The sequence below is a fragment of the Sus scrofa genome, chromosome 6 (assembly GCF_000003025.6).
Source record: "Sus scrofa isolate TJ Tabasco breed Duroc chromosome 6, Sscrofa11.1, whole genome shotgun sequence".
Taxonomy (NCBI): Eukaryota; Metazoa; Chordata; class Mammalia; order Artiodactyla; family Suidae; genus Sus; species Sus scrofa.
Genome location: NC_010448.4, coordinates 114,964,402 through 115,108,580, shown reverse-complemented (window position 1 = coordinate 115,108,580; position 144,179 = coordinate 114,964,402). Strand labels below are relative to the sequence as shown.

At 38.3% G+C, this 144,179-nt stretch overlaps 2 protein-coding genes across 5 annotated transcripts; both read left to right on the top strand.

Annotated features, from left to right (window-relative positions):
- Positions 32,484–66,356, top strand: DSC1 (desmocollin 1). 3 transcript variants are annotated; one of them, XM_013999268.2, is made up of 17 exons: positions 32,484–32,969; positions 36,264–36,348; positions 37,893–38,095; positions 39,336–39,452; positions 40,855–41,010; positions 48,438–48,582; positions 49,095–49,261; positions 49,708–49,842; positions 51,492–51,677; positions 53,585–53,844; positions 53,992–54,134; positions 61,153–61,368; positions 61,685–61,927; positions 63,773–63,894; positions 64,614–64,868; positions 65,610–65,655; positions 65,740–65,957. In XM_013999268.2, exons 1-16 carry the CDS (start codon positions 32,907–32,909, stop codon positions 65,643–65,645), a joined length of 2,532 nt encoding a protein of 843 aa, XP_013854722.1. In that variant the 5' UTR covers positions 32,484–32,906; the 3' UTR covers positions 65,646–65,655; positions 65,740–65,957. The 3 variants fall into 3 exon arrangements, with proteins under 3 accessions (XP_013854722.1, XP_003127928.1, XP_013854723.1); XM_003127880.3 differs by lacking the exon at positions 65,610–65,655 and having other exon boundaries at positions 65,740–66,356; XM_013999269.2 differs by lacking the exons at positions 32,484–32,969; positions 36,264–36,348; positions 37,893–38,095; positions 65,610–65,655 and adding an exon at positions 38,435–38,597 and having other exon boundaries at positions 65,740–66,356.
- On the top strand, positions 87,249–126,322 carry DSC2 (desmocollin 2). 2 transcript variants are annotated; one of them, XM_021096210.1, is made up of 17 exons: positions 87,249–87,830; positions 95,675–95,759; positions 97,086–97,285; positions 98,586–98,705; positions 100,776–100,931; positions 102,779–102,923; positions 103,966–104,132; positions 107,894–108,028; positions 108,266–108,451; positions 110,129–110,379; positions 110,492–110,634; positions 115,473–115,700; positions 120,177–120,413; positions 121,325–121,449; positions 123,155–123,445; positions 123,992–124,037; positions 124,125–126,322. In XM_021096210.1, exons 1-16 carry the CDS (start codon positions 87,762–87,764, stop codon positions 124,025–124,027), a joined length of 2,574 nt encoding a protein of 857 aa, XP_020951869.1. In that variant the 5' UTR covers positions 87,249–87,761; the 3' UTR covers positions 124,028–124,037; positions 124,125–126,322. The 2 variants fall into 2 exon arrangements, with proteins under 2 accessions (XP_020951869.1, XP_020951867.1); XM_021096208.1 differs by lacking the exon at positions 123,992–124,037 and having other exon boundaries at positions 87,261–87,830.

The following is a 144,179-nucleotide window of genomic DNA, read 5'->3' as shown; positions in this document are numbered from 1 at the left end:
GAAAGAAAGAATAGAAAAAATGGTTGGAGTTCCCACTGTGGCTAGGTGGGTAAGGACCCAACATTTTCCGTGTGAGGATGCAGTTTCATTCCCCAGCCTCACACAGATGGTTAAGGATCCAGCAATGCCTCAAGCTGCAGTGTAGGTCAAAGATGCGGGTAGGATCTAGTGTTGCTGTGGTGTTGGTGTAGGCCCCAAATGTAACTCCAATTCCACCCTTAGCCTTGGAACTTCCATATGCTGCAGGTGCAGCTGTAAAAAGTTTAAAAAAAAAGTTGCTGTTTGCATATACATTTTATTCAACACATTACTGATGTGAAATTAGTAAACAACTAATGGAGAATTGTATATGGGTCTTCCCAGGAACCTCTGTGAAACACAATTTTATAATTTATTTTATAGAAAGATTTATAGTAAGCAGACTACAGTTCTGATTCTAGAATATAGATTGAGTCATTCTTATAAATTCTTTTGCCTCATTTATAAGGGTTTGAGTTTAACCCTTAGGTATTGTTAACTAAAAATACAAGGTTTGGACAAGTCAAAATAGATGCCCAAGAACTAAGCAGCACTAGCTAGTATTTCTGTCCCAGTGGACAGTGTGGAAAAGAATAACTAAAAATGTATTTGTTAAAATGGATGAAAAGGAAAAGGAATATGTAAAAATCAACATATTTTGGATATAAACATTACTAGGTTAAAATCCCTCTCCCTCTCCCTCCCTCCCTTCCTCCTCTCTCTCTCTCCCTCCCCCACACACATAGGACATCCATGTCCAGGAGGTACCTATGTGTGAAATAGAAAAAGGAGCTCTTCCTTTTGGCAGATGCAACTTCATACCAGGACACACAATGATGTGAGGGAACTATGGCTAGATTTCACCTCCCACTCACCCTTACTCAGAGCTCAACCCAAACAAACACACGCAGTAGATTTATGGAAAGAACTGATTAGCAACAGCAAGAATAAAATATAATTTAGCTAGGAAAGATCTGAATTAAATATATGCATAATCTGCATTAAAAAATGTAAAAGTTTACTGATAAAGTAATAACTTGAGAGTCATAGCTTGCGCCTGAATTGGAAGATTAAATACTTTAAAAGCATCAGCTAATCACACAAATATTGACAGACTTTGGAAACTCCAGCTAAAATATTGTGTTCTACATCAAAGGCCATAGTGGATCCAAATAGGTGTTTCTTAGATCAGAAAATTCATTACTGACCCTTTATTGACCACAACACAACCCCACAGAAATAGATGGCCTCTTCAATTCTGCAAGACTCTATAAATGACACTGTCTTCCAAGAGGAGAAATTTTATAGGCAGTATGGAAAGGAGAAGAGAGCTGAAAGGCTGAATATTTATTATAAAAAGAGTGACACTGTAAAGATGATAAGATGTAACCAGTAACAGAAGACAGGTCTAAATATTATTGCAATTTTTATCACTACTGTGGCCATAACCACCATCCTTCATCCTGAATTTCCCCAGTCTTTTGGTTTTTTGAGGATTCTGACCAACTAGCATAGCTATTCACCATTGCCTGGGAGTTCATGAATATCCATAATTCAGGCCACTTCTTCCTGCATGCCAATGAAAAATGAAAAACCAAGTACACTGCTCTTGGCTTTGCCCATTAGGAAAACCTCCCTTCATCAATACGGCCATTCCTGAGTGGGGCTATAATATGACCATCCCCCCCCACCCCCAGCTGATTCATTTGTAAGCTGGGAGCAACTTTTTTTTTCTGTTCTTGTTTTTGTTTTTCCCCTGCTCCATCTGTGGGTCGGCATTAACCCTCATGAGGTTACCTGTGTTAATTGAGAAGTAGGTACCATGAGAATCAGGGCCATCTGGTCATATCATTTACTTACGTCTTCTGGGCCTTCATGGACTCTCCCAAATTTATAATTTCCATCATCTAATAAATTTTTCATGTCCTCACAGGCAAGACCAAGGTCTTATATCTGGGTGGATTTTATAATAGGCTCAGTTGCATCTCAGGGTGGAGGAGACCCAATTTACCCTTCAGGTAATGACTCTGGGTCTATAAGCTCACGTACTTCTGGAAATTGGATGAGGAACCATGAATTTTCTGTTATGATGACTATCAGCCTTTTGCTCACCACCTCTTGGTAAAACAATACTGTTGGCTGACCATCTATTTCTATTTCTGGAGAACACCACAATCTGTGATCCATCACCACAGATATCAGTGGGTCCAGGCACCCTACTTGTTCCAGCCTTGCTTCTCATTATAAAAACGATGTCAGACATGGGAACATCCTAAATGTCCATCAACAGATGAATGGATTAAGAAGATGTGGCTTGTATACACAACAGAATATTATTCAGCCATAAAAAAAAGACAAAGTAACACCATTTGCAGCAACATGGTTGGATCTAGAGACTCTCATATTAAGTGAAGTAAGCCAGAAAGAAAAAGACAAGTACCATATGATTCCAAGGAAAAAGACAAGTACCATTCCACTTATTTGTGGAATCTAAAATATGGAACAGATGCTCCTTTCCAAACAAACAAAAAAACAGAAAACAAACAAACAAGAAAATAGAAATAGATCATGGCCAAGAAGATCAGGCTTGGGGTTCCCAGGGGAGAAAGGGAAGGGAGTAGGTTGTACTGGCCTTTTGGGGGTTTTTGGGATACAGACTGTTATATTTGGAATGGATGGGCACTGGGGCTCCACTGTACAGCATGGGGAAATGTGTGTGATTGGGTCATTTTGTTGTACAACAGAACTTGATGAAACATTGTAAATCAAGTATACTTTAATAAAAACAAACAAAAAAAAAAACCAAAACGATGTCAGACTTACATCTGGTCTCTGCCGTTCTGGACTCTCATCTCTATCACCTGTAAGAAATTGTGGCAGCATCTTTTGTAGAAAAGCCCAGCCTATAAAGGAAAACTGCTCTCAATCTTCTCAAAGATGCCAGTGACCATGCACCAAGGTGTTCCTCATTTCCTTGGTTTAAGCAGTGCCATCTCGGCCTTCTCAAGGAACATAATCAGATGATGTGTTCTATCATCATCATAAATTCCTTAAAATAGCTTCCCAAAGCTTTTAACCCCCAAACTTTAACATTGTCACTTCATTTACTATAAAACATTTCCATGTCCAGTTTTCAAGGAATCCATTTTTGTAAAAGAAAAAATACATATGTGAAGATAAATATGTGGGGAAAAAAAAGGAGTAGACACCAATATTTTAATTGTAGGATTATGGTGCATTTTTTTTTACTTCTATTTCTAGATTTTCTGCAGTAAACATACTGCCTTTTCATAAGAAAGCAACAACAATAAAAAAAAATTTTCAAGGAATGTTCTCATCAGCATATAAGGAATGGTTCCATTTTTTTTTTTTTTTTTATCTTTTTGCCTTTTCTAGGGCCGCTCCTGTGGCATATGGAGGTTCCCAGGCTAGGGGTCAAATCGGAGCTGTAGGCACCGGCCTACACCATAGCCACAGCAACGAGGGATGCGAGCCGTGTCTGCAACCTACACCACAGCTCACTGCAACGCCAGATCCTTAATCCACTGAGCAAGGGCAGGGACTGAACTCACAACCTCATGGTTCCTAGTCGGATTCCTTAACCACTGCACCATGGCGGGAACTCCCTTCACATATTCTTAAAGACATTAAATCCTTAGTCACAGAAGAATACCCTTCCCATCAAAAAACTCTTCCTTAACCAGTTTTATATTCTATCCTCTAAAGCCCACCAACTCCTATATATGATGTCATAGTTCCTACCAGTACAAATGGACAAGCTCTTATAGTTCCTTTGGTGTATAAGCTATTTCTCTCCAGAGCAGAGATTGTAATTCTCCAGAAAGATTCGTGAGACTTGTAATGCTTAATATGTCAACCTTGCTAGGCTATCATGTCAATTGTTTGGTCAAACACGACTCTAGATATTATTGTTAAGGAGTATATTTTAGTTTTAAATTGTCAGCAGATTTTAAGTAAAATATATTGCCCTCCACAATATGGACAGACCTCATCCAATCAATGGAAGGCCTTCAGAACAAAGAAAAAGTTTCCCTGAAGGGGAAGGAAATCTCAAGACAACAACATAACCCCCCTCCCTGTCCCCTCCACCCCCGCCAAAGTTTCTAGACTGTTCTGCAGAACTGGGTCTCAAGATATCACAAACACTTACCTAAATTTGCAGCTTGTTGGCCTGTTTTACAGATTTTGCACTTGCCAGACCCCACCATCCCCTGAGCCAATTCCTTTTTCTCTTTCAATACACACACACACCCTCATGGACACACATATATACACACAAACACATTATTGGATATATATTATTTCCATTGGTTCTGAGTCTCTAGGGCACTCTAACACAAGATCCAAACTTGATTGTAGGCCTGAAGGCAATGAAAAGAGAATGGGTAGGTTTTGAAAGAGGATGCTCATTGCTGGCAAAGAACACTCATCCTAAACATTTGTCTTTAAGGCCTACTTCCTATCGTCTTGACTTAGGTTCTTCCAGAAGCAGAAGCTGAGGCGAGGTAGGTATTTATTTAAGAAGCAACCTGAGGAAGACAGAGTGAAGGGGGGGCGGGCAGAAAAACAGGGGCGGGAAGAGCCCATACACGGGTATGTTACTGAGTTGGTCACTACAATACGTGACTGATCCTCAATCCCATACCAGCGTCTGAGAAGCCTTACGAAGCGTGCCCCAGAACTTCCTGGCCAGAGAATAAAAGGGAGAGTTACTTGTCTTTCAGCTTGCACCTTCCATTGTTCAAGATTGTGCTCCATATTTTGGCACCTGTGTATTCACTACTTCCATAATGGACCTTGAAGCTTGTCACCCAGAACTACTAGAGGGGTCAAATAGTAAACTCTAAACATTCTATTCTCTGACCATAACCAATCTCCTATAAATCAATCCTCTCACTCTTTTATTTTACCTGCTTTCCAACTCCCAATCTTTCTTTTCCCACTCACAGTACTCTACTGACTTCAAAGATGTTCAAATCCTGTCTCCATCACTTACAAGCTCTCTGACCTTAAACTCTCGAGGCCTCAGTTTTCTTGTCTATAAAATGGGGTAATAACAGTACCAACTTTATGGAGCTATTATGAGCATGGTTTGAGATAATACATGTAAAACATTTAACAGTGTCTGATACATAGAAACCAGTCAATAAATGATAGCTATTGTGACTGTGATGGTAATTACAACGGTGATGATAGTATTTGTCCTGCTCAAATACCACAGTTTATCACTTCATTTACTCTCTTACCTTTTGACCCTAGGGCTTTTGCTGCTCCTGATCAGTAATCTTCAGACTTGAATTTATGGTCTCTTCACCTCAATTGGACAATTCAAACATAACTGCCAGAAAAGGGAGTTCCTATTGTGGCTCAGCAAGTTAAGAACCTGACATAGTGTCTGTGAGAATATGGTTTTGATCCCTGGTATTGCTTAGTGGGTTTAGGATCCAGCATTGCCATAAGCTGTGGTGTAGTTTGCAGATGTGGTTCAGATCTGGCTTGCTGTGGCTGTGGTGTAGGCCAGGAGCTGTAACTCCGATTCATTCCCTAGCCTGGAAACTTCCATGTGCCACAGATGCAGCCCTAAAAAATGAAGAAAAAAAAAAAAATATATATATATATATATAAACTATAGCCTGGGAGAAAATACTGCAAATCAAATATCTGCTAAAGGACTTGTATCTACAATATACAAAACAAAACAAAACAAAAACCCAAAAATAATTGCCCAAAAAGGAAGATTGGAACTCATACCAATTCATGTCCCCAGCTCCAGCTAGAGTAACTCTACTATTTTTCTACATGGAGGTTATTGCAAAGGCTTATCATGTGCTGCTGACTTATGTTTTTAATCTCACTTTTTTGGATCAATGTCCTTCCTTATTCTGAACAGAAGTTGAAATCGAGACAAGGAATACCTCAAAACCATCCTCTAGGGCATCTTCATCCAGTCTCCCCTCCTTTTCTTGTATCTCGTTACTTAAGTCTAAGAATTCAACATTTGTTTTTGCTTCATTGATCAATAAACTTACTGTTACCTAGATGTATCCATTAGTGTGTGAGATCCTGCCCCCAAAGAGCTCTGCAACTAGCTGCCTGCCTAGCTTTCCATCTTTGCTCAGTTGCTTTCTGGTAGTATAACATTTGGGACATCATTTGGCCCCTGGTTTTCACAGCTTAACCTCTACTAAAATGGAAAATAATAGTATGTATCACATTGGTTGGTTGTGAGGATAAATTAATGTCTATAAAAGTGCTCAGAACAGGACCTAAAACACAATAAAGATTGTATAAGAAATGGCTGTTATTTTTCTTTTTGAGGTAGGGGATACATCTCTTCAGAGACTTACTGGGAGGCAAAGCAAAAGAGAAGAGTCCCTTCTCCCTGACTTCTGATGTCTGAGCTGGGAGTTCAGATTCTCTCTCCTGGAGAGTTGATACTTGAGCAAGAGAAACAAAGGTTGAGAAGATAGTCCCACCTGTATCAGGGGCTTTGAGAGCCCACAGTGGGTGGCAATGTCATGTCCTGTGTTGGTAGCATCCTAGCTAGAAGCGTCTGTGACAAAGCTTCACTATGTTTTCTTATGGTCAAGTCTCCCTGGCCCCTCCCAATTTTCTGAACCTGGTTCATTAGCTTTTGTATTGATTCTGTGATGGATCTCTTCTTACTTCATTAAATTCCTGTGCTGTGATGTTAACTGGTGTTCATTCCTCTTGTCTGGTGCCAGAAATCCTGACAACTTACAGTGGCCACTACTAAATCTTTGAACTCTTTGGTCAGGAAGACGTCTTTCTCTTATTCCTACCCAGATGCTCCTCAGACACATATTTCTCTGAATTTTTGGTCCACATTCTTTGACATGCTCTCTCTGTTCCCTCCTTGTATTTTCTTTTTCTTCAATTCTATACACTTTCTCTAATTGAGCTCATCCATGTCAATGCCTTCAACAACTTCAACTTTAGTGTAAATGGTTCCTGCATCTCTCTTTCCACTGAAACCTTCAGTCCTAAATTCCAAATGCAATTTTTGACTTTTTTTTTTATTAAAGGGTAGTTGATTTGCAATGTTGTACCATTTTCTGCTCTACTTATGATATTACCTGGACAGACTGACTATGCCTTCTTCCCCACCTGAATCAGCTCTTGTCTCTGCACTCTCTTGGTGAGTAATACATAAGCCAAAAAATAATGCAGGAGTCATTTTCAACACTTCCCCTTTCATCTTCTTCTCTTGCTACTGCTTTATTTGTGATGCGAGAGCTTCTAAACTTGCACCTTTCTAAGTGAAAATCTGGTATTGGTCCCTCACTCAATAGTTTCAGGTAGTTCTCTGTTTCCCTCATGTCACACAAGGTAATTCTAGTTAAATTCTTTCAGTTAAAAACTAATCCACTTGGGAGTTCCCAGGGCACAGGAGCTTAAGGATTCAGTGTTGCTACAGCTTCGGGGTAGGTCACAGCTGCAGCTCAGACTAGATCCCTAGCCAAGAACTTCCATATGCCATGGGTGCTGCCAAAAACGAAAAATCTAAAAAACTAACCCATTCAAGGATGCTTACGGAGCCTTACGGTGAAGTATGAAGTACTAGAAATGCAAAGACACGTAGAAATGCTTCTTTACTCTTCTTTTTTTTTTTTTTTTTCCCCTGTCTTTTGTCTTTTTAGGGCCACATCCGTGGCATATGGAGGTTTCCAGGCTAGGGGTTGAACTGTAGCTGCAGCCGCTGGCCTACACCACAGCCACAGCAATGCGGGATCCGAGCCATGTTGCTCATGCAACACCGAATTCTAAACCCACTGAGCAAGGCCAGGGATCGAATCCGTGTCCTCATGGATACTAGTCGGGTTTGTTAACCACTGAGCCATGGTAGGAACTTCTAGTTCTTTACTTTTAAGAGCCCAAATTCTACTGGGAGAGAGCAATGCAGGGCATGGGACACATCTTCTCTTCCACTTGAGAGTTCTCAGCCTCACCCTTCTCTGGTTTCTCTCCCTCATGGGCATGGTTCTTGGTTGACTTAACACAGACACTCTCTAGAGCCTCTAGCCTCCTGCTCACTCAGAGAGCCTCTTGTCATTTCCCTTCCACGTCCCCATGACATAAGTTAGGAGTGACGTGAAGCCCTGAATAAAATTATTGTTCAGAAATGTCATTTTAATTTTATAACATTTAAAACATTAACATTGATTATAAGCAAAATCTGAATAACAACTCTGTGCTGTGCATGCAGGACAATTGGGGATTTATACCTTATATTGTTATACTGTCGTCAATAGACTTCTAGCTTATAACAGTGGGAGACAGTTTTAAAGGAAATTTTCCCAACAAACAGAGCAGCTACTTTATTGAAATGAGTACATTAAACAAATAACTATCCTAATAATTTTGACTGACTCTAAGTTAGTAAGCTAAAACAAGAGCTTCACATTTAACACCCTCAATAAAATGAAATAAAATGATTTTTATTAAAATGTCCTCTCTCATACAAATGACGAAGTAAAAAGAAAAATGGAAAATGAAAACAAACTCTGCAGTATACTTGTATCAGGATGATGTTTACTCTGAAAGGTACTTACTTTTTAGGGTCTTCTATGAATATTTGATAAAGACATCAAAATGTCTTGACTATTTTATTTGAGTACAAACCATTCAAAGAATGCAAGATATTTTTGTCCATATTTATTGGCTTTGTTTTTGATTTTTGTAATCTTGTATTATTAGCTAAATCGAGTGTTATGCAAATAGTGCAGAGAGTTCTCAGATATCCAGTATCCAGCTTTCTCTTACCTTAACATCTAACACAACTGTAAAATGGTTACCAAAACTAAGAAATTTATTTTACTACAATAATATTAACTAGATTACAGACATCAGCAGGGTGGTTTCTACCAGTTTCTTTGCTAGTGTCTTTTTTCTATTCCAGTATCCGATCTAAGAAACTATGTTTCATTTAAATGCTTTACCACCTGATTTTTCCAATCTGTAGCACTTCCTTAGCCTTCCTTCCTCTTGCATTGCCTTAACATTTTGAGGAATATTGGTCAATTATTGTTAGAATGGCCCTCAATTTAAGTCCATTTGATATTTTCTCATGAATAGACTGAGGTTCTGCCTTTTCTTTTTTTTTTTTTTCTTTTGCAGGGCCGCACCTGTAGCTTATGGAAGTTCCCAGGCTAGAGATTGAATCAGAGCTGCAGCTGCAAGCCTACACTACAGCCACGGCAACACAGGATCCGAGCTACATCTGTGATGTACACCACAGCTTATGGCAACTCTGGATTGTTAGCCCACTGAATGAGGCCAGGGGTTGAACTCACATCCTCATGGATATTAGCTGGGTTGATAACTCACTGAGACACAATGGGAATGCCTGGTTCTGCATTTTTTGAAGGATGCCACAGAGGTGAGAGTCCCTGCTCAGTATATTGTATCAAAAACCTATATCGAGGGAGTTCCCCTTGTGGCTCACTGGTTAACAAACCTGACTAGGAACCATGGGGTTGTGGGTTTGATCCCTGGCCCTGCTCAGTGAGTTAAGGATCCAGCATTTCTGTGAACTTTAGTGTAGGTTGCAGACTTGGCTTGGATCCTGTGTTGCTGTGGCTGTGGTGTAGGCTGGCAGCTGTAGCTCCGATTAGACCCCTAGCCTGGAAACTTCCATATGCCATGGGTGTGGCCCTAAAAAAAAAGACAACAGACCAAAAAAAAAAAAAAGCTACGTCAAACTGATATATATTATTGATGTTAATCAAGACTGAGTGATTAAAGTTGTCTCTGACAGGAAACTCTATTACAAAGTCATACTTTGCTATATATAATTAATGTTTGGGGGTGATACTTTGAGCTTATACAAATATGCTCTTTATGTTTAAACTTTCACCTTTGCATTTTAGCATTCATGGGTGGACTTTACCCATGGCAATTATTGCAGCAAATATCATTGCAATCAAAAGATAATTTTCTCTTTGTTTCTCTATACATCTATTAATTGGAGTTCACTTGTAAAAAAGAATTATCTATTTTATTCCATTTATTTATTTGTCTAGTTATCTGTGTCAGTATGGGCTTATAATGTTTATTTTATTCTTTGGGTTATAGCCCAATAACATGTAATTATTTTGTTGCTCAAGTTGTTCTAAGGTTGGCTTTTGGGAGCCTTTTCAACTTAACTGCTATGCCCTTTTGACATGCCTTTTTCCTTTCTGAACATTTCCTTACTTTCAGCATCTTGAGATCTGAAATCTATGCTCATCTTGTGTTTTTCCTCCCCCAAACCTGCAGTCAATCAGTTTTCTAGAATTTCTAGAGATTTAGAAATCAGGATGTGAGCACTGGGCATGCTCATTGCTCTTGATCCATCAGAGGTAATAGAAAAAAAAAAAAAAAAAGAGACAAACCTGCCAAAGGAAAATTCTTATAATATTGAAGAGAAGTCTCTGGATATCAGCTGTGCTAAAGGCCTAGAATTCTGCAAGGTCAGCTTGGGGCAGAATGGAGATATTCAGGAAGAATGCCTGCAAGATATAAAAGGACTGAGCCACTGGTGTCTGAGTGCACTGGTGGTCATAATAATGTGAAACTGAACATTAACTTAGTTAAAGTTTGTGAAGGAAGTTGGATTAGGGATGGTGGGGAGGATGTATGAGAGATAAATCCTTGTATTTTCTACAGTAGAAAGCCAAAAAGTAGTAGTTTGAATTTGGAAAATAATTTCTGTATAACCGTATTATTTATCATGTGGTGGAAAATAGCAGAAGAAAGTTTTAAAAGTTGAATGTAGTTACTTTTAAGGAATGATATTTGGGATTTGGGAGAAGGAAGAAAGTAATCAACTATTAAATATATATGTATATATATATCCATTGTATTTGATATTTACATGCTTTCTCATTATAATTTTTAAAGTATAATAGACACAAATCTTTATTTATCAGGCAACATAAAATTGAAATATAAAATGCTATTAAATGTATAGTGAAAAGGAGACCCTAATATACATATAGTTAGAGAGCCTCTGAATAAGAATTACTAAATTTGTTTAAATAAATATGTATTGAAGATATACATTGTTTCAAACACTTACAAACAGGTACAGAAGTTGAACATATATTAAGTTTCCCCCCAAAAAATCTCAATATATTTCAAAAATTAGAAATTGCTTAGGACAAATTGTATAGTAGTAACTAAAAAGGGCGAGCAAAGAAAAATGAGAAAGTTAAACTGATAAAACAACAATAATTTTTATAACTCCAGTTAAAAGAAGAAAATCAATTGAATTGACAAACTATTTAGGAGTAAGTTATAGAAATGAAAAAACTACAGAAAATGCAGCCAAAGATATTAGAATACTATATTAAAATGATAAAGCATGAAATTAACATCGACCAATATGATAAGCCAACAACTAATAAGAACCTTCCCCCACAAAAACAAACAAATGAAACTTTACTATGAAAAGCCCTGTCCACTTTTATCCCCCAAATAAAAAAAAATTTTTTTACAAAAGTCTAGCAAGTCTAGAAATGAGAGAATCACCCCCCTCCCCCTGCCCCCTCAACTCCCTTTTCCTTCTGTCCATTCACTTATACACACCAGGGAATAAATCACTTTGACCGGATTCCTATCATCATAGGTTATTTTGGCTTATTCTAGAATTTAAGGTAAATGGAATACCACAGCATATACTTTCTGTGTCTATGTTTTCACTCAGCATAATGCTGTGGAGATTCATCTGTTATATATCAATCATCTGTTCTTTTCTATTGCTGAGTGTAGGTCCATTGTATGAATATAACAAAATTTGTTTAGTCATGAACTAGATGATGATTCTAATTAATAAAGCTACTGTGAATGTTTTTTATTTTATTTATTTATTTATTTATTTATTTTCCTTTTTAGGGCCACATGCATGGCATATGGAGATTCCCAGGCTAGGGGTCGAATCAGAGCTGTAGCTGCCAGCCTACGCCACAGCCTCAGCAAGCAGGATCCCAGTCACATCTGCAACCTATACCACGGCAATGCTGGGTCCTTAATCCACTGAGCAAGGTCAAGTATCGAACCGCGTCCTCATGGATGCTAGTCAGATTCATTAACTGCTGAGCCAGGATGGGAGCTCCTACTGTGAATATTTTTGAACAGAGTCCTCGGTGGGTAAATATTTCATTTTTTTTGACTAATTACCTAAAAGGGAGGATGCAGAGTCATAGAGTATATTTATATTTAACTTTTTAAAGAAACTATAAAACAGTCTCCCAGAGAAAATTGTGCTAGTTTACATTCCTACCAGCCATGTTTGTGAGTTCCAGTTGCTTTACATCCTCTCCAACATTTGTTTTCACTTCAGCCGTTCTTAAGGGTGTAGTGGTAGTTCACTATAATTTTAATTTGCACTTTCTCTAGACATGATTTTTAAGCCCCTTTTCATGTGCTTATCTGTCCTTCTTAAATCTTTTTTGTGAGGTGCCTAAAAGGTTTTACATTGGTAATGATGACAGATTTGAAACAGAAAGCAGAATGCAAATTGATTTTAAGAAGCTCACCTTTTTTTCCACTTTAAAACATCTTTAATAAAGGAGTAGCAATGATTAGTTTATTAAAACTTGACCTTGAAGTACATGTCATTTTATATTCTGTGTGGCAAAATGGGAAGTACACATAAAGCACTTCTGCTGCATGTCAACTCACCTTAATTAAAGAGCTCTCTTTAATACTGACTTACTGTCTGTCAGGCAGTTAGGTACTTTGTCCACATTCCTTCTTTTAAATTCCCTATGAAATAAATATGAGGATCTCTATGACTATGTAAGTTGATTATAGTTTACATACCGAAAAACTTTAAAATGAAACATGTCAACATGAGTTTATGTTAACATAAACTTAATAAGATTGTGTCCTACCTAGGCAAATCAAATACGAGAAGTATTTGCTAGTACTATGTTTGTGTAACTCTAAAAGAATTTAAACTATTTGCTTTAGAAGATTTTTATCCTCTAATTCTACTCATTTCTATTGGTGTTTGTAGTATTTTTTATAATTAATACAAATCACAAGATTGTATTATATATAAAAAATTTTTGTTTTAAAGTGTTATGCATTTTGGTGTTGTAGAAGCATTTCTTTTTTAAAACATTTATTATGATTGATTTACAATTTTTTGTCAATTTCTGTTGTATGGCCAAGTGACCCAATCATACGTATATATATGCATTCTTTTTCCCACATAATCCTCCATCATGTTCCATCACAAGTGATTAGATATATAGTTCCCTGTGAGATACAGCGGGATCTCATTGCCCATCCACTCCAAATGTAAGAGTTTTCATCTACTAACCCCAGGCTCCCAATCCATCCCACTCCCTCCCCTTCCTCCCCAGCAAACACAGGTCTGTCCTCCATGTCCATGATCTTTTCTGTTTTGTAGATAGATCATTTGCGCCATATTTTAGATTCCACATATAAGCGATATCGTATGGTATCTGTCTTTCTCTGACTTACTTCACTCAGTATAAGAGTCTCTGGTTCTACCCATGTTGCTGCAAATGGCATTATTTTGTCCTTTTTACAGCTGAGTAGTATTCCATTGTATATATGCACCATGTATTCCTAAACCATTCATCCATCACTGGCATTTAGGTTGTTTCCATGTCTTGGCTGTTATGAATAGTGCTTTGATGAACATATAGGTACATGTATCTTTTTATAATGAAATTTTTGTCAGGATATATGCCCAGGATTGGGATTGCCAGGTTATATGGTAGTTCTGTGTTTAGTTTTCTGAGGTATTTCCATATTGTTTTCCATAGTTGTAGCAATTTACATACCCACCAACAGTGTAGGAGGGTTCCCTTTTCTCCACATCCTCTCCAGCATTTGTTGTTTGTGGACTTGTTAATTATGGCAACCCTAACGTGTGAGGTGGTATCTCATTGTAGTTTTGATTTGTATTTATCCAATAATTAGTGATGTTGAGCATTTTTTCATGTGCCTGCTGGCTGTCTGTATGTCTTCTTTGGTGAAATGTCTATTTAGGTCTTCTGCCCATTTTTCAATTGGGTTGTTTGTTTTTTTCTTATTGAGTGTATGATTTGTTTGTAGATTAAACAACTCATTTTGGAGATTAAACCTTTGTCTGTTGAGTCATTTGCAAAAATTTTCCCTCATTCTGTTGGTTGTCTTTTCATTTTTTTAATGGTTTCCTTTGCTCTGCAGAAGCTTTTGAGTTTAATTAGGTCAAACATGACACTATTTATACTGTCAGAAAATCACAAGAAAAGACAACAAACAGCAGAGGGAAGAAAAAAGACCCAAAATAGCAATCCAAATTTTTTTTCAAGTAAATGACAATAACTACATACTTATCCATAATTACATTGAATGTAAATGGATTAAATGCTCCAACTAAAAGAAAAAGACTAGCTGAATGGATTCAAAAGCAAGTCCCATGTATATGCTGACTACATAAGACCCACTTCAGATCTAAGGACACATACAGACTTAAAATGAGGGTATGGAATAAGATATAACATGCAATTGGAAATTACAAAAAAGCAGTAAAATAGAGTGTTAGGTTGTAATAACTGCCAAGAAAGAAACCAAAAGGGGCTGGCAAAGATAATAAAAGGGACCATGGGATCTACTTTCAGTTGGGTGGCCAGGAAAAGCTCTCTTAGAAGATGATTTAAGCTGATTCATGGTAGATGAGGATGAGCCAGCCTTGTTCTGGCTGGTGAGAAGGCATTCCAGACAGAGGGACAGGGTGTGGCCAAGTCAAGGCAGCAATGACAACTGAAGTGTGTGGTCTCATGGGGGCAAATTAATTTCTCAATACTTAATCCTGTTGTTCTTATTCAACAAATATTTATTTGGTTCCCTCTCTGTGGGAGACATAATTCTAGCCACTGGGAATACACTCCCTGAATATAAAGAATTTATCATCCAGGAAGGAAAATTTGCAAGTCAACTAGAGAAGACTAACAAGGGTGAAGAGGTTTTATCTGAGAAGAGCATGAAAACACCAGGGATGTAACTGTCTTTCTTCACTGGATTGAAAGAGTTGAATAAATGGCTTTATTATTATGGGTTAAATAATGCCCCCCCCCATTCCTATGTTGAGGTCCTATCATCCTCCAATACCTCAGAATGTGACTTTTTTTTGGAAACAATACTTGTGTATGCCATTAGTTAAGTTAAGATGAGGTCATTACAGTGGGTTCTAATCCAATATGACTGGTATCCTTACACAAATGAGAAATTTGGACACATACATAGAGGGAAGATAATGTGAAGAGGCACAGGGGAAAGAGTCATCTATAAGTCAGGGAGAGAGGATTGGAACTGATCCTTCTTACAGAAAAAGACCACCCTGCTGACATTTTGTGAACAAGGAGCTAACAAATTTCTCTTGGGATCCAAAATACACAAAGAACTCAGAAATTCATCAGTAAAAAAGCAAACAGACCAACTTTAACATGGGCTAAAGAATTTGAGTCCTCACCAAAGCAGATATGTGGATGGCAAATAAGCACATGAAAATATGTTCCACATCACATGGTATCAGAGAAATGCATTTTGAAATAACAGGGAGAGACAACTACACACCTATTAGAATAGCTAAAATCCAGGACACTGATAACACCAAATGCTGACAAGGATGTGGAACAATAGAAATGCAAAATGGTATAGCCATGATAAAGTCAATTTAATAGTTTATTACATTAAACATACTCTTACCATATGATCCAGCAACTGTACCCCTTTGTATTTACCCAAGGGAACTGAAAGCTTATGTCCATGGAAAAACCAGCCCACAGGTGTTTATAGCATCTTTATTCATAATTGCCAAAACTTGTAAGCAACAAAGACATCATTCTGTAGGTGAATGGATAAACAAACTGTGGTCCATACAGACAATGGAATATTAATTAGTACTAAAAAGAAAGGAGCTATCAAATCATGACAAGACAATGAAGAAACTTAAACATATATTACTAAGTAAAGGAAGCCCCTCTGAAAAGGTATATGTAATATAATTCCAACTATAAGATATTCTGGAAAAGGCAAAATTATGGAGGTGGTAAAATGACCGGGGGTCCCCAGAGGCTTGGAGTGGGGAGGAAGGATGAACAGGTGGAGGACAGCATAATTTTCAGGGTGGTGAACCTACTCTGTTTAGTACCATAATGGAGGACACATGTCTTACATATGTCCAAACCCATACAATGTATACCACCAAGAATGAACTCTAATGTAAACTATGGGCCTTGGGGAATAATGATGTTTCAATGAATCATTAGCTATAACAAATGTCCCACCCTGGTGGGATGTGGATAATGGGGGAAGCTCCAATGTGTGGGGGTAGGAGGTATATGGGAAATCTCTGTACTTTGCTCTCACTATTGCTGTGATACTAAAACTGCTCTTAAAAATTAGCCCTATTCCTAAAAAAACCCTACACTTTGTTTCACAGAGGCTATAATCTAGAATACACCACAAAGTATGTAAAGCAAAATAAGTCTTCCTAATTCATTAAATACAAAGCATGACATTTCTCTTGTCTGTTCAAAGAAAATGTTTTCGGGTAAATATGTGGGCTTTGTAATTTGTTCTTGATAATGGCATTAGTTCTATATATTATTGCCTAGATAACAATGGTATTCACAACTAGTATCAACTGGAAATTTTAAAAAAACATAATTTTTAAAATGAAGGTTTTCTCCAACAATATTAATTTTAGCCATGATATTTATTTATTTATTTATTCCTTTTTTAGGGTTGCACATGCGGTATATGGAAGTTCTTGAGCCTAGGGGTCAAATCAGAGCTGCTGTTGATGGCCTAAACCACAGCTCACAGCAATCAGTGTCAGAACCTTAATCTATTGAGTGAGGCCAAGGATTGAACTAGAATCCATCTTCATGGATACTAGTCAAGTTAGTTACCCCTGAGCCGCAACGGGAACTCCTTTATTTAACTGTTTATTGGGTTTATTAAAATTAAAGGAGTATATTTTTCTCTGTAAGACTGGGTGATGAAAATAAAAAGAAAATTCTTAAATAACAAGCAGATATTTGTATGCATAGGGCAAGCTCAAGTTTAAATTGTTAGGGGAATGGGTGAGCAATCCTTAGAGATTTTAAATATGCAGAATATGAATGAGAGTTCTTCCATTTTTTCCCACCCTTCCTTCCACTTCTCTATCTGTTCAAAAATGAATTTACGAAATGATGAGAGGAAGAAACAGATTCACTTCTTTGCAGTCATCCAAACATCCAGAAGTGCCCCAAATTTGCTGCCGTTTCTTTTAAATTTCTGAAGATATCCACAGGTTGGATGATAAGTGTTTCTCATTATAAGTGCACTGACTCCGGTGTTAGAGTAGAATTCTCTTAGCTTATCATTTAAGTAGGTCAGTGGTGCTCGCTCAGCAGCACCTGGAAGGGGAGTGCTGTGGTGCAGTGGCTTAAGGGCCTGGCACTGTCTCTGCACCGTGCAGGTTGGATCCCTGGCGCAGTGCTATGGGTTAAGGATCCAACACTGCCACAGCTGTGGTGTAGGTTGCAGCTATGGCTGGGATTCCATTCCTGGCCTGGGAACTTCCGTATGCTGCAAGTGAAGCCAAAAAAAAATCACTTGGAAGGGTTTGTTTGTTTGTTTAAGTACAGGTGCATGAGCTCCAATTCCAGAGATTCTGCTTTAATTGGCATTGGGTGGGGCCCAGACATCAGTAATTTTTAAAAAAACTCCATAACTGATTGAAGTGTGCAGCCAAAGTTGAAACGCCTGATCTAGGCAGTGCTCCTCATCCTTGGTTATTCATCAGAATCACCTGGGGCACTTGTTAAAAATGTAGATTCCTAGGCTGCTCCCTCAAGAATCTGATTCCGTGAGGCTGAGGTAGACCAAAGGCATCTGTACTTTTAACAAGCACTCTGGGTGTTTTTTGATAATTAGCCAAGTTTGAGAAACACTGGAGACATCCAATAAAAACGCAAAACGAGCTTGACTGGTCTGTTTTTTGCTTGATGAGAAAATTCTCTCAAACTCATCTCAGTGCTGCCTCTCACTGAAAAAAAATTTTCTTTTATACTTTTCTACTTTGTGTGTGTGTGTGTGTGTGTGTGTGTGTATTTGGTTTAACTAACCATCCACCCCTTTGAGAATTCAAGGTCCAATTTGCAATATTTATTTTATACATGCACAGTCACAGGTGCACACAACATTAAAAAAAAATCAAGAAACCAAATAGTGGTAAAATATTTGTGTGTATTTAATCACACTACAAGCTAAAAAGACTTTTTTAAGTTACATTTTTCTTTGGGGAAAATTCTTTACAATAAGATGCTACTTTCCTCACTAATTCTGAATCACCATGTTCTATCCAAATGAATTTGGGATTCTTAAATGACCTTCTTAGAATCTGGCAGCACTGGCTCTAGAATTCATACATTCAAGCATTTTCCTTCAATTTCCTTCAAGTCTTTGCTGCCATCAGATCTTATCCTCATCCTCTTTGGGAAGATAACACCACTAACAAGGGGTGGGAAAGGAGCTCCATTCTGCTGATGGCACGTTTCAAGTAGCTCCGCCCAGTGAGACTCTATAAAACCTGTTTCTTATTAAACAGGTGTCTTTCAACCAGGGATCAAATTACAACTAAGTCAGTGGGGTGGGGTGGGGTAGGGTGAGGTAAGGGACTCTGTATCTTCATAGTTTAAATATCATAGGCAGCATTCCAATTTACTATACTTAATAAACCCATTTGTACTTCTTAAACCAGCATGGAGTTATAGAAACACACATTTTGTGTAGAAATATCTCTTTGGAACTTGTATTCAGGAAGTAAATATCAATTTGCTGCTCCAGACATGGTAGGGTTTCACATTTAGCAAACAAAACAAACAAAAATGAATGCAGCAGCATCAATGACAAAAATCGATGCAGCATCGATGACAATAATGACAACACATCTGGGGACATTACCTATGGAGTGCTCTTTTATTTTCCTTCTTCATTATACTCTTCCCTTCTTACCTGTGGGTATTTTTTCACTTGGCTCTTCACTTGGTCTTTGCAGTTAGATTTTGTTTTAATTCTTCTACAAAAAGTGGAGAATATAGATTGATATATTTTCCTTTTTTTTAAATTTGCAATTGGAAATAGAACAAGATTGTCTCAATCTAAAAGCAAAACAAGGCAGAATTTAAGAAGCAATATTATCCTTCTTAGTTGTTTAACAACCAAGTCCAGGAAAAATATTTCTTAAAAACCCTCTGATTTAGAATATATGATGTTTGCCATGACGGAAATATTTCCACAGTTGTTGGTTTCAAGCTACCAATGTGAAGACTCTGCAGGTTTTAGAAGAGATGTGCGCAATTGGCTATTAAGGACCAGAATACACAGCTTCAGTGCACCCTTAGCAGGAATGTTGTGGGCATTTGCTTGTTTTTAGTATCAGATGCCAGAACAGAAGAAGGAAGTTAAGGAGTTCCTGCTGTGATCCCTGGCCCTGGGGGAACTCCATATGCCCCAGGATGGCCAAAAAAAGAAAGAAAGAAAGAAGGAAAGCACGAAAGAAAGAAAGAAAGGAAGGAAGGAAGGAAGGAAGAAAGAAAGAAAAGAAAAAGGAAGTAAAAACTAAAGACTTTAGTTAATAATAATATATCAATCTTGGCTTACTAGTTTTAACAAATGTACATAATATAAGATATTTGTGATAGGAGAAAGTGAGTTTGAAGTGTATGAGAATTTTCTGTACTGTCTGTAATTTTTCTATAAATCTGAAATAGTTCTAAAACATAAAAACAAAAACACCAAGTGTAAGCTTTTCCCTTTGGAGTAAATATTTGTAAACAACTATTATATAATATCACGGTTCAATCCGCTCTTCAGTAGGGTGGAAATTCCCCATTTATTTAATCAATCTTTGCATATACAGCTTCAAGTTCCTTCATCCTGGGAGTTTCTGATCCTTTCCTGAAAAAGCATTGTCCCTTCACACTTTTTTTTGGTTTGGATTATAAACTTCACTGAAGATCGTGCCTCCTTTGAATTCCTTTACTGGTGAACTTCATCTTTCAAGAGTCACTAAAATAGCACCTCCTCCTTCGTGACACACCAGATCTAATAGCATTGCTGTCCTATCCGCCACGTCAAATAACTTTCTCTCTTTTCTGTACTTGCATGGCATTTGTTCATAGCTGTTATTTCCTTGTGCAGTGTTATATTTTTTTTCTCATCTGTTTCTTTTATTACCTGCGAGAAGAGACCGTGTCTGTGTCCTGAAAACCTAGAAAAGCACCAGACATATCGAAGGGGCATGGTAACTATCTGCTGAAGCTGGTCCTACCTGGACTGGCTGTTGCTGCCAATCCATTTTGGTTGATTCCCTGTTCATGTATATAGTTGTCCCTCAGTGTCCTTGGGGATTGGTTCCAGGACCTCCCACACACCCCCACACTGAGGATACCAAAGTCCTTGGATGCTCAAGTCCCTTATATAAAATGATATACAATCAATCCTAGGTATTTATGGATTGGAATCCGCAGATACTAAGAGTAACTTCAACCTGTGGATACGGAGGGCTGACTTTGGCCCTGTGCCACTCTTCTATCAGATGTTCTCCATCCTCTGCCAAATATCTAATTCCTGTCTACCTTTCAAGTCTCCATTTATAGGATATACTGATTTCTTTCTGATCCTCCGTTTTACTTATAGTTAGCAAGGCACCACTGATTTGTTTCTCCTTGTTTTAATGCACATTTACTTTGTCCAAGCTCAGGACCCTTGTCTTATGCTGTGCTGTGACCTCACAGGTCACTTAGTATTTGGCTAAGATGTGCTGATTGCCTGGTTTTCTGATTTTCCTACTCTTTGACAAATGTCCCTCTGAATGCTGGAAACACTTAACTTCTGTACCAATACTTAGTATGTGATTATGTTATTTCTTGTTCTGCACTCTCTATGATGCATATGCATTTTGTCTGCTTAACAACATTGTAAGCATTTTTAGGACGTAATTCTTCTCTACGAATTTCTGTTTTTCTTATAATCTCAAGCAGTGTGATAGACACATAACAGGTAGTTATTAATAAACGGGGGGCTTATTCTAACTCAGATTATCTGAGAGCCTGGTAAAATATCAGGCTCATTCCAATCTGAATCCAAACTCTGCAAGTTAAGTTTGAGAGTTCCTAAAGTCAGCACTTTCTAGACTCACTTTCCCTAATTATTCCACAGCAAGGGAATAGTATGCTACCAATTGATTGCAGAGCGTCTATAATGCAATAATAATTTGAGCTCAGTGGCTAATTGAGGCTATTTCATAAAGGGCGTATTCTTTAAAGGGTGTAGTTTCTTTTGTTAAATGTTAATCACTCAATCTATTTACATAAAGGAAACCACACAAACGTTAAAGTGTAGTCATGTATTTTTAATGTAGTTTAGTCCAAAAATATCCATGGCTTCCCTTTCTCCATCTTTTTACTATTTTATGCATTATACACTATATCTGAGTCAAAAGTTCATATATATTCTATTGATAAAAATAACACAACCAGGGCTTAAGCAAGACTGACCATGATGTGCTTTCCTTTCAGAATAATGGCAAAATAGCAAGCGTCAGCATAACAGTCTGGGCCAAGTTGAGGTAAAGCTGAGCTTTTTCATTAGACCTGAGATCTCTGCTTTGGCTGAAGAGAAGGAGAGTTCGTGCACACGCATATTCTCAGAGTACATATAAAAAAATTCTCAAAACATTCTAGTTCAGATTTGTACAGGGAAACTTTTACCAAGACAAAATGATTTACAAAGTGTTTCTCTCTTCACCCAGGAGAACATGCTTTGATCACACAGAGCAGTTTCTGTTCCCATTCACCTTTCCAATGGATCTTCCAGTACATAAGAAATAGCCTGTTTCATAGCAGCCATTGTTAAGACCAGTCATCTAATCCCTTGTCTTCACCCTTTGACCCTCAAGCAGCAAAAGGATCGCTGAGCTGACAGTCTGTTTTCAATTAACCTTAGGAAAGAGCACATTCTGAGGGGCATTTCAGGAAACACTAGACAGAATCTGATCAATAGAGACTGATTTTTATTAAATACAAAATAAGCTGCAAGAACCTTGGAGAATGAGTTTTATTTTTAATTCAAGAGCAAAGAAATTAGAAATGGCTCCTTTGAGTATGTATTACAATTGCTATAGAAATGACAACACATATTTCAATCTAGCCAACGAATCAATTTATAAAACTCTGGGTGAGTTTGTGGTTATTGCTTCAGAAAATGCCAATAGTCTCTCAGGGAAGATTAGCCTTTCAGTGGACTTACAAGGCAAAAATCCTTTTGCACTATTGTCAGATTCAACCACTAAGTTATAAAAGGCTAAAAACTAAATGTAACAACCCTCTTATCTTAAGAAGCTCCACTGAAGAAAGAGTTTTAGATATTAACTTCCTTGATTTGTTCCAAATATGAGCATATATATATATGTATATATAATTATAATTTATTTTTTGTCTTTTTAGGGCCACATGTGAAAGCTCCCAGGCTAGGGGTCAAATTGGAGATGTAGCTGCCAGCCTACGCCATAGCCACAGTAACGCCAGATCCAAGCAGTGTTTGTGACCTACACAACAGTTCATGGCAATGCCAGATCGTTAACCAACTGAGCAAGACCAGGGATCAAACCCATATCCTCATGGGTCCTAGTCGGATTTGTTACTGCTGAGCTACAATGGGAACTCTCTATCTTTTTATTATTTTTTTATTATTGTTTGTATGTATGGCTGGGTCATTTCACTGTGCCAATGTATTAAAAGAACACATACACCATAAAAAAAATACAATGGCTTGGCAGTTGTGAAGTGCTAGACATCATGACTAGGCAAGTAATTCAGATTAAAATTATAATGTTTTACTTACCAAAATAGCAGAATTTTTAATGAAATAATAACATTTGATCCTGGCTAGGATGTTTATTGTCCCATTGTCAGTAAAAATGTACATTGGCATTCTTCCTTTGTGATACAGGTTGGCTTTATGTACCCAAAGCTATTAAGTCCCATGAAATCTTTTGACCTAGAACTTCTATATGTGGCAATTTATCTCAAAAAGATACTTCTAAATCTAGAAAAGAGTTTGTCTGTCAATATGGTCTTTATAACAATGAAAAATTGGGAACAATTTAAATACCCAGTATTAAGGAGTGAATAAATCAATTGCAAGTCATTTATTTGAAGAAGTTTAGTATAACCACTAGCAAATCTATGTAGGATTTGTTATGACATAGGACAGATGTTTGTATTGTATTATTAAGGATACAATGCATGGTACACAATTATATTTATAGCACTGTGTAGTAACATTAAAAATTTTATACACAATAATTAGACTGGAAGATAAATCATAGAAGATTAACTTTAGATCATAGGTGACATTTTCCCTCCTAATTTTCTATCTTAACAAAGTTTAGGTAGTTAATATATATTCTTATGTGTAAAAATCAACATTTAATAATATTATTTTTAATATGTAATATAAATAATTGACAGTAAGAGTCCATCTATCATTTAAAAAAAAAACTTTCAAACATTTAACTCTGAAGGCCACCAAAGAAAATAATAATTGGAGGAGATAGCAGGAAGTGAATAAAAGCCCCAAATTTCATTATGTTTATATCACCAGGATTTTAATCCTGATCATATCATATGAGGTACTTTAATTTTCAAAACCTAGAGTAGATTATAAGCTCTATGAGGGCAGAGATTATATTTTCTTCTGCTTCCACTCAGCAGCATCATGAGTAGTGCTTAGGGTTTAGAAGGTGTTAATAGATGATTGATGGATAATTGGCATTATTGAGATAACACTAAAGAAAAGGTCAGTTTACTGGACATTGTCATTTACTTATCCAGCCACTATTCCTCCTTTTTTTTGGTCAATAGCTGACAGTTGTCTTGGATTAAGACCTCCTTACTGGTTTTTGCCCAGATGATCTGGCCATCCCTTGACTTTAGGCTTTGGGACAAGATTCTCTGGTGCGATTGTGTTTTGCTCCAGCTATTAAAATAAAACATACTATTTCACTTATGGATTACTAAACAATAGAATGGAATCTTTGCGCTTCTGGTGGCCATCTTTGCCTCTGAACTGAGAAAACTGAATAATGAAATCAACACAAAGAAAGGCAGAGCTGGCTCACTGGTTAAGGACCTGATGTCTCTGTGAGGATGCGGGCTCGATCCCTGGCCTCACTCAGTGGGTTGAGAATCTGGCATTGCTACAAGCTGCACTGTGGGCTGCAGATACAGTTTGTGTTAGGTGTTGCTGTGGCTGTGGTGTAGGCCTTGGCTGCAGTTCCCATTCAGCCCCTAGCATGGGAACTTCCATATGCTGCAGGTGTAGCCCTAAAAAGAGAACAACAACAAAAAAAAGATGGTGAAAACCAATATCTTGGTGACATCATTTGATCACTTGGCTTGAGCTATGGCCTAAATCTAGGAAAGTCCTGGACTTTCCAAGTTACATGATCTAACAAATCCCTTTATCTTCAACAATACTGTTTTGTTGTTTTGTTTTGTTTAAGCTTTTGAGTTGGGTGTGTGTGCTGAATAAAGAGAGTTCTAAATTATACAGATATTCATGCTGACTTTTCATAAGTCTGCCAGCAATTTTGATAATAAGAATTGTCATTTTATGTGAAATTAATCAGTATTCTATGCAAACAGCCTTAAGAAGTCATTGCTGGAGTTCCCGTCATGGATCAATGGTTAGTGAATCCAACTAGGAACTGTGAGGTTGTAGGTTCGATCCCTGGCCTTGCTCAGTGGGTTAAGGATCCCGAGTTGCCGTGAGCTGTGGTGTAGGTCAAAGACATGGCTTGGATCCCGCGTTGCTGTGGCATAGGCCGGCAGCTACAGCTCTGATTCGACCCTGGGAACCTCCATGTGCCAAGGGTGCGGCCCTAGAAAAGACAAAAATAAATAAATAAATAATAAATAAATAAAATAAAAATTGTTTTTAAAAAAAGAAGTCATTGCTGGTAATTGTAAATTCCTTTGAGTTACTTCTAATTTTGAATAATCTTAGACCCAGATAAAATGTCTTTGGAATTGAAGGAGATTTCCACTGCACATTGAACTTCTGAGACCCAGATGTCTTCTATAGTAAGACTTCTAAAAAATTTGTTCACATACTTCTAATCTTCCATATTTATATCACACACTCATTTTACCCCTGGAGTTTCTGTTATCTTCAGTCATGTATACTTAACCCAAAATGCCTTTGTTAGGGCTTCCTCAACGTTTAAAGCATTCCTGTCAGTCCAAAGTCTTTTAGAATAAACTAGGTCACATGACAGAGGTAGTAATTTTAAGGCAAGTGGATATTCTGAGGACTTGAATTTATTCATAACCAGCACTTTCTGCAAAGTTTGCTGTGAATAAACATCTTTTATGAGATCTGTTACTATATTTCTATAAGACACATTTTTTGAAATTCATAGGAAGGCATGTCTTCTTGACATCTTTTAAGCTAAAAACCAAACTATAAGGATCAGTGAGTCTTTAGGCTTAAATCTTTGTGTGACCATAAATCTGGTGGAAAACAGATTATGCAATATTTACATATTTAAAATAAACTGTCTTCTTCTACAGGGGTCTCTATGTTAAGGATGTAAGCAGTGCTTATCCTTAATTTTTCTCTAAATTTCTAAGATATTTAATATTTACTAAAGTGCCTCTTTTTTTTTTCCTATATTTTGAACTGAAAAGAGAATACATTTGTGTTCTGCTCCACAAAATGAGCCTAATACTTCCATCTTTTTTTTTTTTTCTTTTTCCTGTATATAGTGCTAATCTCCTTGAAGAGGTCAGAGCCCATTATATGGACCTTTAAACATTTCTTCAGTGAATATTTCTGCTTGTACATTTTTAGATAGCTTTTATGTGAGACCTTGGATTTGCAGTGTTTGTGTTTACTTCATTTAAAATCCAGTCTCTTTAACTTTTTATTGAACACCTGGGCAATTATGTGATGTAAAACATCAGTGCTTGCCATGAGCCAGACACTGTTCAGAGGGCTTTCTATGTAAAATCATATTTATTCTCATAATGACTATAAATTAGCAGTTATTATTATCCCCATTTTATAGATGAAGAGATTAAGGCACAGAAGTACTAAGTAACTTACCTAATAGTATATTGTTAATAAGTAGCAAAGCCAGGATTTGAATCCAGATTCCAAGCACTTAGCCACTACATTACACTGTCAGTCATTCAATTATGCTGTTAATTTCGACGTATTAAAATATACAAAATACAACAAATGTACACATAACAATAAAATAGAGCTCTTTCTGAATAATCTGATGGTAGGAAATTGAAAGGGATAAATTTTGTTTTCTTTAATTTGATTTTAAGGTGGACAGTTTATTATAATTTTTATCATAATAATAAATTGTTTTCCTATAAAGTCTTGGATGTGGATTTTTTTTTTTTTTTTTTTTTTTTTTTTGCTTTATAGGGCTACACCCAAAGCATTTGGAGGTTCCCAGGTTCCCAGGCTAAGGGTCCCATCAGATCTACAGCTGCAGGCCTACACCACAGCAACAAAGGATCTGAGTCATGTCTGTGACCTACACCACAGCTCAGGGCAATGCCAGATCCTTAACCCACTGAGCAAGGAAGACCAGGGATGGAACCCAAAACCTCATGGTTCCTAGGCGGATTCATTTCCACTGTGCCACAATGGGAACTCCCTATAAAATACTTAGATTTTCAAGGGTACATTTGTGTATATGTAGCAAATATGGGAAAACAATAGTTTATGTGGCATATTTGCAAACCAATGATTGGACTTAAGCTTTTGTGAAAATTATTTTTTAAAATTACTTTCAAGTAAGAGAGATAATTGGAGGAAAAAACATGCAACATACGGGCTAAAAGATGTGGAATTTGAAAAAATCATTATTCCAGAACCATGGAGAATATTCTGGATTCACCTGATTTAGCAATGCTTTGCATCTCCTCTATAGGCCAATACATGCTACGTTTTTTCAGTATCATCAATTTAATTTTTGTACTTAATTCTTTCCCATTTCCATGGAGAATGCCATAATATCGAAAGTTGTAACAATGATTTTATTAAATGGAAAATGTATTTCCCACTTTACAGGATTCAGGAATTGGAGAACTTGAGTCTTTGAATTCAGAAAGAAAAAAAATATATGTATGTATTTTTATGTATACAACATAATATATATGTGTATATATGTATTTATATATATTTACATATAAAATTAAGAGTATTAAATATATATACTTATTATCTAAGTCTAGGTTTAGATAATTATGCTTAAACATATACAGACAGAATTCCACTTGGATCTACACATATGCATTTAGGTATTTATTCCTATTTCTATACTTCCATTCTTCTCTCCCAAAATATCAAATATAAATATATCTAATTAATGTGATTGTATTTTCTTATAGGAAATCAAATGCCAGTGCAGATACAAAATATATATTTATTGGTGCCTGTATATTTGGCAGTAGAATGCTACCAGACATCATTTAGTTCTTCTTCCAGGACCTTTATTTCCTAGACCTTCTTGGCCTCTTATTCCAAAGAAGCACTTAGATTATCATTTCCACCTCTACCATGTAAAACACGTAAAAGAAAATCTTTGATTTTTCCTTTCTTAGTGGCATGGGGATTGAGCTGTACCTTTTCTTTTCTTTCTTTTTTTTTATATAATGATTTTTATTTTTTCCATTATAGCTGGTTTACAGTGTTCTGTCAATTTTATACTGTACAGCAGGGTGACCCAGTTACACATACATGTACATATTCTTTTTTCTCGACCTTTTCTTTTCAATTAAACATCAGGTAGAAATGGAAGCAGCAAGAGCAGGAAGGGTAATTTCAAGTATAAAAATTTATACATGTATATATTTTTTGTCTTTCTAGGGCCATACCCTCGGCATATGGAGGTTCCCAGGGTACGGGTCCAATCGGAGCTGTAGCCACCAGCCTATGCCACAGCCACAGCAATTCGTGATCCGAGCCACGTCTATGACCTGCACCACAGCTCATGGCAACGCTGATCCTTAACCCACTGAGCAAGGCCAGGGATGGAACCGCAACCTCATGGTTCCTAGTCGGATTAGTTAACCACTGAGCCACGATGGGAACTCCTACAAATTTATAAAGTAAGCAGTTGAACAGCCATTTTCCTTGACTGTAGAATGAGTCACATTCTTTCTATCACTAAAGAGGCTAGCTGCCCTGAGTATTCTAGAATGATTGGCTGTAATTAAGAGGTGTAGTTTGTAACTGCTTTTGAATACACATCTCTGGCCTCAAACCAGCTTATTGTTCAACAGGACAGAATTCTCACATACCTCATCATCATTTTCTGCTCATTTTCCATATATTGATACACAATTGCCATCAAAATAGCAGGAGAGAGTGAAAGGTATAACATTTTGGTGGCACTCAGACTTGTGTTCAAATGTTTATTTCTCCCTTGTGTCTGGATTAATGGGTGAGAGAGGGTTACTTTCTCATCGTTTCATTATCTAAAAGCCCTCACTGGGCTCTTTGGGAAGGTTCAGTGAAATGCCTGTTGTGGTTTCTGATTCTTAGCAATGGCTCATTACATATGAAGTTTAGTTCCCTCTTTATGCCCCAAACTGAACAATTACCCTTTGAAAATATTTACCCTCCTTTCGTAACTTCTGTCGCTGCTGTTCCATGTGATTCGTATTGAACTCAATGAGCTGTGACAGAAGAAAGATACTAAAGATTTCATTGCAAGGATCTTAAGTGTTTAAAAAACTAAGCTCAATGTGATAGTGTGATTTTAGGCCAAGATGTCCTGCACTTAATGCGCAAGTAATTTGGATGAGTGGAGTGTTTTTTTGTTTTTTGTTTTTTGTTTTTTAGGGCTGCACTTGCTGCACATGGAGGTTCCCAGGCTTGTGATAAAATCGGAGCTATAGCTGCTGGCCTATGCCACAGCCACAGAAACGTGGGATCCGAGCTGCATCTGCAACCTACACAACAGCTCACTGCAACCCCAGATCCTGAGCTGAGTGAGGCCAGGGATCAAATCCATATCCTCATGGATACTAATCGGGTTCATTACTGCTGAGTCATGACGGGAACTCTCTGGAGTGATTTTAAAAAGAGCTGATCTCAGGAGTTCCTGCTATGAAGCATCGGGTTAAGGATCCAGTGTTGTCCCTGCAGCAGCTCGGGTTGATGCTGAGGTGCAGGTTCAATCCCTGTCTGGCACAGAGGGTTAAGGATCCACCATCACCGCAGCTGTGGCTTGGATTCCATCCCTGGCCTGGGAAGTTCCATATGCTGTGGATGTGGCAAAGAAAAAATAAAAGGGTTTATCTCAGATCACAGGTGTTTGTAAATGAAGGTATTCAAGGAAAAAATCTCCTCATGAGTAATTACAAGAATGCAGTAAGAAAAGAATTAATATTTATATTCCAATGGTATTTTTTACAGAAATAGAACAAACAATCCTAAAATTTGTATGGAACCACAAAAGCCCCAGAATAGCCAAAGCAATCTTGAGAAAGAACAAAGCATGGCTCCTGATTGCAAACTCTATTATAAAGCTATAGTAATTAAAATTATGTGGTATTGCACTCTAGAGGAGCAGCAACAACAGGGTTGAGGGACCCCATGCGTCTGATCAGCTAGGCCTGGATGCAAAAAAATGTTCTGCTGGTTCAGTGAGCAAGGCCTGGCAGCTGGAGTAATGCAGGCCCTGTGTGACTGCAGAGCTGCAAACTGAGGGGGCATCTCCCCAGCCCTGCCTGCCAGGCTTGGAAAGGCCAGAGATCCTGGAGGGTGTCACGGCTTCTCAGGCCGTGGGGTTTCCTAACTGGACTGTGGGGTGCAGGTGCCAAGGGTGGAGGATGTCAGCCAAGGGGCTCTACTGAGAGGACAAGGAGGGCCCCAACAGGGATGCACTCTGCTGCCTATTATCATTTATTATTATTATTATTATTATTGCTTTTTATGGCCAAGCCTGCAGCATATGGAAGGTCCCTGGCTAGGGGTCAAATCGGAGCTACACCACAGCCACACCACAGCCACAGCAACTCGGAATCCCAGCTGTGTCTGCGACCTGCACCATAGCTCATGGCAATGCTGGATTCTTAACCCACTGAGTGAGACCAGGGATTGAACCCACATCTTCATGGATACTGGCCGGGCTTGTTACCACTGAGTCACAAAAAGAACTTCCAATATTATTACTGTTTTTAAATAGTGTGGTACTGGCATAAAAACAGACACATAGATTGATGGAATAGAATAGACAACCCAGAAATAAACCTGTACATATATAATCCATTAATTCATGACAAAGGAGCCAAAAATATACAACGAGGAAAGGACAGCCTCCTCCATAAATGCTGCTAGAAAAACTGGACAGCTGCATGCAAAAGAATGAGGCTGGACCACTATCTTACACCATACGCAAAAAACTCAAAATGACTAAGACTTGAACATAAAACCTCATACCATAAAACTCCTTAAAAAAAACATTGGTGGCAATCTCCTTGACCTAAATCTTGGCCATGATTTTTGTGTCTGATACCAAAAACAAAAATAACAAAAGCAAATATAAAAAATCAGGACTACATTAACTAAACAGCTTCTGCATAGCAAAGCAAACCAAAAAGAAAATGAACAAGCAACTTATTGGGAAGTTCCCCTATGTTGCAGCAGGTTAAGGATCCAGCATTGCTACAGCTGTAGCACAGCTGGCAACTGCAGTGAGGATTTGATCCCTGGCCCAGGAATGTCCACATGCTGCAAGGTGGGCCAAAAAAAAGAAAAAAAGAAAAGGTAACCGATAGAATGGGAGAAAATACTCGCAAATCATATTATCTGATAAGGGGCTAATATGCAAAACATATAAAGCACTCATACATCTCAATAGCAAAAAAGCAAACAATCCAATTTAAAAATAGGCAGAAGATCTGGAGTTCCCGTCGTGGCGCAGTGGTTAACGAATCCAACTAGGAACCATGAGGTTGCGGGTTCGATCCCTGCCCTTGCTCAGTGTGTTAAGGATCCAGCGTTACCATGAACTGTGGTGTAGGTTGCAGACGCGGCTCGGATCCTGCGTTGCTGTGGCTCTTGCGTAGGCCGGTGGCTACAGATCCGATTAGACCCCTAGTCTGGGAACCTCCATATACCGCGGGAGGAAATGGCAAAAAGACAAAAAAAAAAAAAATAAATAAACCATAGGCAGAAGATCTAAACAGACATGTCTCCAAAGAAGATGTATAGATGTACCACTGGGTACATGAAAAGATGCTCAATGTCACTAATCGTCAGGAAAGTACAAATTGAAACCATAGTGAGATGTCAACTTAGACCTGTTAGAATGGCATCAAAAAGACAGGAAATAACAAGTGTTAGTGAAGATGTGGAGAAAAGCAACCCTTATGCACTGTTAGTGGGAATGTAAATTCACACAACCAATTTGGAACACAGTATGGAGTGTCCTCAAAAAATTAAAACTAGAACTACCATATCCAGCAATTCCACTTCTGGGTGTTCATCCAAGAAAAGGAAAACATTAATATGCATGCCTGTGTTCACTGCAGCAGTATTTATGATAGCCAAGATATAAAATCATCCTACATTCAGAGAATGTACGGATAAAGAAATATGGTATGTAAGTACAATGGAAGATTATTCAGCCTTAAAAAGAATGAAATCTTGCCATTTGCAACAACATGAATGGACCTGGAAGGCATTATGCTAAGTGAAGTAAGTAGGACAGAGAAAGACTAATGCCCATGATCTCACTTACAATGTGGAATCTAAGAAGAAATCAATAAATAAAAAGCCAAGCTCATAGATATGGAGAACAGACTGGTGGGTCACAAGAAAAGGCAGAGGGGGTGGGGGGAGGTGGGTGGTATACAGTGGAAAAAACAGGTAAACTTTTTTTAATAAATTGAATTAAAAATTTTTTAACGAATGTAATAAGAAAATTATAACCCAGCTATGCCTTTATTCACTTACTTTTATAAGGTCTATGTACCCTGTGGTAAATTCCTATGACATCTAGTGATGTCTGCCGATAATAAGGAGTAGACACAATGCATCTGTGAAGTTGCAGCTGGAGACCACAGGACCAGATTGCTGGCAGGAGTGCCATGCTGTGTGTGACAGGCTACACCTAAAATGCTTAGATGGGGAGATAAGCTGTGATGGATGTGATTACACATGCCTGTGTATCTCTGATTTGCCCACGGCAGCTGAGGAGGCATCACTTCCTTGCATGGAATTTGTGCACAATCTGCGTTTGCACCCAGGGGCGAGACAGATTAATAAGGCCAAGCAGGAGGGGAGGACGTGGGAGTGGGTAATAACTGGGGAGGACTTCAGAGCATCAACCTGGGGGGAAGGGAGGAGGGCTGAGGATTGAGGGTGTTCCCTGTTGCTTCTGCCTATGTGTCAAGTGGCAGGAGAAATTTTGAAAGCTGTGAGGAGGAGCTAGTGGCTGGGTTTGGGGATGTTTTGTTCCCCACCCACCCCACTTGGAGGAAAAACCTCTTTCCATTCGGAGGTAATTGAATAGGAAGGGTGAAGACTGAGCCAGGAATAAGAGGAAAGCAATTGTCCTGCTGCTCCTCCTCCTGTCATTTTTACCATTTGCCTCCAGACGCCTCTCCAAACCTCCAAACCAAGCTCATCTGTGCCAAGGTGGCAGCAGAAAACCCTGCCCCAGTGCCAGCCATTGGGAATCTGCTTAAGCCACCCTGTGCCTCCCAAGCTGCCCTGTTATCCAGCCACATCCCTGAGCACTGGGACCGCTTCTGATGGCTGTGGCCTCCGCTGCCCCAGGGAGCGATTTCTGTAAGCAGCTCCTTTTCTCTCTCCTGGTGAGTAACAACCAAAGGATTAGGGAACTCAAGCATGTTACTACTGGGCACTTCCTTGCTTCAGTCTGGGCTTGAAAGAGAGTCGGGTGGGAGTGGAAGGTAGGCAAGGTAGCCTGGAAAAACAAAAAGTGACCCGAGAAACATTGAAGGAAGAGTTGAGAGATCTGTGACCCAGGATGGCAGGTGTTCAGTTTGCTTTTCAAGTTTCCATGGCTAAGAGGTTAAAGGTTTTCAAGGGACTCCCATGTTCAGTCTTGCTGTGGTGTTTTTCTAAGGAGTAGCAACACGAATTCACTCCTCAGGCATTTGGCCCAGAAGGTTCTGAGGTTTGCTTTAGCTACTAGTCATTAAATAAGCTGTAGTTGGTTCCACTGAGCTGAGATGGAGGAAAAGGATTCTGGGTGGAAATGCGAAATATCCAGGACTTTCTTAACTTTACCCAGAAAGGGTTAAGAGAGGGGCTCTTAGTTTAAGCAAGGTATTAAACTTGAAAAAAAAAGAAAAAAAGAAAAACGCAACAGTCATTAAAAAATACAAAAAAAAAAACAAACAAACATTAACTTGGATTTCACTTAAGTTCTTAAAGCTTAGTAACTGCATACTTAGGTGCTGGGTTTTCTTTGGTGGGGAGTGGTCCCATGTCTACATCTGGCATTTCTGAGCACTGAATTTCCTTCTTTTTTCATTTTAGCATTAATTATGTATGTATGTATATATGTATGTATTGCTTTTTAGGGCCACACTCACAGCATATGGAATTTCCAAGGCTAGGAATCAAATTGGAGCTATAGCCACTGGCCTATACCACAGTCACAGCAATGCTGGATCCTTAATCTACTGAGCGAAGCCAGGGATCAAACCTGTGTCCTCATGGATGCTAGTCAGATTCATTTCTGCTGAGCCATGATGGGAATGCCTTTTTTAAAAATTTATTTTATTTTTTGCTTCATTTTAGCAAAATATTTTAGCATCAAATTATATTTTCAGTATTTATAAAGATTTTATTCTATGGGGATAAACATTTTTCCATATAAGTAACACACTATATGAGGTTGCCACAGTCTCATCCTGTAACTGCTGCGGGTGGGGGGGGGGGGGCGTGTACAAAAACTCAGAGATTTTCTTGGGTCAGTATTAGGTAAAATGTGATGAAAACTTCCAAGATACCCAAATTTCTTTTACTTTTGGTCTCTGCTCTGTCCAGTATCCTCTGATTCATCACTGCCCATCCATCCCTTTCCCCCATAATGACTCAAAGGGTGTCTGACTCCAGGTCCCTCCAAATAACTAAGCTGCTCATTTTATCTGAAAACCAGAATGGTATACTGGAAAACAGCATTGGCTCTGCCTGCAGAGGCAAAATCAATGAAATGGGGGTCCTAGGGCAGGAAGGAAAAAAAGATGGAAGTATGAGTGGGAACGTGGATATATCCTCTGAAAACAATGTATGTATATAATATATATAGTTATATATGGATATATTTATAGGTATGTGTATGTGTGTATATATATATATATATCTGTATTTGTATATATATTTCTAATTACATAATATTTTCACATTTTATATTTAGACCATTACTAATAGAATATTTTTATACTCAGAAAGTTCTTTAGATATATTTTAATTCATTCCCTGGCATTAGGAATGAAAATATTGAAAAGTCAAGTAAGATGCAAACTATTGCATTGGGAGTGGATAAGCAATGAGATCCTGCTGTGTAGTACAGGGAACTTCATCTAGTCACTTGTGATGGAACACGATGGAGGAAATGTGAGAAAAAGAATGTGTATATGTATATATACATATATATATGTATGGCTGGGTCACTTTGCTGTACAGCAGAAATCGACACAACATTGTAAATCAACTATAATAGAAAAAATACAAATCTTAAAAAAAAGTCAAGTAAATAAAAAATCTCACTTTAAAAAAAGTGATTATTTAAATTAAAGTGGTATACAAATACAACTTTTTTGCTTTTTTTTTTTTTTAAGGGCCTCACCTGTGGCATATGGAGGTTCCCAGGCTAGGGGTCTAATCAGATCTACAGCTGACGGCCTGCGCCCAGAGCCACAGCAACTCGGGATCCGAGCCACATCTGCAACCTACATCACAGCTCACGACAATGCTGGATCCTTAACCCACTGAGCGAGGCCAGGGATCAAACCTCCTGGTTCCTAATTGGATTTGTTTCTGCTGCACCACGATAGGAACTTGTAAATACAACTTTTTAAATTCTAGTTTTTCGTATTCTCTGCCTAAGTTTTTGTAAAATTACACATTACATTCAGATAGTCTGATAACATATCTCCAACAGACTTGGGTTAAATTAGAAAAGAAATGTATGCCCATAATATGGCTCATGGTCTCCTTTCCTTCCCCCCAGTAATGGGTCCTGTAACTCTAGAAACATGTGCTCAGAGAAAAATTGGTTATAAAATTGACCTATATCTTCTAGCCTTATTTTATATTTGAATAATAACAAAACAGTCATTTTGAAAAACATAAGAGGAAGTAAATAAACAGCAAATACCAAACAAAAGAAGCAAAGTAGGTTTAGAACTTAATAGACACTTTTAAACGGATAGCTTTTATTTTTCAGAAATTCTCGGCCTTCTCTCCTTAAGCAAGGTATATAGCTTTTTAAAACAATAGTTGTGCCTTGAATTTAATTGAAATTCTTTACCCTGTTGAAATCTACTCTCTATATTTTGAAATACATTCCTTTTTTAGTCTAGTTTTGTGAATGAACTCATTTAGACTTTGAAGTTTATGCCAAGCCAGTTCAAGGAGTGATTGGAGATCAGATAATATTTGTGGTTGTTGTTTTTTAGGAAGTTAAAAAACATACTCAAATATTTTCTTGACTTAACTATACCTCAAACTGTTTGGGGCTGTGGAGATAATGATTTGTGTACAAATATGTGATTATTATATTCCAGAGACAAGTACTTTCCTCATGCTAAAAAGTCAGAATGACATTTACAAATGGCCTTAGAGATGATAACATCTATATAAAGTCAATAGTTTTAACACATTTTCGTAAATGCAATGCAATTCAGATTCTAAGAACTACTGTTCATTTAAATTTTTTCATTGATATTAAATGACTATTGTTTCCCTAAAGCCACTTTCTTTGCTGTTTCCTTTTAAAATAAATATGAGAAATATTGAAGGAGTAGAAGATTAATTTGTTTCTGAATTTGACCATATTTTAACCAATAAGATAAAACTGTAATGTGAAAGGTTGGGATCAAATGTAATTCCCATTTTTTTTTCTTTCTTCTGAGGTTTTAATATTATTTTGCGATGCTTGTCAGAAAATATCTCTTCAAGTTCCTTCTCATCTTCCGGCTGAAGCACTTGTAGGCAAAGGTGAGAAACGATGTTAAGTATTCTGTAGTTTTGGAGTTCCCATTGTGGCTCAGTGGGTTAAGAACCCACCTAGTAACCATGAGGATGTGGGTTCAATCTCTGGCCTCGCTCAGTGGGTTAATGATCTGACATTGCTATAAGCTGTGGCATAGGTTGCAGATGCTAGGTCAGATCTGGTGTTGCTATGGCTGTGGTGTAGGCCAGCAGCTGCAGCTCTGATTTGACCCCTAGCCAGGGAACTTCCCTAAGCTGCATGTGTGGCTCTAAAAAAAAATTCCATAGTTTTCAGTGCTATATTTAACTTTGGGCTGCTCTTGTAAAGTTTGGGATAAAAGCCAGATGACAGCTATTTGGCACTAAAATTTGACATAAAATAATAAGTAATTATTTGGTTTTTGGTAGTGGTTAAAACAATTAAAGTACCAAGTTAGTTGTATGCTTCTCTTGCCAGAAAAATTAGCAAACATCTGAGAGGTAAATTACCTTAATTTAATATAAACAAAGCAAGGCACCAAAAGCAGAAGCATGTTTTAATTTCCTACTTCTAGTCTGGTGCCAAAATTCCAAAGCCAACACTCTTTGATTGATTAGATATAAAACAAGTGTCAACATTTAAATGCCCAAAATAAAATTTAAGCTTGAAGCTGATTACTATGACCAGGTACTCAGCAAGAATTTATGTGATATATATTTCACAGAATAGCTTCTGAAAATCAAATAACATTTTAAGTACTCACTATCACAGCGATACCTGAGGCATTGGTTGGTTGTTCTGAATCCAGCTGTAACATTTCTTTCATCCAGGTTTTTTAATTGGTTGGTATTACTGGGTCCAAGGGTAACATTCCTTTTATCTAGGTTTTTCATTAATCTTAAGTTTATATCTAGAAAACACACCTTGCCTACAGAAGTAGTATTCTTTCCAAGATAGGCAATGCTTTGCCCAGTGCTTTGAGGTTTCAAATTAATCCCTTATATCTTTTAAAATTACTTAAAAAGACACAGTCTATACTCTAAAAACACATAGTAAATATGCTAAATATATGAAATATAAATCTGTAAAGAAAGTATTTTGATACAACCACTAAGCCATTACTACATTTCTAAAAGATTTTATAGAATTGGTACTTGCTAGATTACTGAGAAATATTACTTAAGTATAGACCAGTTTTCTTATTTTTTGCAAGATAGTTTTAACTATCACAGATTATTGCAAACATGTTCAAAATCCACTGACATCAATAGAAAACAACACATTTGTACATGTGTATAAGAGTTAAAGTGGAAACAATAAATCCAGTAACATTAAAATATTTTATATCTTTTTATAAATTTATGATGAAAGCAGTGCAAACTGTGACTCCTTCAATTTAATTATTTAATTTTTATGGCCTCCAAGTTTTAAAATATTAAGGACTCAACACATTGCAAGTGTAACCTCCCTCTTTCTGCTTCTCATGCACAAGCTGGAAGTTGTCATTCCTGTAAAACTTGTTCTATTCTTGTTTCGCCTTACAACTTACTGTGAAATTTCTTCCCTGCAGTGAATCTGAAGGAGTGTCTGCAGTCAGCCAGTCTAATCCAGTCAAGTGATCCTGACTTCAGAATTCAAGAAGATGGCTCAATTTACACAACACATGACCTCATGTTGTCTTCTGAAAAGAAGAGTTTTTCCATTTTACTTTCGGACACTCAGAGAGAGGAACAGAAAAAGATAGCAATTGTTTTGGAAGCAGGAGGACAGAAGGTATATTAGGCAAGACTTATGCGTGATAATCTGCTTACAAGAGCCTTCATCTCCTATATTTCCTGCCGTGCTAAAATTATTACTCATTTCTTTGTCTATTCCACTTATAGTTAATATGTGTAAAGACCAGACTGTTTTAAGGAGTAGTAGAACTACTGACAAATGATGCAAAAATGAACAACTCTGTGGCCAGGGAGCAAAGTCAGACATCAAAGGTTTCAGATAATGTTTTAAGGTGTGGCAATAAGAACAGCTGACCTGAAGAACAAGGCTGGCAGGTCTAAAACTTAGAGATTGATTCCAGCTGGAGGTATTGTACTCCACCCTGCGTGGCATTCTTCCAAGCGACTAATGGGTCCTTCTTTAAAGAGGAGATGAGAACGTTGACAGCTTATTCCCATCTTAATAGAAAATTCCACAAGGTCCCTCTCTTCTGAGGATGGAGTATGGCCAAACGCCAGGACTGGTTTGAAAGTTCTGACTCTAAGTTGGACTTCTTGCAGTGAGTGGTGGTGATCAGGGAGTGGGAAGGGAGAAGGTTACTGGAATTCACATAAATCTCACTTTAAGCAAACTCTGCCCAATGGATATGGTCTTATGAAATAATTTATTAATAATAATTTATTAATAAGTGATTTGATTTCTAAGACTTCCTCAGCTCAATTTTTTGATTACAAGAACTTTTCATCAAATTTAGAATATGCTTACTTATTCCATATGCTTTTTATCTGTTAAAATTTAGAATAAGGCTTACAAAAAAATTACTTTATATCCAAATTCCCAAGAATATCCATATCCCATAAAATAAAACACGCTGGAACACACACTGGCATACAAATGCTTCCCACTGTAGCTAGTATTTTTAAAAATTTCAGTTGTATCACTCCTAATGGAATAAAATCAATTGTTAAATATTTGTTAATGGATTTTCTGCTTTTTAGAGGGGACTCAATATTTCTTAAGAGAGCATTCATTAAAACCCTGTAAAGTTCTGGTTGGTTAAGTGATTAAATCAGGAAATAGGTGAAACTAGTTCTTACTCTCGGTGAGAGAGAGTGTGTGCTTGCGTGTGTGTGTGTGTGTGTGTCTTATTAATAAAAAATGGAAATGGCTTGGGTGTTATCCATGATACTGTTACGTACAATCCTTACTTATTTTCTTCATGTTGCTGTAGATGGGGAAACCACAGCACCTAGAATGATATGCAATGCTGTATTTCTTCACCTCTCATCAAATGCAGGGTCCTGAGAGACATCTCGAAGACACAGTCCTCAAGCGAAGCAAGAGGCGATGGGCGCCTATTCCATGTTCACTGATGGAGAACTCACTAGGTCCATTTCCACAGCACGTTCAGCAGGTATATTCCATCTTGTCTGATTTTATATGTTAGAGTTTTGTTGGTTTCTAAAACTTTCCATTTGACTCTTTTTTTTTTTTTATGGCCGCACATGTATGGTATGTGGAAGTTCCCAGGCCAGGGGTCAAATCGGAGCTGCAGTTGCCAGCCTACATCACAAGCCAAAGCAACACCAGATCTGAGCTGCATTAGCTTGTAACAATGCCAGATCCTTACTGCACTGATCGAAGCCAGGGATTGAACCTGCATCCTCCTGGACACTATGTTGTGTTCTTAACCCGCTAAGCCACAACAGGAACTCCTAAAACCTTCCATTTGAATTGAATCAGGGCTTTATTTAACCTGTTGGTATAATAAGGATCATCTATTCACTAGAATTAGGGTCCTATAGAAGAGTTAGTACTGTATCACTTTCCTCCAAAAATCTTATTTAGCATTTAGAAGCATTTAGAAACAAGTTACATATTTTTATTTATTCATTTATTTTTTATTTATTTATTTTGCTTTATAGAGGCTGCACTCGTGGCATATGGAGGTTCCCAGGCTAGGGGTCCAATTGGAGCTGTAGCTGCCAGCCTACACCACAGCCACAGCAACATGGGATCTGAGCCATGTCTGCAACCTACACCACAGCTCATGGCAATGCCGGATCCTTAACCCACTGAGTGAGGCCAGGGATTGAATCCGCAACCTCATGGTTCCTAGTTGGATTCGTTCACCACTGAGCTATGACGGGAACTGCCACAAGTTACATATTTTGACTTAAATTGCTGATGGATGTTCTTAGGTCTGCATCCAGTTTCTCATGAGCACTCCATCAGACTTTAGCATTTGCATACAGTGGACACACCTACAGATTTTACGTAATTCAGATCTCCCTTTAATTAGTACTTGTTCTCACAAAAAAAAGGCCAGTATTTCTATTGTCCAAAAAGTGGTATCTCTGCCACTTTACTGAAGTGTAAACCTAAATCAGCTCTGAAATTACACAGTTCATGAAGAATTCATTTTGGAAGGAAAATTGCATTATTTCTTTTTTTTTTTTTAGTCACAAAAATTTCCACTCTAGATAATTTAAAACCACTGAAATCATTACTTTATATAGGAATACAAATAAATGAATGAGAATTGCAAGGCATATTCAATTCCACGGTTTTTCCATACATATGCGAATGACTGAAAAGAATTTAGGATCAAATAAGTGACAAGAGTTTGTGGGTTTGCATATTGCAGGATATGATTAAGAATCTGAGAAACAAGGGGGATAGTGAGTAGACAAGCAGAGGAAAGATGGGCAGGAAAGAGAGGAGGTGATCAAAAATGAACCGCCACAAGATATTAGGTTGAAAATACTAATCACGATATGTTTCTGCTTTTCCTAAATTGTCACTTATTGTTACAGGTCCAATCTGATGCTGCACAGAACTACACCATCTTTTACTCCATAAGTGGACCAGGAGTCGATAAAGAGCCCTTCAATCTTTTCTTCATAAATAAAGACACGGGGGATATCTTTTGTACACGAAGCATAGACCGTGAGCAGTATGAACAGTTTCCTGTAAGATTATTGCATTATTTATTCCGAACAATGTTTTTTTATCTGGCCTAATATTTTCCATGCTGCTTATTTATATATCAGAAAAAAATCTATTATTTGCCTTAATATTTTAAATATTGTTATCTCATAACAAACTTCAAAATTCTATTGGTGTCACTGATGAAGAAAGAAAGTAGATATCCTAAGGGAAGAAAGGGGGAAAGGCTATAGAAAATAACAATTTTAAAGTGTAGGTTTTGAGCTGTAGAATCCTGGGACAATAACAGTGAATTTATTGAATTTAAAGTTCTTTATAATAATGTATTTCAATTATTCTCCACCCTGACTGTACATTATAAATCACATAATAATTTTCTTCAAAGTATTGATGACTGGACCAATTCCCAGAAATTATTATTTAATTGTTCTACGATGGGACCTGGGCAGTTGAACATTTGAAATCACCCAAGGTGATTCTAAATATATCGTAAGGTTGAGGTCTCCTGCTTGAGCCTCTTGCATTGCAATGACCTTCTTTTCTTTGCTTCCCTTTGTCTTTCAGCAACAGAACTCTTGAGGGTCAACTTATTTCCTTAGTAAGGCAGAGTACATTTACCAATTTATCTTATTCTATCTACTCTTACCCTTAAAAAAATTCTAACCCTTCTGAAAATTAAGTCTTTTGTTTTTCTCCTTCAATTTCACCTATCCCCTTAGTGTTCTGGTGCCCAATCTGACATACAAGAGTAACTTACAGTGAGTTTCGGCATGATGGTGAATGTAACTGTTTAAGCACGTGATACCTTGAATTATAGGAGTATAATAAAGGGATGCTTTGCTCAAGGAGCACATGAAAGTGAAACTGATATTTGGCCAGTCCAAAAGTGATATCTTAGCAGATATCTGACAGCTGAATAGGAATTGGTGGCCACAGAAAGGCAGGAGTGAAAGAAGTCAGTAAATAGTGACCTGGAGGAAGGAGGTGCAGGAGGGAGGTAGCTAAGAGCTCTAGGCAGAGGCGTCAGCAGCAGTAAGACCCATGCCTTGGTTTAAAAGAAATCAACAATCACAAGTCTATTCTCCAAGTCCAAGGGGGAGGGGGAAGGAGTGGGATAGACTGGGAGCTTGGGGTTAATAGATGCAAACTATTGCTTTTGGAATGTATTAGTAATGAGATCCCACTGTGTAGCACTGAGAACTGTCTAGTCACTTATGATGGAGCATGATAATGGGATAAAAAAGAATGTGTACATGTATGTGTAACTGGGTCACCTTGCTGTACAATAGAAAAAGAAAATGTATTGGGGAAATAACAATAAAGACAATTTAAAAAAAGAAAGAAATCAGTAAGAACAGCAAACCCTGTCTGGAGCATTGTTTGAAGCTAAGGAAGCCTATGAGATATGAGGCTGGAGCAATAAGTAAAGACCAGAGCATGGAGGACCTGATATTTCATGCTGAGAACCATATTTTAAGGCTGTCAAAACACTATATAAGGTAGTGAAATATTTGAAACAACATAAATATTCCACTTCAGGGATTTCATAACTTTATAAAATGTTTGGATTAGAACAACCTTTTTTTTCATAATTTTATGCTCCCACCCAAATTATCTAGAATAAATATATTGTAGTCAGAATAATATCCAAGTTATTACTTTGAAAAGTAGCTTATGTTCCCATCGTGGCTCAGCGGTAACGAACCTGACTAGTATCCATGAGGACAAGGGTTCAACCCGTGGCCTTGCTCAGTGGGTTAGGGATCCCGAATTGCTGTGAGCTGTGGTATGGATTGCAGATGTGGCTTGGATCTTGTGTTGCTGTGGCTGTGGTGTAGGCTTGCAGCTGCAGCTCTGATTCGACCCCTAGCCTGGGAACTTCCACATGTTGCATGTGCGGCCCTAAAAAGACCCAAAAGAGAAAAAAAAAAAAAGTAGCTTACATAGGCTCTTATTGGAGCAGTATGCTAATCACTATTTCAAACATTTTGACCTTTTCATCAAAAAGCTAAATAATTGATAAATAGGTATATATATCTTATATATGTCTATGTAAATATATATGTCCTCTGATGCTTTTATAGCTTTCTTCCTTTAGAAGAAAAGATCTAACACTAGCAATCATTCTTGTGATGTACACTTCATTTCTTTTTCTGCTGAAAACATCCTGTTTATGGATTTTTGAGGTCCTCAGCTGCTTCTCACTGGTCAACCTGCTATTTTGGCTTCTTATTAAAATCATTGCCAGAGGGAAGGAAGGAAGAAGAGTTTAAAATTAAAATAAGTTACTTTGCTATTTCTTGATATATTTTAAAGGACAGAGGAATAAAATAGTTTGGAATTTTTCTTGAAGTGGGGCTTTTGAATGATTTTCTTTCAAAATTGCTCACGTTTGGAGTTCCCGTTGTGGCGCAGTGGTTAACGAATCCAACTAGGAACCATGAGGTTTCAGGTTCGATCCCTGGCCTCACTCATTGGGTTAAGGATCCAGCGTTGCCATGAGCTATGGTGTAAGTCACAGACGCGGCTTGGATCCTGCGTTGCTGTGGCTCTGGCCTAGGCCGGTGGCTACAGCTCTGATTCGACCCCTAGCCTGGGAACATCCATATACTGAGGGAAGCAGCCCTAGAAAAGGCAAAAAGACAAAAAAAAAAAAAATTACGTTTCTCTAGGTTCCATTAACATGATTAAGACTGAATTGACAAAAAGAGACACCATTGCAAATCAACAAAATTCATACAAGAAAATAAAATAACCAGATATAAACATGATTCAAATTATAACATCACTTGTGACACTGTGGAATGGAAGCCTTCTCTGTCAATAGAGAGGTTAAAATTAAAATACTATGTCTTTGCTTTTCTATCAAATCAATTTCACTCACTGTTATACTGGGAAGCTTGTTTCTCTAGAGATTGGTGGATTTTCAATACCTGTCACTTTTCCTTTTAGTCTTGGACAGGTTACAACCTCAAGAATCTGTTTTTGTTTTTGTTTTTTTGTTTCCCTGTCTTATGCACTGCTAGTTGTCTTATCTACTTCAGAGCTGTTGTGATCAGTAAATGCCATTTTGCCAACATTGGCAAAATCGTCTGTAAAGCTCTTTAAAAACATTCCAATGGAAGATCAAATAATGCACATATGCCAGAATTTTGTCCTCAAAACTTGGGGTTTTGATTGGACTTTCCAATTCTTTGCTTTTATCTAACCTATATAAACATTAATTACTGATAAATTATTGGTGTTTGAAATACTTTGATTTCATTGATTATTGGGAATAGTAGTCAAGAGTCAAATTCAATAGACATCATTACTGTGCTCCTGTTTGCTTCCTTGCCCCATGTTGTAGTGTTTAATCTCAGCTGGTAAAGATTTTTCTGGATGAGTCACGCCACTATTGTTTCACTACTACCATGAACATGTTAACATGTTGGAGAAATTTGTTTCAAACCATTCAACTCTAGGCTTTTAGGGATTTATATAAGGCCATTTCTCAAGATTTTAAAGAAGAGTTATATAAGAAGTAGATTTCCTTCAGTAGTTCCAAGCTATCCTATGAAAGAAAGCAGCTGCAAATACTCTTCCTCTTTGAATGTTGAGGAGAATCTGTACCTTTTATAAGTTTACAGGGAAAAGTCAATTCATCCCGGCCCCTTCTTACCTATCTGGCCAGAGCCTTAATGTCTTATGACATGTGATTTCTTTTCCAGACCCACAAGTCCATCCATTATCTTTGTATGTGTGTTGCTAATCCTTTTTTGCACATACTCAGCCTTGGTGTCTCTGCTCTCCCTTCCTCTGCCTAGTCTACTCTGGATACTCCTCTCTACAAGGCTAAATTTGAGTCCCAACTCCTGTGGACAACTGCCTGCATATTCCTAAAGATGACAGCAATTTCAAAGCTAAGGGCAAATTACAGTGCAAAAGAACTAAAAGAGATGAGGTTCTTAAAGCTACAGAAGGATTCAAGGGGAAATTATAATCACAATAGTACACACATGAAGTTTAAATAACAGTCTTCTAATTCAGGTGAAAATATGATTAATTCTATTAAAGTATAGTATTCTATTTATACCTATTCTAACAATATTTGAGTTTATTAATATTGCTTTTAATATAGAATAGTGGAAACTAGACCACAAAACTGTAACTTTTATTGAGCTTTTTGAAATTGTTCCTTAGTGACTAATTACAAAAATATTTGTAATTAGTTTCTTTATTATATGAACATAAGCAGATTCTCCTAGGGATCCAGGCTGTGGTTTAAAGTTTAACTGCATTTCTAGTTTAAATTATCTTTATAATCATGATATCATTTTTTTAATTTTGGAAATGCTCAGCATATTAGTAGTGAAAAATCAAACTAGTACCTGAAATTATACCAGAAACAAAATCACGATATCTGAAAATCAGGGGAATAGGAAATAATGATATTTATTTGCAGTTAAATATCAGAAAATGTTATTTCAAACTACAAGTGATTATATGGCAAGAAGTAGATGATCATTTCCATTGAAGAGAAAAGCTGGTAAAAATTAGGGTCAATTAGAGCAGGCTGGATTTGGGTTAGATAGGGAGAAGTTTTCATACCAATGAAATGAGGTAGAAGAATTTCATTACAAGAGTCCCGCAGAATATTTATGATAGTTTTTATACAAGGCAAACTTAAGGTGTAGTCCATTTTCCTAAAAAAGAAAGATGGAAAGAATTGAATGCAAAAAACTATTTATTGAAGAATTACTCAATGTAAGATACTGTGTTAGATGCTTCAAGCATACAAATATCCTAAGTCTCAGGCTTCTCCCATGAGCACAATCGTAATCTAACAGAGACATAAAAAAATCATATAGTTTCTCTGGCCAAAACTCTCAAAATGGCAGCTATTTAAAAAAAGAAATATTCACATCAGGGAGTTCCTGTCGTGGCTCAGCGGTAATGAACCTGACTAGTATCCATGAGGATGCAGGTTTGATCCCTGCCCTTGTTCAGTGGGTTAAGGATCCAGCATTACCATGAGCTATGGTGCAGGTCACAGCTCAGATATTGCATTGCTGTGGCTGTGCTGTAGGCTTGCAGCTGCAGCTCTGATTTGACCCCTAGCCTGGGAACTTCCATACACCATGGGTATGTCCCTAAAAAGATGAACAAATGAAAGGAAGGAAGGAAGGAAGGAAGGAAGACCTCAAATATGGGGGAGGGGGAGTGATTGCTAGGAAGGCTGAAGAATGTGGGATGATGATGGTGGTGACCTTGGCTGTGGTGGCGGTGGTGGTGAAGTGGTGATAATACACACCTATATTCCCATGTTAAGCAATGAGATACAGGAATCAGACTGATGGAAATCAAAATTTAAGTTTTTATTACTGAAAAAACCCAGCTGGAGGTTGTTTGGGGAAAAGTGAAAACAGGGACAGAGAGGACATGAATGGTTACTTCAAACCCTTCCATCCTAGAGATTGGAGTAGGAATTTCTCCCCCTCTAGATGGGCATGTGAAGATGAAATGTTGCTTTTCAACACAGCAGTGAGGATTTTGTGTTACTTTGGTGGATGATAGGAACATCAACGAACAGTCTGAGTAGGAAATTTCTTGATTAAAATTGTGCTTTATGGAAATGAATCTCACCCCTGCGTGCTCCGTAGTTTGGAGAAGGTCAGTTAGGACAAATGCTGGAATGTTGATAGGACAACACGTTGGCAGGATACAACAGGAGAGTTGATAGGATACATTTGGAGTCACATGGATGACAGCATTGGCAGCAGAACAGAGAGGATGAATGAGAGAGACACAGAAATGCTGTAATCTTTAGAATCTGGCCATTGACTAATACAAGACTGAAGAGAGGGAGGATCCTGGTTCATTCTAGAAAACAGTTACAGCAGGGAAATCAAGAAAGCTAGTTGTGGCGAAGCACTGAGTTAATACGGGGTTCACTTTGGGCAGGTTGATCCTGTCAGTGAAGAAAATCTGTTTAACTTGAAAACCATTTACTGAGCACTTCCTATGTATAAACCACATAAGGAGAGTGCAGAGATAATTTGATGGTGTTTAAATGGAAAGGGCATTAAATCTTGACATTTGGAGCCAAGATATATCATTTTGAGATAGAATTTGGAATATGTATATGATTTTATCAACATTTTTAGTACACAAGAAATACATGTTAACAAGAAAAATGAGAAAATACAGGTAAAGGACACATAATCAAATCACCCAGAAATAGCTGATATTTATATGTATATAAAAATCTGCAATTAACTAGAAGCATGTTTTGCATAAATTTTAGGGAAAAAAATGCATGTTATTAGCATGACTGGGGAATCCATACGCATTCCAACAAGCAGAACAGCATGCAGTTAATTCAGGGAATGGAGGAGCCCCATTTAGCTGGAGTACATGGAATTTGGTGGGAGAATAATGAGAAAGGATTGAAGCCATAGGAATGGCATAAACTGTGCTGGTGTGTCGTGTCTCTGTTACATAAGTTCTTACTTACATATGCCTTTGCCAATAATTTTTTTTTTTTTGTCTTTTTAGGGCCACACCTGCGGCATATGGAGGTTCCCAGGCTAGGGGTCCAGTCTGAGCTGTAGCCACCAGCCACAGCCACAGCCACAGCAATGCCAGATCTGAGCCTCGTTTGCAGCCTACATCACAGCTCACAGCAACACCAGATCCTCAACCCACTGAGCGAGGCCAAGGGTTGAACCCGAAATCTCATGGTTCCTAGTGGGATTCGTTTCTGCTGCGCCACAATGGGAACTCCAATGATTTTTTTAATTATTAAAGTATAGTTGATTTACAATATTGTGCTGATTTTGGTTGTACAGCAGAGTGGCTAAGTTATACCCATATACACATTCTTTTTGTTCTTATATTCTTTTCCATTATGATTTACCTCAAGAAATTGGATATAGTTCCCTGTGCTATACAGTAAGACCTTACTGTCTATCCATTCTAAATGTAATAGTTTATATCTACTACCCCAAACTCTCAGTCCATCCCTCTTCCCCCTCCCTCTTGACGACCAGAAGTCTGTTCTCCCTGTCCATGCGTCTGTTTCTGTTTTGTACTTTGCATCATATATAAATATATATATTTAGCTACATCTGTGGCACGCAGAAGTTCCCAGGCCAGGGATTGAACCTGTGCCACCGCAGTGACCAGAGCCACGGCAGGGACCACACCAGGTCCTTAACCTACTGAACCACCAGGGAACTGTCATTTGTGCCATATTTTAGATTCCACATAGTGATATCTTATGGTATTTGTCTTTCGCTTTCTGATTAACTTCACTTAGTATGATAATCTCTAGTTGCATTCTTGATGCTGCAGATGGCATTTTTTCATTCTTTTTAAAAACATTATGTCTCTCCCCAGCTGCTAGGCTTAATTTTTGTGCCTGATTTGTTACTTAGGAATCAGCTGATTGTGTTTGTCTACCTTTCAGCTCTATGCCTACGCAACAACTGCTGACGGTTATGCACCTGAGTACCCACTCCCCTTATTATTCAAAGTTGAAGATGATAATGATAATGCCCCATATTTTGAAAACAAAGTGACTATCTTTAGTGTGCCTGAGAATTGCCGAACTGGTAAGTTCACATTTTAGGAAAAACACAAGGTTTTTGCTTCAATGGAATTCCTCATTGATGTCTTAAACAGTTATGCAAAACATTTTTAAGTGCTTGACTTTCAAGGGTATTCCACATAAAACTTTGTAGTTTTATAAGATTATAGGCTCTTCAAAGGTCAACTTTTTGTGCTTATTTTCTATGTACATGGAGAAGTAACTGGTACATAAAGTCAACAACTTTGTTAGATTAACCCATGATGAAGAATTTGAGAACCACCGTTACCGAGGGTGGGGTGGATATTCTTACGTATGTAGGATACAAATTATGTTATCCACAGTAATCACCTATTAGAAAGTTCCAGATAAGGAGAACTTGGAAGGCACTTAGATACCTCTCCACTTAACTGTAAAATCAACCAACTTGTGGATTTGGGGGGAGAATATGCTACAGCAATGCTTTGATTTTATGTTCGTTTGAATTGAATTAATTGTTATTTTCAGTTGTTGACAGTATTGGGTTTCTCTAAACAGGAACTTCAGTGGGAAAAGTGACTGCCATAGACCACGATGAACCTGACACACTACATACTCGTCTGAAATATAAAATCTTACAGCAGATTCCAGACCATCCCAAGCATTTCTCCATACATCCAGACACAGGTGTCATCACCACAACTACACCTTTACTGGATAGAGAAGTAATGAATGAATTAATTAACTTCTCAGTCACTAAACCATATTTGAATCGATAATATGAACTCCCAGGGAAGTCACAGTAAGGCCCCCTGAGGCCACCTCTCCAAACATACTTCCCTACAGGCTGTGGTTAGGACTTGGGGGGATACTTTGTCCCTACAGAGATTTGGGGAAGGTATAAGATCTCACTTAAGAGATCATTGACCCAGTTTGATGTGTAGATGCTAAAATGGCTTTACATTTTGAAATATTAGAAACATCAGCTTTTCATTGTATTGACTGAAAATTCTCTTTTTCTATATTTGTATTGATGGTGGCTTTTTTTGAACGATAAAATCCAAAAGGAATGTTTGCAAAATAATCAGATCCTGAGCAATGACTATGAGAATCCTAATTTACAGGAAATATAAGCATTCATCAGTGTACCTTTCTTCCTTTTTTTTTTCAGAAATGTGATACATACAAGTTAATAATGGAAGTGCGAGACATGGGAGGCCAACCTTTCGGTTTATTTAACACAGGAACAATTACTATTTCACTCGAGGATGAAAACGACAATTCACCATATTTTACAGAAACTTCTGTGAGTATATCTATGTATTCATTTGTCTAGATTCATTTACTTTTTCAAAAAACAAATCTGGAATTTGATAGCTCTATGAGTGTACACATTTTGGATTTAATAGCCAACACTCACAAAATAGCATTCACTAACAATTTGATTTCTGCAAAAGTAAAGTGCCAGATATTTCTGGATGGTGGAAAATAACTGCTCTCTCATCTAAGAGCATCTTAGCCCTTGAGTTCATGCATGTGTTCAGTGTTTCTTGGATGCCAAGCTCTGGTATTAGATTCTTTGAACTCAAATTCCTTTTATAGGGTGAAGGAGTAAAGGCATTCATCTGTGTTCTTTACACCTCAGCTTCTTAAGATAAGAGATGGGTGAGTTCCCATTGTGGCTCAGAGGGTTAAAAACCTGACTAGTATCCATGAGGATTCGGGTTGGATTCCTGGCCTCATTCAGTGGAATAAAGGATCCATGTTGTCGTGAACTGCAATGTAGTTAGCAGACACAGCTTGGATCTGCCACTGCTATAGCTGTGGCATAGGCCAGCAGCTGCAGATCCAATTCAACCCTTAGCCCAGGAACTTCCACAGTCCACAGGTGTGGCTATTAAAAAAAAAAAAAAAAAAAAAAAAAAAAGATTACAGAAGGACTAATTTACATCTCTGCTCCGCTGGGGAGTCAGTAATACGTGTTGCCCACCACTGTCTATACATAGGCTCTTCCTGTGTTATATGTGAGCAAACTTTCACTGAGAAAGTACACAACACGAGAAATACATACAGGGTGATACATCCAGGAAATGATTCTTCCTTCTTGAACAAAATAGTGAGTCATCTTCACTCTTCCATTAATCTATACCGTATACCCGAATACATGTCAAAGAAGGGAAAGTCTGTAGTGAGAAACACAGTCATATGCTTTTTTACATTAATCCCTACAATTTACAAGGATATCTTTTTTCTCATAGTTCATAAGAGGAAATATAAGGCCAGTTCAGTAACTTGTTCATGTTCTCCTACCTATAGACCATGTAAGAGGAAAAAGTGGGATTAGAACTAGATTTGTTTTTAAAAATATATATATCTAGATCTGCTGTGATCCAAAGGCTATCATCCTTTTGTGAATTCATTTTAAATCTCTAGAAGATTCTGATTTACTACTGTCACCATATTTCTTTTGAGGGGGTGTAGGGGAGAGAAACTATGATCTAATGTCTCAAAAAAGGAAAAATTTTTCCTTAAGGTGTTCTCCTGTAAATCAAAAGTTTTAAAAAATGCAATTTATAATGATTTTTAAATACTGAAATCTTAATATCTTAATATAAAGCATTTTATGTATAAAAACAGGGCAATGGACTGTAGATGTTATAGAGGTTCAGAATAGGGACAAATCTGAGGGCTCGAATGATTAGGGAAATCACCTCAGAGAAGTTGCAAAATTAAGACATTATTTAGTGTTTGAAGAATGGAGAAGATCTGATACAGGGTAATTAGTTTATGGAGGAAAAAAGGGAGCTTATGTATTAAATGGCTAAATTCTTCCCAATGTATAATTGCGCCTTTTCACATCACTTTGTTTTATTTTTCTTTAAATATAAATTTTAAACTGGAAAAATCGCATTGTTAGAACTATGTATTTATAACAGCAAGAGGCAATTGTTTCAGTATTTTACAGAAGTAGAAGAAAACAGAATTGATGTTGAGATTTTACGAATGGCAGTACGTGACCAGGATTTGCCAAACACACCTCACTCAAAGGCCATATACAAGATCCTACAGGGAAATGAGAATGGAAACTTCAAAATTAGCACAGACCCAAATACAAATGAAGGAGTTTTGTGTGTTGTCAAGGTAAAAAAAAAATATATATATATATATGTATATATATATGTATCAGGCAATATATTTATATGTGTGTGTGTGTGTCTGGCAAGGCTTTATAAAATTCTAACTTACACTTAATAATTCCTGAATGTATATCAGTGTTGCAATGCAATGCTGAAATGACTTACATTGTTTCCTATGTAAACTTTACTGTAATTATTATTATACCCTTATTATCTCTTAGAGGAAAGGCACGGCAGGCACAAACCTGATTTCTGTATATGAGCAGAACTAAGGTAGAGAAATATTGACTTAGTAATCAGATATTAGCTTTAGAAAGGGTCTTAGACACCTACTTATCTAAATCTCTTATTTTATGGAACACAAGGCAGAGAGAAATGGAAGAATTTTTATTTGAAAACCTCTTGACTTTTCAGTTCCCTTCATGCTCGTATTATACTTTTACCAGTCTATAATGTATTTTACAAGATACATAATTTACTAAATATTCAGCAGTTATTCCTACTAATTCCCCTATGTTTGAAGTAGCCAGTGCTTGGGGATTTTTTTAAACTATATTGCATTTACTATCCCTGAGAATGATTACTTTGCCTGAACTTGTTTCCTTTCTGAGTCCTTCTACTCACAGCCCTCTCTTGCCTTTTACATCTTTCCTCATTAATTTCTTAGGGACAGTGTATTTTCTTAGAAGGGGTATGCACAAATTTTGCCTTCCCTAATAAGATTTATAGAAAATCTCCTTTAGTTATAATATTGCCTATTCTTCTCTTTGTTTTTTCTCTTTTTTTGGCGTTTTTCTAGATTTTTTTATTTCTCTTTTTTTGCTTTTATTTTAGTCTCTAATCTTTTAACTATTGTTTTAGATTCTTTCTATTTATTCAGTTCAGGACTGAGCACTTTGATCAGGAACTAACAAATCCAAATATAATGTACTTTGAAAGCTGCTAGGAGTTCCCTTTGTGGTGCAGCGGAAATGAATCTGACTAGGAACCATGAGGTTGCGGGTTTGATCCTTAGCCTCACTCAGTGGGTTAAGGATCCGGTGTTGCCATGAGCTGTGGTGTAGGTTGCAGATGCAGCTTGGATCTGATATTGCTGTGGCTGTGGCGTAGGCCGGTGGCTGCAGCTCTTATTAGACCCTCTACCCTGGGAACCTCCATATGCCGCAGGTATACCCCTAAAAAGACAAAAAGCCAAAAAAAAAAAGATATCATGATACTTTTTGACTCAGATTACTCATAGTCACTGCTCCATTATAACCAAATCTCATGTCCAAGTAGTCTATCTAATTATTTTATATACTTAGCTTTGAGGGACTTTTGCTGATGGAGTGATCATTTATCCCATTTGATTAGTAATAAAATAAAGAGAAATTGCCTACTTGAATTTATTCAAATACTTATTACTTATTCCTATTAATATTTAAACCTGTAATAAGAAAATGAAGGCAGGATCTGCCCAAAGAAAAGTAAAGAAGAAAAATTGGTTGAACCTTAAAATCAACAATTTTGCATTTGAGGAGTTCCCACTGTGGGGTAGGTTAATGATCCAGCTTGTCTCTACCAAGGCAACTGGTTCAATCCCTGGCCCGGCTCAGTGGGTTAAGGATTCAGCGTTGCTGCAGCTGCTGTGTAGGTCACAGCAGCAACCTGGATTCAATCCCCAGATTCAGTCCCTGGCCTGGGAACTTCCATATGTAAGGGTGTGGTTGAAAAAGAAAAAAAAAAGTTTCATTTGATAGTGTTTGTCACTATAGGAAGGTAATTATCAGTAATTAACTATATTAGTAGCAATTTTTGGTAGCATTTTATACACAAAAATGATATTCCCTTTTTTGCTAAAATTTGGAACATAGTCATGTCTTCTATTTGTGGTGTTAAATATTGACTCATTAAAGTGTGTTTCTTGAACAGCCATTGAACTATGAACTTAATCGCCAGATTGTTTTGCAAATTGGTGTACTTAACGAAGCACAATTCTCTAAAGCAGCAAATGCTCAAACACCTACTATGTGCACAACAACTGTCACTGTTAAAATTAAAGACTTGGATGAGGGCCCCGAATGCCAACCATCAGTAAAAGTTATTCAGAGTAAAGATGGCCTCCCAGCGGGCAAAGAACTCCTTGGATACAAAGCAGTGGATCCAGAAAAAGGCAGTAGTGAGGGCTTAAGGTAATGTACCTTAAAAATTTCCTTCTTTTCAATTGTGATAATAATTAATTTCAAATTTGGGAACATTCTATTTATTTTTCAGAACAACAGATTTTGAGATTATGTCCACTCTGCTTTGAGCATTTACATTTGCTTTCTAAAAATTAGGTATAAGAAGATAGGAGATGAAGATAACTGGTTTGAAATTAATGAACATACTGGTAACTTGAAAACCGTAAAAGTGCTAGATAGAGAATCAAAATTTGTGAAAAACAACCAATACAATGTTTCCGTGATTGCAATGGATGCAGGTGAGTGCAATTATCTAGGAATAAAATATAAATATATGATGTATTTTTAAGGACATCTTGGAGTTAAGTTTATTTGTTAATTTTATTATTTATTTCTTTTTTGTCTTTTTAGGGCCGCATCCATGGCATATAGAAGTTCCCAGGCTAGGGGTCGAATCAGAGCTATAGCTAACAGCCTACACCACACCCACAGCAACGCAGGATCCGAGCCTCATCTGTAACCTCCACCACAGCTCACTGCAACGCTGGATCCTTAACCCACTGAGCAAGGTCAGGGATCAAACCTGGGTCCTAGTCAGATTCGTTTCCACTAAGTCATGACAGAAACTCCCTGGAGTTAAATTTAAATTTGTTTGTTTCCAGATCAAAATTTAATGCAAACAATATTTGCATTATGATTGCTTAACTTATTAGAAACCACCTCATTGAGATCCCAGTGTCTCAACAGAGCAAAACTTGGAGGTGGTAAATGGCCAAAGTCCAGGTTTCAGGGTCCATATTATTTGATTTCTCCCATAGACAGAGTGGCATCATCAAGGAGCTCTTACTTTTTTGAGGACAGAATTAGATTACTATGATTTGAACCCTGCTGAAAGAGTTCAACCCACCTAAAACAGTTGCATTCAGGTAGGTTTGTTGTGAGCCTCTCTTCCTGGGGAACCAAAACATTTAATCCTATTTTTTAAAGACATGGTCCCATGATGATTTTTAAAGCCTTTTGCTGAGGTTTGCAATCATTCTCTAAGGTTAATCCTAGAACAAGTCTTATGAAAAAATATCCTTCAAATGTCCTGAAGTTGTAATTTCAAAACCTTTTTGAACATACCCTCCTAGCAGTGAGTCATTTTTGAATATGAACCTTTGCCATGTAAGCTCTGTCAGTTGGCTTCTCTTTTTGTAAATTGACTTAAGCTTTGATTGCCCAGGCTTCCACTTACTTCAGAAATCTTCAAAGATGGCTATCTCAGATCAACACAATGCCTGCCACACAAATGGATCAAGAGCCAGGCTGGCCCCAATCTCATTTGCCCTGGCTCCTTTGTTTTAGAGATCCTGGTCGATTTCAATAACTGACCATTTGGGCTGTTTGGTTTTTCTCTTCCTGCTCTTTACATTCCTGCTCTTGTATTTTAAACTCATCAATTAACCCTAGGCCCCCAGCCTCCACCTGATAAAAGCAGAATCCCAGATGTCACCTCCTTATCCCCTTTACCCCCTCACCTCCACCCCATCCCCCACAAATTTGCTCTTGCTGCCTGACCTGTAATTTCCAGGACTTATAAGGAAAAAACCTTTTTTCCCCAGTGTTTCCTGATGGTTATTGTTGAGGGCATCTTGTAATCATAGAACCAAAAGGGCCCATTATTGATAGGCCCATCTTTGGTTATTGATAGACCCACAACCACCTCCATATATTTACTAGTATATTTATTTATATACATATACTATTATGCTAATGTATAGCATAGATGTATAGATGGATGTTAAAAGAGGATGATAAAAAGTATAAATAGTTCCAGAAGTTCCTGTCATGGCTCAATGGTTAACGAATCTGACTAGGAACCATGAGGTTGCGGGTTCAATCCCTGGCCTTGCTCAGTGGGTTAAGGATCCGGTGTTGCTGTGAGCTGTGGTATAGGTTGTAGACGTGGCTCGGATCTGGCGTTGCTGTGGCTCTAGCGTAGGCCTATGGCTGCAGCTCCGATTAGACCCTTGCGTGGGAAACTCCATATGCTGTGGGTACGACCCTGGAAAAGACAAAAAAAAAAAAAAAAAAAAGAAGAAGAAGTTACAATATGGCATTCCATCATGCCAATAACACACTGGTGCACAAGGGGTAAATTTCCATAAATGATAAAGATGAGTGAACTTGGGCTTTTATGACAGAGCTTATATTTTTGACTGTCTGCTTAATTCAAGATGGTTTCCACTATTTTTATGGTTAGTGTATTTTATATGCTAGCTGTTCAAAAGAAATAAGCGGGCACAGTGCTATGGTCTTTTGCTACAGAATAATTGAATTTCTTTAGAAGGAATGGGGAGTGTGTGAATAAGCACATTTCAAATCCCATGGAAAGAAGCAGAAGCTGATAGGAAGTCATGCAATGGGTCATGTTTATTCATTTTGCCACCTTGATATTCTGATAATAAAGACAAATGTTTTCTCATATATTGTACTCCTACTTTTTTTCCATAGCTTTATAATAAAGCCACATGTACTAAAAAAAAAAAAAAAAAAAAAAAAAAGATTCTCTGATGAGAGATAAAAGTTAGACTTATGAAGATGCTGCTGCTTGCAATTTATATGGGAAGGGAAAACCAATTCATCCACATCTGTCCCATTCAGGTGTTTCTTTGTACTCCCTCCCTCAGCCTTGGGTTATTCCTGTTGCCTTGGGATGGAAATAAATCAGTAAGATGACCAAGCACTTTGAAAGAACTATTCCCATGAGCCAAAAATATTTAGGTTTCAAAATCTGAAAGAAAACCTCAATTTGAATATCATTATGTAATCATGTGCATATGATCTTCCTCTCCTCTTGATGCCTCTCACACAATCTTTGAATGTAATTCTTTTGATATAAATAGGGGAGAAAACTACTGGAGAATGGGGAAAACATAAACTGAGAAATATAGATAATGTTGCCACTACTCTAGAATTCTGGTGATTTACTGCCCTATATAAGCAAAAGTGAAATCTGAATGGTTCAGAAGCACAACTATTATGTTAAGCAAGGATTAATGTGGACTTACTTATTCCACAAATATTGATTTTCTACTAAGTTCCAAACACTAAGTCGTGAAAACTAGGCTTCATAAGATAAGGTCAGATTTTCACATGATATCAATTAAAGGGTGATTATCTTCTCATAAAAGATTCTCTGTCACTGTCTAACTTCACTTAGTATGATAATTTCTAGGTCTCTCCATGTTGCTGCAAATTCCATTATTTCATTCTTTTTCGTAGCTGAGTAATATTCCATTGTATATGTGTACCACATCTTCTTTATTCACTCCTCTGTTGATGGACATTTAGTTTGCTTCCATGTCTTGTATATTGTATATAGTGCTACAATGAACATTGGGGTACATATATATTTTCGAGTCATGATTTTCTCTGGATAGATGCCCAAGAATGGGATTGTCGGATCAGTTATAGGTAGATTCTTACAAAAGAATACAAATGAGCTTTTTTGCAGAACAAAAACAGACTCACAGACTTTGAAAAACTTATGTTTACCAAAAGGGACAATTTGGGGGAGAGGGATAGACTGGAGGTTTGGGATGAAAATGTTCTAAAATTAGGTTGTGACGATGGTTGTACAACTATAAATATTATAAAAATTTATTGAATTAAAGGAAGATTCTCTCATATGAAAACTTTCCCTGTCAAAGAATTTATGGGTATAGTAAAAAGTGGAAATCAGTTAAGGATCGCCCAGATTTAAGGATAAAGAAAGACGATGTCTCAGGAATGCAGAAGCTAGGTAGTAGAAAATGAAATACTCTTTAGAGAGAAGGAAAATATGGAGAACAGAGATATAAGAAATTAACTTTGTCTTTTGGTGACAAAGGAATTCTGTAAACACAGTGATCTTAGTACAAAGAAAGAAAATGTCAAAATCTAAATTTTGTAAATCTGGGTTCCAGGCTTATGGATAACCTGGGTGTGCTTGAGAAGTAAAGATAAGGGTAATATCAATTTTCATGGAAGATCATATGGTAGCTTGAAGGATTTGTTTATTTGAACTTTAATCCATTTAATATATGCTTCTGAGGGCCAAATATTTAAGTAATTACTTACATTCCACATGAATGTTTAGTTTTGATGCTCATAAATATTTCACAATGATGATCTAGGCATTCTAGCTTTCTTAGAATCCAGTTAATTTCCTTGTATTTTTTGTGTCAATTCTTGGTCAGTCAGGCTGATTTCCCAGCTTTCACTCTAGAAGGTCCTGTTTTATATACCCTCCACCTAGAATAGCCCTGCCCCTCCTATTTGAACTTTAGATCCCTTCACTTCTTCAAACGAATGCAATGAAAACTTCTGTGAGTGGGCTCACTAGACTTCATTCAGTTTTTCTCTGAATAAGTTCCTCTCAAGCCCTCCTTCTCTGGGAATAACCCATTAGTTATCATGGGTGATGAGTTTTCTCTATAAAAAAGGTATTTTTATTGTTTCTCATGTACATTCTTTTTCTCTAACTAGATTGACTCATTTTCATGTAAGGACCCTTATCTTTACTAAATATCCTTTTAGCAGGCATCCGGCAGAGATTTTGGCATGTTTGCTTTGTGCAGGAACTGATGTTTGTCATTCCTCTCTTCTTTGAGAGCCCCATGAATCTCTGGGTCCAGGTTGTTGATTTTGCTACCAAGAGCTTTGCAAGTTCAGGTGCATAATAGGCACTTGGAACAATTCATTTTAACGTAGAAAATGGAGTTCAAAAGTTTATAAAATGCTTTGCTATATTTGGTTGTAAATTTTTTTTCTTGTAAAAGTTCAGGGTTATGTGGAATAGATAAAGGTTTCATGTGTATAATCCAAAAAAAAAAAAAAAATTGGAAATGATTGGAAGGCATACTATAGCTTGATAAGAAAGAACCCGAAAACTTTCTAATGATTAATTAAAGAGCTCTCTGGGTGAAGTTGGCTGATTGATAATGACAGGGAACTTCTGGTTCCTGGAAACATTTATGCAGTGGTGGGAGCTCTTGCCTTTCAGAGTTCCTGTTGTAGAAGTGTGTATTTTAGTTAACCCAAGATATACTTTCCAGCTCCAGGATTGTGACATTCCTTACTCACTGATCCTTGACATTTGCTTCTTTGCTTATTTAAAACAAGGTTTAGAGATAGACATATACATTCAATTACGTTTTTACAATCTTTGACTATTATCAGTAATTATTTTTTGCCATATTTCTCAACAGTAAGGTTCAAATTTACAATCAGTCTTTTGCAGTGTTAGAAGGTGTCTAGGACTTTGTTTCAGCTCTGGCTTTGACTACCATTCATTTTAACAACTTTAAGCTTTCCCTTTTTGACAACATACTTCAAACAAAGACTATGATGGAAAATAACCATTTATGTGATAACTGTTGGTTGAATATGGGATTAAATTAGTGTGGATTTGCCTCCAAATGGCTTCTGTATTTCTTTACTCAATTTTTTAAGTATGATTTCTATTGTCCTGTAAAGAAAAACTATTCTCTGCTTAAATTTTTAAAAGTAAAGCACCTACTGCTCACATGTAGTATCTGTAGCTACATTTTTTTTTAATTTAAAAAGCTTCATTTTCTCCATTGCTCATTTCTTTGTTAGTGTGTTTTGCTTCTGAAGTTGTTGCTTGTATTCAGATTTATTTGCAGATTTATAGTGGTCCCAAAATGTTTATATGCTTTTATAGATTTTTCTTATAAAAGCTTGTATCTCATATCCAGATTACGTAAAACTTGTTCAGATGGAACAGTTTTTAAATAGTTAAATACAGCATTTACTTCATGTAAGTAATTAATGTAAAAGTCACTTTGAATAAGTTAATTTTTTAGTTATTCAACAGAAAAAAAATTCTCTAGAGCATATTATACAATACAGCTAATTGTTATTTCAACCTAAAAAAGAAAAAAAAAGAATACATTGTATATGATTTATGGTATTCTTTATCATAAATTCAACATATATGCACCAAAATTTAGACCAGTATTCATAGCAACAAAAAAAAAGGGGGGGAATTTCATCAGTTATTTTTCTGTTTATTTAAATTTTGAAAGCTTATTGTATTTTATCATAAATAGTAAAAGTTGAACATATTTTCTGAAATTCATTATCTCTTGAACCCAAATAATTTTTAAAAAATGTTTTAGACTTATATGTGAAGTATCAAGCCAAAAGTAATAAAGATCTAGAGAGGAGTAAAGAGTTCTTATTCTTAAGAACATACTAATCGAATCAGGGTGGGGGTGCAACTTTTTATGGTTTATTCAATCATTGTTTTACAAAGTATAAAAATAGTAAGTGCTTTAGATTCAGTGTGTTAGCATTAAGTTTTAAGTTAGCTAAGAAATACTGGGCAGATCCCTTGGCTCTCAAGATGACTTCAACTTAGCTTCTAGGATGAATGTGGTCACAGTTTAGTATGTGGGTCTGTGATGAGCCAAGGGTTCTGAGAAATCAAAGGAGAATGTGGCTACCACTGTCCACAGAAGTCAGGGCAAGTTTCATGAGGAAGTGATATTTGAATGGGTTTTTGAAAGATGATAAGGTTTTGTCAGGCAAAGAGAAAGAGAAAAGCATCCCTAGCAGTGGCAACAGATTCCACTGAAGATGCCTACTAATAAGATGTTTTACAAAGTTTGAACAAAGAGTCTATGAGGAGAAAGGTCAGGAGAGGGAGTCAGGGAAGTGATTATGACCAAATGTAAAGTCTTTGGATTTTAAGCATGAATATATGCTCTTCATAAAGAAAGATGTAAGAAATCAATTTTCTTCTTAATTATTCCATACCGACATTACTCATAATCTCCTACCATTTAGTTTTGAAAAGCACCTCAAGAATATCACCTGATACAGCCACCAATCTCTAAGGAAGAGTGATGTCACTATTTTGTCCTGGTAGCAATAGTATTTGTGGTTTAAGTGTGTGAAATTCATGTTCAGACAATTAATAGGAAGCAGATGTCCACTGTATGTCATAAAGGTTGTTGAAAATAAATTTTTTTTTTGTCTTTTTTTGCCATTTCTTGGGCCGCTCCCACGGCATATGGAGGTTCCCAGGCGAGGGGTCCAATTGGAGCTGTAGCTGCCAGAGCCACAGCAACTCGGGATCCAAGCTGCATCTGCGACCTACACCACAGCTCACAGCAATGCCGGATCCTTAACCCACTGAGCAAGGCCAGGGATCGAACTCACAACCTCATGGTTCCTAGCCGGATTCGTTAACCACTGCGCCACGACGGGGACTCCTGAAAATAAATTTTTAAGTGAAGAAATATCCTATTTTTAAATTTCTCTTAGATGGCAGATCTTGCACCGGAACATTAGTAGTTTTTTTGGAAGATGATAATGATCACCCACCAGATATCAGAGAAAAAGAAGTGACAATTTGTCGGCATGATAAGGATTTTGCTGTTCTTGAACCTGTAGATCTAGATGGACCTGACAATGGGCCACCTTTTCAATTCTTTCTGGATAATGCTGCCAGCAAACTTTGGACAATAGAGACAAAGGATGGTGCGTAATTGTGCTAAACCTTTTAATCAATACGAACTTAAGACTTTCACCTTAGTTCGTTATAACTAATCAGTATTAATTTTAGTAAATTATTTTATTGGTCCCATAAAAAGGATAATACTTTGTTTTTTTAAAGCAATGAATAATATACTTAAGTTTAGACTCTTGTTCTGAATATCTTCAAGAAAACATACGAATGCATTTTAATAGAATATTTCAATAACATGTTTTGTCTGGAATAATATAGATAAGCACAGAAGAGTATCAATTTTCCTAATTTTTCTAGAAATCACAATCTCTGTCATTTTCCCCATAGGTAAAACTGCCATTCTTCGTGAGCGGCAAAATCTTGATTATGACACTTATACTGTGCCTATCCAAGTAAAAGATAGACATGGTTTTGCGGCAAGACACATATTAGCAGTGAGAGTATGTGACTGTACCACTCCCTCTGACTGCAAAATGACTCCTAAAGGTGTAAGAGATATTAAGCCATCAAATGTAATTCTTGGAAGATGGGCTATTCTTGCCATGGTGCTGGGTTCTGCATTGTTGCTGTGTAAGTATAATTATCTAGGAGGTGTTATTTGAAGTGTTAACTAATATTTAATATATATATATGGCAGTTCTTCATATCGATGGCATTTATAGCCTTTGATAAATGTGTCCTTTTAAAAATCTTATGCGGATGCTCAGGGTTCTGAGTCATAAAAGAATAAATGTATTTGTCAGAGCAGATTTTTTTTTTTTTTTTTTTTTTTTTTTTTTTTGTCTTTTAGGGCCGAACCCATGGCATATGGAGGTTGCCAGGCTAAGAGTCTAATCAGAGCTATAGCTGCCAGTCTACACCACAGCCACAGCAATGTTGCAACTTACACCACAGCTCATGCAATGCCAGATCCTCAACCCACTGAGCAAGGCCAGGGACCAAACTCTCATCCTCATGGATCCTAGTTGTGTTTGCTAACCGCTGAGCCACAACGGGAACTACTGTGAGAACAGATTAAATTTAAAATAATGTTCAAAACTACAGGCTTAGTTCTTCCAATAATTAGCTATGAGATAGTGGGTTCTTCTTCAAGCTCATTTTTCCATATGTAAAATGAAGAAGTTGGGTGAAATTAATGTTAAGTTTCTCTCCTGCACAAAATATGATCTTCTTTCAGTCAGATATGTTTATGTTGCAAATGTACAAAGGGACTTAGTGAAGAGTAGTTTCACAATTTACGTAGAAGTTCCTGCTGTGGCGCAACAGGTTCAGCAGCATCTCTGCAGCACTAGGAGGCAGGTTCAATTCCCTGGCCTGGCACAGTTGGGTTCAAGGATCTGGTGTTGCCGCAGTTGTGGCACAGGTTATAGCTGAGGCTAGGATCTGATCCCTGGCTCCGGAACTCCATATGCCATGGAGGGGCCAAAAAAGAAAAAACAATTCACTTAGATGTTTATGCTCAATATTATTGTATGTTAATGAAGTGATTTAGCATACATGTTAAGACGCTGGTGTGTGGGAAGTGGTCATATGGTGAGCCACTAAGGAAAAGTAATGGATGCAAAAAATGCCAAGATTATTGCATTCCACAAACTACTTTTTGGAGATGCAAAAAGATTGGAAATCTTTGCCCATGCTTCTCAGCTCCATCCCTCCCTCCTTTCCTTCCTCACTCCTTTCTCTTCCCTTCCTCCCTTCTTTGTTAACAGTTTGTTTAACTACACAGAGTTTATCTGCATTTACAAACTTTTCCCCAAGTCTTACTTTGTCAATGATTTGTGTTTCAGGTCAAACTGGATATTCCTCTTAGCATTTGATGTATGCTTTCAAAACCAGGCAGCGATTTTATGTAATTGCCTTTCCTGTTTGGTTAATGCCTAATGTTCTTTGTTTTGTGATTCTAAGATCTTTGAGTGTATTCTGTGTGGATTTCTTTTTATTTCTTTTTATTTTATTTATTTATTTTTGGCATGCAGCAGTTTGAAGCAGGGTCTTAGTTCCAGCTGTTAAAGCCCCAAATCCTAATCATGGGACCATCAGGGAACTCCCTCTGTGTGGATTTTAAATACCAATAATACTAGCTTAAATTCCAGTAGAATGAAGATACTATTTCAGTGTGGAAGAAATAAGGGAAACATTTAAGTTAATTCTGAACCTGGGAAGACAGCTATTAATAAATTATGTACATGTCATCCTTCTTACTTTTGTTGATTTGTTTCTTGTTTAGCCTAATAACATAATCTCACTAAAACAGAGATGGTCTAAATACTAATACATTTGTTAATATTCTGTTTTAAATTTATGCAACAATTTTTAAGTTCTGTGAAAAAACTTAAACCATCTTATGATTCAACTAATTTAATGTATACAAGCATGAAAAAAATGCTATTTTACTTACCTATTTTTACTTTTTAGGTATTCTGTTTACATGTTTCTGTGTTACTGCTAAGAAAACAGTAAAGAAGTGTTTTCCAGAAGATGTAGCCCAGCAAAACTTAATTGTGTCAAATACTGAAGGACCTGGAGAAGAAGTGATGGTAAAACAGATTTCAATTTCCTTTGTATGGTGGCTCAATGATGACAGCTGACTATTATGTAATCATAGTAATAATAAAAACAGCTAATGCTTAGTGAGCATTCACTATGCCAAATAGAGCTCCAAGTGTCCTACATGTGTTAGTTGACTTAAACTTCGTAATCTTATTATATTAGTTTCCTAGGGCTGCCATAAAAAGTACTACAAACTGAGTGACTTAAACAGTAGAAATGTCTTGTCTCACAAATCTGAATGCCAAGAATTAGAGATGGAAGTGTTGACAGAGCTGTGCTCCTTCTGAAGGTGCTAGAGAAGAACTGTTCCAGGCTTCTCTCCTAGCTTTTTTTCCTTGGCTTATGACAGCATAAATCGAGTCTTCATATGGCATCCTCTGTATGTGTGTGTGTGTGTCCAAGTTCCCCCTTTTGGATTAAGGACCCACCTTGAATATGACCTTATCTTAATTTAATTAATTACATCTATAATAACACTGTCTTCAAATAAGCTCACATTCTGAGGCACTGAGGGTTAGGACTTCAACACATGAATTTGTGGGGACACAATTTAACCTATAACACTTGTGATATGGGTACTATTATTGTCCTGATTTTAAGGGAACTGGGAGGCACAGCAGGTAAGTGATTTGCCTATTGTGGGAAATAAATGAAAGAAAACTGTTAGTTTCAATTTGATGTCTTCATCTCATAACTTTATTTTTAGGAAGCAAATATGAGACTTCCCACACAGACATGCAACATTTGTGACACAAGCGTGTCTGTTGGCACACTTGGTGGCCAGGGAGTCAAAACACAACAAAGTTTTGAGATGGTCAAAGGCGGCTACACTTTGGATTCCAGCAAAGGAGGTGGACATCAGACCTTGGAATCTGTCAAGGGCCTAGGACAGGGAGGAATGGACACCGGCAGATATGGGTACACGGAGTGGCACAGCTTCACCCAACCTCGGCTTGGCGAAGTAAGTGCCAGTGTCTTCATGTTCATAGTACATGAAAGTTAAACACTATTTATAAATCAGGATTTCCCCCAAAGGTTTACTCCTGGTACACTGGAACTCATCACCTTTTAAATGCTGAACTATCCTAGATAGGGATGTCATGTCCAAACCCAAAGAGAACAATGATCTTGTAAAGTCCAGTTTTACAAAACTTTACCTAGGAGTGGCATATGTAGGCATATTATACTTTAGGAAGTGTGGAAAAGTCTGATAGTTTCTTCTTTAAGAATTATGAGGAAGATCACCCAGAGTGAAATATTTGTTATAGAGGAAGTGGACATCACAAATTACAAATATTTTTAGTGTGCTGACTCCTCCATGTGGTTATGAAATCCTGCCATCGCCATCAACCAGATAGATGGTGAAGGTTTTATTTTGGGTTGTAGTTCCTTGTTTTATGTCCACATCAATCAATATAGATTAAGATTAGCCAGATTAATATATCACATGATTATAGGTATATGATAGCATATAAACATAAGAATCATAGGCTGTATTGGTTTCCCCCAAATACGTGAAAAATCTTCAAAGATACGTTTCAGTTATACAAATCTTGTATTTAAATGGGAAATTGTAAGTTAGCTGTGTGATGTGTGTAGAGCTCGAGTTTTCACAAATGTGTTCATTAGGAGCATTTATGTATGTGCTATATTTTAAAAATGAATATCATACAGACCAATCATGTGCATTTTTTATATGTAGGAATCCATTAGAGGACACACTCTGATTAAAAATTAAAGAGTAAAAGGTAAATCAAAGACATTATTTTTAAGCTAATATGTTTAGGTGTTTTTAAAAAAAAAATAATAAAATGTGCTCTTTTTCGATACAGAAGGTGTATCTGTGCGGACAAGACGAGGAACACAAACATTCTGAAGACTACGTTCGCTCCTATAACTATGAAGGAAAAGGGTCTGTGGCTGGCTCGGTAGGCTGCTGCAGTGATCGGCAGGAAGAAGAGGGGCTTGAGTTTCTAGATCACCTGGAACCCAAATTTAGGATGCTAGCAAAGACCTGTGTAAAAAAATAAATGTGCCTTTAAAAGATTTACATCTACCAATGGATATGCAGGAGTTTATTGAATGTAAAATGATAGCAGCATCTGCTAATGTGTTTGTTTATTGGAGGTAAACTTCCAGTCATGTATAGATAAGGATTCTATAAATAGGAAGCTCCCCTAAAAGCTCCTTGGCTGAGATAAATTCCATGCCTCTAAAATGAAACGTTTCATTTGTATTTCCTTATTCAGGCTTGTACATATTGCCCTTTCCAGGACTACAGGGATGGGCTTTATTGTACCTTCTATTTGAAAACTTTTGTTACTTTGTATGCTTTGGAAGAGGATGTGGGTGGGCTGGGGATTGTGGAAGCTAATGAAAAATACCATTTTATTTTAGACGAAAATTAAATATTTTCTTCCAAATCTTAGGGAGGATTGCCGCAAGCTGTGGCAGGTCACAGATGCAGCTCAGATCCAGTGTTGCTGTGGTGGTGACGCGGGTCACAGCTGCAGCTCCAATTTGACCCCTAGCCTGGGAACTTCCATATGCCACAGATGTGGCCCTAAGAAAATAATAATAATAATTGCTTCCTCTACCGTAGTGGCTCTGTGCTGAAGGATTTTTTTTTTTTTTTAAAGCAATCTTGGATGGAGTCTTTGGTTTGGTAAATAAGAGCTCGTTTCTCACTATCGTTTTCACCCTGTTGGGGTGCTCCCAGATTGATCCTGGGATCTCTGTCCATGGGGATGCATTATCAGGTTCCTAAAACTTGTAGAGTTGTTGGAAAGACATGGGCTAGAATAAGCTCACAGCAAATTGAGCCACAATTTTGTAAGGATCATGAGAGGTTTTTCATGAAAGAATCGTAACCTCGATGCTCATGGGTTGAGGGAAACCCACAAGCCTGTTCTGTTTGCCCACCCTGGTATACTATTAACTTTTTAAAAATTTAAATAACTTGGCAGTTGTGTCTAATTTGACACAAGCCCACCATCTTCAAGCATTTGTGGAATTAACTTAGCAGGTTTTAGGCTTACAACCCTGATACACAGTGCTCAGTCCTTTGAATATGCTAAAAATTGAATGACTATCCATATTAGAACTTAATACTCAGGCCACTTTCACCTAGCAATCACTTTCAGAAAATGTTAAATCAAAAAAAAAGTGCCTGACATGTATATGTTAAAAAATAAGGAGTTCCCTGGTGGCTCAGGGGGCTAAGGATCCAACATCATCACTGCTGTGGCTCTAGGAACTTCCATAGCTATGGGCCTGGCCAAAAAAGAAAACTGAAATCTCTTACAATTCTAACCAAACATTTGTTGAATGATGATGCATAAGAAAATGAAAACATAAGTTATAAAGTATTTTGAATATATAGCATTTAAATGGAGTTGTATTTGATTATTTTAGAAAGAAGCCATATTTTTTAATAATATTTTAATTTTTTTGTGCCAAACTCTATAATTTTATAAACATTACCAGTATATGTCACAAATAAATTTCTCATTCAGACAAAAAAAAATTTTAATCTATTAGCTAGTTAACCTTTGAGAAAAATGGTTGATTTTCCTAAATTTTGTGATTAGTCTCCTTATTCTTAGTCATAGTTTCTAAGTAAAGATGTTTCTTTCTTTCTTTTTTTTTTTTTGGCAAGCCACGCCACAGCAGCAACCCAGGCCTCTGTGGTAAAAACACCAGGTCCTTAACCCTCTATGCCACAGGGGAACTCCAATAAAGATATTCTTGATATGAAATTGGATATTAGAACAGAATAAAAAGTAGTTTTAATAAGTAAGATTTTATTTTTAAAGGAGTACACAGTGTATGATTCTAAGGCCATTGTCAGTAAAATAATTTTAGGGAGTAGTGAACTTTCAGAATACATGTTGTCTGATGTACATTTATTCTGATAATGATAACAGTTTTGAAATTTTAAAATATATTTTAAAATTTTGGAAATATCGCACTGTTATATTCTTGAACATGGGTGCAGAATGTTTGTGGAGCAATTAAAAATCATTTGTTGAACCTTAACTGACATATTTGTTTATGTCTTCATATTTCTTAAATTTGCTCAAGTATGAAAGAGAAAATTTATCTATGAACATAAAGTACAATTATAGGCCAAAGGAAGATTTCTCAATCAGCAAGACCCTCCAAAAGTATTACCAAAATTATTAGAAAATGTGGGAAATGAATTTGTATTAAGCAGTTTTAACTATTTAAAATATTTTCAAAATACTGTTAAAATTTATCTCACAGAGGAAATACGACTGCCTTTTGAGTTATTTAGGAAATTTGAAGTCATTCTCTTTTTACACTCAAAATTAAATGTTAATTGCATGATTGATGAAACTTATAAACTCTGCCAGACTGTTTACAGATTTAGGTTGTTAAAACATATTTTATGGTTTATTTCATGTAAGTGAATTGTGGGTTAATTATCAGTAAGGTAATCATTCTTAATTGTTTTCTAACAGTTAAATCTATAGTTAGGGAGAATATATAATAAAAACATCTTATCTTGATCCAAATCTCAAACTATTTCATGTGAAAAAATTCCATGGAAACACCAATACAGATGGAAATTGGTATAATTATTATAAATGAGCTTTGTTAAATACTTCTTTAACTTTATCAAGCTTTTAATTCCTCCTAAGTTTATTAAAAATATTTTATAAAACTTGATATCTATTCATATGCTTATTACTTTTAGAGAATGGAATATGCTGCTATTTGGAACATGTTCACAATGGATGTTTTAGATTTGAGAATTTTCATTATCATAGAAAGGAAAAGCTAACTCCATTTTTATTGTGTGTTGGTTATAAAATTCCTGTACTAGTTGAAAATCCTCAATTAGATTGGGGTAATGAAACAAAGTATGTATATTGCTGCATGTTTCTAGTCTCTTTTATCTGCTTTTCTAATAAATCTGAAGGAACATTGCATTTGGCCAGGCACTACATTTGTTTTTGTACATAATTAAAGAAAATAGAACTGTGTATAGCAAGAGAAAGCATTAATAAGAGTGGATAGACCCTTGTATACTTTGTAGAGCCCAATAAGTTTAAGTGAGCATAGTTTTTAAAAAATTCTTTGAAAGGATAGTTTTACATAAAAAATAAAAATCACCCTTGATTTCAAATCCTTACCACTCACAATAAAACATTAACCTCTTTCAAATATATAAATAGAATAATTGTGTAAGAAATGTTTTAAAAACCAGGGTTCCCTGATGGCTTGGTGGCTTAATGGCTAAGGACTTGGTCTTGTCCCTGCTGTGGCTCAAGTTGGATCCCTGAGAATTTCTGTATGGTGCAGGCCCAGACAAAAAAAAAAAAGGAAATGTTATAAAAATATTATAAAATATTCATAATATGCATTTCATGTGGATAGATCAAATTATTTTAAAATCTCTACTTAAAGTTTTTGATTGATAGGAATAAAATGTCCTTTATAAAACCTTTTTAAAATCTATAGAGTTAGAAGTTATTTACTAACCTGAGTGAAAAAACAATTAAAAATAAGTGCGACTTGTCATTCCCGTTGTGGCTCAGCGGAAATAAATCTGCCTAGCATCCTTGAGGACACAGGTTCAATCCCTGGCCTTGCTCAGTGGATTAAGGATCCGGTGTTGCCATGAGATCTGGTGAAGGTTGCAAGTGCGACTCAGATCCTGTGCTGCGGTGACTGTGGCATAGGCCAGTAGCTACAGCTTCTGTTCAACCCCTACCCTGGGAACTTCCATATGCCATGGGTAAGGCCCTAAAAAGACAAAAAAAAAAAAAAAAAGTGTCTTTCCTCTGTATTTGGCCTGAGAAAGTGTAAGATTTCAAATTTTTTAAATTTAGTTGTCAGAGTACAACAATTAATACCTGTAGTTGTGGAGTGTTTTTATTTGTCCATGTTTGGGGACCTTTATGTGCTGTGACATGGAATTATTATTGAAAAAAAAATCAAGTCTTCCTTTGAAACAGCTGAGTTTTTAACCTAAAATTCATACCAAATATTAAAATAGAATTATTTTCTACTAGGAATAGTTCAACAAAAACTAAAAGGAATCATCTAATCCAAAGTGGAAATGAAAGAATTTCTTTGTCTCTCCTAAAATATATAGAAATCTTAGGAATTAAGGGTGAACAACATTTATATAGTTCATTTACGTAAAATTTAAAATTCAAACTCACAAACACATTTCATCCACAGCAGGCATTCTGCCAGAGGGATAGGTCACTGTTCCCCCATATTTCTCATCTCCTTGAGACCCATAATGAAATTCTAAATCAGTGGTTCTTGCAAGCGTGATTCCTGAACCAGCAGCATCAGCATCATCTGGAAATGTGCTAGAAATGCTCATTCCTGGATCCTTCCTCAGATCCACTGAATGAAAAACTCTGAGGGGAAGTCTCCCCAGGGGTTTCTGGTGCCCGAGTTCACCTCAGCACTAGCTCTTTGCTACTCAGGTTTATTCACAGCACCTGAAAACAGGTGAAAAAAGTGGTTTCAGACTCCACCCCAGTGGACTTTTTGAATCACAACCTGCATCTCAACAAGATCCCCTTTGTACATGAAACTTTGATAAGCAATGTACTGATGATCCCTTGATTGGAACCTGTAAAAACTAATTGGTGAACAGTACAAGTAGACAATCAGAGTGAGACTTCCTGAGACACAGGTGGTCTCTGGCAGTAGGTCTATGGCTGCCTCATGGTAGGGAAATGTGTCCCGGCTCACAAATTCAAGACCCAAATTCAAGACCATCTCTCTTTTGTCCACCCCCACCCTGTGTTCTCCTGCACCTGGATAACTGACTGTGAACTTGGTACATATGTTGGAGGGTGTACAACGGCAGGCTAGACAAATTTAGGGCAAATGGCGTGGTCATTGCCACTTTGCCTAGTAAATATATTTTGTTAACCCAAAACTAAGAACAAAAATCACATTTTGACCTTAGTTTTGGTCAGGCCTATCCAACAAAAATTTACCAAATTATGTTTAAAAGCCAACCTGAAAAACCTGGATAGTTTAAGCAACAGGATCCCAGTATCCTGAGATCATTCTGGCAAATAGGTAGCTTGATGTATTCTTGTCTTACTGAGCCAACTCATCACCATGTATGTTTTTAACGTTTTATTTTTTTTGGATGTAGCTGACTTCAAGTATCATAGGTGTGGCTAAGAAGCTGTCAGAACCGGTTGTGTTTTATTGAGTAATCATATTCTGTCATATTATTTCTTTTTGTTTCAGACTGGGAAATCAGGCAGAAGAAAATTAAGACAAAATGTTCACAGTTGTTTTAATTTTAATATTTTAATTCCATACTTAGGAATTATTAATATTAAATATATAACAAATAACAATTGAAATTATATACCCATTTGGTATTGATGTCTTAATATTAAATATACTTAAACATTAAGGGGATACTTGCTACTGACAAATGCATGTCCCTTGATAATTCGTGGGAATCAGGGCAGAAACTCCTGGCTCTCCACCAACTATCCCCTAACCTACCTATTTCTTAGAGATGGAGCTTGATTTTATCCTGGGTGACTATGTGCCTCCTAAGAGACCATTACTTCCCAATCCCTTGACCTTATGTGATGTGTCCTAAATTCTGGTCAATAAGGAGCAAGTGAATTGCCATGTATGAAATTTCTAAATAGGTGTTTTAAAGGAGGTTATTTAGCTGGAAGATGTTTTTGGTTTGAGGGGATTGTTTTTGCTTTTGTTTTTGTTTTGCTTCCCTCAATTGCATTTCATGATTTCTAGAACATAGATGTGAGGCCCAGTACTCAAGCAGCCAATCTTATGATGCTTCCCATTGGAAACCATGAGCCATTTGTTGAGAATGGTGGAGCATGAAGATAGAAGGCAGAGTTCCCACCTTGGCTCAGTGGAAATGAATCTGATTAGAATCCGTGAGGACGAAGGTTCAATTCCTGGCCTCGCTCATCGGGTTAAGGAATCCTGTGTTGCCGTGAACTGTGATGTAGGTCACAGACGCGGCTCAGAACTGGTGTGGCTGTGGCATAGGCTGGCAGCTACAACTCCGATTCAACCCCTAGCTTGGGAAACTCCATATGCCATGGGTGCAGCCTTAAAAAGACAAAAAAAAAAAAAAAAAAAAAAAAAAACAGAGAGAGCGAGAAAGAGAAAAAGAAGAGGAAAAAAAAAAAAAGAGGATGAAGAAAATAGAAGGAGCCTGGGTCTCTCATGACTTTGTGGAGTCTCCAAACCTGTCCTGGACTTCTTGCCTCTAGACTTGTTCACTTGAGGGACTAAACCTTTCTGTGGTTAAGCAATGACAATTTTAGATTTTCTGTTAAATGTAGCTGAATATAATTTGATACAGGGAAAGGAGATTGTAATAACGGCTCAAGTCATGATTCAGTGAACTTAATCTGCCCTGGGAACTCATTTTCTTTTGGCTAAGATTTCAAAAATGGTTGGTCTTGAGGCTATTTCAGTGTTCTCTTAAGTGAGAAGCCTAACTTTTTCAGAAGCCATGGCTTTAGGAGTAAGGGGGTCTAGATTCTTCCATTAACCTGCTGAATGATCTTTTTTATTTTATTTTACTTTTTTAGGGCTGCATCTGTGGCATATGGAAGTTCCCAGGCTAGGGGTTAAATGGGGGCTGTAGCTGCTGGCTTATGCCACAGCCACAGCAACTCAGGATCCTTAACCCACTGAGCGGGGTCAGGGATCAAACTGGCCTCCTCATGGATACTGGTCTGGTTCTTAACGCCTGAGCCACAACTGTAACTCCGTCGAATGGTCTTTAACAAGTCATTGAATCTCACTTACTTCAATCCGTCCTTGTGGTGTTATTAGCCAAACTGATGTTCTCCAATGCAGGGATGATATTTTAGTCATCATTGTATTCTCTCTTACACCTTGCTTGATAAAATTTTTTTTTTCTGTCATGCCACACGTGGAAGTTCCAGGGTCAGGGATCAAACCCACACTACAGCAGCCACGCAAGCCGCTACAGTGACAACGCCTGGTCCTTAACCCATTGCACCCCAAGAGAACTCCTTGACAAAATTTTTTGTTTGGTATGTGTGTGTGTTTAGCATATATACAAGGCATTTAATATTTAATTGATGTATTACATTAAAAACCTAAATGAAAAAATCTTTCCTAATTTTTAAATATATAAATTTAAAATTTAGCGTACCATTTCCACTGCTTTAGTCTCTGTCCCTGTTGTGTGATCAAATCAATGTGTACCCTTAATTCTGAGAGATTCAATGTTTGGTTGCGTTCTAATAGCCCGAGGCATGTTCTCATTTTTCAGTTAATTAATATACAGGTCAATAAAAACAAATAAAATGTATTTTCCTATTAATTAACCCAACGAATTTCCACTGCAATCTAAAACAGTCCTTATGTCAACTCAACTATACTTCAAAATGAGTAAATGTGAGGCTAACAAACACAGGAAGTTGAGGAGGTTTCAGTGGGTGACAAAGAAGACAATTTTATGGTTTTCTGTATGACAAATGGTGATTCGATATGCTGACTGACATAGGTAGAACTCTGCTTTTCCACATTAGAGGCTAGGACCCGAAATAGGCTAGCTGGTAGCAGGAATACAGTGGCTTGAATAAGATAAGGTTTATTTTCACTAATGTGAAACAAGTACAGAGTCTTGGACTTGTATGGGGACTTCCTGATGTCATCAATGTCCCAGGGGCCTTCATTGTTTCTGCTCAATCATCCTTTGTACAAATTGCTTCACCATCATAAGATGGCTAATGCAATGCCAGCTATCACATCTGTGTCTGGAGCAGAAAAAAAAGAGGAAAAGGGAAGTCTTTCTTTGGGGGCAGCATTTCCAGAAGTTCCTCCAACGACTCCTACCGTGGGAGAAGTTAGTCATATGTCCATCCTATCTGCAAGGGAGAAGGAGGAATGTGGTTTTTCAACTGAACAAGTTTAAGGCACTGTAACAAAGGGAGGTGTTTAATAATGATAAGATACCCGGAGCATATATGCAGGAGGAATATTGTTTCTTGTTCTTAACCAACGTTACTCCGCCCAGGCAAATAAGATTCGTAGTAAAGAAAAATATTTATTCCTCATATAACTGTTAAGGGACTGTGTAATAAAGAGACACACTCTTTCACTGGTCAAATTTTATAAAATACAGCAGAACAAAAAATTTACTTTGAAAGTCACATAAATAAAACCTCAGTTTTCTTCAAAGATTAAAACCTGATTATGTCCTTAAGCCAGATGTGATCTGCAAATTTGAAGGGAGTTGAGGGAAGGAGAGGAGTAACTTTTACAATTGAAAAAATTATGAATAAATTTCTATGTTAAAATTCAGGACATTCACCCCAAATGCAAATTTGAGACTTCCCCTGAAAAATTGGCAGGTCTGGCAACACTGAATCCTTAGGCTCAAAGGCCACCAATTGCTTGGAAGTGACAAGCAGCTCTCCTAAGGCCTCTGCCAGTGTCAGCGCCCCCTGAGGCTTGTCATTTATGTCTCAGATAGGAAAGCTGTCCATTGCCATTTATCATGACATTTTTACTATTGTTTTCAGAAGGTAGATGTAAGGAAGAAAAGAGATGTGTTTTCTGTGCTCTTCTCAAAAGCGTAATGATAAAAAAGACCTGCTCTTTTCAACCAACTTAACTTACTTATTTTGATTACTTTCCTGGCCCCTGCAAGTGCTGAAGTTTGTGGCTACTTGGACTACATGAATTTTCTTTCTTTCTTTTTTTTTTTTTTGTCTCTTTAGGGCTGCACCTGCAGCATATAGAGGTTCCCAGCCTAGGGGTCCAATTGGAATTGTAGCTGCCGGCCTACACCAGAGCCACAGCAACGCGAGATCCGAGCCACGTCTGCGATCTACACCACAGCTCACGGCAACACCAGATTCTTAACCCACTGAGCGAGGTCAGGGACGAATCCGCAACTTCATGGTTCCTAATCGGATTCATTTCCACTGCGCCACGACAGGAACTCCTGGATTACAGGAATTTTTAATAAAAATGGATTACATTACCATTCCGTGTACAATATAATTTGCTTCTTCATCATGTTTTTTTGTCTCCTGTTTTCTCTCCCCTCCCCACATTTGACCAGGGATCTTAGTGCCTAGAACATTGCCTGGAACAAAGAGGGAATCCAATAAATATTTGTTGGAGACATTTATTGAGCACCTACTGTGTGCAAACATTCCAGGCTACTTTCACAAATGTTATCTCATTGAAAATATTAATAACACACTTCCAAGTTTAAGTGTTTATTATTTCTTTTACCAATAAGAAAATTGAGACTGGGAGAGGTTAACTAACTTAAAGAGGACTACTAGGTTTTCTTAAAGCTAGGATTTAAATGCAAGTCTGACAATGCTTAACCCCTGCTCATTTCTCCTAAAATGGCCTTCTCGGGTCCATAACACAATGGATAAAAAGTGTTCAATTTATCAATCCTAAAAGCAAAATATGCTTCCTATGAATTTGTATTAAATATTTTACACACTCACATCCTTCTACAATGTAAGTTTCGATCTTCAGTTCATAAATTTCTGTGGGGAGGAGGAAGACACACAAGCTTCCTCACATCAGAGCCATCTTCTCCAGAGTCCATGGGTTAAATGGAGGATCACTTCCACTGGAGTTTGCCTTAACTATTCATATCCTGACCAGTAATCAAGTTTGCGTCACCAGATTGGATGTCTATTTTGAATTCCACATCCATATTGCTTACTAATTATTTCCAACCTCATGACTCACAGACATCTCAAACTCAGTATCTTCAAAAGCAAATTATTTATTTATTTAGCCCCTTTTTTTTTTTTTTTCTTCATAGTCGCACCTGCGGCCTATGGAAGTTCCCAGGCTAGGGGTCCAATTGGAGCTGCAGCACAGCCACAGCAAAGTGGGATCCGATTTGCATCTGCAACCTATACCACAGCTCAAGGCAACACCGGATTCTTAACCCACTGAGGGAGGCTAGGGATCAAACCTATATCCTCATGGATACTAGTTGGGTTCTTCACCACTGAGCCACAACAGGAACTCCCAAAAGCAAATTATTTAAAGCTTTCATAAACTAGAACTTTCCTGCTGTCCCTATCTTTGTTATTAATAATGCCATCCACTCTTTGTCCAATGATATAGCAAACCCAGAATTCTGCAGTTATCCATCTGAGTCTATGGAGAATAAGACATTAATGTCTTCTGCAGGAAACAGATTCATAAATCAAATTATAACAGTTTGGTCAGATAACAAATCACAGAGGCACACACACAGAAGACTCCAAGTCTTTCCCCTCGATAAGGAAGTAGGGAAGACTCCTTGAGCAAAGTGGAAGAAGACATTTTGGTGGAATGGGAAGTAAAGATTCCCAAACCAAACAAAGCCAAAAACAACCAACCCAAAGCAAAAAAGCAAAAAAACAAACAAGATGTACTAGAGTTCCAAAAAACACAATTTGCAGACCATTCTTTAGAGTTCCTGTCATGGCTCAGTGGTTAATGAACTTGACTAGTATCCATGAGGATGAAGGTTCGATCCCTGGCCATGCTCAGTGTGTTAAGGATCGGGCATTGCCGTGAGCCATGATGCAGGTTGCAGACGTGGCTTGGATCTGGCATTGCTGTGGCTCTGGTGTAGGCCGGCAGCTATAGCTCTGATTCAACTCCTAGCCTGGGAACATCCATATGCTGCAGGTGCAGCCCTAAAAAGCCAAAAAAAAAAAAAAAAGAAAGAAAAAAGAAAAGAAAGAAGGAAAACTATTCCTAGGGAGGTTGGATTGGAAGGGTTGTAGAGTGGGAAGATGGTCCAGGATGAGAGATGAGAGGGGTTAAACACAGCGATGAACCTGGAGACTGATGGGCTGCGAGGGTGAAGTAAAAAGAGCAAGTCTAGGGTGGTGACTCCTAGTTTCTTTCTTGAGTGAGTGGGAGGAACACTACAACATGGAGAAAAGCAAAGTGGTTTTTGCTACTGAAAGATAATGGCTTCAGTTCAGGATCTTTTGAACTTGAGGGAATTCAGGAAGGTACTTACAGTCTTAAAGATGGAAAGAAAGGACATGCGTGATGTTCTCCACTCCTCCTCACACTTTTTATTACTTAATACCCATGCAATCCGTCCCCAAATACTGAAAGTTTATTTGGGGCAGGGGCTACTTTTTATTTAGGTTTCTAACCAGTGGTATAAATACTTCAGTATGAAGCATCTTTTCTCTCCATGAGGACTGGCTAGGCACTCCCAGCCTTGTACCCTTTCCTTTCTTTCCCTCCCAAACCCCAGTCCTCACCTCCACTCTAGGCTTTTGTTATGAAAATCAAACTAATCAGTAATATGCTACTGAGTGTTACTATTGGATAAAAAAAAGCAAAGAAAATGAGATCTTTTATGGCACAGCCTGTTAAGGATCTGGCGTGTCACTGCAGCAGGGCTGCTGTGGGCATGGGTTTGATCCCTCACCCATGCAAAAAAAAAAAGAGCTCTGAGCATGAGAATATGGGGTTTTTTGGCCTCACCTGTGGCATGTAGAAGTTCTCAGGCCATGGATGGAGCTGGTGCCACAGCAGTGACAACACCAGGTCCTTAACCCACTGTGCCAGGAGAGAATTTCAAGATGGTTTATTTTATTTATGTGGTGGCAGTGTTGCTGCTGAGGAATAGAAAATGAGAAGTAAAAAAAAAGAGGTACATTCAAGTTTTCAGAAAGCAACAGCAAACCGTATAAAGGATACTCAGGAGGTTAGGAATTTTAAAAACAGTTGCTGTGTATTAAGAATACGTCCTGAACTAGAATCAAGGAGGAAGAAATTTCCCCCTTTACCTTCTTGAGTTCTTGTAGCTGGATTAATAAAACTGACACAAGCAGATTTACAGGAGAAAAAGAAGTAAATATTAATTCGTGTGCAGGGAAGTTGCAAGGAAATGAGACTTAAGAAGTGGCCAAGGCAGGCAGTGTTTATACTTTTTAGACAAAGAAACAAGAAATTTGTCAGGAATTGACAGGACAAAGAAACTTAGGCTTTGGGTGCTTAATTAGTGAGGAATTTAAACAGAGTCTGGGCTTCGGGGAATAAATTAAAGACATACCAAGGCTTGTTTATATAGACATCTCAGCTCAAATTCCCTATCTCTGGTTATAAGGCTGCTCTTCCACCTCCAGATGCTGGAAGATTTATTCTTGGCTTTCAGGGAGACAGAAAGGTCAGAGTGTCCTTCTTGGTTTGGCTATTTCTTAAGTAATGTTAATTCAAAATAATCAATACGCCGTAGGGAAATATCTTCAGTGGTCCACCCTGAGCTCCAGCACTAGAAAAGATTTCAAGTATTTGAATAAGTTTTTGTTTCCTAGAAAGCCCACTTTGCTGGGACTGGACCTTGGGTGGGGGTAGGCTAAGAACGCTGACATCGTAGCTGGCTGGCAAATGTCTGTGGAATGATTAGATTTGTTTTTGTTTTCAGTTTTATTGAGGTACAACTGACAAAATTTTTACATGCAAAGTGCTCATTGTGATGATGTAGTATACATAGACTTAATGGAACGATTATTAAAATCAGGTTAATTAACACATCCATCAACTTGTATTGTTACCTCTTCTTTTCATTTGCGTGTTTAGTGAGAACACAAAGTCTACTTAGCACATTTCAACTACACAGCACGGTATGATTAACTATAGTCACCATGCTATATATTAGATCCCCAGAGCTTATTCAGCTTATATATGAAGGTTTGCAGCCTTTGACCCGCAATTTCTTACTTCCCTGTTTCCCAGCCCCTGGCAACCACATTTTCATCTTCAACAAGTTATCTCCCTAGGAGTTCCCCCGTGGCTCAGCAGGTTAAGGATTTTCAGTGTTGTTACTGCAGTGGCTCAGGTCGCTGCTGTGGCAAGGGGTTGATTCCTGGCCCCGGAACTTCTACATGCCGTGGGTGAAGCCAAAAAAAACTACCTATATTTATAGCCTTATCTATCTATTTCTATATCTATTAGTATTTATTAGCTGGCTTCCTCAACACTGAATAGATGAAACCAATAATTAAAATTAAAATTTAATTAATTTAATCCCTGCTATTACTTCCTTCGGAGAAAGTTACATAGAATTGCTTATATGAAATGCAATTACGCTTCAATGCTTATAATGACAAAGAATGCTTGTAATTAGGAATTACAATACTCATTACTTTCAGTGTGCGCCTCATGTTGATGGCTACTATTTATTAATAATTCTCATATGAATTTTGCAGCTGAAAATTGCATTAAAACTCTCATGCCTTATTCTCAGTTGTTCTGAAAGATAACAAGCTCTGTATGAGATTCCTAGTATAAACTTCAGGTTTGCTTATAGCCAATACTTTACATGTGATTATCTCAAGGTAACATCATTGCTTGTTACTAGTCTATGGATTACAGGTAGTTGGATAGCAAATATACTTTTATTCAATGATTATTTCCCAAAGGTCTGCATGTGACAGGCACCCTTACAGGCGAAAGCAGAGACCAATATAACACCTCATGAAAATTACATTCTAATACAGAGGGACAGACCAAGAAAGAAAATTCAGTAGACTATGACAGATAGATGGTAGGATGGAGTAATTTATGGTAGACCAATGTTCCCACCAAAACCAACTAGAAGACCTGGATAAAATGCAAAACTTATCTGTTTAGAGCTCTCAGACATCTGCAGAATCAACAAGGATTAGAGAGGCTGATATTCCAGAAAAGGGAACCAGAGAGAGGTGAGTTTATCTTCCATAAGATAACTTCACATTTCCTGGGGAGCACGTGAAGATACTGGATACAGGCTAATGGTGGCTGAGAATTCAGGCTTGGCCAAAGCAGGAGTCCACAACTTGGGAAGAGATACTGGCAAGAGGTTTTAGCAATTGTGAGGGGCTGGAGTGGCAAAATTAAAGACTCAATGGATTTCACATACTTCTGGGTTTCCCTTCAAGACTTTATCTATTTTTTTGGCAGCTCCTGCAGCATATGGAAGTTCTAAGGCATGGGATCGAATCTGAGCCTCTGCAGAGACAAAGCCAGATCCTTAACCTGCTACATCACAGCGGGAACTCCCTTTCAAGGCTTTTTAAATCCTAAATCCTCATGGGGCAGAAGGCTAACAAACCTAAGGCAAAAGCCTCTGATAAACAGAAAGGGGTTTCCATCATCCCCTAGTGTAGGAAACAGAAACCTGCTAGGGGAAGGAGCCACAATAAATTTACCAGGCTCTTAGTAAAAATGTCTAGGAAGTCAAATAGGTTTGAAATTTAATTAGGGTGCCCAGGAATGGCCTCACATGAGGAGACATGAGGGTCAAAACCTGAAGGAGATGAGGGAGCATGGAGTATGGCTCTCTGGGAGAAAAGTCTTCCAGTAAAAGCCAAATGCTGGAGGAAGAGTGGGACAAACAAGTTCAGAGAACAGCACTACCTCCATGCTTTCGACAGTATAATCTGAAGCTCCATTCCAGACCTCTTCCTGGAATTTCAGGCCCTAATCGCCCACATGAGCTCCAATCGCCTCCATTAACTGCTGTGTCCAGCAGGCATTGCAGCATTAACATACTCAGTTCTGATTTCTCCATGAAAAATGCTCACCCCACAGTCTTCTCCCTTTCAGCGAGAGGCAGTTCCATCTTCTAGTTGGTTAGGCCAAAGCATCTTGCAGACTTCCTTGGCTCCTCTGTCTCCCTTATACTCAAAAATCCAACTGTCAGTAAATCCCAATAACTTTACCTTTAAAATGTACCTGGGAACCACCCCCTTCTCACCATCTCCATCCAGGTCCCCCTCACTGTCATCTCCCACTAGTGTTATTCCAAACACCTCCTAATTGGTCTTTCTGCTACAAACATTCCTCAGTTCAGTCTGTTTTCAACCAGGGCAGCCAGATGGCCCCTGGTGATGAGTCAGATTCTGACATTTCTCTACCCAAACTCCTACAGAACTAGGCCAAAATAAAACACTTTTTAAAAAGTCTTCCAGGAGCTTCTCCTCTCATTTAGATCAAATCCAAAGTGGTCCACAGAGCCTTACACACTCTATCATGTCTCTTTCTGATCTTGACTTTTAAAATTTCTTTTATGGTATGTGCTTTTGGGGTGTTATTTCAAAAATCTTTCTCTACTCCTGGGTCATATGGATATTCTATAATTGCCTTCCGTTCATATCACATCTTTGTTACCATAAGAAGTTTATCCCATCTGGAAACCATTTTGTATATGAAAAATAGTTTAGTTTTTCTCTAGCAATGAGTCAATTTTCTTTTTTTTTTTTTTGGTCTTTTTAGGGCCACATCCAGGGGCATATGGAGGTTCCCAGGCTAGGGATTAGAGTTGTAGCCACTGGTCTACACCACAGCCAGATCTGTGGTGTAGACCACTACACCACTTGGCCAGATCTGAGCCAAGTCTGTGACCTACACCACAGTTCACGGCAATGCCAGATCCTTAGCCCACTGAGTGAGGCCAGGGATTGAAACTGCAACCTCATGGATACTGGTCAGATTCATTTCTGCTGAGCCACTGGGAACTCCCGAATCAATTTTCCTAATGCCACCACTAAATAACTTCTTGGGGTTTTTTGGGCCAAATCCAAGGCACACAGAAGTTACTGCCAGGAATGAACCCAAGCCACAACAGTGACAACACTGGATCTTTAACTTCTAGGCTACCAGGGAACTCCAAAAATTTCTTCTTTTTTTGGTGGTATATGTTGTCCCCACTTTTTTTTTTATTACATTTTAAGTTCCTATTTCCGCACTGGTCTCTTTCTGCATTTTAAGTTGAAACTCTTTAACCTACTTGTTTGTTCTTGTGCAAAAACCATACTCGAAATTCTTCATATCCCCATCTCACATTTTAACAAATATACATGTCCATCATGTTTGAGATCTGATTGCGTACTCCCCCTGGCCCCTGCTGAGTTTGACCTATGACATCATTTTAATAGGCCAATAAACATTATAATTTAAAAAAGAAAAAGAAAGAATTACTTAACTCCCCACCCCTCAAAAAAAAACAAAAAACAAAACAAAAAAAAACCCTCAGGAGTCATTCATTCATTTACTTACTCATTCAACAAATATTTATTAGGCATCTACTATATGCCAGGATTCATAATAGTGCTGGTTATACAGAGAGAACCCAAAAAGGTCAATTGCAGTCATGAAGTTACAATCTTTGGTGAAAAAAACGTATTACTCAAGTAACTACTCAAATTTAACATTGTAATTGTGACAAGCACTCTAAAGAAGAGGCCATTGTCTAATGAGGAAGATTTGACCTCTTAGAAAATAAAATTTGCTATTTACAGGATGGGCAAGAGTTAACCAGGCCAGAGACAGAAGAAAATTCCAGGTAGAGGAAAAAGAATATACAAGGCATCTATGGTGGAAGGAGTCTCTGAGTACAAAGATTTGAAAAAATGCAGATGTGTTTGTGTGCTGCAACGTTTAGAAGTCAGAGCAGGAGTTCCCATTGTGGCTCAGTGGTTAACGACTCTGACTAGGAACCTTGAGGTTGTGGGTTTGATCCCTAGCCTTGCTCAGTGGGTTAAGGATCCAGCATTGCCATGAACTGTGGTGTAGATTGCAGATGTGGCTTGGATCCCGAGTTGCTATGGCTCTGGCGTAGGCTGGCAGCTGCAGCTCCAATTAGACCCCTAGCCTGGGAACCGCCATATGCCGAGGGAGTGGCCCTAGAAAGGGCAAAAAGACAAAAAAAAAAAAGTCAGAACAGAAGAAACCAGGCAAAGAGAATGCATAGAGGCAGCCAGCAGGGGAAGAAGAAAACAGGAGCCATTGTTGCCAAAGAAGCCAAGAGCAAATGTGTTGTAGGCTAGGTGAGCTCACAAAACCATGAGTTTCTTGTCCCTACGTCCACTTGAGAAGGTAACATTTCATCATCCGAGAGCAGATTTAACAAATGACTTTTATGTTGGCAACTTTTCATCCTTACAGAATGCTGCTGATAAATCATTAACTTGACATTAATCTCTCTTTTCTTTTACAGAAGAGTCAGCAGGAGGTAAATTGCAGGTGGAGAGTACTTGTCCAACCCAATCTATTTTCTTAAGCATTTCCCTGGAGTGCATGCCCTTTCAGTTTTGTTCACCACAGCATACCCAGTCACAGCAGTCCCAGTGTCTGAGACATGGTAGATACCTAATACATAACTGTTAAAGTGGTTAATTAGTAAAGCAAACAATTGAAAATTTTGTAGTTTTGAATATATATGCATCCATAGCACTGCAGGTTGGCACATGTCATTGGCATCTATTAAAGGTAAGATAGGTTCATGTTCAACTGCCTCAGAATATTTTCATTGGCTTGTTTTTATTGAGGGTCTAGTAAGTGAATGTACTGTAATAAGAACTGATTTATAATTTATTTAACACTCAATTTCAAAAAATATATTTTCAAAGATAATGAAAATTAAATTTGATTAGTACACTTTACCTTTGGCCTCTTTTTTTTTTTAAGGTCCATACCGTGGCACATGGATGTTCTCAGGCTAGGGGATCATCAGAGTACAGTTGCTGGCCTACGCCACAGCCACAGCAACTCGGGCGAGCCACATCTGCAACCTACACCACAGCTCATGGCAACGCTGGATCCTTAACCCACTGAGCAAGGCCAAGGACTGAACCCACGTCCTCATGGATACCAGTTGGGTTCATTACCCTTGAGCCATGACGGGAACTCTGATTAGTAGACTTTTTATTGAGGCCAATTTTAAAGGAACTTTAAAGAAATAAGGATAACCTTAAAAACAAATATTTTATTTATTGGACAACACAGCATTGGAAAAAACCTTTTCTCCCACTTTGAAATAATTATTAAAAAAAAAATTCAAATTTTCAGAAAGTACAAAACTAGCACAAACTGGCATCTCCTCTTATCTTACAGTTGCATAGTTAATCCTTTTGAATCAGACAGGGTCTGGGGGTTGTATTTAGGGGAAGAGGGTTGAAGGCTCTGGGAATGGTGAGTGAATTAACACTAGGGTTCTGTCCTAGACCAAGACCTGAGGAGAGGTACCGGAATAGGAACTAGGGAACTGACATAGACATGAGGTGAGGTGGGTCAAATGAGTAGGTTGTAAAGAAATGGTAGCAGTGGGAGAAGAGGGATACCCATATTAAGTAGCATGTATGGGGCAATTAGAATATGCTAGGTTTTACTCTGCATGTCTTTTGTGCATCATATCATTTAATCTTATAACAACACTCTGAGAGGTAGATACTCTAGTTAAGCTTATTTTTTGGTGGTTATCAAATGTCTTCTCCTCCACTTTCATCCATAAAGTAATTAGACAATGTCCTTTAATTTTGTTTTTTCTCCTTTAGGTCTGTTTCCTTCGCTTCGGGGTTCTATTGGCCAGGCCAAGATGGATTTGCCCTTGAGATCACGTGTCCACATGAACCTTTCCCCCCAGGCTCCATCAAAGGAATCATGCAGCTCAAAGACAGCTGTCTCTGAGTACACATCAGTGAGAAAGTGAGATCTTTTTGTTGCCATTAATATGTTCAGTTTCCAGTTTCTGAAATTAGAAAATTGTGAAGCTAGGTAGCAGAGATGTGCCCCAAGAGACTTGGGTGGCTCTTTGTTCATCTCTTCGAGGACAACTCCCTTCCTTACTTTCCATTTGGAAAGGAGCACCCATTTCCAACCAGTCTTATCAAAAATCACCCATAAGAAGTCTAAATAGTTTAATTTTAGATATGGAAGGTACCATAGACAGCATGCAGTACTACTTTAATTACCTTACTTAACAAATGGGAGTGCTGAGGGCTGGGGTTACATGAGTGGCCCAAGACACAAAGAAATTTGATCTTGACTTTTGGTCTGGTGCACCCTTTACTATTACTATATATAATACATTGGAAAACTAGTTCAAGTCAGCAAAATCATCTTCACAGCCAAAAGACACTCTTATAAAATTCCTCTTCCCATATTCATTGTCTCTTCAAATTTATACCTGTTGTTTAAAAATTGAAGTACCTATTTCAGAAGCCATCTAATCTAATCTAAATCCATTAAATTAGTTGGGCCCTTGTTTAGAGTTTATATTTCATTTCTGTTTAAAAAAAATCATGATGATGGAATCAACCCAAAGGTCCACTGATAGATGATTGGATCAGGAAGATGTGGTATATACACAGTGGAATACTACTCGGCCATAAAAAAGAACAAAATAATGCCATTTGCAGCAACATGGATGGAACTAGAGACTCTTATCCTGAGCAAAGTCAGTCGGAAAGAGAAAGACAAATACCATATGATATCACTTATATCTGGAATCTAATATATGGCACAAAGGAACCTTTCCACAGAAAAGAAAATCATGGAGAATAGACTTGTGGTTGCCAAGGGGGAAGAGGAGGGAGTGGGATGGACTGAGAACTCGGGGTAAATAGATGCAAAATGTTGCCTTTGGGATGGATTAGCAATGGGATCCTGCAGTGTAGCACTGGGAACTCTGTCTAGTCAATTATGATGGAACACGTAATGTGAGAAAAAAGAATGTATACAAGTATGTGTAACTGGGTCACCATGCTGTACAGTAGAAAATATATATGAAGAAAGAAAAAAAGAAAAAGAAAAAATCACGATGAAACAAATCACCATTTAAAAGTCTCCATCAGTTACCTAGCATGAAAGATGAAACTAAATACCTAAGGAGAATTCTTTTCAAATTGCTCTTCTCCCCTTTTCTGGATTGTGGAAAAGCATGAGCCATCCTTAGGCATTAAAGGCTAAGGTAAGCAAGAGTTTAGAAACGTCCTATTGTCAAGGATGGTGATGGCGCATGAATAGATTTCTCAAACCTGAAACTAGCTTGCTTCTCTTCCCCTGGAAAGCTGCATGCTAGAGATCACGGGATCATCTCATCATTAATAGGATGAGGTGTGTTCATGACATCACTGCTGGAAAAACAAGAGGGTTAAAAAATATGGAAACAGAAGGATGTCAACCACAGTCTCATGCTGATGACCCAGGCTTATTTCACAAGCAAAGGTTCGATGATGAATTTTATAAGTATGGAGACAACGGAACAACTCATTATGTGTCATGTAATAATAAAATAGAGCAAGGGACTAAAACATAGAATGTAAAGTAGGCACTGTGTGACAATGCTTTGGAATTTAAGTACCTGGTCAATGATGAAAAAATTTTGGTAGAACGGAATTAGGATGTACATGTTTTCAAGAGCTGAAATGTGAGCATCATGGATGGCTTTTCAAACAGGTTTCTCCACACATCCTTGTGGAATCAAACCAAAAGAGATGGAACAGACAAGTTTCTCCTTTGTGGTCAGACTTCCCCGATTTAAACCAGTAATTGAAAAGAGGTGCAGGAGGATGAGTCAGAATTCCCCGTCACTGCTTTCTGAAGAGCTGCAAAGCATACTGCTTTTATATTTTAATCTTTCAGGTTAAGCACTGCTATAATTCAGTTAGTTTAAGTATACTTCAAACCAAACCATACATTTCATCCTATTCTTTTCCTTTTCTTACCTCAAGCTCTGGTTTTGGTGGTGAGAAAGGAAGAGAGAAATCTCTGCTAGTCTGAGTCCAATTTAGTAGGTTAAGTTATAAGGTCAGCAGGTTGGCTTCATTGTGACAAGCAAAAGTCTTGAGGAAAATCAGTAGGTCACATTTAGCCAACGCCTAGGAACTCGAAAGATGTATTTTCTGGAGTAAGTCACTCTTGATGCCTAGATTCCCTTATCAACTGATTAATTAATTAATTAACTAATGTTCTTGTATCACTGCCATGCTGACCATGAAATTTTTTTCTTTTTTTTTTTTTTTTTTTAAAGACAAAATCAGGAGTTCCGGTCATGGTGCAGTGGTTAGCGAATCCGACTGGGAACCATGAGGTTGCGGGTTCGATCCCTGCCCTTGCTCAGTGGGTTAAGGATCCGGCGTTGCCTGTAAGCTGTGGTGCAGGTTGCAGACGCGGCTCGGATCCCGCGTTGCTGTGGCTCTGGCGTAGGCCGATGGCTACAGCTCCGATTGGACCCCTAGCCTGGGAACCTCCATATGCCCCGGGAGCGGCCCCAGAAAAGGCAAAAAGACAACATAATTAAAATAAAAATAAAAAATAAAAGGCAAAATCAAACCCACAACCAAATAAGACTCCCAAAAGGTGTGGCACAGATGAAAACCCTGTCTGAACTGCACTTGGATGTCTGCAGTAGTCCAGCAAAAAAGGTATAAAACAATCTCGCTGGAGTCAACCCTTGAACAGCTGTGACACAAAACGCTACCTCTCCAGCTCCCCGGCGGCCTCTGCGCTTCTCAAAATGACCCCAGCGCTCTGGGCGGAGTCGCAGCCGGGAGCGCGCCCGGGTCCGCGCCCCCTCCTGCGGCCCAGCGCGCTCGGGGAGTGAGTCTTTGTACAGTCAGGGCTTCTGCTGGGCAGGGCCAGCTGTTAATCCTCCAGGCGGACACCGGGGCGGGGGGGGGAGATGGGGCATATAGGTGGCGTCCGCCCGTGAGAAACACCTAAGCGCAGGTAAAAGGGTGGCGGCCAGAGGGAGTTCCCACCTGTTGCCGTTCTTCCAGAAATGAAGACTTAAGGAAATACCAAGGAGGGGCCGATCGGTGTCTTTCGGACGCGCCTGTAACCCCACCCTCGGTCAGAGGAAAAGCCCCTGGGCTGAGAGGCAGGAGCTTCAGAAAAACCGAGAAGAAAAGCAGCTCCCTCCGCGCGCCGCCTTTTCTGCCTCGCACTCAGGCGCGGCCGGCCCAGCCTGCGCCCCGGTCGCGGCCCTTCACTCCGCCGCGCCCTCCCACCCCGGCCTCTAAGTGCCCCGGCCGGCGACCTGCCCCCGAGTCCTCCGATGGCGCCAGCCCGATCCACGGGCTGCCTGAGCGGAGCCCTCTGCCGACAACTCCTGCTGACCCTCTCGGTGAGCCGGCTCACGGGACGGCGCGCGGTCCCGCGATGGGGGAGAAGGGGAAAGTCTGGGAGCAGGGGTCCGTGGGGGTGGCGGGCCAGGCAGGGGGTCGGGGGCCTGGGGCTGGCTGGAAAAATGCAGTTGTCTGGGATGGGGGAGGGCAGTCAGAAAGAGGAGGGCGACCTGGGCGCCCCGATCCCGCAAGAGAGAAGGGTGTCTCCGGCAGATGTAATCAGCGCAGGCAGAGGAGGCAGCGACGGCAAACGCCCTTCGAAAACCTTGGCCGCTGGGTACGAGCTAGAGAACGCCGCGCGCCCGCGCTGCTTCTCCACGTCTCGCGCACCACCAGGAGCCGGGCAGTCTGTCCCCCTCAGTGCTGGTTCTGGCTGCGGACAAGGCGAGCGACCGAAAGCGCAGATTCTTGAGGGACAGAGAGGAAAGAGAGGACTGGGCACCTTTCTGGGGGTTGATCTTAAAGTGGGGGTGGGGGTGGGGGGGAGTAAAGAATTGGGGGAAGGGTGCAGTCTCGACCCTCGGCGGGTGAAGAAAGCAGATAGGAGGGCCTTAGGTGGTCCTTTGTACCTTTCCTATTGTTCGTCAGCTTGTGAGGTTTCTTTCTCCTTTTATTTTTGGGGAAATGGTCGTCCGGATCTCTTGCCCCGGGGGTCTCTGGATTCTTCTCTCCCACCCCACCTCCCCGCCCTCTGGTTCTAGTTTTTTTTTCTCACTTTCGAGAATCCTGTAGCAACGACCCCACCTACCTAAAGCTGGGAGAAGAAAAGAGAGTGGCCTTATTTGGAAAAGACAGCCCCCCTCCTTAGCAGAAAAGACGGGGATCTCACTGGCGGGCCGCAAGGCACAGGACAGAGGTTCCCCAGACGGGACTTCCTGAGTCCACTGAAAGGAGAAAAGTTAAATAGACCGAGTGCAAGAGGGCTAAGTCGGTAGTGTACTTTCACGTTGAACCGCAGGGTTAGGGCTCCTGTCCCTCCTGAAGGACGAGGGGACGAACCTGGAGAACAGACAGTGGGAGGATTCTTCCTGGGAGTGGCCGAACTGGCGGCGTGAAACATTCGTATAATTTCCCTTACTCCACCGCTGCTTCACTTTTACAACGAATTCCTGAAACTTTAAAGCAATGAAAATTGTAGTTATTATTAGAATGCCTTTCCCAAGGAACTCCATGGACTTCAAACCCTTAACTAAATTCCAGGGTCATGTTCATAACATGGAAAGAGTCAGGTGCACAGCAGTTTACAGTTCACAGTTGAGGAAATCGAGAATGGAATAAATAACGGCCACCAATACGTTCTAGTTAACAAAGGAATGGATTTGGGTTAGATTCCTAATAAAACTGACACTTCATCTTAAGTCATTGGCCATTGCTCTTAAATGAAAAGGCACCTTTAGGTATGAGCAGTAATCTGACCAGACAATAAATAGCAGTGCTCTGCATATTCTTAATGTTGTGTGTATCTCAAGCTGTTCTGATGCTCTTGTGTGGATCTGTTCAAAGCCCTGCTAGCCTCAGATGGTGGTGGTGGTTGTGAGCCTCATGTGTGATAGATGAGGAAGAGTAGAACCATTACTAAGAATGACTGGTGTGGGGGGGGCAGCCTTCACATTTCCTCCTCCCTGTGCACCCAACTAATTTTCACTACTCCATGAATCAGCTTCTCTCCACTTCCTCATGTTGCCTCATCTCCCAAGCTATAGTAACCACTTGACTTGAACTCCGCCTTCTGCCTAAACACCTAATGAAGCGTCTCTCTTTCTGTGATCATCAGGGATCTCCTTTGCTAAATCCAGGCCATTACTTATACAATTCCATCTTGTGGTGGGAACCTTTGTTGAAATTCACTCTCCTTTGCTTTTGACCTTCCTGACCACTCTGAATCAGGCTCCTTGCTCTAGGACCTGTCCTGAAATATCCAGGTCCCTACAAATACTAAATTTATTTTGCTAGTTCAGGTGTCTTCATTAAATGATAGATAGGCCTTTATTTCTCTCTACCTACTGTAATGTGTGACACAGTTTTTATTATCTTCCCAAACAATATTCGATTTCTTGTAGGGTCCTATATTTCATTAAGCTCAAGGAGGAAGTCTGGAAGCTGTTTGTTCTTTACTTCCTTACTGCTCCCCACCCCTAATCCATCCTTAAGTCCCATTAAATCTACAGTCAGAAATATCTCATGAACATCTGTCCATCACCTCTGCTGTTACTTTTTGCTATTGCAAATAATGTCACAGTGAATAAACTCTTAATATATGTCATTTCATGTATGGGGCAAGTGTGCATGGTAATAGAACAGATTACCAGAAATTGGATGGCCAGATAAAAGTTTAAATGACTCTATAATTTTGGAAGGTATTACCAACTCCCTTTCCCCTCCATAAAGATTGTGTACGACTAGACAGAAAGTTGTTTTTATAGTACATGGCATATAACATCATTAAGGATATACATATGACATTACAGTGTGCATATAGCATGAGACCTATTGATTTAGGCAGTCATTTGGCAAAAGATAAAGTTGAATCCATACCCCATGTGACATCACAGAAAATTCCAAGCAGATGAAAGATTTAAATATAACAGGATATCATACAAGTAATAGAGGAAAATATGGTAAATTCCTATTTAAATTTGGAGTCAAAAGGCTTACTTATGGGTCAGCCTTCAAAAGCCATTCATTAAGATGGAGGAAAATACAATGAAACACCACACACATACACACACACACCCCCCACACACACACACACGTCCATGGCCAAAAACCAAACCAAATCAAAACATCATAAGCAAAGTCAAAGGTTTCCAATCATAAACTGGAAAAAAGTTTGCAGATCGTATTTTTTTATTTTTTAGGGCCACACTGATAGCATATGGAAGTTCCCAGGCTAGGGGTCGGATCGGAGTTACAGCTGCCGGCCTGCGCCACAGCCACAGCAGCAACACAGAATCCAATCTACAGTCTGTGTCTGAGACCCACCCTACAGCTCACGGCAACGCTGGATCCTTAACCACTGAGCAAAGCCTGAATCGAACCTACATCCTCATGGATACTAGTTGGGTTCGTTACAGCTGAGCCATAATGGGAACTCCATGCAGATCATATTTTAAAAGGCTAATCTACCAATATATAAAGAGCTCTTATAAGTCAAGAAATCCAGCATGAACATGGACATGAAAAATTCCCATAAGTGATAAAAATGTCCCATAAAATATTTCCCTCTCTCATAATAAGGAAAAATGAATTTAAAATTACACCGAAATGTCACTTCTCATTTGGCAAACATCCAAAAGTTCGGAAACAGGTTGTGCAGGTAAGAAGGTGGAGAAATAGAAACTCATAGATTGTTGGTACGTGTAAAAAAAACTTACAGCTTTCATGGTCTCTATACAGTTAAAAAAAAGTTACAGCTTTCATGGTCTCTATACAGTTGTAACAAAAGCAAATAAAAACTTTCACTTCTTCCTTTCCAATGTCTATGCATCTACTCTCTTTTCATCTATTCATATACCAAATACCGCACTGTTTTAATTTTTGAGGGTTCGTAAGGCTTTTCAATATCTGCTAAAGCTAATATTTTATTGCTTTTGTTTTTCTATTTTTAATTATTTATTTTTCCTTATGACCTTTTAAATCATCTTGGCTAGTACCAGAAAAAATACTGTTGGTATTTTTGTTGGGATTATATACTTTATAACTTAAATTAGTGTAAGTCGGCATATTTATATTGTTGATTTTTTTTCTCTCCAAAATAATTTTTCTTTTTGTGCAAGTCTGCTTATGTGTCTTGCAGAAATGTTTTCCGATTTTCCTCAAATACGCTTTATGTGTTTCTTGTTAAGTTTACTTCTTGGTATTCTAATTTTTTCGTCACTTTGAAAATGATTTTTTTCTTTTTCATTATATTATTTAATTGGTTTTATTTGTGTGTATGAATGATTTCTGTATTTTAATAATTATTCCTGCCCCCTCACTGAATTTCTCTTACTGTTTAATAGTAATTTATTGGTTGGTTTACTTGGGTTTTCCAGGTAAAAGTCATATCAAATGCAAATAGAATTTTTTTACCTCTTCCTTTTCAATTCATACGCCATCTAATACCATCCTCTTGCTGAATATACTTTAATGTTATCTATAAATGATGACCCTTCAAAAGCCTATTTTGTTTCTGGGTTTAATGAGGCTACTGCTAGTGCTTTCCCATTGCTGATGGGATTATAGTATAAAATAAAAATCATGTTGAAGTACATATCAATTCCTATTTGGGTGGATTTTTTAAAAATTTAAGGATGGTTATTGAATTTGGTCAAGTGATTTGCAGCATCTATGGTGGTGGTCACATGTCAGGGCCTCTTTAAACTAATGAATGGCTTGAGTTTGCTAACTAAGCAATGATATAAATGTGGATTACAGGTCCATGTGAGGGCCACTTTCCTTCCAGCTCACCCCTGCAATGAACGCTTTGCTTTTGGGCATCCCAATTATTGTGGGCAGGGCTTATCCTAGATCTTAGGCAGGTCTGAGCTTTGATTTCACTCTCCTCTCTTGTGGCCAAAAAACCAGAGTTGAATCTTTTCAGATCAGAAGTTGTTTCTGGTTACCACTGTGGTCCAAATTTATCCTCAATTTTCGCCTAGCAATTCCTTGATAGATGTTTTAGGATGGTTTAAAAACCTGTATCTGGAGTTCCTGTTGTGGCACAGTAGAACGAATCCGACTAGTATCCATGAGGATGAGGGTTCGATCTCTGGCCTCACTCAGTGGGTCAGGGATCCAGCACTGCCTTGGAAGATGCAGCTTGGATCCTACGCTGCTGTGGCCGTGGCATAGGCCGGCAGCTGCAGCTCCAGTTTGATCTCTAGCCTGGGAACTTCCATGTGCCATGGGTGTGGCCCTAAAAAGCAATAAATAAATAAATGAGTAAAAACGTGTATCCATCATCTTTAGTTTTGACCCTGAGGATTTGACTGAATAGCCTTAGATGCCATTATTGGGAATGAAAATTGCTCCCCTAATTCATTCCTTACACCGATCACAGTTACCTTATTCAAATAGACAGCTACTTATGTCATTTATCTGCTTAAATTCTTGGGTTTCTTCATATCTTTAGGGGAAAAAAAAAGAACTGTATATGTACTGTGTTAAGGCTGTTCAGAATCTGTCCCACTTGCCTCTCTGAATCCATCTTATACTTCTGTCCCTCTAGAGTGTACGCATCCAGCCATTGCAGATTCCATTTTCAGGTCTGTCATCTCTGGTCTTTGCATGTGCAGTTCCTATGTTTGGAATATGCACTCTGCCTCCTTTTGCCAAGGCCAACTTGTTGTCCTCTTCACTGGGCTCTTGAGCTGGTTCCCAGTGCTGTCCTGTAGCACCGTGTACCTCCCTTTCATAGCTTTTATCCTCCTGTATTGAAGTTGCAAGTATGTCTTACCCTTGGACTGAATGTTTCATGAGAATCATGTTTACTGCCCTGTGTCTGGTAGCTAGCAGACCTTCCCTAAGAATTTGTTGAATGCACAAATGAATGGAGGTCCAGGAAATATTGTCTTAATTTGACCTGAAATATTGTCTTAATTTGGTCATTTCTTACCTTTTTACCTTAGTCAAAGGCACCATCCTCCCTCACTTAGATTTTCCATTGGATCTCCTTGCTAGCACACAGAGCCACCAGGATGTGTAAAGGCTTGCCATGTGTTGCCACTCACTTAGATTTCCCAGTGGGTCTCCTTGTTTGCACACAGAGCCACCAGGATGTGTAAAGTCTCACCACATGTTGCCACTCCACAGCGTCTGAACCTGCATGACTTCCTGTGGCTTTTCGACCATACATATGCCCAAGGTTTCTTTACTGTGATCTCAGATCACTCTTCCCTCACCGTGTCCTGCTGTGGCCTCCTCTTAGTTCCTTCAACGCACAGGTGACGTTCTCTCCCACGGCCTTTGGTCCACCTTTTTGCTCCACCTGGAAGATTCTTCCCCAGTTAATGAACTGGTTTGATTCCTCATTTCATTCAGGCCTCTGGTTTCCCTTTATCACCCTCTCTCCTCATTTTGTTTTTCTTGTAACACTTACTCTTGGCATTATGTGACCTTTGTGCATTCACGTATTTATTTTTTTGTCTCTTGTTTTAAACAAATCTCCATGAGGTCAAGGGCATCTCTTTGTTCACTGCAGTAGCCTCTCAATGCTGCCTCGCACCAGGGCAGCAACCAAGAAATGTTGGTTGATGGAGTTACCATCGTGGCGCAGTGGAAATGAATCCTACTAGGAGGCATGAGGCTGAAGGTTCGATCCCTGGCCTCGCTCAGAGGGTTAAGGATCTGGTGTGGCCGTGAGCTGTGGTGTAGGTCTCAGATGCAACTCGGATCTGGCGTTGCTGTGGCTGTGGCCAGCTGCTATAGCTCCAATTTGATCCCTAACCTGGGAATCTCCATATGCCACGGGTGCAGCCCTAAAAAGCAAAAAAAAAAAAAAAAAAAAGGTGGTTGAATAAATTCCACAGCCAGTGACAATTCTCATCTTTTTATTTCCAGTTAAAGTACTGTCTCTTCCTCATGTCCATCTCTTAAGTTCCTAGTGAAATGTAATCTGCTTTGCTTGATTCTTCACACACTACAAATTGGATAATTTAAAGGGTCTCTAATGTGTACTGGAAATGAAAATTTTCACCCACATTTTGATGATTTTAATTTACATTTCTAGACTTTTAAACAATGATGTAGGGAGTTCCCATTGTGGCTCAGCTGTAACAAACCTGACTACTATCCATGAGGATATGGGTTCAATCCCTGGCCTCTCTCAGTGGGTTAAAGGATCTGGCATTGCCATGAGGTGTGGTATAGGTTGCAGGTGTGGCTTGGATCCTGCGTGGCTGTGGCATAGGTCGGCAGCTGCAGCTCCGATTTGACTCCAGGCCTAGGAGCTTCCCTATGCCATGGATTTGGCCCTAAAAAGACTAAATAAATAAATAAATAAATAAATAAATAAATAAATAAATAAATAATGGAGTAAGTGCTAGTTGGCTATTTTGCTTTTTGTTGAAAGCCTTTGTAAAACTCTAGGGGAAAAAAAACCTGAATCTTTCAGAAGCATCCAATATAAAGTTTCAGAGAGAACAATTACATTTCAGTGTGCTCAAATATATGTTGTATTAGAATTAGTTCACCATAATTCACTAAATCATTTAAAAATTTTTAAGTGAAATATTTTTCACACTGACCTTAATTCTCACTGAGAAGAGGCACCTTCAAAATAAGCTCATATTTCAAAGTTGTGTGCTTGTTTGTGAGGGTCATACATGAATACTTTTCAAGTCAGTCCATGGCAGAGAGTCCGTGTTTCTTTTTCAAAGCATTGGGCTTTGTTTAGGATATTTTTGATTTGGTACCCAAACTCACAGGGGGTAGAAAGTTAATTGAAACAATTTGCTGGCTCGTTAACTTTGTTTTCATTTCTCTTTCCTTTTACGTAACTGTGCTGCCTTCCTAATAGTTTCCAGCACTTTTTCACAAAAGGTGTCACTGGTTTCTCAATATCCCCACTAAGTTAGTGAAGTTATTACTAACTCCGTTTTACAGACCAGGAAACAAAGTCCAAGAGGATAAGAAATTCTGAGTTTACATGCTTTGTGAGGGAGGGAGCCATGGCTTTTAATATGTTGTTTTATCCTTCTCTTCTGTGCTGTTTTTTCCCCTCGATTCTTAATCCAGTGTATTCTCTTTATTTTATTTTGCTAATTATATAAACTGATTTATAATTACACAATTTATATAAACTATGTACACATGCAAAGGCTCTTTTTATGCATAATTTTTTTTTTTTTTTTTTTTTTTTTAGATCTTAACATTTGCCTGTGATGCCTGCAAAACGGTGACACTACATGTTCCCTCTAAACTGGATGCTGAAAAATTTATTGGTAGAGGTAAGAAACTGCAAAAATAAGCAGTAAATCCTAGTTTGACCTAATCTTATAAAATCTGGAGTTGCCTGGTGGCTCTGCAGGTCAAGGATCTGGTGTTAGCATAGCTATGGCTCTGGTTACAGCTGTGACACGGGTTTGATCCCTGGCCCAGGAAATACATGCTAGGCAAACAGCTAAAGAGAAAAAAAAAAAAGAACAAAGAAATTTAGTATAATTTTTAGACAGATGACTATACTGGAACTAATAGTTAAAACATATAATACATTATAGTACACTATTCTTTAAAAATACGTAATGTCATTCCAAGAAAAGAATATTGTTTTACAGAGTTCCCATCGTGGCGCAGTGGTTAACAAATCCGACTAGGAACCATGAGGTTGCGGGTTCGGTCCCTGCCCTTGCTCAGTGGGTTAACGATCCGGCGTTGCCGTGAGCTGTGGTGTAGGTTGCAGACGCGGCTCGGATCCCGCGTTGCTGTGGCTCTGGCGTAGGCCGGTGGCTACAGCTCCGATTCAACCCCTAGCCTGGGAACCTCCATATGCCGAGGGAGCGGCCCAAGAAATAGCAACAACAACAACAACAACAACAACAATAACAACAACAACAACAAAAGGCAAAAAAAAAAAAAAAAGAATATTTTTATTGAAAAACATTATGTAAAGTAGTTAAAATTGTTTCATTTGAGTAATAATTACTAATATTTACATTAGATGAAGGATATGGTATATGGTATGTAACACGTCTATGAAATTGAGAGAAACAGTATTAAAACTATATCTTGAGGTCTTGTTTTTGGATTTCCATTCTAAAATATTAGGGGATCTTACTGACATTTACTTCCACATATTGTTTTTATCGATTATTTTTTTTTTACATAACTCAAATGTATGAGAAAAGATCAGACCAGTGAGGATACTATTTAACACCAGATACAAAGAGTTTAGTAATAATTTAATAACTGCCAATTTTAACCTCTAGATTCTGTTCTCATGCGTTGCCTTATAGCTAATTTCAGTTTAATTGAAAAAAATGTTTTTCTTGGTGTGAGTTTAATATTCAGAATGGGCAGTTCACATGCCTTTATCTCAGAACAAATGTCTCTTCTTTAAAAGGGTGGGAAAGAGGCATTAGAAGCGATGGATATGTTTAATTAAGCACAACTTAAGTAATCATATTGTTTCAGATGTCTTTTTAAAAATGCAAAATTTACAACTGTTGGGAATTAATTTAAAGTTTTTGTTTACTCCCCCTCCCAAGTGCATAGATAACTACTAAAACTCTCTATTGTGTTATCTTACAAATGATTGCTCTGTATATTTTCTACAGTTAACCTGAAGGAGTGCTTTAAATCTGCAAATCTAATTCATTCAAGCGATCCTGATTTCCAAATTTTAGAAGATGGTTCCGTCTATACAACAAATGCTATTCTTTTGTCCTCAGAGAAGAGAACTTTTACCATATTACTTTCCAACACAGAGAACCAAGAAGAGAAGACAATACCTGTCCTTTTAGAGCATCAAACAAAGGTATACCAAAGTATAACAGTGAGATATTAACAAACTGTTTGCTTTAGATGTAACTCACATGACCAGGGAAGGTGTGAAATCAGAAAAGCTACAGGATAGCTTAGCTTGAAGAGGAATGAAAACCATGATGCAGGTTAACAGTGTTGAAATGGAAAAGGGGTTTTTCAACTTAAGAGTATTACAAGTTGTGATTTCTTTTTATTTGGGGTCATAAAAGGAGAAATTGAGATATGGGACAGCATGAGAACTTGAGGATTAGACACAAAGAAGCAATTTTCTATCTTCCCTATGGAGTAGGTTTCCAAAACAATAAACATTATTGCTTAAAATATTTGTATATAATGTAGGCTTTGTAGCTTTTAATTATTCAGAACTCACATGGCATGTTTGTGACTTATGGTGGTGCCCGACTCTTGGCAGTGATGTGGGAGCATCACGTGGTTAATTACGCTCAGATACATGAGGCCTTCAGCAGTAGCTCTCTCTCATGTATCTTAGCATGATTTTTAGTCTTAAAAAATAGATGACTTTTGGAGTTCCCATTGTGGCTCAGTGGTAATGAACCTGTCTAGCATCCATGAGGTTGCAGGTTCGATCCCTGATCCACTCAGTTAGACAAGAAAAATAAAATCATCCAAATTGGAAGGAAAGAAATAAAGCAGCCGATATTTTAAAAAAGAAAAAAAAAAAGAAAAGAAAAGAAAAGAAAATAGATGACTTTTGCTGGTTGAGGTCTGGACCTCACACATGCTTTATTACGTTGTGACCCCCAAGATCAAAATGACTTCTATTCAACCACTGGCCATTACTCACGGCAGCTATTTGAGAGTTGTCATCGTATTTCTCTCCTTCTGACACAGATCTCTCTGTTGGTCTCCTGACTCTTCCTAGTTGCTGGTGAGTGGAAGACGCTTATGCTAATTTTAGAAGGGCCTCTCTCTACTTACTGCGTTCTTTGCATATCTGTCCTCTCATGTTTTTGCATGGCAATGTGGCAACAGTAATTTTTTTTTTTCGTTTTCAGTTTTGCTTCTAGGCTTCCAACTCCATCTCTCTCTCTCTTCCATATTGCCACCAAGCTATTTTCTCAAGAAGATTGCTGTGATAACAATTAGGACAGGGATTTCTTTGTTACCTTTTCATAGTATTGAAATTCTGTTTGGTTTTCAAGCAGCACCATGGTCTTACGTCTCCCCAGCTAATCCTCATGAGAGGAGAAAGATGTGTCAGAGTTCTCAAGCTTGAGAAGAGAGCAGTCATTGATTTTACATTATTTTTTTTTTCTGTTTTCTAAATCGAGATTCTAAAGCAAAGGCATTCTCAAGAAAAAGTTCTAAGACGTGCCAAGAGAAGATGGGCTCCTATTCCTTGTTCAGTGCCTGAGAATTCCTTGGGTCCTTTCCCACTTTTTCTTCAACAGGTACAATTTACTTTCTTTCTACTGTGAAAGTCTGTGGTTTCCATCTTTTAAAAAAAATTATGGAGTGCCTGCTGTGGCTCAGCAGGTTAAGAACCTGACTAGTATCCATGAGGATGCGGGTTCAATCCCTGGCCTTGCTTAGTGAGTTAAGGATCTGGCGTTGCTATGAGCTGCAGTGTAGGTCACAGACGCAGCTTGGATCTGGTGTGCTGTGGCTATGGCTGTGGTGTAGGTTGGCAGCTGCGGATCAGATTCGACCCCTAGCCTGGGAACTTCCATATGCCACAGATGTGGCCCTAAAAAGACAAAAAAAAAAAGAAAAGGAAAAGAGACCAAAAAAATTTTGTACAATGAGTATGCAGTTATTTTAAAAAATGTGTGTGTGTGGAGTTCCTATTGTGGTGCAGCGGAAACAAATCCAACGAGTAACCATGAGGTTGAGGCCTTGCTCAGTGGGTTAAGGATCCAGTGTTGCCATGAGCTGTGGTATAGGTCACAGATGCGGCTTGGATCCCAAGTTGCTATGACTGTGGTGTAGGCCGGCAGCTATAGCTCCGATTCGACCCCTAGCCTAGGAACCTCCATATGCCATGGGTGCAGCCCTAAAAAGCAAAAAGCGTGTGTGTGAATATATGAGTGAATGAGTATGTCTATCATATATTTCAATGTGTGGTATAAAGACATCTCTGTATCTGCATGTACTTATTTATTTATTTATTTTTTTGTAGTATTAGTCATACAAAGGCCACTTATAAAACTGTAAGCCCGTATAGCATGCTCAAACACATGCTTCCTTAATGAATTTTTATCTCAACAAGGGTGTCAGAGAGCCTGGGCATAGTCTGGAAAACCCCAAAGTATCTTCCATAATGAAAAGAGGATAGGCACAGCTTTCCATGGCTTCTTCCCAAATCCTTGGTTAAATCATACTGGATCCACATTTTCTCTCCCCTTTTTAACTTTTAGTGGGACCCCCCCCCCCCCCCGCCAGTCTTGCCCTCTTCCACTCTGAGTCGTCACTACCATTCAGTCTAGGCCTTGGGTTTCTTCTCCAATTATTACACTGGAGAGAGAGGCTCTTCATTTATACCCCACCAACAAATGCAGTGAAGCTGAGAAAGGAGTGTATTAAAGTTGAGAAAGAAATCATGGAGTTCCTGTCGTGGCTCAGAGATGGTGAACCTGACCAGTGTCCATGAGGGTGTGGGTTCGATCCCTGGCCTCGCTCAGTGGGTTAAACAATGCAGCATCGCCATGAGCTGTGGTGTAGGTCGCAGATGCAGCTCAGATCTGGCGTGGCTGTGTCGTAGGCTGGCAGCTGCAGCTCCCATTCAGCCCCTAGCCTGGGAACCTCCATATGCCACTGGTGTGGACCTAAAAAGACAAAAAAATAATAGTAATAAATAAAAATAAAGTTGAGAAAGAAATGGTTAGAAAATCATTATTAGTCAACCTGATAGACAGTCAAGATCTTGCTAAGAAGATGAAAAGAACTTGGAAATGATGTCCTCTTTGAATCAAAGACCAGAATACCACACCTGCCAGGTTATTACACCATTCCCATTCTCACTCATTTCCCTTCCCCATTCAGCCCTTGTAATGAAGCCAATACTGAGAGATAACATGAATTAATGAAAAAAAAACCATTTTCCAACTTTTTGCCCTGCCAACAGTGTACTTTAAACTCAGTGGCTCAAATATTATATATAATAAAAATTCATTTTTTAAAAAAAATTGACAAAGGAGAGTTTTTCCTGCTCAGAATACTTTGTTTTCTAAGACAGGAAAAGTCCAAAATGTTTGATCCCTGTAGGTACATATAGCCTTTAAAGTATTCCTTAGTTACCCGGGAAACTAAGATGCTACTACAGTATTTTCCTTATGCCTTGCTCTGGAATTTTGCAATTATTAGGATTCCTTATTCTAGTGCTGCTTTTTATTTCATACATAATAATAAAAAGGGCAATTTCTTATTGCAATAAAAATGTCGATGTGGTTTCATGAGTATGTAGATGAAAGTTTTGTTGAAATTCAAATTTATCTTTGATGTGTATAATAACTACTTTCTAGATTCAATCTGATACGGCACAGAACTACACTATTTACTATTCCATAAGAGGACCTGGAGTGGACAAAGAACCTCTAAATTTATTTTACGTAGAGAGAGATACTGGAAACCTGTTTTGTACTCGTCCTGTAGATCGTGAAGAATATGAATCTTTTGAGGTAAAGCCTAAAGTTTATATATTGTATTCGTAGTTATTAAGTTTGACAGTTTCATCTCTTTCTCAATTTGTTTACGCTTATTTATTTTCCGAGTTTGTCATCCATGCTCTAGCTGTATCTGATAGCACAGACTTGACTGGAAGCAAAAAGAATTTTATAGAATAAATAACATTTGATTCTATTAGATTGTTCTGGGTATTATGGTTTTACTTTTTTTTTTTTTTTTTTTTTTGAAAAGAAAAAGAGCCCCACTTTAAAAGTAGTTATTTAGTTGGCAGAAAAAATCTGTGAAACCTCTTTATGTCATTCAGAGTGATAACCATAGGAGGTAAGTCAAGTTCAGAAGTTAAGCCTCAGGACCTTTGCCTTGAGAGAAAGTTAACTTGTGATGAGCAAGTGAGGAGTGTGGACAGTGCTTAACTAAGATTCCTCAGTCTTGGAGTTCCCATCAGGCTCAGTGGTTAACAAATCCAACTAGGAACCATGAGGTTGCAGGTTCGATCCCTGGCCTCGCTCAGTGGGTTAAGGATCCGGAGTGGCCATGGGCTGTGGTGTAGGTCACAGACATGGCTCAGATCCTGAGTTGCTGTGACTGTGGCGTAGGCCGGTGGCTACAGCTCTGGTTAGACCCTGGGCCTGGGAACCTCCATATCCCGTGGGTGTGGCCCTAGAAAAAGACCCAAAAAAAAAGAAAAAAAGAAAAAAATTACTCAGTCTTCTTATCGTCTGTTCAACTTCCCAAGCTGAGATGAGTGTTGGTATGCAAGAATTTAACCTAATGTTGTATTGATTTTCCATCAGGACCTGGTTGTTTTGCCTAACTCAATTTTAATTATTTTACATCCATTTTGGATGAATTAATTATTCATCAGTAAGCCAAATTCACCGAACAAACGTGCAAGCTTTGAATTGAATATTTAGGTTTAGAATTGTGCACTGTGATGCACCATGGTCTTCTCAGTACCTGTGATGGTCTGTTCTTTCTGTGATAGCCTCTATGAGAAAAATTGGAATTGAAATTCATATTATAAAATTAAAAGAAAAGATTGCATTCTAGACACAGTTTATAGCCACTCATTTCTTCTATTTCTTTTTTTTTTTTTTGGTCTTTTTAGGCCCCTGCCCATGGCATATGGAGGTTCCCAGGCTAGGGGTTGAATTGGAGCTGTAGCCCTGGCCTATGCCACAGCCACAGCAACACCAGATCTGCGACCTACGACACAGCTCACGGCAATGCTGGATTTTTAACCCACTGAGCAAGGCCAGGGATCGAACCTGCATCCTCATTAATACTAGTTAGATTCGTTTCCGCTGAGCCACAATGGGAACTCCCATTTGTTCTGCTACTGACTCCCCCTTTTTAAGTTAAAAAATTCTTATGAAGATAATTATCTAAATATCATCAGTATGCCTACTATTCTAATTAGAAAATAAAATTATATCTTGATTCACTGCACCTGGGTAATTTGGAATGCTAAGAATTCAAAGTTATAAAAGATCCAAAAAATTGTATTTAAAATTCAAGTACCTGAAAGTTTCAAACAAAACCAATCAAAATAGTTCTCAAGACTCTTTGCAGAAAATAATAATAAAAGCCATTATACTCATGAACAACAATACAGCAATGGTAAGGAAACCAAATTTATCTATGTTATTATATTAGATAGATTTAAACATAAAATGCTATACTACACTGTGAAGTTAACCGTCTCTTGTATTTATGTTCACATCCAAAAACAATAACAAATGGTGAACCCCACACTGTGATGCTAAACAGTCTGCAAATGAAAACAAGCTTGAACCATATTTTATTTTTACTTTTTTAAAGATTTTTGCTCTGTCCACAGCTAGTTGCCTTTGCAACGACTCCAGATGGATATACTCCAGAATATCCACTGACCCTTGTAATCAGAATTGAGGATGAAAATGATAACTACCCAATTTTTACAGAAACAACATACACTTTTAAAGTTTCTGAAAATTGCAGAGTTGGTGAGTATCTCCTTTAGCAAAACATGGCAACTTTCAGTTCATAAGTTGAGTTTCACTGTGGCAGTTTGGTGGTGTCATATCTGCTGGCAAGAACAAGGGACTTGCCAGTCCGGCTGTTGTGGATAGCATTTTACTCTCCCTTTTGTTAGCTGTGTGCTGTGATTCTGGCCAAGCTTTGGTTTCCTCATCTGTGAGATGAGATCTCAATATTCAAGGTTGTTATAAGGCTTAAATGATGCACAGTATACCTTGAATGCCAAGCACAGTGCCTGAAATAGATATCAGTAAATGTTACTTTGCCTTCCTGTGTGAGATAAATACTTTTAAGAGACCAAATTCTTTCTTTTTTTCTGGTCACACCCATGGCACATGGAAGCTCCCCAGTCAGGGATCAAATCCAAGCTGCAGCTGCAGATCCTTAACTTACTGCACCACAGGGGAAACTCCTAAGAGGTCATATTCTCGAAAGAATAAGTCTTTGAGCAAAGGAAGCCTTAATCTTAGTCTTGAAGGATCTGCTGATGTTCTATAATGATTAAACAACTGACAGTATTCTGGGCATTATTGTTAAGGTCATGGAGAATAATATAAATGTTTTTTCAATCTTTTGAAAATAAACCATTTCAACTGGAACTCTGAATGCAGATTTTGTGTCTTCCTCTAGAAAGATTTAACTAAACCATGAATTTTCAGAAATCTACCCATATGATCAATTTAAGTTCAGGCTTACAAATAGAAAAAGGTTAAAGAATAATTAGAATTCTTTAGTCTAAATACAAAGGCCATGGAGGGATAATATCACCATTTTTAAAGCTATGCAATAAAAACAGTAAATATGAGTATGGTCACCAAAATGTTAGAATTGTTAGGATATTTAAAAGGAAGTGATAATTTATATAGAAGTCTGAAAAAGTATAGAGCTATTACTCTGATATTTAATTAAGTCGTCCAAAAATTTTTTGTGGCAGATCCAGAGGAGTGAAAGAGAAGGTTGAAAATGTAAAAGTGTTGGAGATTAAAGAGGATTTTTTTCTATTTGTAGGTACTACTGTGGGACAAGTATGTGCAACTGACAGAGACGAGCCTGACACGCTGCACACGCGTCTAAGGTACTCCATCATTGAGCAGCTGCCAGCATCACCCACCCTCTTTTTTATGCATCCAACTACAGGCGTGATCACCACAACATCATCTCAGCTAGACAGAGAGGTAATAGATATTCACAAATAAAACCTGATTATCACATGGCTATTTAGTAATACCTGTATGTCTGCATACCATCTGCAGATGTGTTTTTGAAAAGGACATTGTGAATCTAATTTAACAAAAATTATTTTAGGTAGGTTCACAGAGGTCATTGACCTTGCAGTGTATCAATTTTGAACCACTAATCTGTACCCTCCTAAACTGTATGTTTTATAAAATCAAATTCCCTAATATAAACATTTATCATAGTAAAAACAAGGAATGTCATATATGAAAAGTGAAATTTTTGGAAATGCTTGGAATTTTCTCGTTTGCAGACACCAGCGCTTCTTTTTCTGTCTGTATCATCTCTTTATCAACAATCTCATCTACTTTCCCCTTACATAGATTAAGTGGAAATTTATCTTTCTCTGATATCCGGTTTACCATTTTTCAATTGACTGCTAGAAATCTTTCTTTGGATGTTTCATAAGTACCTAAGATGCAATATGTCTAGGACCAAACTTTTCTTTCCTTCTAAACAGTCTCTGCTTCTTATGTTTTTTAGTTAAAATGACATTAGTATATTCCTTTCCTATATATAATATATATTTTTATATTTTTATATTATATATATATATATATATATACACACAATTTTCCTCTTTTCACCTTGGAGTCGTGTGCTCAAAATTGTATCCATGAGGATGCCGGTTTGATCCCTGGCCTTGCTCAGTGGCTCGAGGATCTGGCATTGCTGTGAGCTGTGGTGTAGGCTGACAACTGAAGCTCCGATTCGACACCCTCCAATTCAGAACTTCTGTATGCCTTGGATATGGCCCTAAAAAAAAGCAAAATAAAAAATGACTGATAGATTCTCATATCTCCGGCATTCAGTCCATTATATGGTTTTAGTTGAAGTATATAAAGGAAATCCAACATGACATGAAATTAGAAAAGAAAGGAGTATTTTAATGGTAATTTCAGATCATTGTGCATATTCTTCCTTGATACTGTACCAAAACTTGACAAGTGGTAGTTTCATAATTATCTCTTTGCAGGTGCATTCTGAAGCCTTGTCCATGAACTTTTGTACTTTGTTACATTAAAATCCATTGGTCTATCTTGTACTATAAGTAGGTAATTTTCCATGTGTGATTTTTAACATCGGGCATTGGTCATATGGGAAATACTGTCTCACTGAATTATGTAAATCTTCCAAATATTGACACATTTGACTAAACAATATTGAAAAAAATCATCTCCTCATCTCTGTTAATCATGATGATTGGTAAAAGTTTTCTAGATTTGTCGTTTTTGCTTGAAAACACCAATTGATCCTTGGCAACAAATAGCAATTTTCCTTGAAGTGATAGATTCACTTTATGTATGACAGAATGTCTTAAATACACTAATATGTTTAAACATAGATGTCTTTCATGAAAAAATGGTATTCTGTTGGAAAAAAAAGCAATAGCTAATTCAGCTCATAAGTCAAACAATCGCACGAATGCTTTCCTTGAAAAGAGCATCATATGCAGAAGTGTGTTATACTTACCTCCCATTTCTTCACATAGACTGTGGGTTGAAATTTAATAAATTAATAATTTTTTACTGAATTTACAAGGACATTTCTAGGTAAAATTTTATTTTTAAATTCAATTTTACTATTCATAATTTCATTTATTTTTACTATATGTGCCAGTGAAGAATGCAGTATCATTTGCTGAATGAATGAATGAAAGAAAGAAAGAATGATTAAATTGCTATTATAGCTCTATACATGATACAGATTCTTCGTGGTATTTAGGTGCTTAGAAAGAGATTATAAACCAAATTCTCTTATCATCAGGTCTTCAGGAGATCCTTCTGATAAATCACTTGTAAACATTTGACTAGTGAAGAAATCTTGGAGTGCTTTTACCTAAGAGTGCTCTGGAGTCACTTTCTGGCTCCGGGTCTTACAGTTTTCTTTTCTTTTTTTTTTTTTTTTTTTGTCTTTTTGCTATTTCTTGGGCCACTCCCCGTGGCATATGGAGATTCCCAGGCTAGGGGTCAGATCGGAGCTGTAGCCTCTGGCCTACGCCAGAGCTACAGCAGCGTGAGATCCAAGCCGCATCTGTAACCTACACCACAGCTCATGGCAACGCCGGATCCTTAACCCACTGAGCAAGGGCAGGGACCGAACCTGCAACCTCATGGTTCCTAGCCGGATTCGTTAACCACTGCGCCACGTCGGGAACTCCAGGTCTTACAGTTTTCTTCTGTTGGCCTTCAACCCTTTAATCCCTTTAAACATAAGAATTTTTCTTCTATCTTAAGATATCACAAGTTAATATTTAGGTCCCAAACTTCATTTCTTTCTTGTTTTGTCAGCCAGTTGATTATTCCCAATAAATCTGTGTGTACTACAAACAATACATATTCCCTCCTGTGAGGTTTTAAAATTTTTTTAAATGAAGTAAAACCATTAGTTTTTAACTCTACACCTCTGATTGATTATGAGGAGAGAGTAAATCAGGGAAATTATGTTTGTAAAAAGATAAAGATTGAGAGAAATTTTAGTTTTGGGTACTACATAAAGACTAGCAAGTTTAAGAGATTTAAAAGGAAGAGGGAGGCTTTTTAAGGGAAAGGTAAACATTCTAGATAGAAGTTAGGATGGTTTTTTACATTTTATTTTGTCTCATGAAAAGAGGTGAATTATGTAGGAAAGGTATTATTATCATTACTTTATGGAAGAGGAAACCTAGGTAAAAAGACTTTTCCAACTGCCCAAGATTTCATCTATTTTTATTTTTTATTTCATCTATTTTTTGGCTATGCCTGTGGCACGCAGAAGTTCCTAGGCCAGGGATTGAACCTGCATCACAGCAGTGACCTGAGCTACAGCAGTGATAGTGCTGAAGCCTTAACCCTCTAGACCACAAGGAAACTCCTACATTTGTCATTTTTGAACTTGGAATAAAACTCGGGACTCCTAATGTTCAGTCTAAAAGACATTATTATTATTATTAGACATTATTATTATTATTGTTGTTAATCCTTCCATATCTCAATACTTGTGATAAATGAAACCATTATGAGAACACATTTTTTTTAAACTAATGATGAGCCTTCAGTGACCTCTGATGAAAAACATTTAAGAACTAGATTCAATTTTCCATGGAAAGAAAAAAATTATGTAGTTCTAGAACTTTTTTTTCATGCTAATTTAATGATCTTTTAATAAATCTAAATCCATCTTTTACAGGAAGATATTTTACTTTATTGTTTCAAGACTGGTATAAATCACTACTATGTATTTTTAAACATAAAAATGTACTTTGCCTAGGAGATAAAGATTTTGATGAATCTTTAGGCAATTTTAAATGTACTCTGACTGTATCTTCTCTTTCTGTCCAGTAATACTAAAACCAATTCATTCTATGGGTAGCACTTTATTTATTTTTGGCCACACCCACAGCATATGGAATTTCCCTGGAGAAGGGATCAAACCTGAACCACAGCTGTGATGAGAGCCACAGCAGTGACAACGCCAGATCCTTAAACTGCCATGCCACAGAGAACTCCTAGTAGCACTTTAAATTTGAGAAACTACTCTATTTTCATAAATTGAAAATTATTAGTGTGAGGAAGTTATTCTTCCGCCAGTACATGAAAACAATGAAATATAATAGGGCACCTCTTATATTTTTAATGCAAGGACAATTATAAAGTGTAAATTAAGATTTCATTTATAATGTTGCTTTCACTCGGTAATTGAATTCCTACTTTCTTTTCAGCTAATGGATAAATACCAGTTAAAAATAAAAGTGCAAGACATGGATGGTCAGTATTTTGGTTTGCACACAACTTCAAATTGCGTCATTAATATTGAAGATGCTAATGACCACTTGCCAACATTCACTCGTTCTTCTGTAAGTACATGATATTAATGAAAGAAAAATGCCCAGGGCAGTGATAATTGCTAAATATGCACATCTCCATACATGCCCAATGATTTCAAATGAAGTCTTCCCAGCCACATGGCTGTACCCACTCATGTAAACATAGTACTTGGGAAGTTAGAAAAACTGGGCTTAATTTATTTACATAGTGTTCTATTTTTGTGAGAATTACTAGTTAAACATTTTTTGTTTTCTTTATTATTTTAGTATGTGGCATCAGTAGAGGAAAATAGGATTGACGTGGAAATCCTACGTATTGCTGTCGAAGATAAGGATTTAATTAATACTGCTAATTGGAGAGCTAATTTTACCATTTTAAAGGGCAATGAAAATGGAAATTTTAAAATTGTAACAGATCCCAAAACCAATGAAGGAATTCTGTGTGTGATTAAGGTAAGAATAAATTGAAAAATTCATTATTTGTAGCCTGTAAAATCATAGATTAGCATACTGGAGTTTAATAAGAAGAAAGGAATTTTGGTAAATATAGGAATAAAATAGGTATTAGGTAAATGTAAAAGCTATGTTCTTTATATATATAATGGGATGAACATACTCATTTCAGAGAAAGTTTTGTAAAGGCATGATGGTTTAAAAATTATTATAGGGAGTTCTCTTCATGGCTTAGTGGTTAACGAACCTGCCTAGGATCCATGACAATGCGGGTTCGATCTATGGCCTCGCTTGGTGGATTAAGGATCTGGTGTTGCCGTAAGCTGTGGTGCAGGTCGCAGTTGTGGCTCAGATCTGGCATTGCTGAAGCTGTGGTGCAGGCTGGCTGATGTAGCTCCAATTTGACCCCTAGCCTGGGAACCTCCGTATGCTGTAGGTGCGGCCCTAAAGAGCAAAAAAAACAATAGAAGAATAAAAATTATTATATATTTTCATTCAATTAAGATGGTATAAAATTGGCCCAACATTGTACATCAACTATACCTAAATTGCAAAGAAGGAAAGATGTTATAGTACCCATTCTATAACCAGTATCTCTTAACAATGAAAAACTATCACAGCTTTGATACCAGTGGGGTACTGCCAAACTTTCCTAGCCCATTCTTTCTGTAGCTGGGTCAAGGAGCCTTAACTTAATTACTGAAGGTCCCAAGCGATGAGTTATTCCTGGTTAGACTCATAGGGAGGCTTTTTTTGGGTCAAAACTATAGGCCTATTTCTGCTGCATCTTTAACTGGAATATGATTCTCTCCTGGGTCTGTGTAGTTCCCCTTTTGTACACATTCACAGGAGAATGGATCAAAGTGATGAATTTTTTTTTTTTTTTTTTTGATGATGATGAAAATTAGCTGCAGTCTGTGGGTGAATTTCTCTGTTTCAGAACAGTAAAGCAATGTCCCTTAAATCATGTCTCTTTCTATATCCAATCCCTGCCCTAACCCTTGGCGTTCTAAGGACATTTTTCTCTGAAGTCAAGGACCTGACAAAATTTTTCTCTTCTAGGAACTGGCTTCACCCATTCTCATTACAACTATGTATCAGACAAAATAAAATAAACACCTTCCGTCCAACTTAGTCTTTACTGTCTTTTAGAAAGTAACTGGGATAAAAGACATAAAGCAAAGTTTAAAGTCCATAAGCTTTCCATTTTCTTGTTTCTCTTAAAACATTTTATAAAATTTGACTTAACCTTTTCTTCCCCAAGCCAGGTGCAAATAATTAGATTCATCTCAGGAGGTTAGGGTCTCCCCAAATTAATGGAATAGTAAATTATTGTGGATTGGGATATGGAGTCCCTAAAGTGATATTTCAAATAACATTTCATTAAATCCTTTTTTGAAATCATCATTGGGATCTATGATTATTACTTGTGTCAAATTTGCAGTTGAGGATTTTTTTTTTTTTTTTTTTTTTTTTGCTGCTTCCACCCAAATACAGAATCAGTTGAGGGATTACCCTCCTTCCACCGCCAGCACATTTGTGGGTATATGTTTAATATTTTAATAATTGTTCCTGATACAGCAGTTACATATCTCTGACTCGAACTAGTTTCACACTAGTTAACATTGCCAAATATGAAGTGTATTGATCTGATTTTCAACATGCTTACTTCTATAGCCACTGAATTATGAGGAAAAACAGCAGATGACCCTGCAAATTGGTGTAGTTAATGAAGCTCCATATGTTGGTAGTGCAAGATCAGCTATGAACACAGCGACAGTCACCGTTAATGTAGAAAATCAGGATGAAGGCCCTGAGTGCAGCCCTGCAGTGCAAACGATTCGAATTAAAGAAAATTCACCAGTGAGAACAAAGGTCAATGGATATAAAGCATATGACCCGGAAACAAGCAGTAGCAGTGACATAAGGTATTTGTAATTCTATTTTAGTCAATTTCCAGATTTACCATGTTTTTAAAATATAGAACTTATTTTCATACAAGTATTGTAATTTACTATTTTAATTCCTCATTATTAACAGGTATAAGAAATTAAGTGATCCAGAAGGGTGGGTCACTGTTGATGAAAACTCAGGATCAATTGTAATTTTAAGAAGCCTGGATAGAGAAGCAGAGACCATCAGAAATGGTATATATAATATTACAATCCTTGCTTCAGACAAAGGTAAGAAGGTTGGTTTTAAGCCAGCAACATACACCCTCAACTATATACATCCTCAGTTCTTTTTTCTTCCTTCCTTCCTTCTTTCCTTCCTTTCTTTCTTTATTTTTTTTTTGCTTTTTAGAGCTGTACCCGTGGATATGGAAGTTTCCAGGCTAGGGGTCGAATCGGAGCTGTAGCCACCGGCCTGCCCCACAGCCACAGCAATGCCAGATCCGAGCCTTGTCTAGACTTACACCACAGCTTATGGCAACGCTAGGTCCTTAACCCATTGTGCGAGGCCGTGGATCAAACTCACATCCTCATAGATATTAATTAGTTGGATTCCTTTCCACTGCGCCACAATGGGAACGTCCATCCTCAGTTTTTAAACCAACCACATACATTTAAATACAGTCTCAAAACGTTATTTATCCTCAGGTGACAGAGTAATTAAGGGGTTTGCGATAATTTATTAACTCATGGCTGCTTTCCAATAGTATCCTCAATTTGGGATGTACTAAAATAATTTAATTGTAGAAATATGAGACTATAATTTATTAAAATTGAATAATCATTAACATTTGAGAAAATTGCTTTTGTAAAATTAGCTTCAATTTATTTAGTCATATCTCTTAAAATATTCACTTTGGCAAGAAAATTATATTTATTGCCTCACAGTTCACTCCTGAAAAAAGTTCTGTCTTTCTACAGAAAACTAACAGTATACTTAGGGGTTAGGATTCTGATATTATAAAATTAGATAAACAAACACTGTGAACCCACATAATTGTATAAAATATAAAATCATTTTCTATGACTCCTATAAAATTGAAATATGAGCACAGTGATAAATAACATCCATTTAGTACATAAAATATATTTTTACCATAACAAACAATTGAATTTGTGTGTCTGTAAAATAAATATGTTAACTACAAGAAATCTAAGTTATTATACCATAATAATTGCAAAATTAGAAATTAAAATGATTTTGGAAGATGTTGTAGATATTTTGGCTTTCTAAATTAATGAGAAATAGCTCCTATCCATTGATTAAGTTGGTAAAGTTGTAATCATTATGAATTTTTAAAGACTATCCTTTTAGCCCTCAGCTTCCTTTGTCACTTTGTCAAGACACGCTTTTTGATCAAAGACAGGTGAAAAGAAGGAAATAATGTGGAAATCCAATCCATTATTTTATATTTCTGATTGCACTTGGTGCGCTGATCAATGAGATAAAAATTCCTGTCTGGAATGAGGGACTGTGGCTATAATCTTACTCTACATCCTCCTCTGTTGCAGAGGAGACAAATGCGAGATTGAATGTTTTTGAGAATTTAGTTGAGGGGCACTGCTAGTCATCACTGTGTAAACTCAGTGTGTAATGAATGGGGCCTTTTCCGTTCATTTCTTTTGAAACTGGTAGGGGATAAAAAACTCCACTATTTTTTTTTTTTTTAATTGTATGAACTGAGATCTTCTGAGTGTATTTTTTGTTTTTGTCTTTTATCTTTTTCTAAATTCTATGCTGGCTTCTTTACTTTGGGCCTTCCCAGCTGCTTCCATATGAGAAATGCTTTCTCCTTGTGAACACCGACCTCAGGGTCCGTGCTCACATCCACCTCCTTCTTCCCTACAGCACTTGTTGTCTCTTTTAAAACTCCCCCTCAAGGCTCTACACATTCCTCTCTTTATCTGTATGCTTTCTAGTTTTACTTCCTTCACCTCTCCTAAACATAGCTCTTTCTTAAGCTTTGAGTTCAGTTTTTTTTTTCTTCTTGGTCTAACCTCAGTTGACAGCTTCACCCAGGTGTCTCCCCTATATAGCTGAGTTTTAGGTTTCTATTTTTATTTAAGATCTTAGCTTTTGGGAGGATTGTGCTTTTAAGTTTTTAAAAACAGTTGCAGGAGAATGCCACACATGTAAATCATGGACCCATGGGTTGGTCACCTTCGAAGACTTCATTTTTGGGACTGGTATTTACCCACATAGAATCATAGTATTAGAAGGTGAGCAGTGCATGCATGCCCTCCAGGGAATAAAAGAATATTATCAGCAGATGAAAATCAGAGCTGTGAAACACTGTGTTAGATGTGTAAAATCTTTCGTTTAAATATTCTATGCTATTACTAATCACAATGTGCAAAAAAAAAAATGGAGTTTATTGAATAACTCTAAACATTTCATGGAAGGAAAATTCAAGCATTTAGCACAGTGGTAGAACAGCAAACACTGTAGAGGTCAATTTTTAAAGACATTACGAGTAGCCAGATTCAATCAGTAAAACGAGTGCCTTCAATTCTGTGTGTGGACCCAAATGGAAAGAAATAGTCAAGACATCCATCAGTCCCCGTTTTTAGAAAGAGCAAGAAAACACCCCATAGCATGAGAACAAGAGGTTTGAGATGTGAGATTATTCTGTCATAATAGAAAAGCTTGTCAGGGAGGTAAAATACGTGCATCCGTATCTTTGTGCTTCCTCTGTCTTTTTTAAAAGTTGTCCAAAGTGGGAGAAAGTTGTCTTATGTCTTGCATCTCATTTCTTCCCTCTTAGTTCTCTTTTCTTCTTGCTGAACTACATCCTTTACTAGTTCTTTCAATGATGCGATGTGGGTGATAAACCCTGTCAGTTTTATTGTTCTGAAAAAATTTTAATAGTTCTCATGCTTGATTTGATCATATTTGACTTGGGTGGGAGAATTATGAGTTAACCCCTTCTTTCTCTCAGCACCATGCAGGTAGTACTCCAGTATCTTTGGATGTATCTTATTGCCGATGCTTATTCTACTGTCTGTTTAATGATTGCCTTTTTTTTTTTTTTCTTTTTAGAGCTGCACACGTGGCACATGGAAGTTCCCAGGTTAGGGGTCGAACCGGAGCTACGGCTGCTGGCCTATGAGTTCAGCCACAGCAACACGGGATCCAAACCACCTCTTTGACCTGCTCATGAAACGCCAGATCCTTAACCCACTGAGTGAGGCCAGGGATCAATCCCACATCCTTATGGATACTAGTTGGATTTGTTTCTGCTGAGCCATGGCAGGAACTCCAATAATTGCCTCTTTGTAGGTTAGTGCATCCAGATAGCTTTTATAGTTCCCTAGACTGTGTTCTGTATATAGTTTTATTTTAACATTTATACTGCGAATTTATTTACCCAATGCTGCAGTCAGAATATATTTTGAAGTAGAACATCTATGTTTTTCTTTAATTGTGAGATATTCTTGGCAATTATTTCCTTAAATATTACTTCCCTGCCCTTCTATTTATCCTTTTCCTCTAGAGTCCCTGAGAAATGAATGTTGCTATTTTACTTCTACTGGAATTTGAGCTATCATTTTCATTCTTGTTTAAACAGTTAACCCTCTTTATGTTTTTTAAGATAGTAAATGTGCATGTTTCAACAATATCTTACATAGAGTGAGTTATCCTTCTGATTGGTGATTTTGTTGGCTTTCCTTTAAGCATAATTTTGCTTATTCTGGAATTTAATTTGCAAGCCAATATGAAATGGGAGGAATCAGTGTGCCTTCTGCTTTTGTTTTTTTTTTTCTCTCTCCCAATTGATCCCATAGTGATCTTGTGGTTGCCTCCACCCTGTTACTTTCTGTAGAGCTCATTTCAGAACCAGTTCCTAAATTGATAGGCTATGGCCCCTGGCCTGTGATGACCCTGGAAATATCACAGGTGGTGTTGCTGGATCACGGTTATGGCTCCAGGGCCGTGTCTAGTCTTCCTGCTTTCCTAAGTGGGCAGCTTCATATAAGGGTAGCACAGGTGTTTTTCATCCTCTTCTCCACCTCTCATGTCCAAGGCCTCCCTATTAAGCAGAAAGAATAAATGATTTAGAGACACAAGTCCTGGATTTCTGGTCAGTGTCAGATTTCACAACTGTATTGCTAGTTTGTGGCTGAGACTCTTCAGCACTTTTTCTTGGAGAATCTTCCAGATGCTCTTCTACAGGGCCTTGTATAAGGCACTTCTTCAAGAAGCTTCTACTGAATTTACAGGTAGATGATGAATTCTTTAAGCTTCATCCCAGAGGGATGCTTTTGGTCTGCAGTGGCTTTCCACTTCTGGAGTCTTAATGTGCTTTGAATATTTCCATGTACTATTTTTGTTCTCATCTTCCAAATACATATCTTCTACCTTTCACTTCCCCTACTCCAAAATCCCCAGTGCTTTCTCTATGCATGTTCAACTGCAAGCCCCCAGGTTGGCTTTCAAGGACCCTTGGCTCTATGCTCCAGTGTCACTCCCACCGGTCTGCCTTTTCCTTCATTGTGTTCAGAACATTGATGTTGCTTATGTGCTTTCCTGCTTCCTTGAATTTTCCTGTGCTTTTTTTTTTTTTTTTTTTTTTTTTTTTTGCTTTTTTGGGCCGCACCCGCAGCATATGGAGGTTCTCAGGCTAGGGGTCTAATTGGAGCTACAGCTGCCTGCCTTCCACAGCCACAGCAACTCGGGATCCGAGCCGCATCAGCTGACCATGATGCCGGATCCTTAACCCACTGGTGAGGCCAGGGATCAAACCATAAGCTCATGGTTCCTAGTTGGATTTGTTTCCACTGCGCCACAACAGGAACTCCTCCCTGTGCTTTTAAATATACCAAAAAATGCTCTTGTTGGTCCTTTCTTCCTTTCTCCTTTTAAAAATCAGTTGACGCTCACCTCCATAAAAGTTCCCATGTCTGTTGCAGCTCTTTACTGAGTGAATGATAAATCTCAATAGCAATTCTTTTCTGTACAGCCCATTTGAAATCCTAATAAATAATAAAAAAAAATTTTTTTCAAAGTATAATTTCCCAGTGAAAAATGGAAACATTAAAGAGATGTATTTTCATATCCAATTTTCTAGATGGGAGAACATGTACTGGGACACTGGGGATTGTACTGGAGGACGTGAATGATAATGGCCCATTCATACCTCAATCGAGAGTGATAATCTGTAAAAGCACCATGTCATCAGCGGAGATTGTTGCTGTAGACCCTGATGAACCCATACATGGCCCACCCTTCGACTTCACTTTGGATGGTGTTTCTGATTCAGATGTATTTAGAATGTGGAGACTGACAAAAATTAACGGTATGTATTTCTAAATGCTACTTTGTGCATTTCAACATCAGGATGTCTGAACTATTTATATGCTGATGAAAGGAGAAGAATAACTCATTGTGGGGAGGGGGAAGGAGCGGGAGGATGGGGATTTTGGGGTTAATAGATGCAGACGATTACTTTTAGGATGGATGAGCAATGAGGTCCTGCTGAAGAGCACAGGGAACTATATCCAGTTTCTTGGGATAGACCTTGATGGAAGATAATATAAGGAAAGGAATATATACAAATGTATGACTGGGTATATTGTAAATCAACTATACATCAATTTTTTTAAAAAAAGAAAGAAGGAGTTCCCGTCGTGGCGCAGTGGTTAACGAATCCGACTAGGAACCAGGACGTTGCAGGTTCCATCCCTGCCCTTGCTCAGTGGGTTAACGATGCGGCGTTGCCGTGAGCTGTGGTGTAGGTTGCAGACGTGTCTTGGATCTCGCCTGTGGCTGTGGCTCTGGCGTAGGCCGGTGGCTACAGCTCCGATTCGACCTCTAGCCTGGGAACCTCCATATGCCGTGGGAGTGGCCCAAAGAAATAGCAAAAAAAAGACAAAAAAAAAAAAAGAAAGAACACATAACTGAAAAAAAAAGACTACACTTTAGCTTTTTAGTAATTTTAGTGCCTTCATAGGTTTGGTTTGGTTTGGTTTGGTTTTTTTTATTTGTTTGTTTTTTAATATTTTGTTCCCTAAGAGACAGACTTTCTAGGCAGTTTTTTTTTTGTTTTTGTTTTTGTTTTTGTTTTTTTTTTTTTGTCTTTTTAGTGTTGCATCCTTGGGCATATGGAAGTTCGCAGGCTAGGGGTCAAATCGGAACTGCAGCTGCTGGCCTACACCACAGCCACAACACTTGGGGAACCGAGCCATATCTACTAGGACCTACACCATAGCTCACCACAATGCCAGATCCTTAACCCACTGAGCGAGGCCAGGGATCAAACCTGCATCCTATTGGATACTAGTTTTATTCGTTACCACTGAGCCACAATGGGAACTCTGAGGCAGAGCATTTATTGAAGAGTTTCCTTGGCATCAATATATGTGAAAGGAAGGGAAGCAGGATTGGGCAAAAAGAAATAAAGCTGCAGCTCAGGCCAAAGCAGAGGCTTAGGCTCACATGTGGGGGGTCTGAGCTACATGTCCTTTCGGAGTGACCGTGAATTCTCTACTCTCCCGTTGCCCCATCAGGGGATGGGGCTGCCCTCAGGGGTATGACTGATACAAGAGGACAAAATCACTCAAGGTTCTGATAGCCTCCCAAGCTTCTGGGATAATATGTCCCTGATCACAGGGTGTGCATCAGTCACTGTGCCCACCATGCCATCCTTCCTCTCTGCACTGCTTTGACGTCTGACCATTTCTTGTCTGTTGTTTTCTGCATGGGATTCTCCCCTAACTCAGCCCCAGTCTGTACTTCTGACTTTACCCATGTTACAATCCATGGTGACAAGAATGGCAACAACAGAGAGAACTTTTGTCTGGGCTACTTTTGCTCTTAACTCTCCACACGTTCTGTGTGTTTCCTGTCCATATTACCTGCGGGTCACGTCATGTCACTCTGGCTTTCCCAACTCAGGATCCACTGTGAGCTGAATGGAAGTTGCTTTTAAAATGCCCCAAATGGTATTCATCCCCATGCTTTCAATGAATGTGCTTCCACTTCCTATTATAATAGACCAGTTGCTCTGTGAACTGTCAGAATTTTCAGTGTTTTTTAACCACAGCATTCCAGCACACATATGGGAATATGTGAGAAATAATCTTATATTTGGATGTGATTTCTACTGATCTGGTATCATGATATCATTTCTTTTTACGTAATGTTAAAGAAGGTGGTAATTTTAAAAAATATTCTTACTTAGTACAATGAAACATTGGCAGGATTATGCTCATCAAAACTTTGTTAGTTTAGGAGTTCTCTGGTGGCTCAGTGGGTTGGGGATCCAGTGTTGTCACTGCAGTGGCTCGGGTCATTGCTATGGTTCAGGTTTGATCCCTGGCCCAGGAACTTTGACCATGCCATACATATGATCACAAAAAAAAAAAAAAAAAAAACGGGGGCATTCTTGTTGTGGCACTCTTGTGGGCAGTAACAAACTCAACTAGTATCCATTAGGATGCAGGTTCGATCCCTGGCCTCGCTCAGTGGGTTAAGGATCTGGTGTTGCTGTGGCTGTGGTGTAGGCCAGCAGCTGTAGCTCCAATTTGACCCCTAGCCTGGGAACTTCCATATGCCATAGGAACTTTAATAAAGTTTTACTGGGTGGTGAAATAGCCCCAAAGCCTGGAAAATGCCAAGTTAAGAAGAACAAACCCTAAAGAGGCTTTAGGTAAAACATACTGTTTATTCTTCATGGGTATTAGTTAACTCATGTGTAAAATAGAGGAAGTAAGGAATATAATCAATGCAGTAGACTGTGGCACATTATAAATCATAAATTTTGATTGTGTTAGTCTTTTTTTTTTTTTGTCTTTTTTTTTTAGGGCTGCACCTGTGGCATAGGGAGGTTCCCAGGCTAGGGGGTCTAATCGGAGCTGTAGCTGCTGGCCTACACCACAGCCACAGCCACACCAGATCTGAGCCGAGTCTGCGACCTATGCCATAGCTCACAGCGATGCCGGATCCTTAACGCACTGAGCAAGGCCAGGAATCGAACCTGCAACCTCATGGTTCCTAGTTGGATTTGTTTCTGCTGCACCACGATGGGAACGCCTGTTTTTTGTTGTTGTTGTTGTTGTTTTTTAAATAACATGTGTCTGCACTGCAGCACATGGACATTGCCAGGCCAGGGAGCGAACCAGAGCTGTTACAGAGACAATGCTGAGTAGTTACAACGAAGCCACCGGGGGAGTCCTATTATTATTATTTCCTACACAAATGTAGACTTCCTAGGTTATAACCATGCTTTCTTTTTTTTTTTTAGGGCTGCATGCATGGTATATGGGGGTTCCCAGGCTAGAGGTCAAATTGGAACTGTAGCTAACGGCTTATGCCACAGCTCACAGCAATGCTGGATCCTCGACCCACTGAGTGAGGCCAGGAGTCAAACCCACAACCTCATGGTTCCTGGTTGGGTTTGTTTCTGCTGTACTACAGTGGGAACTCCAACCATGCTTTCTTTTAAAACTAGCTAAATGCAATGATTTTTTTAACCCAATTATCCAAGTTTATATTTAGAGCTTCAAATATAAAGTAATGAAAATGTGACACTGGGCTAGTGAAGTAGGGAAGGATTATTCTGGGGCATGGGCATGTATAATCTACATTTTGAGTAGTTGTACATTTTTAGCTCTGTATCCAAGACTGTGTGGGATTTTGGCCTGGATATTTTCTACTCTTGACTGAAAAAAAAAAAAAAAATATTGAAACCAGAGTTCCCTGGCGGCATAGTGGGTTAAGGATCCAGTATTGTCACTGCTTTGACTTGGGTCTCAGCTATGCTAATGATTCAGTCCCTGGCCTGGGGACTTCTGCACACTGAAGTCACAGCCATAGATAGATAGATAGATAGATAGATAGATAGATAGATAGATAAAAAATGAAAAGTGTATAGTTGGTCCCAGTGTCTTGTGGGACCACAAGAAGTTCCAGCAGCATGACTCATGCCGTGATAATATATTCAAGGTTTGGCATACTATATGAAAACAAAGTAAAGGGAAACATCCTAAATTTCATACCATGAAATCCTCTGATGAATCATGCATAAAAGAAAATATACACTGACTGGTTATATTAACATTTTAAGAGATGTGATAAAATTCGGTCTCTTGATGAGTTGTTTATGACAGAAAGGATATGTTTTATTTATTTAATTTTTGGCCACACCTGTGGCATGTGGAAGCTCCCAGGACAGGGATCGAACCTACGTCATAGTAATGCCCTGAGCCACAGCAGTGACAGATGCCAATCCTTAACTAATGGGCCACCAGGGAACTCCAGTTTATGGACAGATATACAAACAGATTATTACAAAAGCCAAGAGACTTTTTTTTTTTTTTTTTTTTTATATTTCTTGGGCCGCTTCCACGGCATATGGAGATTCCCAGGCCAGGGGTCTAATCGGAGCCGTAGCCACCAGCCTACGCCAGAGCCACAGCAATGCGGGATCTGAGCCACGTCTGCAACCTACACCACAGCTCACAGCAACGCAGGATCATTAACCCACTGAGCAAGGGCAGGGACCGAACCCGCAACCTCATGGTTCCTAGTCGGATTCGTTAACCACTGCGCCACGATGGAACTCCCAAGAGACTTTTATTTTAAAAAGGCATAGACAGACTTTTCTGTGATTAAAAAGACTATATCCATACACACTTACAATCATATAGCACTGGTGCCATACCCATCAGGAATATCCATCTGTAGAGAAATAAGATGACTATCCTGTTGCCCCTTATTTATGCTCCACAGAAATCAATGACATTCTGTAACACTTGGTTTTATTTTCTTTCAGATACAGCAGCACGTCTTTCCTATCAGAATGACCCTCAGTTTGGACAATACACAGTACCTGTGAGAGTTACGGATAGACTTGGCCAGTCACGCATCACTCAGTTAGACGTTGTATTATGTGACTGTATTACTGTAAATGACTGTGACATTCGTGCAAGTCCGATTGGTGGCAACGGAGGAGTGATACTTGGAACGTGGGCCATCCTTGCAATATTATTGGGCATAGCATTGCTATTTTGTAAGTCCTCTTGTGAATTCAGGTCATAGCCTTTAAAATAACTTTCAGCACATAGTCTTAGCATCAGCACTGTTATAGCCTAGGCTGCTCATTGGTCTATAGCTACCTGTCTTTTTAACACACACATTAAATTTATACATTGAAGTGGGGGAAGGAGTGGGATGGACTGGGAGTTAGGGGTTAGTAGATGCAAACTCTTACATTTAGAATGGATAAGCAATGAGATCCTGCTGTGTAGCACAGGGAACTATCTCCAATCACTAGTGATAGAACATGATAGAAGATAATATGAGAAAAAGAGTGTATATTTATGTGTAACTGGGTTATTTTGCTGTACAGCAAAAATTGAAAGAACATTGTAAATCAACTTAATAAAATTAAAAAAAAAAAAAAAAAAAAAAGTCCAGGGAGTTCCCATAGTAGCTCAGCCAAAACAAATCTGACTAGTATCCATGACGATGCAGGTTCCATCCCTGGCCTTGTTTAATAGGTTGGGAATCCGGCGTGGCTGTAGGGGTGTAGGTCCCAGACACAACTTTGATCTGGCATTGCTGTGGCTGTGGTGTGGGCGGGCTGCTACAGCTCTGATTCGACCCCTAGACTCCTAGCCTGAGAACGTCTAGATGCTGTGGGTGCAGCCCTAAAAAGTGACAAAAAAAGAAAAAAGAAAGCACCGTCAGGTATAGTTCCGGTGCTGTCCTAGTTAGGATAAACATAAAATTCAGCATAGAAATACAGCACTTTGCATGTTCTTATTTGTGTATAGCTGGTGAGGGCAGCCTTTTGCACTGGATGCTACTTTGACACAGGCAGTGATATTTGTGTTTTCTGGAACGTTGTCTTCCTGTTTGTCACCATTGACTCTTAACATTTTTTTATGATAAACTGAGGGAATTTCTGTCATCCTCCAGGTATCCTGTTTACCTTAGTCTGTGGGGCTACTGGGACAGCCAAAAAACCAAAAGTATTCCCTGATGATTTAGCCCAGCAGAACCTCATCGTGTCAAACACTGAAGCTCCAGGCGATGACAAAGTGGTAAACTGTCTTTTCAAAATAAACACCAAGGACAAATTAGCCTCACTAACTTTAATGATCTTTGGGCAAGTTTCTTTTGAAATCAGGTAACTTACAATACGTACAATGTCTTCAGCCCCATAGGACACATAAAATGCCATTGTCCTGTGGTGATATATGACATTTCAGTTTGGCCATATCATGTTACTTAATAGTAAAAATCCTTTGGCATGTCATTGTTTTCTATTTTGAATGTGTCATGGCTTCAATTTTAGACCCAGTCTTATTTTATATATTGAAACTGCTGGTTGTACTGTAAAGACGTTTCATTTAGTTATTCACAGATCACCAGCATAATGGTTGTAATTATTTTCTGGCAACAGTAATAAAAAGACGACAGGCTTTGATCAGTGTGGGAAGCACTTTAATGGAGACGGTCAGGCTGTAATATAGGTGAGAAAGAAGCAATAATGTTAACAAGTGAATGCACTGCTCCCACTTTGATTTCTAGCCTAGGATGTATAGGAGGAGGAACAGGTAAATTCCCTACAAAAAACATAATCGATGATTGAAGGAGGAACAGTATAGAAAACAAAAGGATGATAGCATCTAGGAGAGTATTAGAAAAAATAAAACTTAGAGTTTCTTACAAAAACATGGCATAGAAAATTAGTGACCAGAGCTTTGGTATTCTTATTTTCTCTGCCAATTTATTTTTATTTAATTATATCACAAGGATTTAGTATTGCTGTGAAGATTTTTCTATGGCAACCTTCGTTTAAGTTTGTTTTAGTTGAAGGGAACCTCCCTTAGGCACTGAATAAAAATACCAGTTAGTGTTTCTGTTTCTGTTCTAGTCAGCTGAAGGGACTGAATTTAGATTCAGGGTAAATCCATGTGAGACAATAGTGTGGAATTCTAATTTTGAGGTGTGAGATGCTGGAAGGATTTAACAAATGAAGTTGTACAGTAGTCTAAGAAGTTTGGGGAGTTTTTTTGATTAAAGTATAAGTTGATTTACAATGTTATGCCAATTTCTGCTGTACAGTAAAGTGACCAAGTCATATATATATGACTTGGATGGATATATATATATATATATATATATATATATATGGATATCCATCCATATATATATATATATGGATGGATATCGATATTCCCTTTCTTATATTATCTTCCAGCATGATCTAGCCCAAGAGACTGGATATAGTTCCCTGTGCTATACAGTAGGACCTCATTGCTTATCAATTCTAAATGTAATAGTTTGCATATATCACCCCCAAACTCTCAGTCCGTCCTACTCCCTCCCCCTTCCCTCTTGGCAACTACAAACCTGTTCTCTGGGATTCTGTTTCTGTTTTGTAGACAGGTTCTTTTGTGCCCTATTTTAGATTCCACATATAAGTGATAGCATGTGTCAATGTCTTTTTCTTTCTGACTTACTTCACTTAGTGTGAGAATCTCTCATTGTATCAGAAGTTTCAAAGAGGGCATATACATCAGGCTTTGCAACTTGTCTCAAGGTTCAGACCACTTACGTCTGCAGTCAGCTTCTTGTATTGCACAGAGTTAGGTGCTCAGAATTGCCAAGACCGATCTAATTCCTGCCCTCAGAACACTTAGCATGAAAATTCATGGCATTATCAGTATGGTTTGTTCTTTTTCTAATTTTCTTGTTCTTGTTCTCCTCTGTATTTCCCCAATGCCAACCTTTTTGCTTCAGTATTCCACGAATGGTTTCACCACCCATACCATGGGCGGTTCTGCCCAGGGAATTTGTGGCACCATGGGATCTGGAGTGAAAAATGGAGGACAGGAGACGATTGAAATGGTGAAAGGAGGGCACCAGACCTTGGAGTCCTGCCAGGGGGCTGGGCATCACCACACCCTGGAATCGTGTCGGGGAGGTGGACAGCACACCCTGGATTCCTGCAGAGGAGGACAAATAGAGACGGACCACTGCAAATACACTTGCTCCGAGTGGTACAGTTACACGCAGCCCCGTCTTGGCGAAGTGAGTTTCCTGAACTATCCTACAATCCTATTCTGCTTTCTTTTCAACTTTCTAAATGATTACCATCTAGTAGCCTTTGTGTTCAGTGAATGATTAACCTACTAACTGGAAGTTTGATTTTCCTTTATTTTGATTTGGTGACCATCAGATGCTAAGTGGATATTTTCTTTTCCTCGTATTTTGTTGGATTTTTAATTCTTGCTGAAATAACGAGATGATATTTAAATTCTTTTTCTTATGCCTTTGTGTTACCATTTCTCATTGGACGAGTCATATCTTAAAAACCACAAGTGTGGTGGGCCAAGGCAATTCCCGCCTGCCCAGTCACTAATGCCTATCTGGAAAGCTCTGAGCCCACATCCATTCAAGTTCAGTTTCATGGATGCATTTTGCTTTAGCCATAATTTTGCAAGAGAAAGCAGTGATTACTTAAAAGGGACACTTGTATACTTGCTGCCACATGTGTGACGTTTAGAAACATGCTATGTAGTGTATTGATGGTGTGATTTATGATATAGACCAATCATGTGCGTTTTTTATATGTAGGAATCCATTAGAGGACACACTCTGATTAAAAATTAAACAATGAAAGGTAAATCAAAGCAATTATTTTTATGCTAATAAGTCTTGGTGTTTAAAATAATAATAATAAAATGTGTTGTGTTTTTCCCCTTGGCAGAAGGTCCGGCTGTGTAATCAGGATGACAGTCATGCGCACGCTCAAGACTATGTCCTTACATATAAATATGAAGGAAGAGGATCAGCGGCTGGTTCTGTGGGTTGTTGCAGTGAACGGCAAGAAGAAGATGGGCTTGAGTTTTTGGATCATTTGGAACCCAAATTTAGGACACTAGCAGAAACATGCATGAAGAGATGAGCGTGTTCTAATTTGTCTACAGACGCCAGTAGCTTTATTGTCTTTTGTTTTTTGTTTTGTTTTGTTTTGTTTTTTAATTAGTACAAGGCAGGCTTTTTAAAAAAGAGAAGATGCTATGTTTGGGGCTTTTCCGCCTTGATTTTGTTGGGATCTCTTTTAACCAGATGCACATTTGCAGAGGGATGCTATAAATAAGTACACAAACTTCCCATTTTTACGTAGTTTTTAATTACTTGTCGTCCACCTAAGGACACCTGCAGATAGCAAAATTAAGGAAGTCTGCATTATTGTTTACATTTGGGTATAAGGACAGCAACCAACTGAGAGTGCAATAAAATGTAATTAATTCAAGTCTACAACATAGATTACTTGAAGTAGAACCGAATGGAAAATTGTAGAGGCCTTGCTTTACCAGTATCTTCATCACCTAATTAATTAATTGTTTGAGTGGTGCTAGAAGACTGCTGTTCTAAACATTCTAAAGTGTATATACTGCATTTTTAATATTGTTTTAGTCTTGAGGCATGACTTTCTTCATAATGCAAATGGAGATTCCCAACCAAGCGTTGACTATTATAATTCCATTTTATTGGAGTTTACTTTCTACTTTGTATTCCCTGAAATCCAGCACTGAATTTACATTTCCTCTGTTACCCACCCTCTCTGCAAAATTTAAATTTAAAAAGTGCTTTAAGAATGTATTTTTACTCCTGCAAGGTTTTGGTCTTTGGTTCTTCATTCATCTTTCTGTCTTTCTCTCTCCTCCTCTCTTCCCCTCTCTCCCCCTCTCCCTCTCTTTCTCTTCTTTTCTTAAAATTCCTACTTGGTTGGAGACTATAAATATTTTTAAAAGCCATCTCCCTTTTCCTCTCTTATTAAGTGAGTTATTCTGTGTTTCTGTTTTATGTAAGCACATGTATTCTTGGCTTTTCTTAAAATAGACATAATGTTGACTTTATTGTTCCAAATATCTTGGTGATTGCTTCAATACTTCCTCAACAAAGACCCTTTCATTCTGCCATCAAAAAGTAGAAATATGCCATGCTTTTATTAGATGTAACATTTTATGTTAACAAAAGGACTAGTGTAATTAAAATTGGGATGTGGATATTTAGTATATAGTAGTGTATTTACAGTTCATTATTGCAAAGACACAGTTTATAACTGCAAAATAGTGATGGTTTTTGAAATAAGCCTTGAAATATAGGGATCATGAAAGCTCTCTAGGAATAACTGTTTTATAGTTTTTTAGATGAGATAGCTAGTTATGTCTATGTGTTTGTAAAGTTTTTTAAAAATATTTTTGGATTACAGTTCTTAACAAATGTAGAAGTGCTCCAAATTATATGAATTTTGAATTTTAAGACAAAATTAAACTTAATAGCCATACAAAATCCAGACTAATTCTACAGCTAATTTCAGTCAATGAATTTTGATGTATGTTAACTGTATGGACATTTTAAATATATTTCTAATATTTAGGATTGTTAATAATATGTCTATTTTGAATTCACAAAGTTGGCTTTTGACTTATTTTTAAGGATTAACATTGGGTAATTTGATAATCAGTTTGTCTTTTCAACATTTTCATTTCTGCTCAGTCAAAAATACTATTTCTCAAAGTTATTTTTAATAAATTTTGTATAAAATTCTTGTATATTACTAGTTATGATAAATAGGTTTTAAAAATCAGTGTGCTTGCTAATCATATTTCTGATATGAGTTTATGGGATTATATTTTTCTTACTTAAAGAAGTAACTCTCCTTTTTAGAATTCTGTTCTGCTTTTTAGAATTTGATTTGGAAAGTTAATTGGTCCATTGTTATCACCGCTTTTATCTAATTTTACTATTCTAAAGACTGTGATGCTGTGGGATATTGGTTAATTTGCGTAATTTGTCTCTTTTTTTTTTTCTCATCATAAAATGGGTAATAATAGAACTCCTTTCCTAGGGTGGCTGTAAGACATTTGAATAAAAAATAGTTTTCAAGCATGAAAATCACTCAGAGTGGTCCACCTAAAAGGCACTCCTAGTGAAACTAAGTATTTTTAAATAAGTCACATGTACAACCCATTTCATATTAACAAAACTCAATTAAGAAATTGGATAGGAGTTCCCGTCGTGGCGCAGTGGTTAACGAATCTGACTAGGAACCATGAGGTTGCGGGTTCGATCCCTGCCCTTGCTCAGTGGGTTAACGATCCGGCGTTGCCGTGAACTGTGGTGTAGGTTGCAGACGCGGCTCGGATCCTGCGTTGCTGTGGCTCTGGCATAGGCCGGTGGCTACAGCTCCGATTAGACCCCTAGCCTGGGAACCTCCATATGCCGCAGGAGCAGCCCAGGAAATAGCAAAAAGACAAAAAAAAAAAAAAAGAAAAAAGACGTTGGATAATAAAAAAGGTTTGGTTGGTGTTTTTTTTTTTTTTTTTTGACTTTAGAATGTTTGTCAGTTGGCCATATGTTTCTTCATCATATTCCTCTGATGACTGGGTTTCTATATCCAGTGGTTCTGAACATATTGCAGATTGCTGATGTTTCTGCAAAGGATGGCTTTGTTTGAAATACTGTGAAATGACTGTTCCAATTGGAAAGAAGATCCACTTCTTAAAATGGCACTAATTCTAAAGCTTTATAAATAATTACATGTGCTCAAGAATCCTCCAGTCAAGCCCATCTTGAAATCCCCAGATTTTGCCCTGGTAGACCCCTTAGGCAGTAAAGTCCTGAGGACAAAATACTTTTCCTTCTGCATACCCAAAGCCATCCCTTTTTCCACTTCTTTGAATAATGAAGCTCCAAGAGGTTACACCATATCTAGGTAGATCTGCAGCTCTTACCCCAGTTCTTCAGTTCTGCTAGAAGACCCCTATTGACCTAGTACTTTTAACTCCTGTGTCTGAAGACAGAGTATGTTACCACATCCAGTCAGGCTGTCCTGAGTTTCCTGTACAAATAGTGTCTTCTTTCTTTCTTTCTTTCTTTCTTTTTTTTTTTTTTTTTTTTTTTTTAGGGCCACACCTGCGACATATGGAGGTTTCCAGGCCAGGTGTCCCATCGGAGCTATAGCCTCGGTCTACACCAGAGCCACAGCAACATGGGATCTGAGCCGAGTCTGCAACCTACACCACAGCTCATGGCAACACCAGATCCTTAACCCACTGAGCAAGGTTAGGGATCAAACCTGCGTCCTCATGGATGCTAGTCATGTTCATTAACCACTGAGCCATGACGGGAACTCCAATAGTGTCTTCTTTCTAATTACTTAGGCCTGAAGCTGAGAAGCCTCAGTTTCTCTCTCTTGTCTGCAGAGTACATCCTGTTTGTTGTCCTGAATTGCCAGACTTTCTGAGAATTTTAAACACAATTTCATGTGTTCTCTCCTTTTTTTTTGCGTGTAGTGATTTAATGCCTCCCCAGTACAGCAATATAAAGTCTTCCTAGTATAGACTGTTCATGCTGGTATGAGAAGAAACAAGATGAATCAGCTACTCTAGGTGCCCACACACTAGCACAGGACAAGGCATGGTGTCATTGTCCCTTGCACCCCTACAGGACATCCAGGCAGAGCTAAGGGGTTAGAACTATGGAGTTTCTGCTAGTTGCCTGCTTGCTTTTAGTTGTGCTAGGATGCAAGGATGAGGATGGAGCAAAATATTGTTTCTCTCACAGTTGGCAAATATTAGGGTGGCCTTGCTGAAATAGTTTGCTTGCATTTTTTTTTTTTTTTTTTTTTTTTTTTTTTGGAGTGGTTCTCAGATCATCAGCTTCAGAATCACAGGGTTTTGTTTGTTAAAAATCCCTCATTGAGGGGAGTTCCCGTCATGGCTCAGTGGAAATGAATCTGACTAGTATTCATGAGGATGCAGGTTTGATCCTTGGCCTTACTTAGTGAGTTAAGGATCCAGCATTGCTGTGAACTGTGGTGTAGGTTGTGGACGTGGCTCGGATCTGGCGGTGCTGTGGCTGTGGTGTAGGCCAGCAGCTACAGCTCTGATTTGACCCCTGGCCTGGGAACCTCCATGTGCTGCAAGTTCAGCCATAAAAAGACAAAAAAAAAAATCCCTCATTGAATCAGAATCAGAGGGAGGACAGGCTTTGGGGAAAAAGTGTGGAAGTCTGCACTTTTTAGTAAGTTGCCTAAGTCATTTTTACATCCATTAAAGATTGAGAACCATGGATAGGGATGAGTAACTGGATGTGGGAGATTATTTGAAAGTTTATAAAACTGCAGTATTTTAAGTTTGCTTCTTCATATAAGATACATTAAGCAAAATGCTAGAAATGCACCAGAGCGGAGACACATTAGTTGGTGAAATGCTACCAGTTCAGTAAATTAATCATTTCAGAATGAACTCTGTGTTCTGTAATTCCTGCCAACCACTTGGAGGGGAACTTGAGGCATAGTCTCGAGGTAAGATCATGGGACAAGGACACTCAGGAAATGCTCACTAAAAATGAACTGATTTTGCCATATAAATGCCTCTAGCCAATAAAATGTATTCAAATTATGTTGCAAACATCCCCAAAACAAATCAAGGTTGCCAAATCTCCAGAAACAAATAGGACAAGGAAAGTCAATACCAGGTGCAACATGTGACTCTGCCTATGAGGTGACAGCTGTTTGGCAGTCCTGTGCTGTCCTGGGGAAGCTGTGTCAGGTAGGGGGACAGGCAGTGCTCACTGGATGATCATGAGGGCTAGGAGCTTCAGAAGGACCTATGAAACAGGGAAGGGATGTGGGGAAAAGTCAAGAGTTTTTAGCTTAAGGAATGTTAATGGGTCAATTGGAAAATCTCCAGGAACTAAGGACATGAGGTGAAACTACATAGAATGAGACATTCATAAAGACAGGGTTGAAAGGAGGCAGGCAGAAGTCAACCTACAGAACTTTGATGCAAAACGACCAGTCAAGGAGTTCCCGTCATGGTGCAGTGGTTAACGAATCCGACTAGGAACCAGGAGGTTGCGGGTTCGATCCCTGCCCTTGCTCAGTGGGTTAAGGATCCGGTGTTGCCATGAGCTGTGGTGTAGGTTGCAGACGTGGCTCGGATCCTGCGTTGCTGTGGTTCTGGTGTAGGCTGGCAGCTACAGCTCCGATTAGACCCCTAGCCTGGGAATCTCCATATGCTGCAGGAGCGGCCCCAGAAAAGGCAAAAAGACAAAAAAAAAAAAAAAAAAAAAAAAAAAAAGTCAAATCAGGTAAAAGGAATTTATCCTGAAAAGGTAAGATAATGGTGCAAAAATTCCACATACATGCAAAAGTGCTTAATGTCAGTTTGTGAAACTGGATAATTGGAAATAAACTAAATGTCCTATCATAGGAACATGAATGATTTATAATACATTATTGTAATACAGGGTACCATAACTGAGGGTGACGGATATAGTGATGTGGGTGCTGACTTTGTAGTCTGAAAGATATGAATCCAAATTGCAACTCTGTTCTCACTAACTGAGGAATCTTGGTAAGTCAAGGAAGCCTCACGTTTCTTATATGTAAAATGGGGACAGAAAAATAGGAATAAATGAGGTGACACATCTTAGTTCTTGGTTCATGAATATATCAATAGCTATGGTTATGACAATAGAATATCATGCAATTTTTTTTTATTTTGAAGGCTACTTAATTAATAAAAGGTATAACATGCAGTATTAATGAACAAGTAGGACAGTTCTCCAGATCAATATAACCCCCAATTCATATAAGAATGACTATGTAATATGCTAGTATATAGAGTGGTAATCTCCAGTCGGAATATTTCTTCATTATGTCTCTGTGTTTCCATTTTACAACCAGCATTTATTATTTATAAAATCAAGAGGAAATTAATAAATCAAATAATGAATTCATAGGCTTGTTTTTTTTTGGAAATGTATAGACTTGTGGGAAAAAAAAAAACCTTTAAATCTTAGGCCTTGCAACTTCAAGCCTACAATGAACATGTCATATTCACAGTTAATGAATTGAAGCAAAAAAAAATTTTATCTCATAGTTAAGTGCACTCATATGCTTTTGTTCTTAAAATTTCACTTTAGACATAAAGTTTATCAGCAAGTTTTCATGTACTGGCTGGACTAAGAAGAGATAATCAGTTTACAAGAACTACCACATGAAATATTTCAAACAATATTTGTGCAAAGGTGAACCAAGTAAATTGTTCATTTTATAACAAGGCTGTTACCTCCTCTTCCTGTCATGGACTCAACCAAAGTTAGTCTTTGCCCAATGAATACTATGCAGTCTTCATTACATTTTAAACATTGTAACATTGGGATCTGGTCTGGATCCTGTACTTTTTTTAAATGAAAAGATAGTTACTGTCTAATTATTTTAATGTTTCCCCTACCTCATAAAATTTTCATATACATATCAGTAATTTAAATTCCTTTTTGCATAAGGCATATGGAAATCCTAGGAGAATAAATATCATTTAAGGAGGTTCTAATTAATAAAAATAATTAATAAAAGTAACTTTATATGGTTCATTGGTGGCTCACTGTAAAAGAATTTAGATAATCTCTTAGAAACTAGAACAAGATTTAACTTGCAGATTCAGTTTTGTTTTTTATGATTACAATTGAGTGTACTGTTTCTTCCAAGAATAATAATAATTTAAAACCTGCCAATATGTCTTAGGTTTAAAAAGGAAAGAAAAAAAATACTATAGTTTTCAACCACTTTGGTCTTAATAGATTAATTTATCTCCATGAATTTTTTTCAAGAGAAAGGAATACAGACCCAAATTCTGAATTTTTATCTCAACCTTCTTAGAACTCATCTGCATCTTCAGATAAATCACATACCTGCTTCTTTGGGTGTACGTTTCTTCAATAAAATGAGGAGTTAGGCCAGATGAACTATCTATTCACTTTCTTATAATTTCCTGTGATTCTATTTTAATTAAATATGAGTGAAATGGTAATTCAGTATTAACATACCTTTGATTTCCAAATATCTCCCAAGTCAAAGAGATTATATTGCAAATGTCTGGTGTGTAGGGATGCAAATCAAGGAGAAAGCAAGGGTAGCTGGATTAATTTGGTGTTAGCTCCATGCCAGCATGAAGCTGGTAAGTGGCCCCATAAAATGTCTTTGACAGATAAATGCTCCAGTCTATCCCAGAATTCTTTTGATGCTTCAGTTTATATATTATGTCTGAATATGTGCCTGAAACTCAATTACTTAGGAAGTTCCTTTTTTCCTTTTTTATTTTTGTTTTCTTTTCCTTCTTTCTTTCTTTTCTTTTCCTTTTTACTCTTTTTCTGCCTGAGTTCCTTTAGGAAAGCTTCCAACGATATTTTTGGCAACATTCAGTCTCTTGGAAAAACCCTACCCCTTTCCTTAGTTTCACTGAGCTCATCATCTCCTTTCTTTCTCAGCTTCACTTTATTTATTTATTGCTTTGATTTGGTCCACCATAACCTTCCACCTCCTTTCCCTTCTCTTTGTAGTCACTCAGCAAAACCCTGTTACTGGATAAACCTTGTTTACCAACTACTTTATAAATTTCACTTGAATCTTGGAATGTGGCTCAAAAAAAAACAAACAAAAAAAAAACCATTTAAACATGCCGACTCTCAGTGCTGACCCACAGTTCTTCCCTGTTACCCAAGTTCAGGGTTTTTCAACCAGTGAGACACAGCTAACTGGTTGAAAAACAGCCAATCAACTGTAAGGATGGGCCACCTGCATTGTTAGCAAATTCAAGGACAATAAACAGAAACTATCAGTCAGTGTGTGTTACATACAGGAATAGTAAGTATTGTTCATGGAATTTATGGTCCATGTTATAGGTATGAACTGTGTACTGGTTCACACCTTAAAAAATATTTCTTATTGTGGATTAGAGTCAGCAATTCAAAAGACTGACCTAGTCAATTCCCTATTTTATACCTACTCTCTGCTGAACTCTCTAAGCTACTTTCATAACTTAGCAGGTAAGTTTGCATTTGATTTCAATGACAAAATAGATGCAGAAGAGAACCTCCTTATCTTTCCACCACCAGCTCTACCAGACTACCAAAAGGTATACCGTGAACTTTCACCTCCATCCTTTATAATTTAAGGCAATCTTTCCATTAATACCCTGGTTCCCATGATCTTTTGCTTCCTCAGGATCTTTGCTCATGAAATTAAGCCTCTCTTACATCATCCACAATCTGCTCTTGCCCAGATCATTTCCAAAAATAAACAGAAATGTTTAATAGAAATAATAGTTAACATGGATTAGTATTTATGTGCCATAATGTAAAAACTTTACATATAATTCTTTTTGTGCTCATTCAAATTAGGAACTATTATTATTTCCATTTTGATGGATGAGGAAACTGAGACACAGAAATGTTAAATGACCACCTCAGGGTAGTGGTACTAGGATGTGACAAGGCACTATAATTTGGAGAATCTACGCTCTCAATCACTATGCAGTTTGCTTCTTTCATACAAATAAAACTTGTCGACCTCAAGCAGTCCTTCAGCTATTGGCTTATTTTCTCTGGTCCCTTTATAGGAAAATCCACCTAGCAGAGACCCAAATGATACTGTTGTTGCAAATGTCTTTGAGTCAGCCACATACCTGCCAGAGTTCACCTGGAGCACCTCTTCAGTGTCTCTTAGGTCTCTCAGTCTGCGTGTAGGTGCAGCCCAGAAAGTTAGAAGAGCTATTGCTCCTGAGGACCCATGCTTGCCCCAAGGGGAACAGAAGTCAGTGGATATGTGCTCCACATTTCTGTTTGGTTCCTCACATTTTGGTGTCCATGCTTTTGTGTAATCACCTCTGAAATGAAGACAGGGACTACCACTTGCTTTTAATCAATAGAATATGGTAAAGGTGATAGGATGTCATGTCACCCATATAGCATATGATTATACCATATAACGTTCCATTTTAGCAGATGGAGGAAAGAGGTTCTTCCTGTTGATTTGCAGTAAGCAGCCACATTAAGCAAGTCCTGTGATAGAGAACTGGAATGGCCTCTAGAAACTACTGCTGACCAGTAGGACTTAATGGTATCCAACATCCATCCAACAGAAGCAAAAAGTAGGCCCATTGTTCTACAGCCATAAGGAAATCTGCCAAGAATCAGAACGAACTTGCAAGTGGATCCTTCCCCAGTCTAGATGAAAGTGCAGCCCAGCTAACACCTTATTTGCAGCTGGTGAGACTAAGGCAGAGAACGCAGCTAAACCATGTCCAAATATCTGACTCACAAAAACTATGAATAATACATGTGTGTTTTTCTAAGCCTCTAAGTTTGTAGTAGCTTATATACTACCTGGTAATGTATTGGCTTTCCAGAACACAACTCTGAAGAGCAGCATGCATCGTTTCTCAGAGGGTCACCCAGTGGGATTGGGCCCACTGTGTTAATCGACTCAATAACACAACTTATATTGGCTTCTATATTTTTCCAGTCTTACTTTCCCTATTCTTTGGTTCTGCCTCCAGGATTATCTCCAGATAGACTAGTTTCTCTCACATTCGTGCTTCAGGATTTGCTTTCAGGGAAACCAGAGTATGACAGAGGCAAGGAAGCATTGATCTGAGAAAGAGTTGCTTTTGTTTCTATTTCCTCATCACCTCGCCCATCTTCAGTCTGCAATCATGACTTTGTCACCACTACTCCATGGAAACTCACTTCCCTGTCATCATCAATCATTTATTCATGTCCAATTTAGTGACTGGTGTTTAGCCCTAATCTAACTTTACTGCTCAAAAACCTATGTCACAGTTAATTACTTCCTTCTTGTTGAAAAACCGTCTTCCCTTGGCTTGCAGAACATTCATGGACTGTTCCTTAGTCACTGGCCACTCCTCCTTAGTCTGGGAGAAGCTGATTCCTCTGTCCTTCCTGACTGTTGGAGTAACTCAGGTGTCTATTTTTACTCATTCTCTAGATTTTCTTTTTCACTCTCAAAGTTTTAAATACCACCTCTTAGTTGGGGCACATAGCAGAACATCTCAAACTTCATACGTCCAAATAAAACCTGTCATATCTTAACCCAAACCAGTTCTCCCAATTTCCTCCATTCACTCATTCATTCACTCTGTTCACACTGCTGTTTAGTCCAAAGCCCTTGATAGCCCTTGAGTCTTCTCTTCCTCTCACATCCCATCTTCAATCTATCAACCAATCCTGTGAGGTCTAACTTCAAGTTACATCACAAATCCAAATTGCGTCATTAATTCCATCGTTACCTTTCCTAAGTCAAGCTACCATCACCTTTGGCCTGATCTGCTACATCTACCATAATGCCGTCTACAATCTCTTTTCCTACAGCAGCCATAAATGATTTATAAAATACATAATTTGGATCCTGTCTCCCCACCCCCATCACCAGCCAAAAGCCTTTCTTTGCATTTTTATGAGCAGATAAAAACCTAAACTCTTTAATACAGCCTATGAGTGCTTTTTAAAAAAATCTTTGTTGTGTCTCCTTTTTTAGGATGAGGGGGCACACTTGTGGCATGCGAAAGTTTCTGGGCCTGGATCAAACCCACAACACAGCTGCAAGCTGTGTCACAGCTGTGGCAACACTCTATCCTTAACCCACTGAGTGACAAGTGAACTTCCTATGGCTTCTTTTTACTACTTCATGTGTTAGTAGCCCTCATTCCACTCCAGCACCTGTTGGCTTTTCTCTGTTCTCTGAATAGACAAGTTGCTCTTGACTTCCAGGGATTTTACACATCCTTTTCTTTCAGCTGGGTTGCTTTGCCTCCAGATCATTGGCCGCCTCTATCATTCAGACTCCCAAGTAACCATCTCAGTAAATCTTTTCTAGATGACCCCTATAACATGCCCATTGCTCAGGATGCTTAAACTAGCATGGGTGTCTGGGCTATTTGGGCTTCTTAAATTGTGTGGAAGAAAACTTGTGGTTTCAGGAAGCATACCTTCACCACTGTCACTTATATGTGGCTTGAGAACATTGTAATTGTCCTTGCCTCCGTCTTCCTATTTGTAAACTCAGCCTATGAAATGTAAGATTTGTACAGCTCCTGTGACTCTGGAACCACTTTTGTAATGAACATTAGCCAATATAAAGATGAAAAGGAGGAGGAGGAGGAAGAAGAACTTGAGCTATGTTTTCAACAAATAAAAGATAATTCTATTCAAAGTATACAAAATTTGAATTTCTTTTAATAAATATTTAAATAATTTTGCATATATATTATATATAAATAATTTAATTTTAAAAATATGTAGTAAATATTATTACAAAATTGTAGTGAATAGACAGACAAGGCGACTATACTTAACAAAAGGCAAATAAGCACATATAAAATTTCTCAATACCATTAGTCATTAGTGAAAAGCAAATTCAAAATGTAAGATATCATTTCATTAGAGAAATGCAGACCGAAACCACAAAGAGATATCCACAGTGGTAAAATTATAAAGACCATTTCCCTCTCTCTCCATGTGCGTGTGCGTGCACACACACACCATGTAATGTGCATGCTGGGGATAGGGGTGGGGACAGGGACAGGGGCAGGGGATGGGGGGTGGGGAGGAGGATTTGTCTGGCAGTTTGAATTAAATTGAAATGTAGCATTATCCTATGTCTGAGTTATTCTACTATTAGGAATGTGTGGGAAAGAAATGAAACCTTATGTCCCCAAAATCACTTACACACAAAAGTTGATAGCAGCTTTATTTATAATAGCTAAAAAGTGGAAACAACACAAAAGAGAATCCAGTACATAGTGGTGTACTCGAACAATGCAATACTACTCAATAATAAAAGGGACAGGGTACTAATGCACTCAACAATATTGAATAAAATTTTAAAACATTATGTTGGGTGTTCCCGTCATGGCTCAGTGGTTAACGAATCCGACTAGGAACCATGAGGTTGTGGGTTCGATCCCTGGCCTTGCTCAGTGGGTTAAGGATCTGGCATTGCCGTGAGCTGTGGTGTAGGTCGCAGATGTGGCTCGGATCCCTCGTTGTTGTGACTCTGGTGCAGGCCGGCGGCTACAGCTCTGATTCCACCCCTAGCCTGGGAACCTCCATATGCCGCGGGAGTGGCCCAAGAAATGGCAAAAAGAAAAAACAAAAAAACAAAACAAAACAAAAAACCATTATGTTGGGAGTTCCTGCTGTGGTGCAACAGGATGGGCAGCATCTCTGCAGCACCAGGACACAGGGTTGATCTCCAGCCCCCGCACAGTGGGTTAAAGGATTCTTTGTGGCAGCAATTGCAGTGTAGGTCACAACTGCGGTTTGGCTCAGCTGGGATCTGATCCCTGGCCTGGGAACTCTATGCGCAAGGGGCAGCCAACAAAGAAAACAAACAAAACACATGATGTTGAATGAAACTCACCAAACACAAAAGCATACATTTTGTGTAGCTGTTAGCCTCTAAGATGGCATCCAATGATCTCGGCCTCTTGGTGGTTACTGTTCCTTGTGTAATCACTGTTCCTCAGCTTCAGAGAACTCCTAGTGAATTACTCCCAGCCAAAGGAACTGGGCAGAGGTGATGGACTGTCACTTCTGATGTTGGGTTACAAAAAGACTATGGCTTCCATTTGGGGTACCTTATCTTTCTGGCTTGTTCTGCAGGAAGAAGGTACCCACGGAGTGGGCTTGGACCATGTGGCAAGGAACTGATGTCTTAGTTATCAAGGAAAGCCTGCCAAAAGTCATGTATGTGGAATCAAAAACAGATCCAGGGGAGCCTTGTGATGACTGTAGCCTCAGCTTCACACTTTGACTGTAGCCCTTCCTGAGTCAGATCCACAGAAACTATGAGATAACACGTCCTTCTCATTGTTCTAAACCACTAAATTGCAGAACAATATGAAAGTAATGTGCAATCGATAAAAAGTGATGCAGCAATAGATAACTAACACAGTGTGTAATGGCATTTATGTGAAATTCCAAGGAAGTCAAAACTATTCCTTAGTAATAGAAAGCAGAGCAGCGGTTGCCTCAGGGTAGGGATGGGAAATGAGTTGAGTGAAGGAAATGCTTTCTATCTGGATTTGAATGATGGTAACACTTTCATATTACTATATTATAGAATTATATATAATGTCAAAATATATATTTGTCAACCATTGAAGGATATACTTAAAGTTTATGAATTTTACTCTATGTAGATTAAACCTCCATAAAGAAAAAAAAAAAAGGTCCAAGAGCATCCTTGTTTGACCAGCTGGGGAGGTTAGAGCCTACTCAGGTAAAGAGCTATATTGATCACTGTAATTGGATCAGAGGTAAAAAGAAAATTTTTTTTCTAAAATTTTACATTTTTATAAGATGGAGAGGCCCATTTCCATCTTATACCTACCCGAGGGCCATTATGTCAAACAAGTTAAAACTTGTTAACATCTCTAAAGAGATGGGGTCAGAATACCCAGGTCAGGTTGACTTGGATCCTTGTTATTTTTGGAGGGGATACTTTTATTTCACTAATAGCTATGTTGTTGCCAAAACAGTCTTTTTCATTTTGCCTCAACAATGGCCAAATACAAAGGTTTACTGTGAACTAAAGAACATTGCTCCCAATTGTTCCAAATTAAAAGAGAGGATTAAGAGGAGGAATAAGCTAGAAGGCTTTGGACAAACTTGAAGGGAAAAAAACCTAGCATATTCCTGGCCAATTGCTGTCATATAGTACTTTCTTATTTTTTGAACAGATGATTTGGAAAACTCTCACTGGGAGAATGTGGTGGAGCAAGGCTCAGACTGCTTACTTTCATGGGATATTTTTTATGTTGTGATAAATGAATGGGGTGGGAAATAAGTTATTCTTTATGTTACATTAATTATGTCATATGAACATATGTGTGCTTTTTACTTTCCAGTACCTCTCTGTAGAGAGAAAATCCTATTCCCAGTGTACTAAATGAAAAAGGAAACTTTGATATTAGGTGACACTGGTGTCAATCATCTTGGGAATATTATGGGATGGCAGGTCACCCTAAGGAGAGAAAATGTCATAGTCACATCCACAGTGCTTGTCCATTCCCAGCTTCTTTTTGTCCACCATAAGATAAAAGGAATTGAGAGAGGCAGAGGGCTCTAGCACTTGCTTGGACCAACAGGACAGCAGTTGTGATCAGGTAATTCATCATTAGAAGGTTGAGAGGCTATTCCAGATAATACTTGCTCACTATTTCACATTATTGTCTTGAGTAGGAAATAAAGTTCTTATAGATGTCTGTGAGTCTGGAATCATTTACTTTGAGACTTCTAAAAATGCTATTTATTACTCTTGGGGTCTGACAGGGTGACTTTGACAAGAAATTCTTATTTTAAAAGTGAAGTATTATAGTTAAGATTAGAACTTTTGGGAGTTCCCATTGTGGCAGAGCAGAAACGAATCCGACTAGGAACCATGAGGTTGCGGGTTTGATCCCTGGCCTTGCTCCGTGGGTTAAGGATCTGGTGTTGCCATGAGCTGTGGTGTATGTCGCAGACGTGGCTTGGATCTGGTGTTGCTGTGGCTCTGGTGTAGGCCAGTAGCAACAGCTCTGATTGGACCCCTAGCCTGGGAACCTCCATTATGCCGCCAGTGAGGCCCTAAAAAGACAATTAAAAAAAAAAAAAAAAGAAGAAGAAGAAGAAGAAGCAGAGAAGCAGAACTTTCTCTGACTACCATCCAAACAGAACTTGGAATCTGGGAGAAACAGCCAATTTTACTGCAATGTCAAGAACACTGAAATCTTAAGAGAGAAGGATCAAAAAATAGCCTTTCTGGTACATGCCTACTAGGAATATTTCTAGCTTCTCTCTCTCTAACACTCAGGCAAGATGTCTGCATTACGATTGTTTAGAGGAATAGCAATCTGGTATCACCTTACAAAGATGAGTGCAAGATACAACCAGAACTTATCAATTAGGGCAATGTTTAACTTATAAGGCTGAAAGGCAAGCACAAAAGCAATGAAAGCAAGGTAAGCAAAGGACCAATTGTGGTGTTGGTCTGTTCAGTGGATACTAAGTACTAATTGCTGGAAAGCCTCCTCATCTAGTGAAGGAAGGGTTTGGGGAACTGGGCAGGCTGAATAGAAAAAACAAGCCAAGATGAATAAATCTTGAATAAATAAAACTAATGAAGTGATAATGAATAATCAGTAAAATAAAATAAACAATTAATAACAATAAATAATTGCTGAATTAAATAATTTACTACCCATAGGGAACTGGTGGAAAAAAGTGCTTCTCTCCTCCTGAGATAGCTGACAGGCACTTGAAATGAGGCCATGCAGTGTCCCCACGCTGATGGTGAGGGCTGGTCCTCCTGAACTTCTGGGAAAAATGAAGGCTGATCGGGCAATGAGTCAGATGATTGACACATGGGATCTGGAAGTCTGCCCATTCACACCTGTTGCCTTCATGCTTGAGCAAAGTGAACAGCAGATGCGCACACAGGAGGCACTATTACCTCACCCACTGCGAGGAGATTTTCACGCAGAAGTAAAGGGTTATGGATGATTCCAAGATGAGAGGAACTAAATTCACCCTGTAAGCAGGGCTTTGTTACACTGGGTTTGTCTAGTTAGAGTAAGGAGTCATCATTCACACAATGGAAGTTTGTTGTCTATGTGGAAATCACTATTCTTTCCAGACTGGTGAGAAGTCACTAAGAGACTACTCCTCTCTCCCTGAAAGCCCTTGTTTGCAGAAGAAAGGATATTTGTCAGAGCTGAAGATTTCCATGGAGGAAGAGTAAAAAAAAAAAAAAAAAAAAAAAAGACCAAAAAACCCCCCAAAAAACATTGTAATAGTTCTTGAATCATTTATTAATAAGGAGAGACTGAAAGGGAACATTTCTGAACCTGGAACGCACTATCTGGATTGGACTATTGTCACGGTATTACTTAAGCTGGATCATTCTGAATTTGAGACATGTACAAATATTCCAATTTTGTGTTTGGTGCCAAGGTTAAAAGTGAAAAAGCCACTCCTCTATGCATGGGAGTGTTTTCTCCTGAAAGGAGTGGACAGTCCAACTGTCAAACGCTCTGGGTAGAAATTAATCCTCCAGATTAAGGACGTGGCATAGAAAAGAGGGAAAGATAAACTTCTCTTTCCTGGGAAGCCAGGGCTCATTTTGGTCTAACTTGCAGTTCTCTTTGCTTCCCGGAGCATTTCCCTGGGATGGGGGAGGAGAGCTTGAAGGGGTGCTTGCCATGGGAAGACGGGAGACCTGGGAAGACGGGAGACCTGGGTGCAGATGGGGATTCTGGGATGGCTCTTGTCATGAGCAGCAATGCAATATTACAGATTACTCTCGATTTCACCCTGTCTCCAGCCATCTTTTTAAATGACCCCAAAGTCAAGGCTGTTCTTAGTGGTGCTGTGGGAAAGTAACGAGGACCTTGAGAGACTCTTTGGGAAGAGTGGTACAGGAAAAGCAGAGGTGGTTAGTCAAGAAGAAAAACAATAGAGGAGAGGAGAGAACCTGACTGCCCAGTTCCCAAGCACAAGTAAAAAGCTTTATTCTAAGAAAGCAGGTGGGAGTTCCCATGGTGGCTCAGTGAAAAGGAATCTGACTAGTATCCACGAAGATGCAGGTTCCATCCCTGGCCCCACTAGGTGTTGCAGTGAGCTGTGGTGTAGTCAGACGTGGCTTGGATCTGGCGTGGCTGTGGCATAGGCTGGCAGCTACAGCTCTGATTCGACCCCTACCCCGGGAACCTCCATATGCCTTAGGTGCAGCCCTAAAAAGACTAAATAAATAAATAAGTAAATACAAATTTAAAACAAGGTGGATACATGGAGGGGCACTAGTTCCTAAAAATTAAGTCTAGGAGGACCCCTAGCATCTGAGCCCATATTTGTACAATATTCCTCACCTGTGCTCCAAAAGACATTTTTAAAATTACTGTTTATTACTGTGACTATTTATCCTAAGTATTGTTCTACAAATGCTTCTGAGATAACCTCTCATGGCAGAACTCTGTCACAAATGGAACTCTTCAACGTGAACCTTTCCTTGGTTTCAATTTAAGCTTTACACACTCTTCTGTTGCTAGCAAAATTGTTCCAAACATCACACGATTGTTTTGGTTGTATTTTATAGGCATGTGTGGGAAGCCCCACATTCGCTGTGACACCTCCCATATAAACCACTGAGGTGAGTATGTATGTGAGACAGGCACCTGTGGACACAGAGTTGTGCAAGACAGCCTTTCAGTGGGCCAGGAGTCAGCTCTCACCTCTTAGGGTTATTACCCTTTCTGTGGCCAGAGATTCCTCCTAGCTACAGGGAACTCTGCCTAATGATCTTACATTTGCTCTCTACTGAAAACTTGGCAGTTCACCTGGGTCCCTGAAGTTTTCTACTTTAGCTTAAAATTATCTCCCGTTTTTAAACTAGCTGCTCTTACCGCTACAGAAATTTTGACAGTTGACCTGGATCCCTGAAGTTTTCTGCTTTAGCTTAAGATCACTTCTCACTTTTTGTCTTTTTTTTTTTTTTTTTTTTTTTTTAGGGCTGTACCTGTGGCATATGGAGGTTCCCAGGCTAGGGGTCTAATCGGAGCTACAGCTGCCAGTCTACATCACAGCCACAGCAACTCCAGATCTGAGCCAGATCTGCGACCTACACCAGAGCTCACAGCAATGCCGGATCCTTAACCCACTGAGCAAGGCCAGGGATAAAACCTACGTCCTCATGGATACTAGTCCTATTCGTTACTGCTGAGCCAAGTCGGGAACTCCAATCACCTCCCATTTTTGATCTACTATTATTGTTGGTCTTACCTTTCAAATTAAGAAAATAAAAAGGAGAAATAATGTTTCTTTCCCATTTTGGGGGGCTGCACCCAGGCCAGGGATCGAACACATGCCCAAGTTGCAACCTGCCCACATCTCCTTAATCTACTGTACCACACGAGAACTTCCTCTTTCCCATTTTTGTACATTATTACTTTAGTGGTGACTTCCAATTGACTTTGCAGTTTGAGGAATAGGGTATTAAAGAAACTTCAGAATAACTAACTCTGTGCTTTTATGATGCCTCATGATTTAAAATTAATTTATTATATGTCTCCCAGTTCTAACCATATTCAAACTAAAGCCCATATTTTAAATAAAGTTTCAATAATTTCATTTAAACTTATAACTTACACAGGAAATATAAAATTTAATTTTTCTTTAAGTCAAGTTTATGTTATAATTATGAAGATTCTTTTCTAAATTATAAAAATGCATTTCTTTTTATTAGGACTTAGCTGATATACTCATGATGGACAATTATATGCCTTAGCAAAACAGGAAATTCCAAGACGGTTACTAATACTCCATGTAGTTACTATCCAGTATTCACACTGCACCTAGAATGTTACAATACAGGTAGAAAATATTACCAATATGCTTTCTCACAGTGTTTTTGGAATGGAGTCCTATAACTTTTTATTTTGTAGAAGCTAAACATGGAAGCTCAAGAGTAACTGTCAATGTACTGAGTAAGTTTAACAATCTCCTTAATTACACAGCATAGCTGGACCAACCAGATGATAGTTAGCTTATGGTTTTAGTTTCTTGGAAGACAGTGTAATCGGGTCAGTTTCCAGTACACAAAATTGAAATCACTGAAAAGTAGGGCTACTTAGCATAACATTTCAAGTCTTTTATTTCCTAAATATTAAGGAAAAGCTATGTTGTGGCATAAACAGACTCATGAATGAAGTTAATGAGTTGATTAACTCACCAAAAGTGATCATTTAACAGATTGAGTGGATGGTTCTCCATTTTTTCCAGGATGAAATTCAACTTCTCAGCCTGGTTTGTTATGAGACTATCTTTCTAACCTAATTATCAGCCATGGTTCTTTAGTTCTTTTTTTGTTTGATTGGTTGGTTGGTTTTTGGCTGCTGCACACAGCAGCTTGATGTGGGATCTCAGTTTCCAGACTGGGGACCGAGCCCCAGGCAGGAGCAGTGAAAGTGCTGAATCCTAACCACTAGACCACCAGGGAACTCCCTCCACAGGAGGTCTTCCATTACTAGTTTTGGGGAAACTCCTTTCTGTTTCCTTGATATGGGAAGCCCTCACAAGATTCTTCGGAGTGCTATTGCTGTTGCCTTTGCCTCAAACATGCTCCTACCCTTCCTTTTTCTCTGTTGGGTCTTATCTAAAACATTTATTTATTTCTTGAGGCTGAGGGTCCAAAATCAAGGTGCTAGCTGATTTGCTTTCTTTTTTTTTTTTTTTTTGTCTTTTTGCTATTTCTTGGGCCACTCCTGCGGCATGTGGAGGTTCCCAGGCTAGGGGTCAAATCGGAGCCGTAGCCACTGGCCTACGCCAGAGGCACAGCAACGCAGGATCCGAGCCGCGTCTGCAACCTACACCACAGCTCACGGCAACACCGGATCGTTAACCCACTGAGCAAGGGCAGGGATCGAACCCACAACCTCCTGGTTCCTAGTCGGATTCGCTAACCACTGCGCCACGACGGGAACTCCTGATTTGCTTTCTGATGATCAGTGTCTTCCTGGCTTGTTTCTGAAGATTGCCTGGAGCCAGAGGACACTTTGAAAGACTCTCTCTATGGTCATGGGTCAAGGTTAAGGTCTAGAGGATGGGAGGTGAAAATAATTGGAGTAAAGTATGCTGAGCTCTCTCTGAGACTGGAAGAGCTCTTCCATACACAGGCCTCCTGAGGTTAGACAGGATCTCTGATGGGTGCATGGGAGCCTTGGATGCTCAGAGATGGGACTGATCTTGAACTTATGCATGGATTTTGAGGAATAGAAGCAAATATCTGAGAGGGAATTGTCCTGAATCCAGTACTTGGCACTTTGAGGACACATAACTCAGTCTCCAGAGAAATAAAGGAATGGGGCCTAGTGGCATAAACTACCTCCTTAGTAAAAAGTTTAGCATACTG

Bases quoted from the DNA above. Each gene is read 5' to 3' on its own strand.
- DSC1 (XM_003127880.3), top strand. From the start codon at position 32,907: ATGGCTGTGGCCTCCGCTGCCCCAGGGAGCGATTTCTGTAAGCAGCTC. The intron at 49,262-49,707 runs GTAATGAATGAA...TTTTTTTTTCAG, and splicing joins CACCTTTACTGGATAGAGAA to AAATGTGATACATACAAGTT. The intron at 51,678-53,584 runs GTAAAAAAAAAA...TTTCTTGAACAG, and splicing joins GAGTTTTGTGTGTTGTCAAG to CCATTGAACTATGAACTTAA.
- DSC2 (XM_021096208.1), top strand. From the start codon at position 87,762: ATGGCGCCAGCCCGATCCACGGGCTGCCTGAGCGGAGCCCTCTGCCGA. The intron at 98,706-100,775 runs GTACAATTTACT...ACTACTTTCTAG, and splicing joins TCCCACTTTTTCTTCAACAG to ATTCAATCTGATACGGCACA. The intron at 110,380-110,491 runs GTATTTGTAATT...CATTATTAACAG, and splicing joins AGCAGTAGCAGTGACATAAG to GTATAAGAAATTAAGTGATC.